Below are 142,353 nucleotides of genomic sequence, written 5' to 3' on the forward strand. Positions count from 1 at the left end.
CACCGGCCAGCATGGAGATGGCTGTGGCCACTGGTCCTGGGTGTTCATGGCTTCACAGAATCACAGAATGTCGGGGGTTGGAAGGGCCCTGGAAAGCTCATCCAGTGCAATCCCCCCATGGAGCAGGAACACCCAGATGAGGTTACACAGGAAGGTGTCCAGGCGGGTTGGAATGTCTGCACAGAAGGAGACTCCACAACCCCCCTGGGCAGCCTGGGCCAGGCTCTGCCACCCTCACCCCAACAAGTTTCTTCTCATATTTAGGTGGAACCTCCTGTGTTCCAGTTTGCACCCATTGCCCCTTGTCCTGTCACTGGTTGTCACCAGAAGAGCCTGGCTCCATCCTCCTGACACTGCCCCTTTCCATCTTGATCCCCAGGTATGAGTCCCCCTCAGTGTCCTCTTGTCCAGCTCCAGAGCCCCAGCTCCCTCAGCTCATCCCCTTCTGCCGGGAGACTTGACAGGTCTCTGGGATCTCCACCACCCATGAGGTGTCCTAAGGATGGCAACAAAACTGGAATCACGTCCTCTGAGGAGCAGCAGAGCTCTCTGGGTTTGTCTCATTTGGAGAAAAGGAGGTTGAGGGGCCAGCTCATGGCTCTGCAGCTTCCAAGGAGAGGACATGGTGAACTCATCTCCTTGGGATCTAGGGACAGGATGCCTGGGAATGGCTCAAAGCTGCATCAAGAAGGTTCAGACTTCAGTGTTTTTGTTGAGGCTGGGTGTCATGGACCATGGAGGGAAATATGTTGGGTATTTGGCTATTTTTAGTTGAAATTGTCAGTGCCATGGTTGTTATTTTTGTGTGGATGAACAGCCTGGGGAAGGACGGGGAAGTCGTCACACGTACAGGTGCGGTGACATTTGTGTGGTGATACAGCTTCACGGATCTGGAGGCCAGAAGGGATATTAGATCATCCGAAGTGACCTCATGCGCATCAGAGATGACTGAATTTCACCCATTTATCCTGGTACGGAGCCTAATCCCTCCGTTCGACTGGTGCATTTCTGCATTTCCCCCTGCGGGACACCCAGACCAGGGGATCTGCGGCCCCTTGGCAGCTTGTGACGGCAAATCACCCTCACTATTAAAAACGCTTCCCTTATTTCTATTTTGTAACCATGCAGCTGTTTATGTTTTTTTTCCCCAATGGTAAAGAATCTTTTCTATCCCGCGTTCTCCTCCTCCCCCAGGGATATTAATGCACGGCAACCAGTTTATCCCTCAAACTTCCCTTCGTTTTGATAAACCAGGTAGCTCAGCCTTCCCAGCCCTGTGACCAGGGACTTTCTTTAGGCCTTTGATCATTTTTGAGCTCAGCTTTACAGCCGCTGTGGCTCAAGCTCATTCCCTTTGATGCCCTGTCCTTATCCATACCGAGAATTTGTCCAATTCAGGGTCTGCAAATACTCCTACCAGTACTTTTACATTTATTTCTGTGCGTCTGATGAAAGCATGAAAGGTCAGAAAGCCGTAAATATTGTATGCTCATCATCCATACCAATAACTGTTTTTAATGACTCTTAACCTGTTGAGTACACATCTTATGGATGTAATTAATGTAGAATCTGCTCTGCCAGTGTTTTCTGTTACATCCACACTGTCCTTGAACCAAACTTATTTATGAAACATTACTGGTCCAGCAAGCTTCGCTGTATGGGCTGATATTAGCTGAACCATTAGCCTTTAACTTGTCATTAAATTACTCCCACAGATTTATATCATAAACAGTATAGAGAGCAACACAGGCCATATGTGTAAGCCTGTGTTATTCAGGAAGTCAAATTTGGTTGTCGTTTCGTTCCTTCAGGCTTTTAATTCCCTCTCTTGGTGAAAGTCTGGAAAACACACCCAAAAACAAGACCTATGGGAGCGGTGTCGGTGGAGTTGGGGAATGAGCTATTAGAGAGAAACACAGGGGAAAGGGACCTGGGGGTCCTGGGGACAGCAGGGTGACCATGAGCCAGCACTGGGCCCTTGTGGCCAGGAAGCCAATGGGACCTGGGGTGGGTCAGAAGGGGGTGGTCAGTAGGTCAGAGAGGTTCTCCTGCCCCTCTGCTCTGCCCTGGGGAGACCACACCTGGAATCTTGTGTCCAGTTGTGGCCCCTCAGTTCCAGCAGGACAGGGAACTGCTGCAGAGAGTCCAGCGCAGCCACCAAGATGCTGCAGGGAGTGGAGCATCTCCCGTGTGAGGAAAGGCTGAGGGAGCTGGGGCTCTGGAGCTGGACAAGAGGACACTGAGGGGGGACTCATTGCTGGGGATCAATATGGAAAGGGGCAGTGTCAGGAGGATGGAGCCAGGCTCTTCTGGTGACAACCAGTGACAGGACAAGGGGTAATGTGTATAAACTGGAACACAGGAGGTTCCACTTATATTTGAGAAGCAACTTGTTTGGGGTGAGGGTGGCAGAGCCTGGCCCAGGCTGCCCAGGGGGGTTGTGGAGTCTCCTTCTGTGCAGACATTCCAACCCGCCTGGACACCTTCCTGTGTAACCTCATCTGGGTGTTCCTGCTCCATGGGGGGATTGCACTGGATGAGCTTTCCAGGGCCCTTCAACCCCTGACATTCTGGGATTCTGTGAGACCAGCACCTTTGCTGGCAGCACCCCCGTCCCTCAGAGGCCACGTCCACCGCCTGCGCCGTGTCACACGTCAGCCAGAGCTGCCTTTTTCAAGGGAATAACTCACGGAGCTGTTGGCACCGGGGAAAATTTGCTTCTGCTGTTAGTTCACAGCTGGCACCAGGCAGGGAGAGCTGAGAAGAAAGAGGGTGTTTTGCATCTCCCAGGGAAGGCAGAGAAGTAAGAGCTGAACTATTAGCTCGAGTCTATATATGTTAAAAGGAAACAGATTTGCTGCTGGCTCTTGGTTTATTCTCTTTACACTGAACTGGAAAAGAGACCCTGCAGGCGACGGACTAAAGACATTCGGATTATTGTGGCCAAACAATGACATCAGCTGATAGACTAACTCATAACAGAGGGCGACGGTGACTCGCACACGACCCTGACAAGCACAGCCTGTTAATGAGCCAAAGGAATAAAAAGGAAAATCTATTTCCCCAGACCTTGAAATATTAATAATATTTGCAAGAGGACAAAATAATGATGCAACTCCCGAGAGGCGCAGAATGATCTTCTGCCAGACAGCCCAAGACACAGAGACGTCTGCTCTGTGTTTCTGCTGAGGATGCTGAAGGCTGTGCTGAACTCATGATTTAAGACAGGAATTCTGCATCCTCGCGCTCCAAGCCATTTGTAAATGTCCCTGGTAACTGAGCGATTGGTGGACACAGATTTCTTCTCATTTTTCTGTGGTTTTCAGTAATTCATTTCAAATGTATCCTGGATTATTCTTAGACAACAGGGTGAGACCAGTAGCCGAATAGACCCTTGCATGGGGTTGGCCCTTGGTTTGTGATAGTCCAGGTGGATAAACAACCCATACCCAGGTTTGGAGCAAATAAGTGAAAACTCTTGCAGCCAGTTACCACTTACTGTTCAGGGAATAAGTGGGGTCATGGTCCAGTTTAGATGTCACTGCCTGGTTTAAGCATCTGGACAGGATCCATGGCGTGATATTTGTTTTCAGGGCAGGAGAACATCCTTGTTACGCTAATATGAATGGAGCTACTGCCCTCATCTTTTGGTACAACATGACTTGTGGGTGGCAGAATGGGGCTTTGCTCCAGTGTCGCAGTTTCCTGCAGAGAGAATTCAGGGCTGAATCTGCTGCCGGGGATGGTTGTTGTCTGTGGCACCGGGCTGCAGTTACGCGATGGTAAGAGTGTTCCAGCACACGCTGTACTGTTCCAGCTCCCAGGTTGCCTGTGTGGTCTGGCAATGTTCGCAACGCAGATGCAGTTTTGTGCAGCACCTTCTGTGGAGGCAAATCTCAGGACAAGAAGTGAAGAGAATGTCCAGGCAGTATGAAACCTGAGAGAAGTTTGCGTTTACCAACCGATTCTGCACAGGCAAGCAAAGCAAAATCTGTGGAGCTCCTCTCCTTCAGTTCCAGCAGGACAGGGAACTGCTGGAGAGAGTCCAGCGCAGCCACCAAGATGCTGGAGGGAGTGGAGCATCTCCCATGTGAGGAAAGGCTGAGGGAGCTGGGGCTCTGGAGCTGGACAAGAGGACACTGAGGGGGGACTCATTGCTGGGGATCAATATGGAAAGGGGCAGTGTCAGGAGGATGGAGCCAGGCTCTGCTGGTGACAACCTGTGACAGGACAAGGGGCAGTGGGTTCAAACTGGAACACAGGAGGTTCCACTGAAATCTGAGAAGCAACTTGTTTGGGGTGAAGGTGGCAGAGCCTGGCCCAGGCTGCCCAGGGGGGTTGTGGAGTCTCCTTCTGTGCAGACATTCCAACCCGCCTGGACACCTTCCTGTGTAACCTCATCTGGGTGTTCCTGCTCCATGGGGGGATTGCACTGGATGAGCTTTCCAGGGCCCTTCAGCCCCTGACATGCTGGGATTCTTTGATTCAATGGGGCGAACCAACCATGTGATACAGATGATGTGTCGCTGGAGAAGAATTAGAGAGGATCCATCCAGGGCAATGCGGCTGCATGAAGAAATGCAGCAGTGATGAATGAGCTGGCTGGGATATCAGAATCACAGAAGGGTTTGGGTTGAAGGGACCTTCCCAGCCCCCCAGTGCTCCCCCTGCCATGACAAGGGCATCTTCACCAGCCCAGGTTGCTCAGAGCCCTGTCCAGCCTGGCCTGGGATGTCTCCAGGGATGGTTCATCCACCACCTCTCTGGCCAACCTGGGCCAGACAGAACATGGGCACACGGGGACTCCTCCACATGTGAACATGGAGGAAGTGCTGTGTAAATCCTTCATGGGACGTTGATGAGGTTCTTAGGAACATGGGCTAGTGCCCGAGTTGGGTTAAAGATTGGACTTGATGATCTTGAGGGTCTTTTCCAACCAAAATGATTTTATGATTCCATGACATCCACATCTCTGCCCATCTAATGTGCATCCCTGTGCACGCCTAGAGCTCCAAAAATGGTTTAGTTGAAACTCTCTACTTTCAGTAGAGCTTGTACAAGGGTTCGAGAAGGCATCATTTGAAAGAGAACTACTAAAAGGCATCCTGCCTTTGCTTGATAGGGAGTGGAGATCCCAAGAAAGAGTCATTGTTACAGGGTGAGGTCTATTCAAGGAAGAACAGTGCAGCTTTAACACAGTGTTCTGCATAACTGCAAAAATTAATAAACATATCATGCTTCGTATTTGCATTTAAAGCCCTTTACAGACCTTGGCTTGCATGCGGCTGAAAGCTGTACTGCCTGGTACATTCTTTTCAGTGACTCCTCTAGAATTTACTGGGTTGAGATGGGTTGAAAATGCCTGTGTTTGAAACACCAATTGTGCGTCCAAAGGGCGGTGGGAACATCCCTTGTCATTCCCATTGCACATTCACACTCTGCTCCTGCTTTTGGGAGTCCTGAGGAATCACTCGTTGGAAGTACCAAACAAAAATAGGTTTTGAAGGGCAAAGCTTCAGAGCTCAGTGGTCTCCACCAACCTGAATTGTTTTGTCTGCTGAGAAAGGAAAACAAAATATAATATAACATCATGCATTGGCAGAGAATACACCAGATGACCTCACAGGTCTTTTCCATCTGAAAAAAAAAGTCATACACAGGACAGCTTTTATTCTCCAAATAAATAGCTAATTAGTCCAGCTGCTTTCACCTTTACGTAATGGGATGGTTGTTATTTGCCTCTGTGCGATCTATGAAGAGGTGGGTTCGGTCGGGACTGGACAACGTGTGAGGAGGCACCTCGTTTGGAAAACACTCGTTAGGCACACAAAGTGATGGTGCCTTGGAAGCCAGCGGGGAGAGGAGCAGCTGGCTCAGGACACGCACGTTCAGGTCTTAAAACCATAGGTTGGAAGGGACCTCCAGAGATGTCAAGTCAACCACCTGCCCAAAGCAAGTCCAGTTTGAGCACATTGTCTGTGCGTGTTGAGTGGGAGTTATCTCCAAGAAAGAGACTCCATCGTCCCTCTGTGCCTCTTCAGAGCGTTGGACCCGTCCTTGTACAAAACACCAGGCTGGACGGGGCTCTGAGCAACCTGAGCTGGTGAAGATGTCCCTGCTCATGGCAGGGGTGGCACTGGGGAGCTGGGACGGTCCCTTCAACACAAACCATTCTATGATTCTAAGGTTTTATATCGAAGCGGAATTACCCTTGTTCTAACTTGCATCCATCACATTTTGGCCTTTCATTGCGCATCTCTGCGATAAAGCGTCTTTGTCTTCTCTGTCCCCTCCTGTGTGGTGGCCACAGATGGTAACAAGACCCTCCTCCCTTTGCCTTCTCGCTGAACAAACTCATTTTCCACAGGCTCATACATCATGTTCTCCAAGCCCCGACCATCTCAGTGGCCTCTGCTGGACATACTCCAGTACATCAGTGTCTTCCTCGTACTGGGGAGCCAGAAACTGGAGACAGTGTCCAGATGTGGTCTCCCCAGTGACGAATATTGGGGAATAATTGCTGCCCATGACCTGCTGGCCACACTCGTGCTGATACAGCCCAGGATGTGGTTGGTCTTTCAAAGATGATGGAGAGCAGCCTCGCAGTGACTCCGGCCAGCGCCATCAGCACCTTCAGATGTGTCCCAGCTGGTCCCCTGCGTATTTTTGGGTTTTGGGGAAATAACAAAACGTGAAGTTGCCGCTTTCCAAAAAGTTTACGTCCTTTGTTTTGACTGCGAGAATTTGCAGAACGTTCCAGAACTTCAAACGTTTTTTTTTCAGAAAATTTACTTTCCACAGGAAAACTCTGATCCGTCATCACTTCGGGTTTGTTTGTAAACTTCATGAAGTTGTGCTTATTGTAGTTTTAACTAATTGGTCATTTTTTTGCATGGTGTAAAAAGACCAGTAAGCAGCAACCTCTCCAGTCCCTGTGGGTTCATTCCTTTACTCCGTCTCCTTGCGCCAACTGACTGCTCTGGGCTTGGATTGTGCACAACGATCATGAGCATGAACGTGTATTTTAGTAATTTATTTGCACTGAAAGAAAAAAGCACATTTTTTTTCCTGAAGAATGACTCCAACCTGTGTTTTGCTCGCAGCCGGGCTCAGAAGTGTCTGGATGGGCTTGATCTTCATCTTCAAAATGAGCTAATTGTGGATTTCACCACACCTATGCTTCTACAGAGTGAGTTGTAGGGAGCGATACTACCACTTTCTCTGAAATTACCCTCTTATTTTCACTTGACATTAGTTCACATGGAATTTGTAGATTTTGGATTTTCTGCTGGGGAAGTTGCTTGTGTGTTGACTGTGGATTAGAGGGGAGAGGTTCTCCTGCCCCTCTGCTCTGCCCTGGGGAGACCACACCTGGAATCTTGTGTCCAGCTGTGGCCCCTCAGTTCCAGCAGGACAGGGAACTGCTGGAGAGAGTCCAGCGCAGCCACCAAGATGCTGAAGGGAGTGGAGCATCTCCCGTGTGAGGAAAGGCTGAGGGAGCTGGGGCTCTGGAGCTGGACAAGAGGAGACTGAGGGGGGACTCATTCCTGGGGATCAAGATGGAAAGGGGCAGTGTCAGGAGGATGGAGCCAGGCTCTTCTGGTGACAACCAGTGACAGGACAAGGGGCAATGGGTGCAAACTGGAACACAGGAGGTTCCACTTATATTTGAGAAGCAACTTGTTGGGGGTGAGGGTGTCAGAGCCTGGCCCAGGCTGCCCAGGGGGTTGTGGAGTCTCCTTCTGTGCAGACATTCCAACCCGCCTGGACACCTTCCTGTGTAACCTCATCTGGGTGTTCCTGCTCCATGGGGGGATTGCACTGGATGAGCTTTCCAGGGCCCTTCAACTCCCTGACATTCTGGGATTCTGTGATTACCGATGTCCTGAAGAAAATTCCGGCTTCTCTATCTGAAAATCGTTTTTAGGCTTGGCTTTGGCAGATCCGAGCAGTAAGCGGCTTGAAATCCTGCGCACGGCGTTGAGCAGAAGTTCCTGGGATCTGGGGAGCTGCTCCAGCGTTCTCCATCTGTTCCAGCGCCGTTGCCAAGTTAAACTTCTGTGCTGCAGATTGCACAGGGGGGAGAAAAAGAGCTACAAATGAAAAAAAAGTTTTAAAAGTTTGAAAAGGGGAGACTTTGAATTCAATCGAGGGAAAAGAGAATAGTGTGGGCCTCTCTGGGGCTGGAGCAGACAGCTGTGGTGGGGAGACTTCACATCTGGCTGGAGATGAGCACATCTGGGGGAGATGCCCACCCCACGGCCCCCTGGAGCCAGGGCTGGACGCACCCCCGGCCCACCGGAGGGCAACAAGAAAGGTGTTTGCAGCCCTGATTTGAATTGCACAGGAAACCAAGGGATCGCCTTACTGCTGGCAGGAGAAAGAGGCGATTTTTACATTCTAAACAGGGCAGCTCCCATGTCAGAAGTTCCACAGTGAAATCCCACTGCACTCACTGCATGGCTTTTTATGAATAAAATCTTAATAAATGTCCAGTGCTTGATTTTTCGCAGCAGACTCGCCTGGCTTTGATCTCCACTTGCCTGGGCTCGGCGCGGCTGCTGCTGCCTGCCAAGCTAAAGAGTGAAAAAAAGAAGTTACTTTCCTTAGGTTTAAATAAAAGTGTGGTTTTTTAAACGTCTTGGCTGTCGAGTTGTGTGTTATACATCATGCCTCGGCCCCAGCCCTTCTCTCCCAATCCAGAGCGCACACTGAAACAATTTCCCTGTGGTTTCCCTCCTTGGTGGAGCCGAATTCCTAGAAAACAAAAGGAATGTTGCAACTGTGGTCACAAGCTCTAAGGCTGGAAATCGTACACACGGACGGGAGCGCTGGCTGGAGCGGGACGCTGATAGCAGCTTATCACGAGCAGGGACCTCGGGGTCCATCAGTGCGAAGGAGATGGGTCTGTTTGGTTCGGTACGTGTCCCAGTTCCACAGGAACATAATGACATGTGTGCAAAATTAGGGAATATTTCTACAGCCCCGGGAAAGGCAGAAAGCAGCGAGGATCCAGTTGTCTCTGTTGGCCCTTTTCACCCATCCCTGAGGGCAGCTCAGATCTTCCCGTGGCTTCCAGAGGCAAATCCGTCAGGATCTGGATCCGACCTGGACCTGTCTAAATACCCCAGACTGGAACATAAGCCGCAGTGTGGACACAGACAATATGGTGTGTGGACAATATCCAAGTTCATCCACATTGAAGACTTTTGAGCACGGGCTGTTGTGACAGGACAAGGGGTGATGGTTTTAAACTAAAGGAGGGAGATTCAGGCTGGACATGAGGAAGGAATTGTTGGCCCTGAGGGTGGTGAGAGCCTGGCCCAGGTTGGCCAGAGAGGTGGTGGATGAACCATCCCTGGAGACATCCCAGGCCAGGCTGGACGGGGCTCTGAGCACCCTGAGCTGGTGAAGATGTCCCTGTCATGGCAGGGGGGGCACTGGGGAGCTGCGACGGTCCCTTCAACACAAACCATCCTGTGATTCTATGACTCTGTGAAGTCAAGCAAAGCTGATAGAGCCAGGAATTCATATCGCTGGTGCTCATAGTGGTGACCCAGTTTTCCTCCATGTGACCAGAAGGCTGATCCAGGGGTGCTGGTGGAGAGCTGGGCTGGTCATGGGAACCTCATCCCCCCACTGAAGAGGTTTTGCTGCTCTTGAGGCTTGTTCAAAGCCGTGTGCCAGCGTGGACACTGCCCTCTGGGTGTCATGGGGAAGCCCTGGGAAGGATTGGCCTCAAGTTGCACCAGAGGAGGTTTTGATTGGATATTAGGAAAAAATTCTTCCCAGAAAGGGCTGTGGGGCATTGGAACAGGCTGCCCAGGGCAGTGCTGGAGTCACCATCCCTGGAGGGGTTTGAAAGGCAAGGTTCTTAGAGACACGGTTTAGTGCTGGAGTTGGGTTATGGTTGGACTTGGTGATCCTGGAGGTCTCTTCCAACTGAAATTATTCTATAATTCTATGTGTTTGGAAAACATCATCATCCAGAGCACGGGGCTGTATCCTGCTCCACAGGTGGGATCCTGTCCTGGTGCAGGGGGAAACGTGGACTCATTGCTCTGAAATGACTTTGGTTATTGGTTGGACTCGGTGATCCTGAGGGTCCCTTCCAACTAAAATGGTTCGGTGATTCTATGACTCCAGCAGGACCTGAGTGATGCCAACCCCACTGCAAGGGCACCCAAAATCATGGTGGTTCCTCTGCCAGCTTGGAGCCGAACCCTGCCAGCCCGAGCAGAGCCCTTTGCTGCCCAACCTCCATCTCCTCCGTCCTTCACGAGTGAGCACAAAATCCAGGCAATGACACACAAAGGGCAAAACCAATGAGTAAGTGCCATCCGCCACTCTGTGTTTGGCATTTCAGCAACTTTATTTAAGCCATCCCACTGCTCCTCACACTTCTGAGCTTTTCCTTTGCAGAGCTTTCTGGGCCACGAAACAATCCAGCTGAGAAACATCAACTGTTCCACCACTTCTTGTTTCTCGGAGGGCTAATGTGCATCCCAGTGTCGCCTGAAAGAATGAAGATTTTAGCTCCAGCTCCCTCGCCCATTCCCAGCTTGAGCTCTGCCATGAAGGTGTGAACAGCAGAGGTAGGTTACACACTTTGGATATTCAATTTACTCCTCCAGTTTCCCTGGGACCCAGGTAGACCCAGGAATGATTTGGGTGATTACATTATTGTGGATAAAAGCAACGTCAAAACACGCAGCAACCCAGGGGGAAAACAGATGGGGAGCCAGACAAACAAACCACGAGTGTTTGTAGCTCCCTGTGGCCAGCAAGAAGGGCTTGATGGCAGGGAAATAAAGAACTGGTTGGAGGCTTGAATGAGACTTTGAAGGAGATCTTGCTGGGATGCCTGGATCCTGGGGCTTGCTGTGCCCTAATCGCATGCAGCTGTGCAGAAAAGCCCTGCTCTAGAAAACCAGGGAGCTAAAAGCATTGTGTTTGTAGAGGTTTGCTTATATTGAGGGGATTAAAACACTTCTTAGCCACCCAAACTGGAATGCAGGGGGAAAAAGTGAGTATTTCCCTCTTGTGCCCGTTATTTGTAGGGCTGTATCCCACTGCAGCCCTCAGGAAATGTTAATTAAATGTCTTCTCTGGGATCAGATACGTGTGAATTAAGAGAAGGAGCGGATTGAGCAGGATTGTACCTGGAGTATTGTGTTCAGTTCTGGGCCCCTCAGCTCAGGAAAGAGATTGAAGTGCTGGAGGGTCCAGAGAAGAGCAACAAGACTGGGGAAGGGACTTGAACACAAGCCCTATGGGGAGAGGCTGAGGGAGCTGGGCTTGTTTAGTCTGGAGAAGAGGAGGCTCAGAGCTGAGCTCAGCACTCTCCAGAACTACCTGAAGGGCAGTTGTAGCCAGGTGGGGATTGGGCTCTTCTCCCAGGCATCAGCAATAGGACAAGGGGCCATGGGCTTCAACTCTGCCAGGGGAAATTGAGGCTGGAGATGAGAAAGCAATTCTGTGCAGAGAGAGTGGTCAGGCATTGGAATGGCTGCCCAGGGAGGTGCTGGACTCAGCGGCCCTGGAGGTTTTGAAACTGAGATTGGCCATGGCACTTAGTGCCATGATCTAGTCAATGGGCTGGAGTTGGACCAAGGCTTGGACTGGATGAGCTCTGAGGGCTTTTCCAACCCAGTCATTCTGGGATTCTGTGTGATTCTGTGTGATTCTGTGATTGTGCCAGAGGTGAGACACGGGACAGCATCTGTTCTAAGCACAAAGAACAGTCTTCACTACCCAGATACCCTAGACCCAAATAGAATCTAACTGGCATTACAAATGCTTTCCAGAATTAAAGATCTGTGGTTGATGGAGCACCTGGAAAAGAAACAAGAAAGCTCCTCTATTTGTGTAATATCACCTGTTTTGGACACTGGAAAGTCTTTCTTTTTAGATAAGTGGTGTTGCAGTTAAATTTCTGGGAGCTTCTGCAAATACAGCAAAGCCTCTGTGTGCATTTCTAGGTGCCTGAATACCTTTAACTATTCAGTGCTCACATAAACAATGTGGTGATCACAATATAGGAATTAGCAAGGATTAAACTAGACTCAAAAGGGAATCTTTTGCCTTGACCTGCTTTCTGTGCCCTCGAGAGGGAGGAGAATGCAGTTTCTTGCGCTTTCATTGCTATTCTGCTCTATACAATGTCCTGGTTCTGCCATTCGCAAGCAGGTAAAGTCCAGGTTTATTTTAAACTGAAATAGGTGTTGCAGGATCAGGCCCGGGAAATAGTTTTTGTATCTCGTGGGGCTCTGCGGACGTGTTGACAGAGCCGCATTCCTTGCGATGCTCCATTATTGGCTGCCTGGGCAAACCAGCTCTGCCTTTTCCCTGTTAGTCCCCACAAGTTTGCTGTTAATTAGGCTGAGCATCATCCTGACTTCTATAAAGCTGGCGGGGGGTTGATTAGGAAGAGCAAAAAGAACAAAGGAGGCAGCGAGGCCATTTCAAAGGGAGGCAGGAGGAGAAGGGGCGATGGTCTCCCCGTCAGCGTGGGGCTCACCCTGGAATTTCGGCACCTCCAGGAGCTGCTTTTGAGCCTCCTCGGCTGGGTGGAAGGAGGTAACGGAGCCCCGAGCCAGATGGTGGGATCACAAGGGGGGATTCGCCAAACGTGCGCAGCCGTTTGGTGCAAGAAGCTTCTCTGGAGCTCTTTGAGCTGAAAAGCGGCTGGATTGGGGCTTTTTGGGGAGGCTTCTGGCACCCATCTGTCCACACTGGGGAACTCCAGCCCCGGAAAAGCTGCGGGTGTGCGGTGGCAGAGGGAGCTCAGATTGGGGGGCATGTGCATTTTATTATATATTATTCAAAGAAAAGCCATCAGTAATGATTCCTAAAGCAAAGAGGCAGAGGAAAGATTTTTTTGCATTAGGCTCAGAGCTGACATTCAAAGTTCTTCCTTAGAAGAAAGACTCAATACTTCCTTTTAAGTATTTAAGTAAGTAAGCTTACTTTTTAAAAAATATATATATTTCTTTGGAGAAAATGCTTCTAACTTCAAAGATCTACTGTGGAGCCGAGGTGACTTCTGAGCGTGAAGGTCCTGGGCTGGGTCACCTATGCTTCAAGCCATCTGTCTCTCCTTAATTGTTTCACATTAGTTGCACTAAGTATAGGAAAATGATCAGCGAGAAAAGTGCATTTACTTGAAATATTTTGTTGTTGTTGTTTTTAACGCAATATCACAAAGAAAACAAAACACACCAACAAAACAACTGAGGAATGAATCCCAAATTGCAAACTAATTCTCCCCAACTCTTTTGATGTGAAGTCGCCGTCACTAATGCCCTCCTGCCTCCTGCAGCTCCGACCCTAAATGTGGGACGAGCGCCCACCGCATCCAGCCGAAACGAAAAGCATTCCCTAATTAACCGCACCAAACGAGCCCTGGGCCGGGAAGGTGATAATCATGTCTGCGTTCGGGAGGCTCTTGCTAAATAAACCCAACCTCTCCCCCAGCCCCTCCTTGAAGTTAAGAACTTTTGGCTGAAGAATGCGGTTGGGTTGTCCTCTCGCTACTCCCACTCCTCCTGCACCCCTTGGCCCTCCCCCTGGCCAATTTGGATCAGGCTGTACCTTTTCTTCTCTCCTTCAAGAGTGAGGGTTTTATTCCCTTCTTTTCTGCCCACATCTCCACTAAACAAAGGAGCTCTGGGCACATCACCAGTTCCAGGACGTAAAGGTATTTAAACAGTTTCAGACTAAATCCAGAGCGGCGTAGCTAAGAGCTGATTTATTTCTCTTTATCTGCCTAGTTATTTGTCTGCCTAATTGTATTTTATTGTGTTCTGCACATTTTTTTGGTAATTGATTTAATTTGCACCCTCGCAGGCATGGGTTTGAAATGTCTTTCCTGACTCGTCCAAACTTGAAAAATCAGTTTAAAAATCAGATGTAGCGATTGATTCTCTCTTTGCTTTCTCAGCGCGTTTCTTACAAGTGCTGTTCGATGCGATTCGTCGGGACTGAAAGTCACTTTTAAGCCTCTTTTGATTTTTTTGCTTTTTAAACTGTCTTTTGATGGCGCGAATGACTTTTCCATCCCCTCAGTAAGACTTGTGTGAGCGCTCCCCGAGTACGTGCCCGCTGATCGATCATTTGTCACGCTCCTCATTCCTCCGCGAGGAAACGGACGCATCTGGACTTTCTTCGCTTTAAACCTCTGCACCGAACCCTGGACATTTCTTGAAGGGCAAATGTTATTTTGAGTTCTTTTCAGGGCTTCGTTTTCCATCCGGGCGCCACCTCGGGAGCTCGGGGGGCAGAGGAAGCTGCTCCTTTTGTCTTGCTGGAGAGAACAGGGTCCCAGGCTCGCCCGGCCGGGGTGCGGAGCCGAGCGCGGAGCTGGGGGCTCAGGAAGGGCCGTTTCTTTGTCTCTGCTCCCAGCCCTTCCCACTCGTCTTACTCATTCACTTACATTTGAAATATTAGCCTGAAAAACGCGTGCCCTCCGGAGCTCGGTTTCCCAGCTGGGAGCAGGGGGGTTTTGAGCTTTTTTTTGGGTGTTTTTGTGTTTTGTTGGTTCAGACACATTTTGTGCCTTGTCTGGGCTGATTTTTTCTTTCTTTTTTTGTGGTTTTTTTTGCCTGCTTTGGGGCTGGGCTGGAACGGGAAAAAGTGCTGCTGTGGGAAAGCAAGGGGGACAGTCAGGGGAGGCTCGGGGGCCCTGTCCCTCCCCACAGCAGCCGGTGCCTCTCGCCAAGTATTTCCAGCTCTGGGAGACCCGTGAGGATTCATTCCTTCCCTGAAGGAAACAAACTTTTTGGGGCTCGAGGTGAGAGATGCTTTCCGACCCTCCTGGCAGGAGGGGGAAGGAAGGGGCTCGCCGGCCCCGTTCGCACAGGCAGGGCTGGGAGATTTGGGCAATGGCGGAATGGGGGGGACGCGGGGCCTGCGGGGAGCGGGAGGAGGGGGTGCAGGCTGTGGAGCGTGTTCCTCTCGCCGTGTTTTACAGAGAGTTTTCCGTGGGATTTTTGGAGTCTCCCACCCTCGGCCTGGCCTCCCGGCCCTGCCCGCCCTCAGCCCGGGGCCATTTGTCTCCTCACAGGCGGCACCGCGACTCCCGGGGGGTTTTGCTGGGATCTGAACCCCCCACCCAGGGCTGTTTCCCTTTGCCACTCAGTGCCTGGAGATTCTCAGACACAGGATGGCTGTAAGGACTAAAATAAAGCTGCTTCAGGCAGGGACCTCAGGACCCCTCTGCCATGTCACCTCCCCCCGGGGGACACAGGGATTGTGCCTTTTTTCCCCGTGGAAGGGACGTTGTTCATCAGGATGGGCTTGCTCAGGGCAGAAGGTCGCCGGGGGGGTGAGGACATGCCCTGGAGTGATCGGGGGCCAAAGCCTGGATCTGTCCCAGCCCAGGGGACATCTCCCAGGCTCAGTTACTGGCAGAACTGGTCATGCTGGGCTCGCCCCCAAAGGGCGTCCCCAATCTGAGGTGTGCAGGGTCTCCTTGCCGCCTCCATTGACCCGCTCCCTGCCCTGCGCAGAAGCTTTGGACCCCATGTCATCCCCCTCCCCATGGCCTCATGCTCAGCAGCCTGTCCCAGCTTAAGGGCTCTTCTTCTGCCTCCCTCCACCTTCTCTGTCCCTTCACCCCCCATGGAAACCAGGCTTAGCTTAATGTAGTGTGTCTTCACACTGAAGCCCCACCTCATGGTCTTCCATCTCACTCCAAACCGCTCCCCTCGGCCAGCTAGAATTACCAGGTGTCTGGGAGGCCGTTTTCCAACGACTGATTGACCTCCATGCCATGGCCCATCTGGACTATAATGTAGTAAAACGGAGCTGTGGGACCTGGGAAAGTGGTTCATAAATAGGATCCACTCATTCTTGAAGACACGGTCTCTTCTTGCTTTGTAGCCCTGCATCTCCTGTTGCGTCAGTGTCATAACCCACCGCCGTGGGCAGGCCCAGGACAGATGTGCTTTTGTCCCTCTTCATTTATCCCTCAGGAGGGCAGGGAAACAGACGCAAGGGTAGAACTGTGACTCTTGGCGACCTTCTCTTGGTTTCCAGCTCTTGGGAAGGCTTGTCGACGCTGTGGTGGAGAATGACAGCATGAGCATGTTGGCTGCAAGTACGAGGAGCCAAACTCAGTGTGTCTGTAGGACCCCATTGTATTAACTCCAGGGAGGCGCTGTCTGGGGTGATTTTAAAACAGCAAAAACCCTTCAGAACACTTAAATCTCTCTCTTTCTCTTTTCTCTGTTTACTTCTAGGAAGGGAACGGCAGGACGGCACCTCGGCACTTAGAGGCTGCTGCCAAAAACCATCCTCCACCAAGGTAGCGGGGACCCTCCAGCTGGAAGAAGCTTTCGGGGCAGCCAGGGCAATCGAGGACTCCGCGCCATCATGGGGGTGTTGTGGCTGGCCAGGTTCATGCTGGGATGTACAGCGGTTATGTATGTGGAACGAGCCCAGGGTCAATATGAAGGGGACTTGCATACCGACAGATTTGCAGGCTACGAGGAAAGACCGCCAGCAAACAGAGTGAGAAGAAGAGGCCAAGACAGTTTACGAGGGTGAGTTTAATGTTCTTTTCTACGTTACAAAGCAGAACTCGGTTTATTATCATAGCACAGAGTCATGCTTGCAGAAATGTGTTTTCTATCCTTTCCTCGAGCTCAGGAAGGAGTCTGCTTTGCAGTAGGAGGAAAGCTCATGCCACAGGGGGACAAGCAAGCAGAGTGGGAGCTGTGTGTTGAGCTCTGCTGCTTTGTACAGGGGATCGCAGCACCTTAGAGCTCACCCACCGGGACTGGGAAGAGCCATCCCTGCTCTGCCTGTTTGTGGGGGGGATGCTGTGCATTTCCCTGCAGTGCTGGCTGCGGATGGGCTTTCCACTGTTGCGAGCAGGGATGCTGTCAACTCAGGTTTTGACCATGGGGTCACCTTTGTCTCTCTGCTGCCAGTCAGTGCTCTGGGCTCTATTGAGAGGTTATTGCCTCTGGTGGCTGCTTTTACGTGATGATTGTTGCTAAAGGAAAGGTGTCACACTAAAGCCTTTGTTGTGAAGCATGGTTGTGGCCTCCTCTATAGACAAATGAGCGCGAGAGCTGGACCCGTGAGCGTTTTCCACCTGAGGAGGGAGACAGGGCTCAGCTAGAAAACCCCGCAGCTCGTGCTGGAGCTCGGCTCTATTTGCATGCTTTCAAGATGGTTCCTGGCCGCGGCGTTGATCCTGGGTTATTTTAAGTCTGCCTGGCTGTAGTTCTTGGAAAGTGTTCCTGTGTTCAGTGGGCAGAATCGGAGCAGAACGTGATACACGCGCGAAGCCTGGGCCGTGCCAGAGCGCTCCGGCGCTTGCTGGGGAACGCGTCGTGAATGGGCTGGAGCGCCGCGCAGGCCGCCCAGACGGGCCGATGCGTTTGGGCTGGAGCCGGAGCGCAGAGCTGGGCCGAGGAGCTGCCAGGGCCGGGCCCCGGGGCTGGCGGCGCCCGCGCTTGGGATTCCAACCTGCACCGCCGCTCCCTCCCGCCGCGGCGGGTTTGGAAAAGACGGACAGCGAGTGTCCCACGGGTTTGCTCTTCTCAAAATGACCTTCCGAAAGCAGCCATTAGCTCACTCGCAAGGTGGGGACACCCTGTGTCACCCCCAACATGACCCATAAATGCTTTTGCTATGTTCCTCTCTTTGAGTCCATCATCCCTCAGATAAAACATCCCAATTCTGTATGACTAACGGAGATAAAGGCCATTCCTTGGAAAGGATAGGGTGTCAGCCTACCAGATCTTGTTCATCCTGGCTGCCCAGGGGTGCATGTGTTTGATCACTGTGCTCGTAATGGGGATAGAAAAGATTGGAAGGAGTTGACGTGTGCACCTATAATCACAGAATATTGGGGATTGGAAGGGGCCTCGAAAGGTCATCTAGTCCAGTGCTGTCTCATGCGGCCCTGTGAAGAGAAAGGATGGGTAGAGCAAGGAAACGATGCGTGTTTCCATTCCCCACAGGACCTGAGAGAAGGTCACTGGTGTCCAGTGGTCTTATGGCACTCAGTGACTTAAGTGACCGGATCCTGTTTTCAAAAATTATTTATGGCTTAAATCCTTTTGACTCTTGGTTTGTCTGAAGGATCCAAATCCCAAGTGCAATCCCAGATTCCCAAGTTAGAAATCACTTCTGAAAACCGTTCTCCACTTTAAAGCCTCAGTTCAAGAAGGACAAGGAACTGCTGGAGAGGGTCCCGCGTGGGGCAACCAAGATGATTAAGGGAGTGGAGCACCTCCCTTATGAGGAAAGGCTGAGGGAGCTGGGTCTCTTTAGTTTGGAGAAGAGGAGACTGAGGGGTGACCTTATTAATGTTTATAAATATATAAAAGGTGAGTGCCATGAGGATGGAGCCAGGCTCTTCTCGTTGGCAAACAATGATAGGACAAGGGGCAATGGGATCAAGCTGGAACACAAGAGGTTCCACTTAAATTTGAGAAAAAACTTCTTCTCAGTAAGGGTGACAGAGCCTGGAACAGGCTGCCCAGGGGGTTGTGGAGTCTCCTTCTCTGGAGACATTCAAGACCCACCTGGACATGTTCCTGTGCAACCTCACTTAGGTGTTCCTGCTCCAGCAGGGGGATTGGACTAGATGATCTTTTGAGGTCCCTTCCAATCCAGAACATACTGTGATACGTGGCCCAACATGTAAGCAAAGCAATGCCAAATTATCGGTTGTGTAAGTTCTCAGCGGCCACACAGTAAGTTTGGGGCAGGATCAGGATCAGACCTGAAGTGTCTGGCTCCCAGTCCCCTGCAGAGCTGAGGACCACACTGCTCCCTCCCTTTTCTCTTCTGCAGCAATTGCTGTAGGAAAAGAGAAAGAAATCCCCACTGGGCTACGTGCAAGGTCTGTTTAAGGAAGTCTGTGCGACTGTAATTTAAGTCGACTGAAGAATCATTGTTCCTTGGCCCTTGGGAGTCTTGTTTCAAGGGTGGGGATCGTGTTGGGCAGCAAAGTGATGGCAAAACTCAGCGTGGCTGGAGCTCCTGCCCCCGGCGCTTCCCATGCTCTGCGGCAAGTGACCCTCACGGTCCCCAAGGTTTTGTGTCCAAACCTCTCCTTCAGGATTCCCAGCCCTTCAGCAGTCTCTCTCTCTTTTAAAATGTCTATTTTACAAGCAGAGAAAACCACTTGAGATGAGGAGCCTACTGAAGAGTGACATTTTAAGTAATGTTCTACTGGGCTTAGAAAGCAGCTACAGATGTCAGCAGCTGGAGATGGGTCTGGCAGCCGGTGAAATCCATCTCCTGCACAGCCACAGACCCAGGAATTTTTGCTGTAGATCCCCCCAAACAGTCCTAGTCCCTCATCCTCATGCTCTGGCTTTAAACCGTTCTGTCGAGTTGCAGCTGTGGATCAACATCTTCCCTGACCCGAGTTTTGCTGCCTTAAGGTATTGGGATTCTTTGCTGCTGTGAATTTTAACCGAGTTGCGTACGTTTGTTTGGGAAAATCAGATAAGTCCTAATTTAAGGTTTGGTTTACTCACAGACCAAAGAAATGAATGAACAGTGAGTTTTCTTGGTGGAACTTTGAGTGTAAAGGAAGGTTGTATTTTTCAATTGGGTGTTATTTTACAATGTAGGCATGCAGGTGGCTTATCTTGACTACTGCAATTTGTGGAATCATGTATTGTGTAATGCCGCACCTCTAAACACACATCTAAATCTCCAAACATGTTTACTGTGGTGTATATTTTAATAGCTCGTGGCACCATTTCAAATATTTGCTTTGGCACTTGCTTTCAAAGACCCACAACTTTCTTTTTTCAGAGAGATACACTGATTTCAGTTCAGCTTTTGTCTGGAATAGCTTTGGTTCTGAAGCTTTCTTTGGTTCTGAGGCTTTCTTTGGTTCTAAGAATTTCTTTGGTTCTGAGACTGCCTTTGGTTCTTAGTCTTGCCTGGAAGCAATTTAAATAGAACTGGAATTAAAATAGAACAAAGCTTATCTGCATCACACGGGCCTGAACTGGCAGGTTCCTTGGTGCCACCACCCCAACCGCTGCCCTCAACACTCTGGATTCTTTGAGAATGTCCAAAAGTTTCTATATTGTTCCGAAAGGAAGGAAACAGCAAAGAGACTTGGAGGATTTGCTGGGTAGATCTAAGGGTGGTGCAGAGTCCTCTTCTTTGTGGAAACCTTCTGCTCGGGGCTTCTGGATTCTCCATGGCTCTGTCTTATTCATTCCTTGAAATCATTTGTTTTCCAAACACAAGTTTTGAAGAGTTTTCCTTTCATACATGATGCTGGTACCTCCTATCCCGCCATTTGCAGATCGTTCTGCCCATTGTAGAACTACTTTTCCTCCCAGGTAGATTAGAGGACTCCAAGGACGACCATCTATCTCAATAATCTAGATCTGGCTTTTGCTCTACCTTGTCTTCTTAAATGTGCCTCCTTCTCTCTTGGGTGGATGCAACCATAGATTCCCATCGTCTCTAAATTGTGTTATATCATAATTTGGACAAGAAATTAGCATCACACCAGAAATGCACAAGGAGGTGCGACCCAGATGTCTTTATAGGGAAATTTCTCCCAACTCTGGAAGAATCGAACACCCAAATATACTTGGTGCTCCTTCCTTCCTTTTCTCTTGAGTATCTCCTACTCCTAGTACTAGGAACTTCTGTGGGTTTCTCAGGAAAGTCTTGAGTAAGCCCAAACGCACAGAATATCTGCTCTCTTTTGGTGGCAAGTTATTTGCTGTCAAGTCGTAGTCAATTAGTACTAATAGAAATGCGCTCAATAACTTAATATCATAGAGACTGTAGTGAGAAACCACTCTCTGGTAACTCCAACGTGACCAACACGAGCTCTTCTTGCTGGTGCCTGGAGCAAATGGGCTGAGCGTGAGGGCAGTTTTAGGTGTTTTCTTGATAATGCAGGAGGAAAGGTTGGATATTTTTGTGCTGGAAACATATTTATTTGGAGCTCTGTTCCCACCCCAGGCTCCGTTAATGAAGGGAAAAGTATGAAGTAAATGCGAAGCATGAAATAAATGCAAAATAAACAAGCCCGTTATTCACCAGTGCTTTTACAAATAACAATAAAGTAATGTGGAGTGATAAATCACAGCCAAAGCCAAGATTTAATCTGTCCTTAAACTCATTAAAGTAGAGACAATTTAAAATGACCGTCTCCTGAAAGGAACAGCACTGACAAATCCATTTATGAGGCAGGATTTGAATGGGATTATTAGTTTAATGAACTACTAAACAGTTTCCAAGAGCAAGAATGTGTTTAACAAAGGGGAAAGAAAAGATGATTAGTGTGCAGCCAGCTGAGCTCTGTGCTGGCACGAAGATTTCCTGTAAGTTCATGGCTGCCTGTTTTTTCAACTAAGAATAAAGGCTCAGCTATAGCCTGACTTTAAACACAACTAATTATGTCAAGCCCATTAATTATGAAATGGCCACTGCAATTGAGAAGATGGATGAAGAGAGGAGGTTTGGGAAGGCGTTTGCCGTACCTCTTCCATCGCTCTGACTTAGGCAAAAAGACAGAGGTGTCTAAATTAATTGTGGGGAATACAAGGAGTTTCCAAGTTGCTCTCCTGTAGATTTTTGACACCTTATTAGTTTCCAACTTGACGCTGGGGAATGGAGAGGAAAGGCACATTGTGACTGCAAAAAACCAGCACAGGAGGGGCTACTGGGATGTGGATGAACTCTCCATCCACCACCTTAAGCTTTGGAACTGATTCTGCACCACACGGCACCAGTTTAAACTGGAGCTGATGCTGGGGTGATGGTTAATGTCATGGGGAGATTGGACATAGCAGAGACGAGCTTCACCACTTGTGCGGTTTGCTTTGAGACGTGCACCAAGAGCGCATGAGCGTTGTGATCTGACTCCATCCCTGACATTGCAGTCCCACAAACGTCTTAGTACAGGAATTACTAAAGGTTTTTTTTGATCAATTGTAATTTCCTTCCCTCTCACTTTACATTTATCAGAAGCACGTGCTTTTGAAAACAGCAGGTGCCCAAAACACAAGCAGCACTGTCTGTTGCTTCGTGGTTCAAGCCCTGATTCTGCACCTGCCAAGTTCAAGCGTAACATTTGAGTTGACTTCGTTGGAAGGAATTAGCCCTACATGGGGATCAGCAAATCTTTTCTGCAGTGTTTCCATCCCTGCTACTCCTGTAAATTTAGCGAGAGATATTGATTTCCTCCAAATCTCAGAAAGAAGTCCTTTAAATGCCAAAGCTCAGTTTTAATTCCTTAGAGAAAATTGTTTTCTTGACCTCAAAGTTGTAGGAAACTTCCTCGAAAATTAAATCCTCATTAGACTAAGAACCAAGGTGCTACTCAGAGGCAGCGAGAGTGAAAAATCACAGAATGGACTGGGTTGGAAAAGGCCTCAGAGCTCATCCAGTCCAACCCCTGGTCCAACTCCAGCCCATTGACTAGATCATGGCACTAAGTGCCATGGCCAATCTCAGTTTCAAAACCTCCAGGGCCGGTGAGTCCAGCACCTCCCTGGGCAGCCATTCCAATGCCTGACCACTCTCTCTGCACAGAATTGCTTTCTCATCTCCAGCCTCAGTTTCCCCTGGCAGAGTTGAAGCCCATGGCCCCTTGTCCTATTGCTGATGCCTGGGAGAAGAGCCCAATCCCCACCTGGCCAGAACTGCCCTTCAGGTAGTTCTAGAGAGTGCTGAGCTCAGCTTTGAGCCTCCTCTTCTTCTTCCACGGTTCAGCCGACGCAAAAACAGACCTGCCAGGATGAGGCGGATCTTCTCCCATCACCTTCTGTGCAGTGTAGGAAAAGAGCTCGACAGCTAAAGAGAATTACTTTAAATGAAAGTAAACACAGCCAAAAGAGTGACACTAAAGTAGGGCAGATGGAAAAGCAATGCTGGCCACAGCATCTTCTTTGTCCACTTTAAATAAACAACAGGATTATAGAGATAAACAGGGACAAAGTAAGGCTGAATTTCAATTGATGGCACCAAACGCTGCCTGCTGGCGGTGGCTCCATCAGAGGATGGGGAGATGCCAAGAAACCAAACCCCACTGGAGCAGAGCAGAGCCACGGCTGCGCAATGTGAAAACACACGAATGGCCTTGCTCCCACATCCACAACAGAGCCAGAGGAACCAGCAAGGACTGGAACACAGTCCATTCCCCCCCCCCCCCCCCCCCCAAACCATGGGGACATAACACAAGCAGCACCTGGCTGAGGCTACAGCAGCCTGGGAAACCAGGCTTATAAGCTGAGGCAGTGGCCAAAAAGGACTCAGTCCTGCTAATTAACGTCAGATGCCTAATGTGACCCCAGCAAAATCACATTAGTCGTTAAAGGTAGGAGAGGGCAGAGTGTGAAGTCCCAGCTGAGGATGCTTTGTGGACTCAGACGTCAGCCAAAAACTACAAGTCAAGTTGCCCTGAGCTTCCTGCTCGCCCACAGCAACACCCTCAATACACATGCACACATGCAGGTCTTTGTCCGCTCCTCTGGCCATGGAGAAAGAATCTCTAGCTAGAATGAACCCTTCAAACCTCCTTCACAAAGCCCTGCACTGTCACTAAGGGCTGATTTTAGCACTGGGGAGGCCACATCTCAAAAGCCTGTGTTCAGTTTCGGGCCCCTCGTCATATGAAGGACATTGAGGGACTAGAGAGGGTGAAGAGGAGGGAACGGAGCTGGTGAGGGGCTGGAGCACAAGTGTGATGGGAGCCAGGAAATCATCTCAAGTTGCGCCATGGGAGGTATAGATTGGATATTGGGAAAGGGCTGTGGGGCATTGGAACAGGCTGCCCACGGCAGTGCTGGAGTCACCATCCCTGGAGGGGTTTAAGAGGCATCTAGATGAGGTTCTCAGGGACATGGTTTAGCGTCAGAGTTGGGTTATGGTTGGACTCAATGATCCTGAGGGTCTGTTCCAACTGAAATGATTCTATGATCAGTGTGACAACCGCAGCGTCCTGTAAGCAGAACTTGTGCCATGCAGCAAAGCCCGCACCTAACGAACCCTTGGCTACACGTAGCGTGTGCTTTCCAGACAGCAGGAGAGGGATTTGTCTCCCCTGTCATGAGCAATCAGTGACCCTCGGTTCCCACTGGCCTGCAGAAGTGGTAATTCCATTCCTTAAATTAAAGGAAGACAGAAGTGAATGAAAACTGGTGGCTCGCCGGGGGAGATCTCCGAGATGCTCTGCACAGAGATCGCTCCCTCACTCCCCGTGTTCTCCTTCTCGCTGGCCTCATCCAAGGGGATTCAATGTAATTCAGCAAGAATTCATTATAGTACATTACTTTGGGCCAATTTCCTGCTCTTCTCACCAAGTAGAGCCCTTTGCCCAGTGACTGAGATGCCCTGAGCGTGTAACGCTGTAATTAGCTCATTTGGGTGCATGTTCCGCGGCACATATGCTTCTCCCAGCTCATCCTTTTCTTTGTGTCTGCCTGGAAGTGTCTGGGCTGGGCACGGGGGTCCTTTTCCTTCTTTATCACAGTCGTTCTTTATTTCCCTCCTTGATACAAGCTGAAACTCCTTCCTCGGTGCTGTGACTGTCTGCTGAGCTCGACCTTCCAAGATGTTCCCTGTTCAACGGGAAAAGGAATCCAAGCTAAGAGGCTCCGGCTGCACTGAGCAATGATCTTCTGGACCAGCTTGAGTCTTTCAGGAAGGGCAGAGATGCCAGCACTTTACATCTCTTGCAGGTCTTCTCTGTGCTCTTTAGGATGATGAGAACAAGTCATGGTTACAGAGTAGGCGCGCTCAGAAATTCATCCCACTTCACCCTGTAAACTAAGACTTTGTTAATAGAAGCACGGCGTGCACTCTTACCAGGCCCCAGATGTAAGTCGGGCAAGTGACCAAGCACAAATTCCTTTTTCTCCAAGTGTTTCAAACAAAACACTCAGTAAAAACCACCCTCCTGCCCTGCCAAAGTACAACCGTGCAGGCTCGTAGTAGGGCTGGAGCCCAGTGCTTTATAATAAAAGACTGAGAAGCAACTTTCCCACCAGCACATGGGATCAACATCCAGTGGTTTAAGGATGAGAAGCACCACAGCTTCACTATACCCAGTGACAAACCTAATGAGCAAGAGGTAAGAGACTTCATCCATGATACCGGTCCTCAAAATAGGTGGGACGGATTCATCAGAGAAGGAGAAATCCACAACAGAAGGAAACCACATCCTAGGACAGATGAGGAGAAGCACGGCCAGCAGCTCACCCGCTTCTGCTTGAGCATCATCTCCTAATTTTCAGATTCTCTTAAGCCTGACCAGTCTCAGTTCTCTCTTTCTGTCCTCTGGGTACCTTCAGCGACGTGAAAATCTCTCTTCTGCTCTACAAACACATCCAGGTTGGGGCGCAGCAATTCCAACAATTTACATGGGATGAATGGAAACTTACAGTCACTACCCTCCCCGGCCCTTATTTTCAGGTTCTTCCTGCCTTCAAGTTTCAGCTTAGAAATATTTATGAGGAAATCAAACCATCCAGCAGCAGATCTGGCCAATTCTCAAAGCACTTCTGCTAGTCCAGCTTTAGGAATGGCCATTGTCCCAAATCCTGCTCTAGATTTCCCCAGACCATTCACAGTTACCTTTTGCTGTAATTTCATCAACTCAATGGCAATTTAGCTAACAGCAGGCTAATGAAGATTCCTGATTTATACTGCAAGAAGGAGGGCTGCCTGCTATCCACAGAAGAGATGTTTTAGTGAAAGACAGAGGTTTCTTTATAGATTATTTGCTCCCCCTGCAGCCCTCCCCTTATCATGAAATTCAGGCCTGTGCAAAGCGTCAAATCAAAAGAATGTACATGAATATCATCACTACATTCTCTGGTCTTGTATGACTTAAGCACATGGCTTTTCCAGGAATGATGATCCTACCTCTCCATCCAAGCTGGAAATTTTTCCTATGGCTCACGATTAGTTTTGGTTTTGATCTCAGCCCCATTCTGTGCTGGGATCATCTCTCGCAATAACCGGGGAACACGACCACAGCAATCGCCCGTCCTTGGCCTCGGTGGAGATCACCAGGGGACAATAATCATTGCCAAATGCGATAGTGGTTTTCGTAACGCACCTCCAGAGGGATTCGGGATTGTGTCATGGCGTGAGAACAGATTGGAAACAATGCTGACTTCTGGATCCCTGGCCTAAAGGGGAGCATATCTGTGCCCTCCTCGTTCTTGATTTCAAAGATCCCTCAGAAGTACTGCAAGTATTTATTTTGGTGATTTATCAGTTTTATGAGTCCAGGGCTACGCTATCTGTACATTCACTGCTTACGTCCCCAGGACTATATATGTTCATGCGATGCGTAGTTTGATAAGTAATTTGCAAATGAGAAAGCAGAGAAACCAGCTGTTCCTATCCAGGCAAACCCAGCAAGGAAACATAGAGAAGACTTTCATTTGAAAAAAGACTAAAAATGCAACTGATTTCCAAGAACTGCTTCACACTTCCATTTGGAAAGCAGCATTAGCAACTCTTCCATCCTTTCTTTTTTATCCCCCTAAATTCTGTAATAAAACAACACTTCAAATCCAGTTCTTAAAACTTCCAAACAAAACCCCTATAACCTATTAACTTCTATGCCAGATAATCTTTTGCCATGCCAATATTTGCCTTCATTCTTTTTCTGCCAATAACAAGAGAAACCAGTCTAGGCCAGAAGTCCAAGATCAACCATTTCACGATATAAATCAAGACACAAGGAAAATTTAGGAACGGGAGTCTTAAGTCAGAAGTTTCCAACTACTGCCTTCACTTTGGTCCTTCTGTTCTTTGTAATATCTTATCTCTGGCTCTGTGAATAAATATCAAGGTTCTCATGTGTGGACCTGGAAGTAGCCAAGATATGAAGTGACTGGGTCACGGTGACAGCGGCTCCAGTTGTACCTTTACTGAGGTGATAGATGCTGACTCTAAGCCCGGCTTTAGTAAACCCAGGGCAGGAATGTGGAGGGAAAAGGCAAGAAAGCTTTGCTAGAGTTTGACCATGCTCTTCCTTGCCGTGTTCTTACTCATCATTTCTAAGAGGAGACGCCACCTCCTTGAAGGTGGAGAGCTCTACGCACCCACGAACACGCATTTCACCGCCTTGTAAAAGCAAAAAAGAAGGCTATTTAGAATAAAATAGAATATTTCTGCTGGAAGGAACCTACAATGATCATCTAAGTCTAACATGTGGGCAGCACAGTCCATTTCAGACAGCAGTTTCCAGTAAGTACTGGAGTCCTGTTGTTACTCTTTGGCTACACGTGTGTGTAGTTTCAGTTGGTGTAGATAGTGACACACCCCACAAATCTGCTTTTTTAAAGTATTCAAATCACCACAGTTACAGGGTCTTTTTCTCAAACACCCACACAATGAGCAGGACAAGGTCTGGCTACCTCAGCTACAGGATTAAGTTAAGAGATGAGACATATCCTGTTCTGTATCCGAAAGAGCGTGGTCAGCAGGACAAGGGCAGTGATCCTTCCCCTGTGCTCTGCACTGGGGAGGCCACACCTGGAGTATTGTGGTCAGTTCTGGGCCCCTCAGGTCAGGAAAGAGATTGAAGTGCTGGAGCGGGTCCAGAGAAGAGCAACAAGACTGGGGAAGGGACTTGAACACAAGCCCTATGGGGAGAGGCTGAGGGAGCTGGGCTTGTTTAGTCTGGAGAAGAGGAGGCTCAGAGGTGAGCTCAGCACTCTCTAGAACTACCTGAAGGGCAGTTGTAGCCAGGGGGGGATTGGGCTCTTCTCCCAGGCATCAGCAATAGGACAAGGGGCCATGGGCTTCAACTGTGCCAGGGGAAATTGAGGCTGGAGATGAGAAAGCAATTCTGTGCAGAGAGAGTGGTCAGGCATTGGAATGGCTGCCCAGGGAGGTGCTGGACTCACCGGCCCTGGAGGTTTTGAAACTGAGATTGGCCATGGCACTTAGTGCCATGATCTAGTCAATGGGCTGGAGTTGGACCAAGGCTTGGACTGGATGAGCTCTGAGGGCTTTTCCAACCCGGTCCATTCTGTGGTTCTGTGGAGGTGGATCAGCAGCACAGTCCCTTGCCAGAAAACATCGCTAGGAAGGACTGGCATAAATATGTCAGATTACCTCTGTGCCTCTGACACCCCAAGGAAGAGTCGTGAGGACGTTGGCACCATCTCAGCAGCACAACTGTGTCTCTCCAGGACTATAAACAAACCAACACCTATTGATTTTTAATTTAGGACTGATTGTTCTCAAGTTTCTCGATAGTTCTGAAATATCTGTGGATTTTGATAATCAGAATGTTGTGGGCAAGTTTACTGAATATAAATGATTTTTCGTCTAACCTTGACTTTCACATTTCCCTTCATCACAAGCTGTGATTGCTATTTTCTCTTCAACAACTAGATGACGTGTCTCTTATCTCCACCTTCTCGCTGATGAGAACAGTTTCCAGCTTGTATTTCCCAGCATCAACATAACTGCTATTGATTTAAAAAGCCATTTTGTCACAACTTTGCTAAGGATGTTATTTTTTCCTTACAAACCAGCATTGTCCCCGTTGAGCTCTTGCTTTGGAATCTAATTTCATTCTCCCTCTAGGTCAATTCTGTGACACCATTAATTTCAACCCATTCAAAATAGATTCTCCCCCATGTTTTGTTTTGCAACTCTGCTAATTTTTAGCATATGTTTTTGAAGGTTTGGTTTGGGAGGAACAATTATGATCTTGCAGTTTATCCTCCTGTGGAACAGGGTGCCCAGGACCTCTCCCAGGATCCCTGATCAATCCAGAACTTGATTAAATCCTTGTCTGTCTTTTAGAAAGAGGTGGTACCATAGTTTAAAATACCCACTTCATTATCAGTTTAATTCAAGCTCCACTTGCGTTCTAGTCTATGGGACTAATGCCAGTTGCCTCTTCTTCCACTGATTTTTGACAAAGAAAAACCCTCTTAGTCTTTTGTCTGATAAAATGTCTCTATAATATCCTTTAATCTTCAACAAGGCCTGAAGCAGCCTGAGGCCAGGTGTGAAGATCATTAGTGCACTGAAGTTAATGACTTCTTGCCCTGCACTGCTGTTCACATCCAGGTGTTGAGAAGGGGTTCAGGTGGAAGCCAAACTGCAATATTTGGTACCTGGTTGTGAGTTCTCTGGGTGCCGTGTGCATTGTATGGAGAGTCCTGTATCAACAAAAGGTCACCCACCCATGGTGCTGGGAAGCCTGGCTGAAACTAAGCTTTACAGGTCCCCCATCTGCTCAGGCTGAACTTATCTTCCAAATTAATGCCAAGCACAGGCATGTGTTTGCTTCTCCCTGGAGACTTACACTTGAATTTCGGTGGCAGTACTAGATAGCTCTGTATCTTATCCAGCCTAACGCAGCCAGGAGCTGCAACCCCAGATGTTCCCCCATCTGCAGGGAACCTTAAACCATCCCAGCAGAAACAGTTCAGCATTCAAGGTCTCATTTAACTTCTAAGCACAGAAGAAGCAACAGCCGCCCAGACTTTTGGGAAATCAAAATAGAGATTTACTCTCCGCCTCCAGCCATAGAACCAAATGATTTTAGCAGAATGCCTGATTTCGTGTTCGCAGGGCTGGTGAAGGACTTTCCGCTTAGCACTGGGCAAAAGCAGGTCGGACGGAAAGACGAATGCCACAGTTTTACATGGGTCTTCGTGCGCTTGGGGAAAATGAGGGAAAACCTGGTGGTTAAAGCAGTTTCTGCAGCGCCACGGGCAATGGTTGGGGTGTTGTTGTGAAGGAACGGAGGGAAGCTGAGACAGTACCCGTGTTATGCACGTTCCTTTCTGGCAGCAGAATAACAGGGAAATAAAGAGAGTGCTCCTTGGAAAATTAACTTAATTTGCTGGCCAGGGCCCAGGCGGGGTCTAAACTGTCTGCACTTCACCTCTCTGCCGCCTTCCCCCATCTGTCTGATCCCGCCTTAGAGCCCCAGCATCTCTGCAAGGGGCTGCGTTCTCATGGCTCCATGCTTGACAGCATCACAAGAGTATGAACATTACAAAGGTTTGTGGTTTTCATGTTTTCTGTTGGGAATTTCTCTCGGGAAGTCTGTTAGTTCGGGTATGGATGCATAGCATGGCACGACGTGGTGTAAGTGCCCTGCTGAGGGTTTTGCTCGGGTTGGGTTTCCTGTTGTATTTGCTACGTGATGTTAGTTAAACCATCCAACAAATGTCAGGGTGGACCTGGCTGTGCCGCCGTTCCTCACCCCTCCGTATGGTCCTCAGAAAGTCACCGTAAGATGCACGGGGAGCTCAGAAGTCGGTTATTAAAATACTTTATGGTGGCTCCTTTTGGTGGGAATGAAACCTGTCTTGTTCAAATGGAAAGGAGTTTGGCAGAGAAACGTCCCACGAGAGGCCGTTCAGCTGCTCTCCTAGCGCGGTGATACATGCTGAATTTATCCAATGGCGCTGCACGGAGACATAAGGAAAAACTCTTTTTGGTTTTCAGCCCCAATGTCTGTGGTTCGAGGTTCCACTCCTACTGCTGCCCCGGCTGGAAAACGCTGCCCGGAGGGAACCAGTGCATCGTCCGTGAGTATCTGCGGGACCTGGACAGGCTGGAGAGTTGGGCGGGGAATAACCTGATGAAATTGAGCAAGGGCAAGTGTAGAGTCCTGCATCTGGGCAGGAACAACCCCAGGTTCCAGTATAGGTTGGGAAATTACATATTAGAGAGCAGTGTAGGGGAAAGGGACCTGGGGGTCCTGGTGGACAGCAGGGTGAACATGAGCCAGCACTGGGCCCTAATGGCATCCTGGGGTGTATTACAAGGGGGGTGGTTAGTAGATCGAGAGAGGTTCTCCTTCCCCTCTACTCCACCCTGGTGAGACCACACCTGGAATCTTGTGTCCAGCTGTGGCCCCTCAGTTCCAGCAGGACAGGGAACTGCTGGAGAGGGTTCAGCGCAGGGCAACAAAGATGATTAAGGGAGTTGAGCATCTCCCTTATGGGGAAAGGCTGAAGGAGCTGCGGCTCTTTAGTTTGGAGAAGAGGAGACTGAGGGGTGACCTTATTAATTAATGTTTATAAATATCTAAAGGGTGAGTGCCATGAGGATGGAGCCAGGCTCTTCTCGGTGGCAAACAATGATAGGACAAGGGGTAATGGGATCAAGCTGGAACACAAGAGGTTCCACTTAAATTTGAGAAGAAACTTCTTCTCAGTAAGGGTGACAGAGCCTGGCCCAGGCTGCCCAGGGGGGTTGTGGAGTCTCCTTCTCTGCAGACATTCCAACCCGCCTGGACATGTTCCTGTGCGACCTCACCTGGGCGTTCCTGCTCCATGGGGGGATTGGACTGGATGAGCTTTTGAGGTCCCTTCCAATCCCAAACATACTGTGATACTGTGATACTGTGAAACTGTGAAGTAATTGAGTTGCTAGAACAGCAGCTGGATGCTGACATGGCAAACATCACATCATGAGACAGTGCCCACAAGCAGCAATTTGCATTCTTCTTCGTGTGTCCGTCCAGAGCAGGACGCTGATTTAGGTAAATCACAGCTCTGTTTTGGCAGGTAGCTTTCCTGGTTGGCGGAGAGCATTACTGGACTCTCAAGTGCTGATATACACCTATAAAATCCATCAAGGGGGCGATATGTTGTATTTCTGTAGGTTATAAGCAAAAGCTATAGGGTGATGGAGGAGTCTGCCCTTTGGTGGATGCTCCCAGGGGAAGTGAAAGTCAGCGCTGGCTTAGATAAATGAGATTCTAATTAGAGATAATAGGGATAGTTGTACCTGCATTGGTCACACTTTGTTCTGAAACACAGTAAATACACAGTGTTCTGGGGATATTAAGCATAATCTGGACATACAGAATAGCAGACAGTACTATGGGATGTTTGTATCTCCCAGTGTTTTAGCTTTCTGAATAAATTTTCTGCATTAAAACACACTTGGAATTGTATGTGAATGCACTTTTCTAAATCTTCCTAAAAATAACTGACAAATTGAGGAAAACAATAGGCTCCTCTAGCAGGATCTCCCCCACCATACAGATCACATATTCCAGAACTTATTCCATGTTCAGAGTCTAAAACTCAGCCATCTTAGAGAGAAATGCCTCATGTTTCCTAATATAGAGCTGTCTAGGACCTCAAATACACCAAACCACGCCCAGAGCTGCAAATATTCTCCTCTCAAAGGAAATGGTGTCTATTGTGTTCTGAGTGATGGGGCCAGTTGATGCATCCTTACACACAATGAGTAACCGGCGCCAGAATATGCCGTTCTACTTGTTAAAAGGCAACAAAGAGGTGCGATAACTCAAATTTAAATGCATCTGACTTCAGGCGGGGTGATGGGAAGACAGGGAGTTCTGTGCCCTTCTGTATTTCCCCATGAGAACAAGCAAACTCACCAAGTCCTTCTCGCCATCCCATAAAGAGCAGATGCTCCACTGAGGCCTGAGCTCAACACAACTGCAGCGAAGGGTTAAGGGAATCGCAGCCAAATCGCCGCTCCGTGGCATGCGGGGTTAGCGACATTTCGGGGTTGTCTGCTGACTTTTCTCATAACTGTAAAACATGCCATCTGGGCTGGAGGTCCTCGGGGGACCGCGGGTTGTAATTGTATTTATAAAACACACAGAGACGAGATATTTGTGTGGGGCTCTAATAAAATCTGTGCTTACACAGGTGGGACAGGACTGCCAGCTATGCTCTTGGCTCCCATGGCACAGGAAGGGGAAGAGATTAGCAGGGGTTCCAAGCAAGAAAGGATGGGGAGGGATGTGAAGGCATCCTGCTGGTGCATCTCTGGCTCAACCCTCATTCAACAGTAACAGCCGGTTTCCTCCATGCCAGAGCATGGACTGCAAAATGCTTTGTGAAAGCACCAAGATTTGAAGGAAAAGAACAACCTGGCTCAGTGTCGATGTCACTTGTCTCTGTTGAGAAGCTTTTCTAGCAGGCAAAAGTAGGGAAATGTGACTCCCCCACCCTCTGCTGCTGAAAAGCAAAGTGGTTGCAGGACCAGACACAGTCTGTGATAAAAGGAGTGTGTGTCTAGGAATTCTCTGTGAACCATGGAATCACAGGATGGTTTGAGTTGAAGGGACCTTAAAGCTCCCCCAGTTCCCCTCCTGCCATGACAGGGACATCTTCACCAGTTCAGGTTGCTCAGAGCCCCGTCCAGCCTGGCCTGAGATGTCTCCAGGGATGGTTCATCCACCACCTCTCTGGCCAACCTGGGCCAGGCTCTCACCACCCTCAGGGCAACAATTCCTTCCTCATGTCCAGCCCGAATCTCCCTCCTTTAGTTTAAAACCATCACCCCTTGTCCTATCGCCACAGGCCCTGCTTAAAAATCTCTCCCCAGTCTGTCCTCCCCGTTGTGGTGCTGCCCACACCAGTGTCCTCAATAAGCGTCCCAGCTTCCTTCCCAGGTTATTTTTCTTAAAAGAGACAAATTCACACCCTTTCGGCAGCCAAAACCACATCTGTGAGCAAATTCACAGCACGTTGTGCTAATCACTGTGTCCTTTTCCTCCTCCAGCAATTTGCAGGAATTCTTGTGGCGATGGGTTTTGTTCACGGCCGAACATGTGTACGTGCTCCAATGGACAACTGTCTCCCAACTGTGGCTCAGCTGGAGGTAAGAGGACGTTGCTGGTGATTCTCCTCTCTCTGGAGTGGTTACGTACTCACTTAAAAAATGCCCAGTCGCAACAAAAGGAAACGTCTCTCTTTGCATCTCTGAAATACTTTGTGTTTTGCCAGCCAGGTTCTCATCTGAATTGGGCAGTAGTCATAAAATCTTGCATTTCTTGGGATGCTTTTACTAAGGGTCTTCACTGCTCCTGATACCTGGAGAAAACTGACAACCTCCTTGCAATTTCTGCTACTTTGGTGTGAGAAATCTTTCAAAAAGCACATCTCACAGCAGCAAATGGCGAAACTGCTGCCAGAGAGTCCATACAACCCTGGGTGTTCTTTGAAGCAGAATTAAATCTGTCACTGCTTTTGTTAACCAAATAAGTACTTTTTCCAATGGAAATAAAAAATATGACATTGTTCTTAGGCTGTGATTCGGATGCCAGGGAGAATTTCCCAGCGTTTTTAGCAAACTGCAGTGACATGATGAATCACAGAATGGACCGGGTTGGGAAAGACCTCAGAGCTCATCCAGTCCAAGCCTTGGTCCAACTCCAGCCCATTGACTAGATCATGGCACTAAGTGCCATGGCCAATCTCAGTTTCAAAACCTCCAGGGCTGGTGAGTCCAGCACCTCCCTGGGCAGCCATTCCAATGCCTGACCACTCTCTCTGCACAGAATTGCTTTCTCATCTCCAGCCTCAATTTCCCCTGGCAGAGTTGAAGCCCATGGCCCCTTGTCCTATTGCTGATGCCTGGGAGAAGAGCCCAATCCCCACCTGGCTACAACTGCCCTTCAGGTAGTTCTGGAGAGTGCTGAGCTCAGCTCTGAGCCTCCTCTTCTTGATGGAATTCTGTGGAACCTTTCAAGGTCTCCAATGGCCATTGCTAGAGACAACCCACAAATTTTCCATTGTTGCCCATCTGTAGGCAAGCTATTGTTAATAAAGTGACTTGCAGGCATCTGATTGAAAGCCAGAGAATCAGCACAGCCCCCCCCCTACCAAACCTCAAAACCACATTCGGGGTGTGACTCCGAGAAGGAAATTCCCAGAATCTGTTTCCAAAGTGCCACGTCGTGCTCCGGCCCCGCCGATGTCCCCAGCGAGCGCTGCTCCGCAAACCTTCCCCGCGCTTCGCTTTGCTGGGAGGAAGGTGCTGGAGACACAAAGGTTTCTGGAGCGAGGGTCCATATGTTTGCAATCACGGAGGAATGTAAGGAATGCTGTAAGCTGTATATACATTTGGGCGCAGACCTGGCGTTCCCCTGAGCCTGGAGTGGATTTCAGCGTGTGTTCGAGGAGGGGGGGGGTCCGTTCCTCTGCAGGGGCTTCCTCAAATCTGGCATTCATTGTGGGGATGTTTGGATCTGCATTTATCATGAACGCTTCAGGGGAGGTAAAGCAGACAAATTGTGCATTCCACAGGCAATAAAAGCCACTCTGCCTCTCTCTGTCATAACAAAAAGCTTGGTTTCCTACTTTGGGGAGTAAAGATATTTTAGGAGTAATTTGCAAGTGACTGTTTAGATAGTAGCAGGCAGTAAGCAGACAGAAAACCTGCCTGCGAACACCACGACTGATGGCAGAACAGCTGCAGCCACTGATCCTTTAAAACAAATTGTAGAACTAATCCAATCCAGCCCAATCACGGGAAAAGTGAACTAGGGCGAGCTGTCGTTCTCTTCTTCCTGGAACTTTGGTCTCTGCTACCCTGCAAAAACCCAACAAAGTGTAACAGGCCTTTAAATTCTTGGTTGAAAGATGTTCTCCTGCGCTCCAAATCTGCAGGGGGTTCTGACAGTGGGAGACTCGGAGATAAGTCAGACAGTGATGGGACCTCAGGGCTTTTGGGACTGTAACAGAAGAGGTGGGACTTACTCTCTGTAGGTCTAGGGATACTCTTTGCTAATTAGTTGGAAAGTTTCTGGATGAGCATCAGGGCTCTTCTTGTGTCCAGACCCTGAAAACTCCCCAATTTTCTCAGCTTTGCTAAACATTACCCCTCGGTGAATGCTTCGCACGCGAGGCTCGGGATGCTGCGGCGGGAAGAGCTCCGACAGACGGACAGCTCCGACAGACAGACGCTTCCTCGCTACCTCTGGGCAGCCCTCCCGGCTTTGCTGTGTGTAATTGCTTTCCCAGGGCTGATTAATTGTAGTGAGGGGTGAGCGTGTGCTGGAAACGGCGCCTTTTCCCAGAGAGGCCGCTCTCCCGTCTGACAATCCGGGCAATGCTTTGAAGCCTCAAGCTTAGTTTCCTTAATGATTAAGCTTTCATCTAAATTTGGCCTGATCTCTGGCCGTAGAGCCGTAGGAAGGATAGTAGACATCACGACTAATTCAAACCACACCATGGATTAAATGTACAGCACATGTGCCGAGCGTTCTGAACACAGCGACTTCCCGCTTCCTTTCGGGCTTCCTATGAACAAGGCGTCAACCAATTAATTGTCCCTATCGGACACTTGTGAGTCCTGCTGCCTTTTGGACAGACACCTCGCTCTTCCCTGCTTGGAACTTTGCGGAGGAGACATGAGGCACAGCTGAGCATCCACTCCCATCCAGCCCCATCTTCTTCCAGCCGCCAAGTCACGCTCCTCCTACCCCTGGCAGACACGAACCATGGTGTACATGCTGAAGGAAACAGCTTTCACAGAACCCGCTACAACCTCAGGCACTTGCAGTTGGAATCGTCACCTCTTACAAAGGAAAACCGCATCATTCCAGGCCCTTTGGTCAAGAATTCAAGCTGTTTGACCTGTGTTTGTAACCCAGTGTTTAGTAGATGTCGCATTCTGGGCTCTTCTGCTTTAATACCACGTTCCTTAAACACTAAGTAGTGATGCAACAGTTAAAGCAAACACTGGCTTTGTGTCTACATCAGTATAAAATGTCCCTGCTCTTATTTATTGCTATTGTTTTCCTACAGTGCGTTAGTGACATTCAGTGTGTCGTAATCTAGTGTGATAAGCTGAACTCTAATGGAGTGAGAATAGATGATGCGTGCTTTTCTGTTCAGATTTCTTAAAGAAGCTCTCTTGTATTAAATCTCGCAAATAAGGCCACATAATAGTTGTAAAAGGAAAAGAAGTGTCTTAAAAGTTGATGATTTTCCTCCACCAAAGAAACTGTATCCTCTAAAAACTTTTTGCCACAAGAGAACCATGGTAATTCGAACACGTGTTACACGGGAGGTGTTCGTCTCCTCTCGCAGCCAACTCGTTGCATCCTCATGTAATATTTCCCTGCTCTTCTTAAAAAGAGAAGAATTCTTCTTTCCAGCAAGTTTGCTGGTGAGACCGAGCTGGGAGCAGTGGTGACACTGGAAGCTGTGCTGCCATCAGAGACCTGGACAGGCTGGAGAGCTGGGCAGGGAAAATGTAATGAAATAGAACAAGGGCAAGTGTAGAGTCTTGAATGTGGGCAGGAACAACCCCAGGTTCAGTGTAAGTTGGGGAATGACCTATTAGAGAGCAGCGTAGGAGAAAGGGAGCTGGGGGTCCTGGGGACAGCAGGGTGACCATGAGCCAGCACTGGGCCCTTGTGGCCAGGAAGCCAATGGGACCTGGGGTGGGTTAGAAGGGGGTGGTCAGTAGGTCAGAGAGGTTCTCCTGCCCCTCTGCTCTGCCCTGGGGAGACCACACCTGGAATCTTGTGTCCAGTTGTGGCCCCTCAGTTCCAGCAGGACAGGGAACTGCTGCAGAGAGTCCAGCGCAGCCACCAAGATGCTGCAGGGAGTGGAGCATCTCCCGTGTGAGGAAAGGCTGAGGGAGCTGGGGCTCTGGAGCTGGACAAGAGGACACTGAGGGGGGACTCTTTCCTGGGGATCAATATGGAAAGGGGCAGTGTCAGGAGGATGGAGCCAGGCTCTGCTGGTGACAGCCAGGGACAGGACAAGGGGCAATGGGTGCAAACTGGAACACAGGAGGTTCCACTTAAACATGAGAAGCAACTTGTTGGGGGTGAGGGTGGCAGAGCCTGGCCCAGGCTGCCCAGGGGGGTTGTGGAGTCTCCTTCTGTGCAGACATTCCAACCCGCCTGGACACCTTCCTGTGTAACCTCATCTGGGTGTTCCTGCTCCATGGGGGGATTGCACTGGATGGGCTTTCCAGGGCCCTTCAACCCCTGACATTATGGGATTCTGTGATTCTCCACAGTTCAAACCTGCAACGTGAGGTGCATGAACGGCGGAAGCTGCAACGAGGAGTCGTGTCTCTGCCAGAAGGGCTACACTGGAACGTACTGTGGGCAGCGTAAGTACCTACAAAAACTGCTCTGGTTAAGGCTGGGTTCAGGTTCTCGGGACTAGAGAGGTTATTTTGGGGAGGGGGGTGTCATTTTTTAGATGTTTATTTGACGATGCTGACTTTCTATAGGGAAACCTCAGTATAGTTGTCAAAAGTAATTTTACAATGTTTTATGACTTGGTTTTCTGTTTTGTCAAAGCATTTCATAGAGAGAAATTGAATTTCTCTCTCCTAGTTTCCCATGAAAGGTATTTGGCAATTTAAAATCTTTGCTTATGCACATTGCAGAATTAACCAGACAGTTTAGGCATCATCGTTAATAAGTGTCTAATTAGCAATGGTTTTGAAAAAATCTCGGATCAAACAGAACTTTCCAGGCAAATCCCTGTATCAGAGTCAGAATCACTGAACTTCTCCATGAAGTCTATGAGAATTTATTTAAAGATGGGCGAAACACCATATTTCCCCTAAACTTATCCTCAGCTCTGACAGATTCATTTTTGCTGAAACTTTCCAAAACGTTCAACTAAAGGCAGACGCACCATATGGAAAATTTCATTCTGAACAGCTAAAGCTTGGGAAAATTATAAGTAAAAGTAAACCAGGGCTTATAGTGGAATGCGCTAGGCAACCTTAATTATGTGCTGCTACCAGCTCCACCTATTAATATCCTCAGTAGAGTTTTTGGAATGGTTCAGACATTGGCAGGACAGCGCTGAGAGGGTGGGGAACAATAGAGAGTCGGGTGTAGCCTTTGAAGGCTGAGAAATGCAGCAGCACCTGCCTGGTTGAGGGCTGAGGTGTCAGATAAGATTGCTGTAGACATTTAATGAGATTATATTCTTCTTATCTTTATTATGTCATTATTAAGTCTGATGGAAGCAGCTGAGGGACCTGGGGGTTCAGCTGGAGAACAGGGGCTGAGGGGAGACCTTCTGATCTCTGAACTGCCTGAAAGGAGCTTGGAGCCAGGGGGGTCGGGCTCTGCTCCCCAGGAACAAGCGCCAGGAGCAGAGGAAACGACCTCAAGTTGCACCAGGGGAGGTTGAGGTTGGATGTGGGAACAATTTCTTCCCCAAAGGGCTGTGGGGCATTGGAACAGGCTGCCCAGGGCAGTGCTGGAGTCACCATCCTGGAGGGCTGGACAGACGGACATGAGGTTCTCAGGACATGGGGTAATGCCAGGGGTGGGATAATGGTTGGACTCCATGGTCTTGAGGAGCTTTTCCAACCAAAATGATTCTATGATGCTCCTCTGAAGGACATGCCAGTCCCATGCATGTGTTCTTGGCCTCTTGTCAAGCCTGGGGACTCTGACCTGGCTGTGCTGTGATTATGGGATACCTGTATATTTGGAACAATCCCCAGGGATTGTGGGGTGCTGAGGGATGAGAAAAAGGTCACTGTGAAGCGCAGCTTTAGTCTGGCATCTCAGGCCATTTTCTCTAATGAGATGAGACGAGGTTCTCAGGGACATGAGGCAGTGCCAGGTTTGGGGTAATGATTGGACTCGATGATCTTGAGGTTCTTTTCCAACCCAAATGGTTCTGTTATTCAGTGCATCAGTGTTGGCAACTGAGGAGCTCAGAGAGTGAAGCTCTGCATAGGAACTTCAGTAATGTCGTAACAGGACTCCTCTCATTAGTCATTACAGCTGCTGAGATTTACAGAATCACAGAGTGTCAGGGATTGGAATTGACCTCGAAAGATCATCCAGTCCAATCCCCACTTTAGTAGGTCAGTGGCACCTGTGACAACCAGCAACCGCTCACGTCCCATGCAGAAGTGTTGCTGCATCCCGTTCAATTAGCTCAGCCTCAGCACAGAACCTAATTAGCAACCTACTCCTTTGACTTCAGTCCTAGACTGTTGACTGCAGGTTTTCAACTAAGTCTCCAGCGGGTCTAATTTTAAGTCAATGAATACTTGTGTGTTGATCAAACTGTTCTTCTTTGCTTTGGGTATGTGGGATTAAATGGCTGAGTAGTCTCCTCTCCTCACGTTTCACTGTTGTCATTCGTTAAGCATTTGCCTTTATGCAGTTTCTCATTTGTATTAGTTCATCTTGACCTTGACATTTAAATCCCAAAGCTGACCCGAATGAACTGAGATTCCAGAGCGCAGGAAATCCTCTCAAGTGAAATAAGAGTTTATGGCCTTTTTATAAATGGCTTCATTCATAAACAGGAAGTAATTTTCCAGGAACAAAAATATCAGCCTTTTCTCTGTATGTTCGCTGTGTGGAGGAGCCTCCTGATGGGTGAGCAACACGAAGTAGATGACGTTCCAAGTCCCGCCAGCACCGCACGTCTCACCTTGTGGTTTCACTCCCAGCAGAAGTCACTGATTCCTCTTTCTGTTCCAACGCAGCTGTGTGTGAGAACGGCTGTCAGAACGGGGGGCGATGCATTGGGCCCAACCGCTGTGCTTGCGTCTATGGGTTCACCGGTCCGCAGTGCGAGCGAGGTAAGGAACACGTTCTCATGATGTTATCACCGGCAGGACTTGTGTATTTAAGGATGTGTATTAAAAGTCAAATTCCTGCAGCAACTCAGTATATTGCCTGAATTTGACCTGTCCTGTGTGCTTCAGGAGTCAGTTACATTTGGGCGAAGGAGGTCAATACCATGTTCCATCAAAAATTGAAACTAATGATGTCACCAATGCTAACAGCCAATAATTTGAAAATGAATGTGGACCTGAAACCCCAAAAGTCAATATTCTGACCTTTGCAAAATGATTTGTATGGTTTAGTACTATATTTACTCAAAAATTATGACCAGAACGTAAGGTTTTCCATGAAAGAACCTTATTTTAGTAGAAGTGTTTTGAAGGGAAACATAAGCCAGCTCTGGTTGATTGAAAACCTCACGCGGTTCAATGCCAGCTGCGCATCCAGTTTGAATCAGAACAGCTCCAGTAAGAACCACAGCTTTCACCAGCTCAGCGTACGGCTCTTCGGGACATGTGGCTTTGCTGTATTTCGTCCAGCCAGTGTGTGCCGGGTGGGTAGATCAGGTTTACATTTGGGCACTGAGGTTTTGGCTGAGACACGACATTTCTCCCTTTCCTGTTGGCTTCAATAGACATCTCACAGCACTGCTCCGATATGAGTTTTGGCAAGAGTCAGAGTGGCACCGAGCAGAAATGAAACCGAAACGCGAAGCCAACATGCAAACTCCCAGGATTAAGATCAAAGCACCCTGGACATATCCTGCTTTTCTAGCCTCTTGCTTTCCTGAGATCGGACTAATTCTTTTTAACTCCATATCCAAGAATTGGACAGTTCTTGCCTTTACTTTTTTTTCCTTTCCTTGGGATTCTTGGCAACGTGGTTTAGAGGGTAAGATAGAAACACCAGTTGGTTTCCGGTACCCAGGCATCAGTCAGCCCTGTTGAACAGCGGCCAGCAGAAATACTACAACCCCACAGACTTGTGCAACGTTCCCCGGGTTGCAAAACTATCTACTTGAACCTAATGGTGCAGGTGCCCCATAAAAGGCCTCTGCTGTGGTTTGAGCTTCGCATTTATTGGACGCAGAGAAGGGAAAGCTCTTTAAAAGCCTCCACATGCATTTACTGAAATAACCTTTTGTTGTTGCAGTCTCCTTCTTTGTGCTCTCCTGCAAACACAGATATCAGTGGAGCATTGCGGTTATATATATTCTTTAATCCTTTTCTCTGTCTTCTAACACATGAACCTATGTGGGCACACACACATGCACACGCAGATATTAATTGCTGTAGTTTTGGAAAGGTGTGATGATAACAGCCTTTCTCTTTCGAAAACTCTATGAGATTCCTTCTCCTAAACCCAAACTCCAGAACTGTGTCTGTAGAGCTGCTTTGGGGTTTTTTTTCTCGCTCACGGGTATCTGAAGGATTGAGGTTCATGAATCGATACAGGCATTGGCTGTGGTTGGAAAGAAAGCTGGAAGGTTCTTAAAGAAACTTCTGGATGCAGAAGGGACTGAAAAATCCAAGTGTCCTCTGTAGAGGAGGGGGTGGGAGAGCCAGGGGTCTGAGCAGGGGCAGACTTTGGAGACATCTTGTAATGTATAAAATTCTTTAAATAAAGAGAGCATTTTTACAAAGCCTTTAGAGATTTGGTTCAGTCCAGACTTGTACTAAGAGACAAAACAAGCTCTCCAGCTGTGTATACACAGGTCTTCCCTGCCAAGACAAACAGAGCGCTTTGCTTTGCTGAGAGATGTTAAAAGTTACACTTTTCAAAGAGGCTCCTGGCTGGGCAGGCTGCGAGTTTGCAGCCAGGTGAGGGGCTTGTGACTGACCTACCGAGAATAATTAGCGTGACAGCAAAGAACTTAACCTTTCCAAGGAGAAAATGCACTCCTGCTCCATCACAAGGCCTGTTAAGATGAAGTCTCCAGGCACCAGACGTACTGGAGACGTGAGTGCTGCTGAATTTCTGTTCCATTTCTCCATTTAAAGCAGGCATAGTATTTGACATGTTTACAAGCATCCTTGGAAGTCTCTAGTAATAGGAGACTCAAGTAGCAGCCTTGGAAGCAACATGGATCATCTGTGGCTCTTGGTGTAGTTCTGAGTCTCATTCCTGAAGATATATATATATATATATATGTATATATTTAAGAATGATTCATTCAAAGCAGAGCCTGAAAAACCCACTGGCTTCATCTGTAGGTTTCAGCCCAAGGCTCCATGGTGATGCTCGCAGCACGGCTGGGTACCAGTTGAGCAAAAGCACCATGCAAAGGTACTGACTTGTTTCCAAGAACCGATTTATTTAGGGTTTTAATTCTGCTACAACCAGAAAAACAGATAATTTCACTTTTAATCTATAATAAACTAAATTCCTGAAGGCTAAAGCAACAGCTTGTGCTGCCGTAGCCTCAAGAAGCTGCGTGTTCGGCAGCGCGGGGCTGCAGTAAGAGGCTGCTTTGTGATGGAGCAATCTAACCGCCTTCACACTTCATTCAGGAAATACGCCACTTCAGAGGTAAATACCTTAATAGCTCAGTACTCAGTGAATCTTAGCATCATTTCCTCCTCCTACTTGACATCTTCAGGGATGAAGAACTAGTGAATGTATTGTATAACCCCAGCAGCCTTTGGTAACATGAACTTGCATTACATCAGTGTTGGAGGAAAAGCCGCAGTACAGAAAAAATGAATCTGTGGGGAGAGAGGCCAATTTTGTTTTAATAGTTTTGCAGCAAAATGAAACATTTTGATGTCATGTCTCTCAGTTCGCCCTCCTTCGAGTAGGAAAAAATTTGTTGTAAAAAGTTACAACATTTGAGTGAGGTGAAGGTGTGGAAGCTCCTCCTGTGTTCTGAGGATGAGGTTTAAACGGCTTATTTTCCATCCAAAATGTCAAAGTCTTCATGGATGCCAGTTGCTGTCTCTCATGAAAGAAACATGGAGTAACGTGCTTGTAGAGTAACGTGCTTGTAGAGTAACATGCTTGGTCTCTGTGCACATTTTCTCTGGTTCCCATGGCGTGGCTGGGTCCGGAGGCCTTTGCTCTGTCTGCTTGGCCTCTCCTCTTGATGGTGCCAGGTTTCCAAAAGTTTAACCGACAAACCTGCTGGGACAGGAATTAGCAGGGCTCGTTTGGAGAGCTTTAAACTGGACTCGAAGGGGGATGGGGTTGTAGCTGGGCTTGTATCAGTAGGGCATCACTCTAGAGCTGATGAAGGCTGGGAGGCCTCCCATACCCCTGGGTGAAATGGGTGTGCTCAGCTCGCTCTCTGAAACGCCTGCACACCAATGCGTGCAGCACGGGGAATAAGCAGGAGGAGTTAGAAACCTCTGTTAGGGCAGGAGATGATGAGCTGGTGGCAATGACGGAGACACGGTGGGACAGCACACATGGCTGGAATGTGGTCATGGGTGGCTGTGTCCTTTTCAGGAAGGACAGGCCAGCCAGGCGTGCTGGTGGAGTTGCTCTTTACGTGAGAGAGCAACTACAATGCATTGAGTATTGTCCAGGCACGGATGAGGAGCGAGTTGAGAGTCTGTGGGTGAAAGTGAAGGGGCAGCTGGCAAGGGTGATACTATTGTGGGCACCTATTATAGGCCACCACATCAGGATGAGCGTGAGCCAGCACTGAGCCCTTGTGGCCAGGAAGCCAATGGGACCTGGGGTGGGTTAGAAGGGGGTGGTCAGTAGGTCAGAGAGGTTCTCCTGCCCCTCTGCTCTGCCCTGGGGAGACCACACCTGGAATCTTGTGTCCAGCTGTGGCCCCTCAGTTCCAGCAGGACAGGGAACTGCTGCAGAGAGTCCAGCGCAGCCACCAAGATGCTGCAGGGAGTGGAGCATCTCCCGTGTGAGGAAAGGCTGAGGGAGCTGGGGCTCTGGAGCTGGACAAGAGGACACTGAGGGGGGACTCATTCCTGGGGATCAAGATGGAAAGGGGCAGTGTCAGGAGGATGGAGCCAGGCTCTGCTGGTGACAACCAGGGACAGGACAAGGGGCAATGGGTTCAAACTGGAACACAGGAGGTTCCACTTATATTTGAGGAGAAACTTGTTGATGGTGAGGGTGGCAGAGCCTGGCCCAGGCTGCCCAGGGGGGTTGTGGAGTCTCCTTCTGTGCAGACATTCCAACCCGCCTGGACACCTTCCTGTGTAACCTCATCTGGGTGTTCCTGCTCCATGGGGGGATTGCACTGGATGAGCTTTGAGGTCCCTTCAACCCCTGACATCCTGGGATTCTGTGGTTCTGTGAAACCAGAGTGGGCAAGAGCAGGTGCCATGTGTGAACAAGACATAGTACATGGGAAAAAGGACAGATAGCATCGTAATCACTGTTCAGTACCTTTTACTTTAAAGCTGTTGCTAATCTACATCTGTTTTCTTCTTGTATCTCCATTATTCTGCTTGTACTAAGGTCCAGCTTTTTATATTTTAGCATATACATAACGTGGGGATCTCCTCTGATGTGCGTTCAGGAGGATTTATGAGTCTCCACAATGTGTCTGTGCCAATGTTTCCAAAGGTTTTTGGTATCATTTGAATCCAGGGGTCCTTATAACACGTACAGTTCCAGTCCTGGAAGAAATCTCTGTTAACAGTGAGTCAGACTAATACAAGTCCCCAGATTGGCATATTTTTATAGGCTATATCGATTTCCCAAAGATCCTTATTGTATAGGACAACAGTTCTTCTCATCCTCCTCATTTCATTGACTTTCTATCAATCTAACTGTCACTCAGCCATTGTCCTGATGTATTTAAGCACTAGAAGAATTGTGTAAGGAGGATGTGGATTTTCATATCTGTAGGTGTTTAGGAGCAAATTATACAAACATTGGTTCAGTCTAACTCTGGTTCTCAGTCTTGCCAAAGGGAAAGAGGAATCCAAAATGCTCTCTGGCATTCCCTCCAGCCGTAGCTTTTCTCGTGACAGACACCCCAGCCATATATAAACACAATACATGATCAAAACCACCATCTCGTACCATACAGATGGATGCTAGCGCATGTCTCACCATGAACTGCGCTTTAATCCGCTCTGATTCCCAGATGGTGGGAATATTACTCTTACTTTTAAGGGCCCTCCACCCCCAGTCCTGAGAAGGGTTATTATGAGTGGCTTTTCTGTTTCCTCTTCATAATGATTTTCATTTTTTCCCAAATTTTCAGTCTTATTTGGAGGCTTAGGAGAAACGAAGCAGCCGCATGGGATGTGTCTGATCCCTGTGCGTGCGTGAAAAGGACGTAGTAGGACGGAGCCAACGGCAACGTGGTCTCTTTGTTCACTCCTGTCCACCCCAGGTCACAGCCCTGAACCTTCAACATGCTGCTCCTAGTCCAGTCATCAGTGGAGATATATGTATTTGATTCCATAACTAATGATTTCATACCTACAGCTGGAAACCCCTCCAGAGCCAAGGCACGCAAGAACATACATCATGCCAGTGAGAAAGGGGCCGCAAATAGTTAATGGAAATTCAATGATATCTGAGATAACTCAGGTTTTCAATCTGAGCTTTTGCATTTTGGAGAAAGAGACATCAAATTCATTAATTTGAGCTGCCCAGTAGGATTTTTGTTCAGGTTGGCAGAAATATCTCCTCCGTATAACCTCTGGCTGTGCCTGAGGTCCGTGCACGCTGTGGGACTGAGGAATGCTATTGGCAGGGTTAAGATTCTTCCCCCCAGATGAGATTTTTTAACAAAAGACTGTGTTTACAAAGAGATTTCTCATCCTCGTTAGAAAGCAGCCGTTCAGCTGATTTTTCCTAGTGCTCTGCTGATCCAGATGTTAAGACATAAAGCAGAGCTCATAGCTGAGGTACGTGATGGAGTTCCTTCTCCTCGACCCACCGCTGAATCACAGCACGGACTGGGTTGGAAAAGACCTCAGAGCTCATCCAGTCCAAGCCTTGGTCCAACTCCAGCCCATTGACTAGATCATGGCACTAAGTGCCATGGCCAATCTCAGTTTCAAAACCTCCAGGGCCGGCGAGTCCAGCACCTCCCTGGGCAGCCATTCCAATGCCTGACCACTCTCTCTGCACAGAATTGCTTTCTCATCTCCAGCCTCAATTTCCCCTGGCAGAGTTGAAGCCCATGGCCCCTTGTCCTATTGCTGATACCTGGGAGAAGAGCCCAGTCCCTGAAGGTGAGGCGTAAGCTCCCATTTCTCTACGTTTGTTAGGAAAAGCATTTTGATAATGAACTGTAGTCCGAAGAGCTCCGACATCTACTGCTACAACTTGTCTATGTTTATGCAGAAAGGCCTGGCATAAACGTCACAGTGAGCGGAGTTCAACTCCATACTCAGCTGTAGGTTGCCATTTTCCTCCTGCAGACAGGCTTCCTTGATAAAGTAATTATAGTTCTGCGAAACCACATTTCCCTCTGCAGAAAGCCAGTCACAGTCTGCTGGGAGCGCCGATGGGATGTAGATGCATCCTGCATGTATAATTTTCCTGCATGCCCGTGGGCTTTATGGTACAATCTGTAATGAGATAATCACAGGCTACTTCTCCCCCTGCCAGCGGGTGGTCAGGACTCCCAAAACACAGCTACCTAATATGTTTGTTTTCTGCTTGGCATTCAGCGTGTGGCTCAGAGGTTCCCTGTGCACAACGGGAACCAGCCTCTGGAATTGGAATTAACTTCCCCCAGAAACCTTCAGGGAAGTAGCATTCCCAAGATTTATCTTAACCTGACAGGAGCTGTTTTGACTGAAATTGTCCAAAACTGCTTAGCCTGGGTAGGTAGAATTTGGCAAAGTCATTGCAAAGTGGGTCTTTGCAGAGAGATGCACCAGTTGACCTTGGCCATAGACAAACCGTATGTGTTGTGTTGCCACCAAGAAAGACAGGAGGATTTGAGTCAGCTGTAGCCGAGCGAGCTGAGGAGGCCAGACCATCACAGGTTGGGACCTTCTTGTCACTGCAGCTGTCACCTCATTGCCTGCCCTGCGCTGGGCAGGAGGTGACCGTCTTATCTTCTGACCTTCATCTCTCTTGGATGCAGTGACATGTGGCTCATCCTGTGGAGAGGGGTGTCCGTGAGCAAAGAGATCCTGATGTTGTCGATCCTGCTGATCCTTGCGGGAGAAAAGTGGCATGAAGATAAATGCACGGCCTCACATTTCACCCAAATCTGGAGATTCTCTCTGCGAGGGCTGTGAGCAGCGTGGCCGAATGTCACATCGCAGTCACAGGCTCGGTGCTGCACATTCGGGGGTCAATGCATGAATGTCGGCCGTGTGTGCGCTTTGTGCTTCAGGTGCTGCTGGAGCAGAGAGCCCTTGGAGGAGAAACGTGCATGGACCTCTATCTCAGGTTTCATCAGGCTAAGACTTTGACAGGAAACTGTAAAAATAGGGCAGGAAAACTTAAAAAAGTTCTCCCTTTACTGTTTCCTTTGAATATGTTTTTTCAGCACTTGGAATGTCTGGCCTTATAAACTGCTCCAGCCAGCTTTTTCTTTTCTGCAAAAGTCCAAACAGTTAAACATCAGGAATGTGGCTGTGTTTGTATGAGGTAAGGAAATGACTAGGTGGAGAAAGTATTCCATGAGAAAGGAGCCCTTGATGGAGACCCTCGCGCTGTTCTCCCCGCGTCCACCGTCCCCCCTCCCACCAAAGCTGTCACGTACCGACACACCGAGCGGCTGCGCCGAGCCCGAGCGTCGCCGTGTGCCGGACCCGCTGTGTGCCGGGGCTGGGAAACCTCCGCGCTCAGAAATAATCGTGGTTGCATCGTCTCCGTTGGTTGTTGGGCCGGTGGCTTTTGGGTGCTGCTCCTGGGCTGTTTCAAAAAGACGGTCCCTGTTTGAAATCATCTCTGAAATTTGGCCCATCTCTTTGAAACACCCTCTACTTTCCCTTATGTTCGTGGCCTTTGAGCAGGGTGTGAATTTCTCTATTAAGTGTTTAATTTGCTCTCCCGGCAGGTCCTAGAGGGCACAACCAGCCGTGGGCTCTCTAGGGAACACTCCCATCGCAGGCAGACAGAATTTGGGAACATTTTTGGGTAAATGTTTAGTGCCAGCTTAGTGCCTTGCCCTGTTGCATCGGCTCTCATTGCCTGTTCCCCTCCAAAAACCCCAGAAGGTCCCAGATAGACAGAATCGCAAGGCCTGGGCAGGGGGCAGACCTCCTGCTGATGGAAATCGTTCATTGGAGTGAGAAGAAGAGATATCAGGCTTGATATCCACTCTCCTTGCTTTCCTAGACGGGCTCGCTGGAGCTTTGGAAGGCGACGTGGAAGGAGGCCAAGGCCTGGGGCCTGTGTCATGGCGACCTCATCCCAGCGAGGTCCCCCCGGGGGGAACACACAAGCAACGTTTGTCCTCACTGTTTGAAGAAAAGGCTTCAGTGAAAGCATTGTTTATTATGAGAAGGAATTCTGATTTTTAGCAAAGCAAAAGAAATCTCTTCTTCATCGCCGCTCTTATTTATTTGATAAAGAAGGAATTCACCCAGCCCATGGCTTGGCTCGCGAGGGGATTCCAGCCAAACGGTACCAGAGGAGGGACGGACTGAAAGGCGTATTCGTGTTTCTAGGATTGTGGTTTTAAATAGCAAGGAAAGTAGTGGAATTGTTCCTGCTTTTTTGCATCTTTACCCAAGGATCTGAATTCCCAATGCAAGCGGTAATTGACTTGGTGACACTCCACCATGTAGATGGGTGTTAGACAAGAGGGGAAGGCTACCCTTTTTCTTGTGAAAACTTCCAAACAAAGTGCTTCTTTGCCAAAAACTAGTGGTTTTCCCAAAGGAACAGTGAGAACCAGTTAAAAGGGAGGAAAAATCTTAGATGTTTGGGTTTTTTTCCTGCAGCAAAGCAGTAATTTAAATTGGAAATGAAGCTGTGAATATCTCAGGTTCAGATGCTGTTGCAATTCAGGTGGTACACGACATTTGAAAAACGTCCTTGCTTGTGGAATGGTTGGTTGGAGATCTGTTGCGAAGAAATCAGTCTGAGTTGCTGAAATTGCCATTTCCAGGCAAAATAATAGCATTGAGTGATGCTGTATGTCCCAGGGACGCTTTCCCTACTAAAGATTTCTGCTGTTTTCATTTAGCATTGCAGAAACTGAGCAGCAGAGCCGGTGCCTTCCAACTGCTGTGCATAAATGTTTGATAGCCTCAGAGTGGTAATTTTCAATAGTCTGCAACTGATTATTCTTTTTAACAAGACCAAGCTGCATTTCTGGCATAAATTAGAGCCATGGTTGGCAAAGAGTCATGCATCATTCTTTATTACCTCTTGTAGGAGCTGAGACAGGTTCTGGCAAGGCGAGCTTGGGTTAAGTAGGGTAGGTGAAGCATCCCTGGTCAGCTCAGCACCCCAAGTGCTGGAATTGGGGAAAAACACACACAAAAATATGGGGTTTGTGCTGGCTCGGCTGAACCAGAAGTACTTGAACCCACTTTATTGTCCCTCCCCTTCAAGCAGGACGCCACGCAGCCCGTTGGTGAAGGCAGATGTCCACAGCAACCGTGAATCGTACCCCAATTTCCATCCCAGACACACTAATTAGGAGAGTTAAAAATGCCTACAGGGGTGTTTTCAGGAAGCCGTTTGCAAGTGCAACAGCGCGGCTCAGCGTGAGAGCATGTGCAATGGCAGAGATCCCACACACTAACTCCCCAAGGCTTTGCGGCTTGGAAGTGTCAGGAATGACCGCTCGTTAGCCATGGGGATTCCTGACGATCCCTGTGACAACCGGCCAAACATGGAAACCGGGATTGGGGTCTATTCCTGTGACGCTTCCTCTTCTGAGCACACCTGGGGCCTGTGTTGGGTCGATAAGACTCACTGGAGCCCCAGCCTAGTCCCTAGTCCAGGGTGGTGCTCCAAAGCCTCGGTGGGGTGGGGGAAAACAAAGAACACGGCAAGGAGTTGGATTTCTGGTGATGAATGCGAACACCTCGACGCCTCCGGGCTGGTTCCTCAGTGCCTTTTGCAGTTGGAGCGCTCGCCCTCCACGCTGGCTGCTCCGGGCAAGCGGGCACGGGTGGTAACCGAATCTAACCCTGCGGAGATAAGAAATCTGCAGGTTGAGTGTGCCAGGCACGGTCTGCCTGCAAATTAATAGGGAGAGAAAGGGAAAGGGAAAGGGAAAGGGAAAGGGAAAGGGAAAGGGAAAGGGAAAGGGAAAGGGAAAGGGAAAGGGAAAGGGAAAGGAAGGAAGAAGAGAAAGACAAGAAAGAAGGATGGGAAGGAAGGGAGGGGGAAGGAAAGTAAAGGGGAAAGGAAAAGGAAGGGCAGAAGGGCAGGGGAAAAGAAAGGGGAGGACAGGGGAAAGGGGAAGGAAAGGGGAAGGGAAGGGAAGGGAAGGGAAGGGAAGGGAAGGGAAGGGAAGGGAAGGGAAGGAAAGGAAAGGAAAGGAAAGGAAAGGAAAGGAAAGGAAAGGAAAGGAAAGGAAAGGAAAGGAAAGGAAAGGAAAGGAAAGGAAAGGAAAGGGAAAGGGAAAGGAAGGAAGAAGAGAAAGACAAGAAAGAAGGAGGGGAAGGAAGGGAAGGAAGGAAGGGAGGGGGAAGCAAAGTAAAGGGGAAAGGAAAAGGAAGGGCAGGGGAAAGGAAAGGGAAGGACAGGGGAAAGGGGAAGGAAAGGGAAGGCAAAGGGGCAAGGGAAGGGAAGGCAAGGGGAAGGCAAGGGGAAGGGAAGGGAAGGCAAGGGGAAGGGAAGGGAAGGGAAGGGAAGGGAAGGGAAGGGAAGGGAAGGGAAGGGAAGGGAAGGGAAGGAAAGGAAAGGAAAGGAAAGGAAAGGAAAGGAAAGGAAAGGAAAGGAAAGGAAAGGAAAGGAGGAGGAAGATCAGTGCATGGATGAGGCTGATGACAGATGCTGTGAGAGCAGCTCATGTCTGTGCTATGCTGAGTATTTTCTGTTTGCAAAACTGTTTTTGGAGAGGTTAAGTCAGGCACTGAGCTGCCGTTTTTTGCAGCTCCAAGTGATTGGTACAGTACCAGATACGTGTGGCCCTGCTGTGTTAAAAAATCTCTTCTGTAGAGGTGGAAAGATTCTGATGGATTCCCAAAATAAAGCCTGATCCCGTATTTCTTGCAGTCTCTTTAATGAGAACTTTACCTGCAGATGGAAAGGTGGAACCGATCCAGATCCTACCACCGGACACTGTTATTGTAGGGCTGAGTAAGCTCAACAGAGGGAACAGGATAAAATCTCAGCTTTTGGTGAGGAAGACACTTTCTCTCTGTTTTTCCAAGAAAAGTACCAGCAAAGACCAAATTTCTGAAGGACAACTACCTGTGACAGGGTTCCTGGAAGATGGGATCCCATACATAGGCTGTGAAAGGGCTTTAGACATCTCCTAAGTGTGCATATTTCCTTAATAAATTTTGCTTGGTGCCTCATTAAAAATTTAATAATTTGACCATTAAAATTAGCAACAGATGGGAGCTGGAGCGCAGCCAGGCTTTCTGGCCTCCAGACTGCAATTTCCTTGGCTTCATTCCCTCCAGAGAAGTAATCTACATATGAAAATCTATTTTTGACAATTATTTGTTTTAAAGGGGGTGTTCTCCTTACAATCGCGCTTTCATTATCAATCTCAAGGAATTGTTGCTGTGGAGACGCGATCATGTGGGAGGTACAAATGTACCCCTTTTCTATCTGTCTAGCGCTGCCATGCCTCAATTTTGGGTTATATATTTGTATTATATTTATGACCTTCTAAGTCAACCAGAGCCCTTCATACCTACACCCCGCAGTGACATCAGACACACGTTACCCTCCACGCTCCTTTTGACTAAGAAAGGGGGGACCAAACCCTCTTTATTAAGTGTTTCTGCATTGTCCTGGAGGTAACAACGCTTCAGAACAGCTCATAAAATGGATGATATTTCGCTGTCCTGACCAACCCACAGGCCACCAAACTGCAGGTATGGAACGCAGAGGCTCCAGCTGAAATGGTGCTGCAGCACAATCCTGAACCAAAACCAACGCGGACATTTAGAGTAATTGTCCGATTGGCTTGCAAAGTGGTAAGAGTGGATTGACAGCTCTTGCCCAGGGTGACTTTGTGCCCCAAAGCTTTGGCAGCGTCCGTAAGTGTCTATGGAACAGTATAAGAATAGGGCAATCCTATATGATCCTCCTTTATCCTGGGCTCCAAGAAACTATACCTTGATTTTTGACAATTCGCAACATTCTCTGTTAGAATTCCCCTTTAATTGCCTGAAAAAAACCCCAAACCAAACCACTTTCCTCCATTTATCTTAAGCCAGCATCACTTCTTATTGGCCTGTGACACCTCCTGGTCCTGGCTCTGCAAGTCTGTTCCTCCTTAAGCCACTCTGAATTTTGCACCCTGCTATCAGGTTTCCCTCCAGCTGTTTTCCCACACCTTTTATTATCACTTTTCATTAACATCACCCTTTTCTGCTCCTTTCCCAATTCTTTTGGAGTTTTGGAAGGTGGGAGCAAACCGTGAGTTTAGTGGTGATGCTCTCGTTTGCTCTTTATTCCTCTCCTAAGGCTCTAGTACAGTCCGTTAGTCTTTTTGTCGTTGTGGAGTTGATTTCTCCACTGACATATGATCATAAAGCAATTTATTTCGTAGCTCTTTGGGCTTGATTCTTGAGAAGATTTGAATCGTTTGTGTGGTGATGAAGAGCTCTGCTCAGCTGCTTCCTCAACGTGGAAAATTTGAGCAAGAACCCAAAAGAACCCAAAACCCAAAAAACAAGTGAGCAAACGACTCCAATTTTGTTGGTTTCTTTTCTAGACGTGAACTAGAACAAACTAAAGCTTTGCACTTGGCGTGGCAGGAGACATTAATGAGGACCATGTGCTTTGGTATCTTGTTAAAATTTGGGTCAAAACCCAAAAGGTGATTATTTGGTAACTCACCATTGCAAACATAGCACATATTTCTGTCCTGCTTTCCAAACAAAGGCATTTTTATGAGATCGTGTCACCTTTACAGCAATGTAAATTCAATATAATTGCCCTTTTACATTTTTTTCTCCCCAATCCCTCTTGCTCTTTGCCTCTCGTTGACATCCACAGACCAAACTTCTTCTGACACTTTTATCGGCATTAATTTATAATATGACTGGGCTCCCAACTGCTCAAGAAATATAAATCAGAAGGAGCATTAAGCTGGAAATAAACAATTATTGTACTAATTGATTCTTTCCCAGACATAGAGGAGGATTTCTTGTGTGGTTTCCATGTAGCTTATGCTCACCCTGCTGCCAGGTGGGACGATTACCTTACCTGCTGCCAGGTGGGACAATTACCTTACCTGCTGCCAGGTGGGACTGGGATTGAGACCATCATCAGCAAATTTGCTGATGACACCAAGTTGGGAGGGAGTGTGGAGCTGCTGGAAGGCAGGAGGCTCTGCAGAGGGATCTGGATAGACTGGGAAAATGGGCCGATTCCAATGGGCTGAAGTTCAACAAGGCCAAGTGCCGGGTCCTGCACTTTGGCCACAACAACCCCCTGCAGCGCTCCAGGCTGGGCACAGAGTGGCTGCAGAGCAGCCAGGCAGAAAGGGACCTGGGGGAGTAATGGACAGGAAGCTCAACATGAGCCAACAGTGTGCCCAGGTGGCCAAGAAGGCCAATGGTGTCCTGTCCTGTATCCAAGAGAGCGTGGTCAGCAGGACAAGGGCAGTGACCCTTCCCCTGTGCTCTGCATTGGGGAGGCCACACCTGGAGTATTGTGGTCAGTTCTGGGTCCCTCAGGTCAGGAAAGAGATTGAAGTGCTGGAGGGTCCAGAGAAGAGCAACAAGACTGGGGAAGGGACTTGAGCACAAGCCCTATGGGGAGAGGCTGAGGGAGCTGGGCTTGTTTAGTCTGGAGAAGAGGAGGCTCAGAGCTGAGCTCAGCACTCTCCAGAACTACCTGAAGGGCAGTTCTAGCCAGGTGGGGATTGGGCTCTTCTCCCAGGCATCAGCAATAGGACAAGGGGCCATGGGCTTCAACTCTGCCAGGGGAAACTGAGGCTGGAGATGAGAAAGCAATTCTGTGCAGAGAGTGGTCAGGCATTGGAATGGCTGCCCAGGGAGGTGCTGGACTCACCGGCCCTGGAGGTTTTGAAACTGAGATTGGCCATGGCACTTAGTGCCATGATCTAGTCAATGGGCTGGAGTTGGATCAAGGGTTGGACTGGATGAGCTCTGAGGGCTTTTCCAACCCGGTCCATTCTGGGATTCTGTGATTATAACATAGATGAACCTCACACAGCTTTTATTCAGCACTCGGTGAGGAAAGTTTTCTGTCTCCATCTACTTATTTTATTGTTTTCTTTGCTTTTTATTCTTCGCACTTGTGTGTTGGGGTTTAAATAGATGGGAGCTGATTGCAAAGATCATGAGTGGGAAGATTTGTATCTGAGAACTTGCAGGCCAAGAAGTGGAGCTTTTCTTTGTTGAGCGTCTATATATCAGTAATAACAATAATAATATAAAATGATATTATTATGTTATTATTATCAATACCATTGATAATATTAATATTATTAATAATATTAAGACATTTCTGGAAACAGAGCTATGATTAGATGTGGGTGCCGGTGCTGCCCGTGGCTCATGTTTTAGGTATAAGCACCCTCCACACAAGATTTTTGTTGCTTTGCATGTCAAATTCAAACGTTTCACTGCAGAGACAGCTGGGGGCTAATGTAGGTATTTGGGTTCACAGGCAGTTACTAATTACTGGGCGCTCCAACATCAAAATTCTCTAAGCAATTTCACAAATCTCAGCCAGACTATTTGAAATAACAGCTATTTGACCAACACCTAACTGCCTTAGACAGTTAACGTGGAATTTTCTGGTCTGACAATAACATGGTTAAAGGTCCTTTTTCCAGCCACAGATCAAACACTCGTACGCACTCATCTATTCCCAGGAGAAGGAAAAAACCTCTTGTTCAAGAATTTTGTTTCCTGATGGATGCCTGCTGTGCTAATATCCCAAATCAAGGGTCACAAGAGCCCAGACAGTGGCAAAGCCACATTCCTTTGTGCAAACAAGCCCTTCAAAATCTCTTTGCTTTTAAGGGGTAGGAGGATCCTGTTGGGAATGTGAAACAGGCTGGCTGTTTCTGCCATATCTGGGTTTTAAAGATCCAGGAATAATTGCCAGGAGACCCTTAGGAGTTAAACCAAAGTCATTAATCCCAATGAGGGGTATTTCTGCAGGAAATCCCGTTGCGGGATTTACAGTAGACATCATGGAGGAAGGTTTGGAATTTCTCTCCCAGAATGTTTTGTGGGCAAGATCTATGGCTCTTCCTCTGCCAGCCAAGCAGAAGCGATGGGCAAGAAGGTATGTCCATCATCATATACGTATACATGCCATGGACTCTTAGGCCCTAAGGCTGTCCGTGAGATGCGTGTATCACGTCAGCTCCATATGTACCTTTGCCCCGAACTAAAATGAAGTTTGAAGGCTTTGCTGACCCCAGCGCTCCCACAGAACAGGTGAACTTGCAGCCTTGCCATTGCCCCTTGCCTTGATGTTTCGTATTTTGAGTTTGTTGTAGGGCCGGTCTTTAAAGGGAGCGACTCAAGGCATATTACTACAATAGGTATAGTTCATGGGATGAGCCTGAGGGACACCATGAAGAGCTGGCTTGGAGAACCTCTAGATGAGCACATGAAGCACACAGCAGAAAGGAGGTCACCACCTCCACCTTGATGTTTTTCCTTCTTTTCATGATTTTTTTCCCAGAATTTGTTGACTTTGAAGGAAGGAAATAGACACTCTGTGTGTCAGATGGAAAACCTCGTGTTCGTGTCTTGATCTAACCGGTGGATGTTCTTGTTCTCCCTCAGACTACCGTACCGGTCCCTGCTTTAGCCAAGTCAATAACCAGATGTGCCAGGGCCAACTCAGCGGGATCGTCTGCACCAAGACCATGTGTTGTGCCACCATCGGACGGGCCTGGGGTCACCCGTGCGAGATGTGCCCTGCCCAGCCTCACCCCTGCCGCCGAGGTTTCATCCCCAACATCCGTACTGGAGCCTGCCAAGGTAAATGCTGTGAGCATCGCGAGGGTGTCCCCTTGTCCATCCTGAAGGGTGGGCGATGAATGACTGCCAGGAGCCCCAGTACAGACATCAGTTCTCTGTTCACTGAATCCATCATTATATGTTCCAGAGCATCACCATGGGTCTCTTACGGGATCACCTATGATCTCTTAAAGATTCTGGCCATGCTGTGGTTCTCAGGTGACATTCCTCCATCCCACAAGATGTAGCGAATCAGGCTGGTGTTTCTCCAGGTTTAAAACTAAGCTACAGCCTTCCATATACCCTCATTCTGCGCCGCTGTTGTTGGAGCTTCCGTCCCAGCACTGGAACATGATCACTTGTAGCAGTGCTCCGTAATTGCTATTGTTAGTTCAAAACAGAAGTTGTAGCTCCATTGATACCACACAAGCAATTAAAATGTGTGTCGTTCATTCTGTTCTCAGCCTTTCTGGAGTCGCTGTTGCTTCTCCCCACTGATGGGTTTCAGGGGTCTCCATGTAGAGTTGCCTGAATTCCTTTCTGCGTCTAATTTCAGCTTTTAAATGCCACAATCAAAAGCCAAAATTGCAGCCCAGATCCCACATTGGCCAGTGTCTATAGGGTAAAACTGGGAAGGCTGAAGAGGAGAACTCTCTTGTTGTTTATTGTAACCTGCATTTTATGGTCTTGTCGCAGTGCTTGCACTTTCTAACATCTTTGTTCTTCTTCCTATAGATGTGGATGAATGTCAAGCCATTCCTGGCCTCTGCCAAGGTGGCAACTGCATCAACACGGTGGGTTCTTACGAGTGCAAATGCCCCGCGGGACACAAGCAGAGCGAGACCAGCCACAGATGTGAAGGTAAGAGCGCAGACTTGTGCGCGGCTTCGGCAGACTGCTCAGCACCGCGTGCCCAGATACGCTCCGAGAGCATGACGGCGTCTTAAAACTGGAGAATCTCCCGTTCCCAGATATACTCTGAGAGTATTTAAAAACTTGAGAATTATTCTGCTCACAGGGCATTTCAAGGCTGGCAAAGTTGAGGTGGGAAGTTGCGCCTATGCCAGCCTTGATCCCAGCTTCCAGGTAGAAGGGAGTACTGCAAGCATCGAGGCATGTTGGAAAATGGACTCGGGATAAGTTGATCTGCTGTTTTCCTTAAATTCAGGACTCACCTAGACAGCGAGAAGCAATGTCTGTTCTGTGCTGTAGGGCACACATTTCTGTAGCACAGGCAGGATGAGGTGCATTCTGTTAAAGCTTCCCAGTGCCACCAGTCTGAGCCCTCTTCATGAGTCTGCCTCCAGTTCCTTAATATCCAATCTCAGCATCTCCTTTATCACTGCTCAGCGTGTCTCCAAGGGGTGTGCAGAGCTCTCTAGGGACGACACGCTCTCCCCAAGCGTTTTGTAGTGGTTCTCATGGGCCAGACACACACCTTGCCAGGCAGGCTGCACCTCTCAGGAGCAGGGGAATAAACATTTGCTGTATATTCCAAACATCTGGCAAATGAAAAGGAAAACAGCATTAAACTTTTCCTGCCTTGGTTGTTAAAGCTCTTTCCCACATACCCTAATGAAACCCAGCTGGCATGTGTTTGCCATTTTAGGGATAAAATGTGTTTGTTGCGCTGGTGTGGCTGCATCCCACCTTACTGAGCTTCAGAAACTCCACTCCCCTTTCATTCCGCTCCAAGGCTCTGTTGTAACCGAGACAAGAGACGATGAATGCGCTAGATTCCAGACGTTTAACCTGGAATTTGTTTCCAGGTGGCAAAGTTACACAGATAAAGCTCCTAAAGGAGTCAGCATCACAGCAACCCACCCCATGGCACCGGGGTTTTGACAGCACATGTTGTCCCATGGGGTTTCTCCCAACAGTTCTTGGAGAAAGTAGCATCACTGCTCCTCCACCCCCTGCAATCTGGACTTATCCCTTGCTGGGATAATTGCAGTAGTCTCTGTGTCAGTGTGTGACCTGCATTCAGCCCACTTTTCCAAAGTGAGACACCAACTATAGAGGTTAATCCTTCTAGTGGCGGATGTACATTATGTTGAGAAGATCTCTGTGCCTGTGGATCTTCCTCGGCGAGATGCCAGGACGCTTTCTAATATGTTAACAGAAGGGTTTCTTGCAGTGCTCTGCCATCCAAGGACTTGGAACCAGTAGAATCCAAACCAGCCTTTTTATGTGCATTTTGGGCGAAGAACCGGTTCTCCGTACCCAGGGGTGCCCCGTGCAATTTGGCCGGCCAGCGGGCCAAGGCTGGACTGCACTAAAGCCGTGGGCCTAAGCTCAGGACACAAAAAATGACTCTCGCCTTGCTCTGCCTCACCCGTGCTGGCTGGGGACCAGGCAAAGCACATATGAAATCAGTTTAGCTGGAATCTCCTATATACCAAGATTAAAAACAATCCATTGTCTGAATCTGTCATCCAGATGCGAGGGGCCTCTGTGTGGGTCCCCGCTTCCCAGAACGCCTGCAAACGCAGCGTGATGTGGCCATAAACAGTTTCCTTTCACTCTCCTTCCTGGATGGCCATAAAAAGAGACATCTCCAGCATCCTCAGTGTCTGTTCCATCACTTATCTTGCCTCTAGTTGCTAAGGAGACCACCAAAAGAGGATGCTTTCCTTTGCTGTGATTTACTGACCTATGGGTCCTTCTGTGGGAATGACGTATACACGAGGGTCGCTCTAAACTGGTTGTTTTCGACGTCTTGTTTCCCAGACGTGAATCACCAGCGTGTCCCCACCAGGCAGTCGGGAGGTGAAGGGGACACCTGATGCTGATACAACACCAAATTCCTGATCTGCTGAAATTATCTGTACTGCCAAAGTTGCTGTAATCAGTCCACGTAACCTCCTCACTCAGCCAAGGGTTTTAATCAAAATAATGACCACAAGCAGAAGACGATATTTTCTTTACGCAGGTGTGCTCCAAGCCTAAAATCTCAGAGCTGCAGGAGTTCTCTTGTTGAGTGTGTTTGCACTAACTTTATAGCTGGTGAAAGGAGGGATTTCTCAGCTTGCACTGAGACCATCTTACTGTAGGAAAAGGAGATGGTTTCCTCTTGTTTTCAGATCCCTTATCCAAGCCTAGCATCCAGGAAATATTAAAACTAGATTAGATGTGGACGTTAAATTCTTCCCTAATTCCCAGGAGCTTGTATTTTTTGCTCGGAAGAGGGAGTGAAGTCAGCAGATGGGATTGCGTTTGAGCCAAAGGTCAGAGCTCGTGTCACTGTGTCTGCTGATTAATGACGTCTCCCTCATTAACACAGCAGCATGTACCACTAATCTTCTCTGGGCTGTTTATTGGTGGGAATAGGCAGGAGTAGAGATAATGTTGTTTGTTTCCCATAGTGACAGTTATCTCTTAACACAAATGGCACCTGGTATTAAGGCTCCGTTTTCAGTCCCTGAATCCCTGAAGAATGAAGATGCTTTTCTTATGCGAGATCTTCTGTGCTGATAATGGAGGGGGCTGCAGCTGGATACACTGGATGAATTTTGGTCAACGCCAGGAGGGAAACGACGTCCTTTTTCCATCCGCAAAACACAAAAACGTGCGCACGACATCGCGTTTGGATTTGAACCTAAATATCCTCCAAGTTCAGGGTTGCTGCGTTCCCGAGTTATTTCTGCAGCTCATCTCTGATGAATGTGACACTTTCAAATAGCGGCTTATTTTATGCCCTTGTTCATTGTAATCTGAGGGGAGCTTGAGGGATGAAGAGTTCCTGAGCTTGGAGCTGCGCAACATATAATGAGAAACTCCTGGCACAAAGAGCTGCCTGCTCGCTGTCTGAAAGATCCACGAGACGCAGCGGTGGGGAGGGATGGATCGAGGGTAGCGAAGGGGAAGGCTGCAAACATAACCAGCTTTGCAAATGCCAAAGGATTTTTGCGTTTATATCGTGTTTGCATGAAAAGATGAGCAAGGAGGGCAGATGTTGCCGGCTTAGGGCTAAATTGACAGATAATACGTTTGTTTTACGGGGGGGCTGGAAAACCGCAGGATCCACTGGGGTTTGCAGGGGGATGAGAAGTGTGTGAGCAGCAAGGAGGGCGGTTTTATACCCAGCTGACTTCTTGGCACTGCTGGAAGGCACAAATTGTTGAGGAGGACACAAGAAAGCACTCCCAGCCATCATAGTGCGAAATGAAGAGAGGAGACATCAAAGCTGAAATCAGACGCATTTTCCAGCTACAAAGACGTTTATCAATAAACGGCGGTTGTTACACAGAGCGGCATTATCCAAGAAGCAACCATAAGAATTACGCTTAAGGGGACAATTCCACAGGGTGGGATCACCGGCTGGATAAAGCTTTTCTTTCCATAATTTTAGTGGTTCTCTGCCAATAGTTTAACTTATTTTTCTTAATAGCCCTTCCTCTACTGCATAACAAAGCGCTAAGCCGGCTCAGTTATCAGTGAAGTACGTAATGCGAGTATCTCACCCAGGATGCTTTCCAGTGCCCCGAAAGGAATAAGTGTCTCACATCCAAAATTGTTTCAGGATGATAACATACAAAATACACAATAAAAAGGACATGGAAAACACCAGGCGAGGGAGTGAAAGGCAGCGCAGGCTTTGTGCAACAAGCTCCGCTCAAATCTGTCTGGGGTAGATCCTTGTTGAGTCTTTGGCATCTCCAGGAGATTCTGCCAAGAGAGAAAATATCCTTTAATTATGAATCTCGATTCTTTTTTTCCATCTCTTTCTATTTAGCATTTACAGGGTGACATATTAGATAGTACTTATGTCCCTACAGGCTGGTCTTTTGTCACCACCGCACAAAACGCTGAATTTTCTATGGAAGACAAGGTTCTTTTTTGACTCAGTCGAATCTCCTTGATGTTCCTGAATTGGGAGGAGCTTTCCTGCATTTTCCATGAGCGAAGCGGGTAGTCTCGCCCACTTTCCTCACAAATGGAACACGATAGCCGTTTTATTAGCGTGTTTTCAGCTTGCTTACAAAACGGCCCATTGTTTGCCTCCATTAAAAGCTCATTTCCATGGATTTGGTGTGGTTTGGAGGGTTCCGTTCCCCTCCTCTGTGGTTTCTTTGTGCTCACTGGAAGGCCAGGCCCGGGCGGCCGATGAGGCCTGACCCCTGCTATGTGACACACGGAGATTTTCTCCCTCAATCCCTATGTTTTCTTTAATAGATGGAAAGGTTGGGGTTTCAACATGTCTGTGGGCACCGTGTGGGATGGGCTTTGCAGGCAACTCTCTTTTCCCGAAGCTCTTGTAGCCTTTGGCTTCCAGCGTTTTCAGCCTTAACCATCAGGCCAACTCCAAGCCAGCGAGCTGGAGGCCAGATCCAAAATCAACGTTTGCGTTGAATTCTGCCATTGTCTGAAGAGCAGAGCGCACAGAATGTCGCTTTAATTCTTAACAGAGAGTTGGAAAAGTTGTGAAGGAGCCAGGTTGGAGTTGGAAGCGTTCCCTGCGCGGGGCTGGTGTTAATGAGAGGTGCACAAACCCGTCCCGCTGCGTCCCGCTCTCCGTGGGCTTCAGCGCTGGATGAATCAAGACTACGAGACGCTTTACAAAGAGAAAATAAAGGCGGCAAATGCGGCGGGGAGGAACTGAAACAACAAAGCGCAGAGCTCGGTTTCTCAAAGTACAGGATGTGCGAGGAGTCTTGAGAAATTCTGGCTTGATTCGCCCCGTTTCTCGGGTTGCGGACGCTGCTCTTGTCTGAGCTGCGATTTTCAAGGGGAAAAAAGAAAAGCTGAAGTTTGATTTAACCTTTTGAATTAACTCTGTTTTTCCTTAGGAATGGAATGCGATTGCTGCCCCCACAAATTGTCTGCTTTTTCTTGGATGACTCAGGCTATGTCCTGAGTCTCGGCGATGCCTGCCCGTCAGCTGGCCTCCAGATCTCCGCTACAACAAACCAGGAGAGCTGTGCACAAGTTTTAAGCTCTTATATCTAATAGCACAACCAGCTTTCGCTTCATAAAGCTCTTTCCCTTCCAGTGCTCTGCAAATTGTAACCAAACACAGGCCTGTAATTAAAGGACAGGGCAGGCTGTAGTGATAAAATCTCTTTTGGCTGCAGGGGCCCAGGTGGGGGAAGTGTTTGCTGGAGATTTGCATTGCTGCCTGTGGAGGTTTCCAGTCCTGTCTGTCTGCTGTGGGGGCTCTGAGCATCAAAGGAGCTTTGCAAGGACAGAGGTGACAGCTCTGCTGCTTGCTAAAGGTGGCTGAAATCTTTGGCTAGCGAAAAGCTGGATTTCAGAGTTCCTAAGAATCCAGACAGGAACGCGTCTCCCCAGCTTGATAGATGAGCGTCTAACCTGCCCTGTGCACTTGGGCTTAATTTTGTGCACGTTGAAATTGCGATTTCACTTGGTTCTTCAGGAATTGTTCGTAACAGGTTGTGTGAGCGAGGAGGAGAGACTGAAGATTATTTCGGTCTCGGTCGGTACCATAAGCCTCACTTAAAAATGCAGCTCAGCTCAGCTCATTTCAACATGTACATTGTCAGGGTCTGTCGCTGAGCTTTCTGGCCACCCTGGGCCAGGGTCTCACCATCTTCAGTGTCAAAAATGCCTTCTTTATGTCTAGTTTGAGTCTGTCCATCCCAGGCCTTGGAGAAGTAGCCATATCTCTGAGTAGGTAGGCCAAAGAGTATTTACGATCAGTGTAAGTCTATCCGCTTCATTCCATTCTGCATTTATAACGTCTCAGCTTCGGTTTTCACCTTCTCTTTTGGGGACTGCAGAGCGCTGCGCTCTCAACACCATCCTGTGTGTTTCTCCCTTCCATCTGCAGGGCTGCACTAGCATCGCCAGCCACTGCATGGCACTGTGCGATTGCACTCACGCATCTCCTTCTTAACTCCAGTTTTTCTCAGTTTCACACTGGGCACACACAGCCCACACCCGTTTGTTACAGAAATGCCTCCGACCTGCCCTTGCAGCTCATTTCCATCATCACATCCAGGTCTGCGGGTCCCAGCACAGATCTCTCCTGGTCCTGATGGGTGGGTTCAGGTGCATCTTTCCCATGGCTGTGTGCTGCCTTCATCGCTGCATTCTCATCAATGTTTACAGATATATAAAGGGGGAGTGTCAGGAGGATGGAGCCAGGCTCTTCTGGTGACAACCAGTGACAGGACAAGGGGCAATGGGTGCAAACTGGAACACAGGAGATTCCACTTAAATTTGAGAAGCAACTTGTTGGGGTGAGGGTGGCAGAGCCTGGCCCAGGCTGCCCAGGGGGTTGTGGAGTCTCCTTCTGTGCAGACATTCCAACCCGCCTGGACACCTTCCTGTGTAACCTCATCTGGGTGTTCCTGCTCCATGGGAGGATTGCACTGGATGAGCTTTGAGGTCCCTTCAACCCCTGACACTCTGGGATTCTGTTGGATGAGCTCTCCCCAGGTCGTCCTCCATCCCTGCTCCCGGATGAGAGGCCTGTGCTGTTCTGCCTTTTTTTGTTGTTTTTCAGATTAGTTTTTGCCCTGCAGCAGCTCCAACCCCCACACATGCTAATGCCATCAGACCGTGCTGTTCACATCGGAAAAATCCCCTCAGAGGAGCAGAGTTTGACCAGTTCCTTTTCATTACTTTCCTGCCAGCCCCAGGCAATTGCAATGTAAAAATCTCCTTATCCATTCACAACAGCACGATAGATTTAAAACACAATAAATAAAGGTATAAAGAAATAATTTATTTTACCAATTGCCAAGACTTTTTTTTGCCATTGTAAAAACTATCTGGCAAATATTCCTTCTGCCTTTTACCAGCACCTGGACCATGACCACCAAGCAACTGCTTTGGGTGGATTAACTAGAGGTTGGATTTTAATTCTGTCTCAGCTTCTGAAACAGATTTCAGTTGGCAGTAGAAAAATATCTACAACCCTGCACCCAGACAAGTCCTGAGAGTCAAGTGCCCACACACAGGTCACTTGATTCATAGCTTGGAGCTGACTTATGGTCTCAAGTGTCCCATGACAACCTGTAACACCATCTGCTGTCCCCTGAGATCCCAAATCTGGTCCTAGACCCACACTGCAGGTAGGAGAGGAGATGCTTTGCATGGAGACAAAACCACTGTTGTGCTTTTATTTCCTAGATGTGGATGAGTGTGGCGCGATCTCCGGTGTGTGTGACGGCGGCGAATGCACCAACACCGCGGGCAGCTACGTGTGCACCTGTCCACGCGGCTTCATGACCAGCCCCGATGGATCGCGCTGCATTGGTAAGACACTAAATAGATCTCAGGACCACAACAACAAAGATGCTGAAGGGAGTGGAGCATCTCCCGTGTGAGGAAAGGCTGAGGGAGCTGGGGCTCTGGAGCTGGACAAGAGGACGCTGAGGGGGGACTCATTCCTGGGGATCAATATGGAAAGGGGCAGTGTCAGGAGGATGGAGCCAGGCTCTTCTGGTGACAACCAGTGACAGGACAAGGGGCAATGGGTGCAAACTGGAACACAGGAGGTTCCACTTAAATATGAGAAGCAACTTGTTGGGGTGAGGGTGTCAGAGCCTGGCCCAGGCTGCCCAGGGGGTTGTGGAGTCTCCTTCTGTGCAGACATTCCAACCCGCCTGGACACCTTCCTGTGTAACCTCATCTGGGTGTTCCTGCTCCATGGGGGGATTGCACTGAATGAGCTTTCCAGGGCCCTTCAACCCCTGACATTCTGGGATTCTGTGATTGTTCCTGCCATAGCTGGAAAATGCTTTTTTGTGGCTGCTGCCGTCTGTCCCAGTCACAGGTTTTGATGCTGTTGCAGTTCAGAGCTTCCTCCATCTCTGTAACTTGGACTGCAGGTGCCTCAGTGCTTGAAATGTTTGACAAGGGACACGAGGAGGAGGACTGGGCTGGAAGGTGTCTGGCTGGGGTAGCGGTGTGTTTGAGGAAGGATCAGAGAATCACAGATGGTTTGTGTTGAAGGGACCATCCCAGCTCCCCCAGTGCCCCCCTTGCCATGACAGGGACATCTTCACCAGCTCAGGTTGCTCAGAGCCCCGTCCAGCCTGGCCTGGGATGTCTCAGGGATGGTTCATCCACCACCTCTCTGGCCAGTGTTTCAGTGTAAATTCCCCATCCCGCAGACTGTAAAAGACTCGATGGGGCTGTTGTGTGCTGCTCCACTGGCTCCGTCCCTGTTCACCCCGCGCTCAGGGTGTCTGTATTTCCAAAACTTCCCCAAACTGGCGTCACTCCAGACAAGCTTCCCCCAGGCTGCCGAGCTCTCCTGTTCCAGACTACAGAGCCTGGAGTGAATCTTGCATGTTTAACACATCAAAATTCCTTTTCAAGCCTTGTAAATATTTGATGGTCCGTTTCTCTTTGTTACAGACAACAGTTTCTGTGATAAATAGATCAGCTTTCTGTTTACTTGCTCTCAGTGGGGTCACTTCACTTTTGTCAGAATGAATCCCAGGGTTTGTCTGCTTGTTTGGAAAGTTCATTCACTTTTAGAAAGGCAAATATGCAAGGATTTGTAAAGAGAAACTACAAAAGAAAAGGCAAAGATCATTGTTAGTGCAACGGGAAATGTCAGGTACAGCTTTTCGTTGGGAGTCCTGGAAATTAAGACAAATAAAAACCCCCAAACATTTCCAAATTCTTTTATATCCGTAGAACCTGGACTGAAAATTAATCATGTTCTAGTTCCAGAAAGAAAAATGTTGTAAAGTAGAACGTACGAGTCACCGTGTTTGGGAATCTGATAGAGTTTAATGAGAATGAAATTCTTTTCCTCCCTGTTTCCCAGCCCCAGAGGGTGTGACGGCCGTCGGATGAGTCATATGGACATTTCCCCACTTCCCTTGAAACCAAGTGCTTCGAGAAACGAGCACCAAATAAAATTAGAAAGCCTACATTTAAAAATAGTCCAAAGCTTAGTTAGCTGCAGTGGGCTATGACTGCATCTGAACTCAATACATCATGCTCCAGCCATTTCCCTGAGCTCATATATTCTGCTCGTGTGCTGTCACATTTTGGGACAGACAATATTTTCTCTGGCAAAACGCACCGTTACCATCGGGGTGTTGCTGCCCCGGGATCCGTATTTTGCAACCTCCGCTTCTATCGTTTGCGGGGGTCTTAGCGCATCTTTTGAGAGCGCGGGGTAGTTTATGCCCGCAATTTACATCCTATGGCATAAATCAAATAAATAGTTCAGAAAATTGAGAATTAATAAATAATGCGGCCACCCTTAAAGCACAAACAGCATCAGGAGAGAGCAGAAGAGATTGTCACTGCCACCTCTCAGATGTTTAGACTGGAAATGACCACAGTGTCTCATATATCACGGGGCACCAGCACTGCGTATGTGGTGACTTTATGGTGGCAGCCGTGATATATTCCCATCCCTTTTCCCTCCCTTTTTACTAAAGTAAACACCTTTTTATTGCATTTGAATAATCTCCTGTAGTTTTTGCAGCTGAAACAGCAAGACACTGAGCTTGAGCTGATCCCAAATCTCATTAGCTGCTTGCAAACAGCAGCGTAGCTGGAGAAAGTCCGTCATAGCTTGAAACGAACATTTATTCAGTTATTAAATGATTCAACCACCTGTGCTTGACACAAAGAATCCAGTTCCACACATTTTCATATAACAGTTCCATTCATTTTCGCTTGTAAAAGGCAGGCTCGGGGTTTTGCGGGCAGCACAAGGATCTGCTCCAGCAGCCTGCAAGCTTTTTGGAAGTTTTGTTTCCATTATGATGGGTTGGTTTTCAAGAACAGCTTAGAAGAATAACTTTCAAATGAGAAAAATGGCCTTTTAGATGCATTTCCAGACATGCACGTGGTGTTCCCGTGTTCATTGCAAGTCAACGCTCCTGCGCTTCGCTTTCTTTGCTCTTTTTCCTGATAGTGCAGCAAAGCTCTGAGAGATTTGGGGTTTATCTCTTCTTGGGCAAAATCAACAGATTTACTGCCCGAAGATCCAGGTTGGGCCTGATCTTGCTTATCATTGCAAATCCTGGGCTCAGAGAAGGTTGTGAGGGTGTTAGTGAGGACATCACCTGCTTGGAGAAACCTTTTGTCCAGGAAGGGAAAGAGCAAGGGGAAAAAGGAAATATGAGGAGACAACATTTCCGAGGGCAAGAAATGACAGAAGGGATGTGGTGTGAGGGTCAGAGGCTCAAAAGAGATGGATAAGGAGCTGGGGAGGGATGTTGAGCTCTGCCTGGACATCTCCAGGAGCCAGACGGTGTAGAAGGGCTCCGTAGTGTGAACCTGTATAGGAACGTAGACTGCGAACTGGCTCATTCAGTCCAGATTTGTAAAGCATTTCCTGCTGGAGACAACCAGATTTTATCAGATCATTTCAGGGATGCATCTATACCCTGACCTTACAACAGTTGAACTGGGAGGTGGATTTGGGGAAGAATGAACAGCCAAGGGGCTGAATTTATTTAGACCACTTGCGAGCAATGAAACTGTCCTGCAAGAACACCCAGAGCTGCCCTGTTTTCACCACGGTGGGTCAGCAGGAGCGTTGGTGGCCAAGGTGTGCGGTGGGCATCACACTTTGGTGGGACCTGTGCCTAGAGGGATGCTTTGTGCCTTTGGCCTGGCGTGGCTCTTCACCAAGACAGATGCCGCCATCTAATCTTACCCGGGCAAGACTGAAATAGGCCAGTTTTCCAGAACCAGAGAACACATGATGGCATCGCTGATCCAGACTAAGTGTCCCCACCGCAGTATGAGGTTCCTTTTGCACCCTTTTTCCAAGCACCATTGGGTATCTTGGGTGGGAGAAAGACCTTTGGCTCCATGCTGCTGTGTTGCAGATCCATTCTGAGCTGTTAATAATAGCCCTCAGGTCCTTTGTAGTCAGAGCCTTTTGCAAACAGTAATTTATTTGGGTTTGGTCACTCGAGTTTCTCAGGGACAAGACACAGAGTGAGAGGAATCCTCACCCTTCAAAGTTCTCCCCTGGGAAGCGGTACCAGCACTTCCTATCCCTCCATCTCTCCCTGCCCCGCCACCAAATAAACAAACCAGGTTTTCATCAGGGTGAAAACTGCAAAATCACTCCCAGGTGCACTTCAGGTCTTGGACACCTTGCACACATCCCAGAGAGGAAGTCGTAGAATCATTTTGGTTAGAAAAGACCCTCAAGATCATCAAGTACAACCGTTAACCTGGTGCAGAGATGAGCCGTGCTGGATTGTCACTCTGGGGGTGCGGGTCCTGCTGTGGGACTGATCCTGCCATCGGGACACACACCCCAGGACATCCCGGCCCAGCCAGGTGGGTGCAGATCCTGCCCGAGCCCAGCAGGAGGGTCCAGCTTGGAGTCGCTCCTGTCTCGCTACCACAAGCAGACCAAACTCCATCTCTTGCTGTCCTGCTCCTGGCTGGACCTCATCAAGCATCTACAGCCTCTCTGAATCAGAGATTCCGACAGACCTGTGCCTCTATCCCCCGCCTCTGCGCGCTGTCTAATCTCACGGGGAATTTTACCTCCTTCCTCGCCTGCAGCGTTATCTGATTTACTGAGGTTATTGTGCAAACCTATTCCCTTAACAGCTGCAGAGGAAGGCGGAACAAAACCACGGCGGCTTTGTGCTCGCACCTCCAGCGTGTGGGTGGTCGTGCAGGAGGTCACAGAGGGTCCGCAGGGACCCGCCGTTCTTTCCATCCACCCCTCTCTCTGCCCAAGGCAGCTCCAGATGAGTTTTCAATTAGTTGTGACCTTCATTTCTGAGCGAGATTATTACAAACTGCAGCAAAGACAGCTGAATTTAATAAACATTTGTCCAGATGAATACGGGCTGGACCATTCCCTCCCTTACACAAACTGCTGTGACCTCCCTGCCTTGTCAAACTTGTCAGCACTTGTCTGCAGGGAGGGAGGTTGGGTGCTCCAAATCGCTCTTTGTCCCTGTATCACAGCTTTTGGGACAGCGAGCATCCCACAGGAGAAGAGAAGGAGCTGGGTGGGATCCGTCCTCTCTAATGGCCGAAGGGTTTATTCCGAACTACCACCCTCAGATCTAGAAGTTGACTTAGGCTCGGCCCTAAGCCCTCACTTAGCTAAACACCCATCAAGGGTTTGAGGTGCAGCTTTTCCAAATAGCCCCCGCTCTCGTGCCCTGGCTTGTTCAGAGAGCAGGGCTTGGGGTGACCTGAACACCCATGTGGCTTGGACTTCATTAGGATTAGGAGCTAATCCAGTGTTGCATTCAATCCTCTCATTCAGGTTTCCCTTCTCCTGGTCTGTCTGTCTTTCTGCAAGTCCCTTGGTGGAGAAAGTTTCCTAAAAGGGACTAATCCTGCCGAACTCGGTGCTGTGGAATGGGGGAAAGGGCGGATCTGGGAAAAGACCTGCTGGTTTAGTCGCCCCGGCTTTAAACGGGGTCACTGTCCTCTGCAGGTCGCTGAGCTGTGATTAGAGAAGAAATGTAACCACAGCCCACAGATCAAACAGCTCCATGCAATTAATTTCAATTATATTTCAGGAAAGTGTCAGCCTGCTGGCTAATGTCGGTCTAGAGGCACAGATGACAAATCAGACTAGACTTTCCCCCTCATTAATTTACTTGAGAAACGAGGACGGGAGATGAATGAGTGGAAGATTCCAGGTTTTCCTAGAGGACTTGGTGCCAGGTGGAACTTGCTAGACATGAGAAAGACCCTCAGTCTCCTGGGCCTTGTCCAGAAGCCACACACACCAAACGCCGGTGCCAGGCTTGGTGTCTGTGGCTTTGGCCAGGCTCATAGGCTTTGACCACCATCCAGGGCTCGTTCTCCAGTCCAGGGTGTGGGAACTAACTCAGGACCTGAAACAGCATCCACGGGGAATGGGAGCGATCCGGCTGGGGATGCGGAATTGCGAACAGCTCCGTTTGTTTGGTGGGAGGTGCTGGGACCACTGGGACCTGGTGGGGAACGCTGGGACATGGGACATTTGACATTAAATCAATTCTGGGAAGGAGAGTCTTGACAGGCTTGAGATGTGCAGGACTGCGCTGGGCAGTGGTGGCTGTGGAAAGGTCATAGAATCATAGATTAGTTTGGGTTGAAGGGACCTTCCCAGCTCCCCCAGTGCCCCCCTGCCATGACAGGGACATCTTCAGCAGCTCAGGGTGCTCAGAGCCCCGTCCAGCCTGGCCTGGGATGTCTCCAGGGATGGTTCATCCACCACCTCTCTGGCCAACCTGGGCCAATATTTTACCCTGAACCTCCCCTCCTTTAATTCTATGATTGATTCTATGATCTGGGAAGATGAGGCAGAACAGGAGGTCAGACTGAGACACTGGAAGGTCAAACCATTGGGAACAGCCAGTGAGGCCCTGAGCAAGATTACGGCGATAAGACATTATGGATGCATCTCCTTCTCTCCCTCTCCACAGACCAGCGGATCGGGACGTGTTTCTCCGCTCTGATCGGCGGGCGCTGCGCCGGGGACCTCCCCGGCCAGTACACCAAGATGCAGTGCTGCTGCGACTCCGGGCGCTGCTGGGCCATCGCCCAGACCCCAGAGATGTGTCCTGTCCGCGGCTCTGGTAAGTGCGACACAAAGGACCTCTCCTCTACACGCTGCTTGGTGGCTCCATGGCCCCGGGGGTGCCCCAGGCTTGCGCAGACGTGGAAAATCATCAACATTAACACCCAGAGAAAGGTCACACGGGGATGCTGGCTCTTCTACGTGGGTCTCAGCTGAAGTTGAGCCAGATGAGTTCAGCCAAGGCAAGAATTCATCCCTTTCCTCCTACCTCTTCAGCTCGCTTTGGCTCGTGCTGTCGCTGAAACTCGGGGCCAAACGAGGGTGAGCCCGGGAGGCCTTGAGGAGGCCCAGCACTGTGGATCGATCTCTCTGCCTGTCTTCTTCCATCGCCAGCTCTGAGCAGGGCAGAGCTTTAGTGTCTGGCACCCTCCTGTGTCCTGTCCTTCCCTGCATGAAGGGAGCCCACAGTGCCAGCTGACCCACGCACACCGGGAAGCTGTTGCCAAACCCCCTGGCAAGCTCTATCTCATCATCTGCTCCAGCTCAGAGGGTGTTAAAACCCTCCTTGCCCATCTGTCCTGTTCCCATCAGCACCCACCCTCTTTTCTCCCCATCAATCCGTCTCCATCCCTCTGTTCTCTGCATTCTGGCAGAAGCAGGAGAGGGATCCAGGCGCTCTTGGAAAAAGCGCTAAGGCAGCTGTTTTGTTTCAGATGAGTACCGCAGGCTTTGCATCGAAGGACTCCCAGTCGTGCCAGGGTTCCCTGGGAGCTTTCCAGGAATTCCTGGATTCGGGCCCAATGGTGTTGGACCGGGACTCAACGGGCCTGGAGGCATCGGACCAAATGGGGCAAATGGACAAGGCGGGATCCCAGGTCTCCCTGGAATGGGCCCAGGAAGTTCAAGCATTGGTAATTAAAATGACTTTCTTACTGTGCTGACCCGATTTGGCTGCCTGTCTCAGAACACAGGCAGCGCGTCTGCCTGCGTGCTGGCCCGCTCCCCCAAGCCCTGCGCACACGAGCGGAGCGCCTGTGCTCCACGCCAGCTACGAGGTTTATTTTGACACGGGGGGAGCGGTGGGATGTGACACTAACGCTGTGCAGGATGCTGAGCCCAGAAGCAGATCAAACAGCGTCTGCTGGCAGAGCAGGGGAGCCGAGGCTGGCTCCGGTGCAGAATATCTGTCTAATTACCAAATAGGAACGAAGCTTTCATGTCACCACCTTGCTCTCTGCCTCCCCTAGACAAAACTGTTTCTCCCACCACCTTACACACCCCTCTCATGTGCATCCCCGGGTAGCCCTGCTAAGGGCTGAAGCCTGTGATCATGCATTGAGTGTCAATAAATATTGATTTCACCTTGTTTCTGAGAGGCTGTACCATCGTGTGCATGTCAGTGGGGTAGGGCCAGGTACCACAGCAACTTCAGAGGCAGCTGAGTCTGCAGCCCCATGTGTGCAGGGCACAGGAACATCACTGGTCTGTCACCAGCTCCCTGGGGACAATTGGGGGAGCTGCAGTCCGGTCCCTGACGTTGTCTCCATGCTTTCCAGGAACCGCCACTTTGAATCAGACCATCGACATCTGCAAGCACTTCACTAACCTCTGCTTGAACGGCCGCTGCATCCCCACCCCGTCCAGCTACCGCTGCGAGTGCAACATGGGCTACAAGCAGGATGTGCGCGGAGAGTGTATCGGTGAGTAAAGTATTAGTAACTGGAGTAATTAGTAATTGGAGATTCCTTACTGAGAGGTACTGCAGCGCCCAATTGCCATCCAGAGAGTTTCTCCAGACAAGTTTGCTGCCTACAAGGAGCTCACATTTGCAACATCACTAAGAAACTGGTGAACCCTCCAGATTATCCTCCACTCCTACTATTCCCTGTAGGGTGTAATGATACTGCAACAACACAACTCAGAAACACCAAAAGAGACTGTATGTCACTGAGAGCAATGCTAAAAAGAACCTAGAGCACAGGTGGTGATCTCCTCTGCCCTCCCAATTGCGGTTCCAATTTAACATGTGAATGGCTGGCTGCACACCTGGTGTCTCACCACCTTCAGCATCAACAATTTCTTCCTCACGTCCAGCCTGAATCTCCCTCCTTTAGTTTAAAACCATCACCCCTTGTGCTGTGTACAACAGGCCCTGTTCAAAAGTCTGTCCCCATCTTTCTTATCGGCCCATTTTAAGTACAGAAAGGCCGCAATAAGGTCTCCCCAGAACCTTCTCTTCTTCTTCTCTTCTTCTTTTCTCTTCTCTTCTCTTCTCTTCTCTTCTCTTCTCTTCTCTTCTCTTCTCTTCTCTTCTCTTCTCTTCTCTTCTCTTCTCTCCTCTCCTCTCCTCTCCTCTCCTCTCCTCTCCTCTCCTCTCCTCTCCTCTCCTCTCTTTCCCTTCCCCTTCCCCTTCCCCTTCCCCTTCCCCTTCCCCTTCCCCTTCCCCTTCCCCTTCCCCTTCCCCTTCCCCTTCCCTCTCCCCTTCCTCTCCCCTTCCTCTCCTCTCCTCTCCTCCAGCCCTCGTTGCCTATCCTGGCAGTTTACTGTGTGTAACAGTGACTCACATGTTGGGTTTTCCTCCCTGCAGATGTGGATGAGTGCTCCAGCAGCCCCTGCGTGCACGGCGACTGCGTGAACACCCCCGGCTCCTACCACTGCAAGTGCCACGAAGGCTTCCAGAGCACCCCCACGAAGCAGGCGTGCATCGGTGAGTGTTCTCCGCATCCTTTCGGGGTGCTGCGAGATGGTCAACAGGTTTATCAAAGACTCGGGTACCAAAGGAAGATGGTTGTAAAGGGAAAACAGAGTGAGGAGTCCCCAGAACAACTTAGTTCAATTGCCAAGTGTCCTGAAATCTGTCTAGAAGAAGAGGTTTTCTTTACCTTTATCTACCATAAAATTGGTTAGCAGCAATGAAAGGACTTACAGAGTCCTTTTCAAGAGCAGAGTGCTATTTAAAGATAACAACACTTTGTTTTGAAAAAATATAGGATTTTGAGGCATTTTTGTATCAACATAAGGATTGTGGTTTCTAGCAACGTTGTTCTGTCACTGTCTTGCAGCAAGATGGTGCTGTAGGTGAGGGACTGCTACAACAGAGTGAAGGTGACGTCCCATGTGAACAAGAAACAAAGGCAAATTTCCCTCTCAGTGCCTGATCTTTGTTTTTTAAAAATTTACTTATTTATTTTGCTGTCCAGTGGCTTCTGCTGAAGGGGTTTCCAAAGCCCACCCCCACTTGCCTGACAATGGGAAAGGCTTTTCCTGATTTCCAAACTAAATCTTTTAAGCTGAATTATTTCTGGCCATGAAAAATTGCTTCGTCACTATCTCATTTACAACATTGTTTTACATCTTGGGAAACTGCAACTTGTAACCCCCCCTGTCACATCTCCCTTCTAGACTAAACAAATGCCATTCTCTCAATCTCTCATTGATAAGGTTTCCAAGCTTCTCATTCTCCTTGTTTTTATCTTCTCAGCTTCCTTCATTTTCTCTTTATCTTTTCTTGCCAAAATTGGATGTGGTTCTTCGGCTGTGACCTCTGTAGCTGTCAGGACAAGAAACTGGCCCACGTGGGTCACATAGCACTTCTGTTGAGGTTTCCTTCTGTGAAGGGACACCTTGTTGCATCTGTGATTCAGATCCTTTTCTGGCTGCCCTCAAGCTGATTTTTCCATGTTAGGAGAAGTCTCCAGGGACTTGAACAGCCCTGGGATGGTTTGAACTGCAAAGGTGGCCCTGGGGCAGGAGGTTCGCAAAGATGTCATGGAGAAGCTGAGATCCCAGAGCTCTAACCTCACAAATGTCATTCGTGCTGCCTCCAGAGTGGACAGAAAGCTTTCCCCACATCTTTTCCATCTCCTGAAGTTTGCACAGAGTGTGATCCTGGAGCAGGGCACGCTCTGAGTGTCTCAGAGCACTTGCTTGGTGTTCTCATGCACCAGATTAAGCTGAAACCACTTCTCACTCCACCTGCCACTACTTTCTTCCATTTCTTTCCCCGCCAGATATCGATGAGTGCATCATGAACGGAGTGATGTGCAGGAATGGCCGCTGTGTTAACACTGACGGCAGCTTCCAGTGTATCTGCAACGCTGGCTTTGAAATCACCCCCGATGGCAAGAACTGCGTTGGTAAGCTGTTTCCTTATCTGCCATCATCTGTGGCCTCGGAGAGGTTGGGACTGAGCTGCAACTATGTCCTCCTGGGTGATTAATCTGTGCTGTACTCCCTTTGTCTCAGGTAGACACTGCTAAGGCAGAGTACATCTTAAAATGAGAGGAAAGGATACAGTCACACTGAAATAGGAAGGCATTTTTGTAAGGGTGTTTGTGCTCCTGGAGTTTTTGGGGTCCAGGAGCATGGGCAGGACATTCTCCATCACTGTGAGAGTTGTTGCCTCCAGCAGCAAGTGTCTAAGTCCTGTTACGAGCTGCACCAACCGACCAGGGTACCGAGAGCAGCAGGGATGAAGCAGGACAGCTGAGGATTAGCACCCGCTGCCATTAGGAACAATATGACCATGAAATGGGGGACAGGGAGTTTTTGAGCACAGAAGAGTCTTGCTGCAGCTCTCAGGCTCAGCTCATGTTCTCTATTCATCCTCCCTAGATCATGACGAATGTGCCACCACCAACATGTGCCTCAACGGGATGTGCATCAATGAGGACGGCAGCTTCAAGTGTATCTGCAAGCCTGGCTTTGTGCTGGCTCCCAACGGGCGGTACTGTGTCGGTGCGTAGCTCCCCAAGCCTGGGCTCTGTCCTCTTCCCAGCCTGCTGTCCGTGTTCCTGGAGACTTGAGATGTGTCTGAGGCCAAGGAGAGCTCAGAAAAACCAAAGCTGTTGCCAGACATCTGCTCTGCCACCAGAAATCAGCCCCTCTCAGCAGAATGGCCACAAAGGAAAATGTTCTTGCACCTCCACTGCTTTGGAGCAAATTAGAGCTTAAATCCTCTTCCTGAAGGAGGTTAAGTGGGGTTTTTAAGCTCTGTACGGCCAAAGTGAGTTGGCAGCGGTCATCTCCATGGCTTTCCCAGCCTCTACAGCATGTTCCACTACAGTCTGTGTGCCACCTCCCAAAGCCAGGGAGGTCAGGGTGGGAAGGCAGAGTGAAGAAAGGAGGAGAACACAGCATTTTTTTGCTATGCCGCTGTGACACAGAGTGAATTCTCTGGACGCTCCCCAATTAACAGAGCAGAGACAAAGCTGCTCTGGGAAGGGGCTGGGTCTCAGGAGACTGAAGAAGTCCAGATCCCCCTTCCTTCCCTTGAACCACAAGGGACAGCAGAGCACACAGGAGATGTGATGCTCTGAACTGCTCCTCTAGCTCCCTCTTGGTCTCCAGGTCTCCCTGAAAAATAGCCCAAAGCCCCTGTCTGTGTGTCCTGCTGCCCATGGGTAGATAACACCCGGTTTGTGCTTCTTCTTTCAGACATCGACGAGTGCGAGACGCCGGGAATCTGCATGAACGGCTGGTGCATTAACACCGAGGGCTCCTTCCGCTGCGAGTGCCTGGGGGGCCTGGCGATCGGGGTGGACGGACGGGTCTGCGTGGACACCCACATGCGCAGCACCTGTTACGGAGGCATTAAAAAGGGCACGTGCGCTCGTCCCTTCCCAGGAGCCGTCACCAAGTCGGAGTGCTGCTGTGCTAACCCAGACCATGGCTTCGGAGAGCCCTGCCAGCCCTGTCCGGCCAAAAACTCTGGTGAGCTTCTCTTCTATCCAAGCTTGCAAAAGGCCAAGGAAGTGTTCAGAGACATCCCGGGGCCCTGGCACATTCTTCTGAGCTGGCCCAGGCAGCTTGGCAGTGACACGATGAGCTTCTCAGGGACATGGTTTTGTGTCCCTGTTGGGTTAATGGTTGGGCTTGGTGATCTTGAGGGTCTCTTCCAATCAAAGTGATTCTATAGGAAAGCCATAGGTGGGGGAGAGGGATGCCATACATCAACAAATTTAGGTTAGATCCATGAATCTGATGCTGATCTCACTGCAGGGATTCTCACAGTGCTAGGCTATTCACTGCCAGTATCAGCTCTAAAACAGACGCTGCATAAGTATAAACAGACACTGCTTGGAAGCTCAGAGCTGACATTTTAACAAACAATAATCCAACACTCCCCAGAATTCATGTTCCTGTGCATGAACTGTCTAGAAAACCTAATGTTGTGCTTTCTCCACAGCTGAATTCCAGGCTCTCTGCAGCAGCGGCATTGGAATAACAGCTGATGGCAGAGGTATGTGCATCCCGTGTCCTATATCCCAGACAGGCACATCTGATGTCGGTCTCAGCTCTATAACTGAGTGTGCGTGCGTCCGTGTGACTGTGGGAGCGTGTGCTGTGAGAGACTTGGCACTGCGGAGGCTGTGCGAGAAAATCAGCACGTTACACCCATGTACGTGAGAGCTGGTTGTGAGTAAGCGCAGGGCAGCTCGCACAGCCTGGGTGGGTGGGAGTGCGTGCAAGCACCTCTCTCTGTGCTCACGGGTGTCTGTGGGTGGGATGTGAGCTCTGGCACAGGGGGAGAGGGGATGTGCGTTTCTTTTCTCCTCCCTAAAACAAGTTAACGTTGAGCAACCATCCCCAAGGGCTGTGCTTTGAATCAAGCAGTTGATTCCTGGCACCCTGCAGGAACTACATTTCTGGGGATGCACATGAGGGGTTTGGCTTCCCTCCCTGCTTTGATGGGAATGAAGAGCGTGACCAATTGCATCCTCTTGCTTGTTTGCCCTCCAGCTCCTTTGGTTTCGGGAGAAGAGGGTTTGCGGTCTCCCAGGGAGGTGATAAGCGCGTGTTGGGATGTGTTGCCAAGGGGCTGCTTTGAATTCAACAGCCGCACGAGAGGTCAGGCCGGTGGCTGCGCTGCCAGCCCTGGGCAGTGCTTGGATCAGCAGGGAGAGCACAAAGCAGCCAGACAGCTCCGGCCTCGCAAAGCTTTCTAAATGGGAACGAGCCAGAAGCAAAAACCCTGGTGACTTCTTGGGCTTCATTCCAGGGCACCGTGTCTTGGCCGAAGTCAGTCTCAGGCTAACGATAAGATGCTTTCTAGCAAGAAGCAAATGTCAGACGTGCTCTGGTCGGCCCATCGCTGCCCACAACCCAGGCTGTGTGCTCTCAGCGCTCTCCAGGGCTGCGTTTCCCTGGGGGTGTAACTGAACTCCAGCTACATGGAGACAAAGGCCAGCAGTGTCTGGGAAGCCCTGGCCTGGGCAGGAGGTTTAGATTGCATATATTAGGAACAATTTCTTCCTGGAAAGGGCCGTCGGGCTTTGGAACAGGCTGCCCAGGGCAGTGCTGGAGTCACCATCCCTGGAGGGTTGAACAGACAGACATGAGGTTCTCAGGACATGGGGCAGTGCCAGGGCTGGGTTATGGTCGGACTTGATGATCTTGAGGGGCTTTTCCAACCAAAACCATTCTATGATTTCAGCTGAGGGGTGCCCCAGCTGGCTCTTGACACCAAGGAGCAATGAAGAATTAGGAGGTCAAAGTTTTCTGTGTTTGTGTTTGCTGTGGCCCATCTCATTTGACTTCTTTCTCTGTGCAGACATCAACGAATGTGCCCTCAACCCAGACATCTGCCCCAATGGCATGTGCGAGAACCTACGTGGGAGCTACCGCTGTATCTGCAACCTGGGCTACGAGTCAGATCCCACGGGCAAGAACTGCGTGGGTGAGTTCAGGGGAGAGGGTGGCACACACAGCATGAAGCGTGAACACAGCGTATGAGGCTGGCAGCCAGATGCAGACCTGGAAAGGGCTGTGGGGCATTGGAACAGGCTGTCCAGGGCAGTGCTGGAGTCACCATCCCTGGAGGGTTGGACAGACGGACATGAGGTTCTCAGGACATGGGGCAGTGCCAGGGGTGGGGGAACGATTGGACTCGATGATCTTGAGGGTCTTTTCCAACCAAAATGATTCTATGATTCTATGAAGAGCACAAGGTGCTATCCAAGGAACTACTCATATGAATTAACATCCATGCCAGAGCTCGGTAGGGCTGGCAGAGTAGAAGGGTGGACACCGGTGGTGTAGCTCAAACCCCCTGTCTCTGCTCGCAGACGTTGATGAATGCACCGTCAACCGCTTGCTGTGTGACAACGGACTGTGCCGCAACACCCCTGGCAGCTACACCTGCACCTGCCCCAAGGGCTTTGTCTTCAGGACGGAGACAGATACCTGTGAAGGTAACGTGACTCTGAAGGCAAAGGAGAACATCTTCACAAGATGTTAAGCATGAGATATTGCTCAAGGTCCTGCCTGAAAGGCAGCTCAAGGTCTAATGTGTCTTTTGTTCCCTTTTGACCGCAGTGGTTTAAACTGGAGCAGGTCCAGGCTTTGGGTTTGTGGGTTTGGGATTTTTCTTTTTCCTAGGCAGAAATTTCACAGTTCATTCAAAATGGTGGCCGTCCTAACCCAGAACATCTGGGCTTTTCAGTGCCTGAAAACCAGGACAATTTCCTCTAGGCCCCCAGAATTTTAGCTAAAACCTGACCAAAATTGCACGTTTTGGGGATTTGATTGCAAGCTTTGAGTTTGGAGTGGGGGAAATTGTTTCCTGACCACAAAATCCTCAAACATTTGAGAACTGGTACTTTGCACATAAATGTCTGTTTGGAGAAAAAAAGGGATTTTCTGTTAAGAAGGTGAAAAACAGCACACATCTGGTTCAGACAGGTACATGAAGGCCAAATCCAACGCGGTGGCTGCTCCTGTCTTAGCCAGGAGCAACCCTGAGTGAGTCAATGATTCCCCAGTAGTCCCACCAACCACTCTCAATCCCTCCGTTCCCTCAATCCTGAAGAAGGTCGGTGATTTCGTGGTCTCTGCTGTCAGTGCCCACCCCGTTCAGACGGTGCACGCTTGAGCTGTACATGCAGAACACTTATGGCCTGGCCTGTTGATCCTCCGAACAGCTGAAAAACTCTTTTCTTCATGTTCTTTGCTTCTCATCTCCCCAAGAAAACTGGGTCCTCTGACACTCAGGACACTGACGTTCCCTTTCTTCCTGCAGATATCAATGAGTGCACCTCAAACCCTTGTGTGAATGGCGTCTGCAGGAACAACGCCGGCTCCTTTGCTTGCGAGTGCTCCCCGGGCAGCAAGCTGGACCCTAGTGGCACCATCTGCGTGGGTGAGAATGTGACCTTCTGATACCAGCCGTTCTGATACCAGCTTATCATCACCCCTTGTTGGTCATCTGAAGCGTGTCCTGTGCTCCTGGTTTGGGGATGGTGATCCTTTGTGGCCTCTGTTTCTCACCGAGTGTTTCTGTAACAATTAACACCTCTCGTAATGATCTAGGAAGCCCAAAAGCTACGTACTCAGGCAGTGCTCTGAGCAGCGTGTGTCAGACACAGAAATCCCCAACTGTGCTGCAGGAAGACAAAGCAAAGACATGGGCTCCTAGGGGATGCTGATGGGTTCTCATCCACCAGATGGGTTTGTGGTGTGCTGACATTAAGGCACGTCAGTATGAAGTAGAACCCTCTCAACAAGATGACAAGTCCCTGCTTCCCACTCCTAGATGATCAGGACCTTGCAAAGCATCACAGTTGATAGCTGGAGAGAAAGGAGGTTGTAGCGTGGAGAGTGTTGGTCTCTTCTCACAAATAACAAGGGACAGGATGAGAGGAAATGGCCTCAGGTTGCACCAGGGGAGGTTGAGGTTGGATCTGGGGAACAATTTCTTCCCCAAAGGGCTGTGGGGCATTGGAACAGGCTGCCCAGGGCAGTGCTGGAGTCACCATCCCTGGAGGGCTGGACAGACGGACATGAGGTTCTCAAGACATGGAGCAGTGCCAGGGGTGGGTTAACAGTTGGACTTCATGATCTCGAGGGTCTTTTCCAACCAAAATAATTCTGTGATTCAGTTGTATCACAGAAATACTGCTGCACAGCTCAGCAGTGGGACAGGGCTGTGGGGAGCAGCACGGTTGTGTCCGCGTTGCAAAGCACTTGGCCCCACAGCCTCAAAGACAATTGACACCAGAGAGCAACAGTCACATCGCAGCTCAGGGACAGTTTCTCCAAGCTGCTTGTCATAGCAACCTGGCTCCCAAATTGCTGGGGACCTCCATCAAGGATCAGCTCTTCACTCACACCTTGACTTTGCCCCTACAGACAGCATGAAAGGGACGTGCTGGCTGAACATCCAGGATGGACGTTGCGAGGTGAACATCAACGGGGCCACACTGAAATCGGAGTGCTGCGCCACACTGGGGGCCGCGTGGGGCAGCCCCTGCGAGCGCTGCGAGATCGGTGAGGCTCTGCTCGGCACGGCCGTCGGGAAGGCAGGAGGCAGCCCATTTATTTGCTGACATTCTTCTGTTTTGTCTTCCAGATACAGCCTGTCCCCGGGGATATGCTAGGATGAAGGGGGTGACATGTGAAGGTAAAGTGCTGCGGGACACAGAAGGCTTTGTTTTTTTGAATTGGGAACATGGTCATTGTTTATTTGTTGCCATCCTGCATCTTTGAGTCTGGGGGGATCTACATATCCTGGCACTTTGTTGGACTCTCTCCAGTATGTCCATCTCTCTCTCATACTGGGGAGCCCAGAATTGGACACAGCACTCCAGGTATGGCCCCACCAGCACAGAGCAGAGGAGAAGGATCCCATCCCTTGGCTTACTGGCCGCACTGACCGCAGCCCAGGATCCCATCAGCCTTTTTTGCAGCACGTTGCTGACTCACATTCAACTTGATGTCTACCAGGACCCTCAAGTCCTTTTTCTGCCAAGCTGCTGGGTGACCCCCAGCATCTCTTGGTGTGTGGGGTTGATCGTCCCCAGGGGCAGCCAGTTTTCAGTCCGTCTCACTCTTTGCTCATCCAGTTTGTACATCAGCAGCTTGTCTATGAAGATCTTACGGGACATAGTGTCCAAGACCTTACTGGAGGCTTGGTAGACAATATCCACCGCTCTTCCATCGCCTACCAGGCCAGTCATTTAATCACAGAGTTTTATCAAGCTCATCAGTCATGACTTCTCCTTGGTCAATTCATGCTGATGATTTTCTTGCCATTCATGTGCCTGGCAATGGGTTTCCAGGTTTAGCTGCTCCATCAGCAGCACTCAGGTTTGTGAGTCCTGCTGCTGCTCTGCCAACACTGTGCCAACTATGGATGTGGCAACAGGACCACCCTGTCTGTCTGTCTCTGATGAGGCTTTGTAACGCAACCTCCTTGCAAAAGCATCTGGGCATGGCTCTGTGCATGGAGCATGTGTTTTTCATTGTGACAAGTTGCCAGTTTTAGGCTGGTGGGCAGCTCTGGGCTCCTTCTGTCTCCAGGAGCCCCTCAAGGCCCCACTGGGTTGGCAATATTCCACTCCCATGTCTGTATCTCTTGCTTTTGTGCCGGCAGATGTGAACGAGTGCGAGGTCTTCCCTGGCGTCTGCCCGAACGGACGCTGTGTGAACACGGCCGGCTCTTTCCGCTGCGAGTGTCCACAAGGACTGACCCTTGATGGCACTGCCAGGACGTGTGTGGGTAAGGATACATCTCACCCAGCCCCTGGCCCCTGCTCAGCCCCCTCCAGAGATCCAACCACCCCCTACCCAATTTGAAATTGCTATATCTCTGCAACTGCCCGTGAATGAAACTCTTACAGTCCGTACAGCAGGTGGAGGGAACATAGAGCATTTATAAAAAGCTCACTGAAACTTGTTAACTCATTAAACCGTTTGTAAATTTTTGTGTAATTGTAACACGTTGGGTCTGTCTTTCTGAAGCACCCTGTATTATGTCTCACATAGCATCCCAAACAAGGTGGCCTCATCCAACCTGGCCATTGTTTGGAGGATGCCCCAGCCAAAGATCTTGCGGGAACTTTGCTGACCGTGTCATAGAAAAGGATATCTCTGGTTTTACCAGAGGCTGAGTGCTGCAGGCGAGGGCTGAACTCTGCTCTCTCCGCAGACGTGCGTGTGGAGCAGTGCTACATGAAGTGGGACGAAGACGAGTGCACGGAGCCTCTGCCGGGCAAGTACCGGATCGACATGTGCTGCTGCTCCGTGGGCTCCGCCTGGGGCATCGATTGTGAAGAGTGCCCCAAGGTCGGCTCCAGTGAGTACAAAGCCATCTGCCCGAGGGGCCCCGGCTTTGCCAACCGAGGAGACGTGCTGTCAGGAAGACCCTTCTACAAAGGTGAGAAGAAAGAGGGGAGCTACAGCCCAAAGAACCTGCTGCCTGCCCTGGGAGCCCAGGTTCATTGCAGACATCCCCTCCCTGAAACGCTGCTGTTGTGCCTTCACCCACAGATGTGAATGAATGTAAAGTCTTCCCTGGCCTGTGCACTCATGGGACGTGTCGAAACACCATTGGCAGCTTCAGGTGTCTCTGTGGCAATGGCTTTGCTTTGGATGCTGAGGAAAGGAACTGCACAGGTAAGGGAAGAGTAACCCCCCTCCAGACCACTCTTGCTGCCTTGCCTGCCTTGTGGGACGTTTAGCATGATGGTGAAATCTGGAAGAGTCGTGGCAGTTATCTCGGGGACATGCTGAGAAGCCAAAGGCAGGACCATGGGCTCCTCCTTCCCTTGGCATGAAGGATCAGTCCTGCACCACTGCAAAAGCTGAACTGCTGTCGCTCCCTTCAGGACAAAAAGTTCCCTGGTGTGCTGGGTCAGACTTGCCAGTCCTTGTAATTGAGTTTGATGTGCAGAACAGGCAGCCCCGTGCCAGCTGTGATGGTGCTTGTAGCCTGCGCTGCCTCCTCCAGCTGGTTTTGTCCCCACAGACATCGACGAATGCCGCATCTCACCGGACCTCTGTGGCCACGGCACCTGTGTCAACACCCCGGGCAGCTTCGAGTGCGAGTGCTTCGAAGGCTACGAGAGCGGCTTCATGATGATGAAGAACTGCATGGGTAAGGACTTGTCCCCGGGCAGGGCAGCACCCTCACTCTTCTACAACAGGGGAGAAAGTACCTGGTGCCAGATCTGTCAAAGGGGCCAAAACTGGGAACCGTCCCTCGGAGATCTCTGCTGTGAGGTCCTCCTGGGACAGAGGCTGGACCCCATGCTGGCGGTGCCCCATGGGCTGGGGAAGGAGACCAGCAGCCCGGGCCAGCTTTCTGAGGACTCTGGGTGTAGCGCCAGGCCCAGGGGGGCATTCTGGGCTCTTCTTGACATGAGACTCATGGGACATCGTTGGTCCTGCCCTGCCACCTCCTGGCCACCGTTCCTTCAGCTGTGAGAGCCCACGAGGCCACCGACCAGCTTTTCTCAAGTTCTTTCCTATCCCTTTCCTGCTTGCTTTACCCAAGGGGTATAGCAAGATTTATCCCTGCTATGTTGCCTTCCTTTTTTTTCATGTAAATCTAAGGCCTTATATCTCTCTTTCCATCTCATACAATGTTCATTCTTCATTTTGTGCTCTTTCTTCACTTGAATCCTTGGATCCTTCCCTCTTGTTTCAGCCACCAGCAGCTGGAGCTTGAGCCTGGCATTGCCACACAGGATCCCTGCCTGGTATTTTCATTGCTGCTCCGCAGGGAGATGGCAATCTTTATTCTGGGGATTGGCGAGTCCACAGTGGAGCTCTGCCAGCCCAGCAGCTTGAACTCGGTGACTCTGAGCTCCAGTTCTCCTCCACACTTGGCTGTTTCCCTTGTGTGACGTCTCATCTCCCTCTGCTTCCCATCTATTATTTATTCTGCCACTGATTATTTACATATCCACACTCTAAACCTACACCCGTTTCCAGACATTATTAATATCATATGTTCAACCCTTGCGTGAAACCATTTATTTTAAAACACCACTGCAGAATGTTTCTCAACTTGTAGATGTTTTTCTCTGGAACACCATCCATGCCACCATAATTGTCTTCTTAACTTGGCTCATCTACGTGCCCTAAATGATGTCCCACATACCACACTGGTCATCTTAATCCAGTTACATGTAGCTTGGTACTGTTTCTAGATAATTTATGTTCCTTGCAAGCAGCTTTCAGTTATATCATCAGATCACTGCTGAGATTAGTAGACCTACTATTTCCATTCCTTTACTAGGATGGAGATATAAATATATTAAGCTTTTGTCTGTATAGCACTGTGTGACTTCCCATTGTCATTGCCCATCCTACAGCCACGTGCCATTAAATCACATACCTCCACTGGCGTGAGAACATGGAGATAAACCTCGCTCAGCAAGAGCTTCACTATTTGATAGCTTGTGTCTCTTCCGACTCTGAATCTTGCTGATTTATCCAATTTTTCTTGGGTTGCTTTCCACTGAGTCTTTTCCAAAATGACTTGCAACCTGGTATCATATATGATATGTAATCAACTGCTGCTATTTCCACACCTTTCTTTAGGATCTGCAGCTTCAACCATTAATCAGGCCCATGTCCACTTCCTCAAACATTCAGACAGGTCAAGTCCTTCATGAGAAGTTCTAATAGACCATCTGCATTCCTCTCCATTTCCACTTAGATTTGTAAGGACTTCCTTTCTCCTGCCCATTTAATCATCCTTTATCCTCAGCTAATTCTTTACAGCTCCTCCCATCTGGCCAATGCTTGTTTTTGTTCTGTCAGATCCTCATCTGTTTTCAATTTAATCATTTTTCTTTGGAGCTTAAAAAACTGAAATCCCATCCATGACCTCAGTGCCTCAGTTTGTCTCCAACAAGTCAGCCAGACTCTTGCTGTCCTCTCATTCCTGGCATTCCGTGTTCCTCTTCCCTGTCTAGCCAGACTCACTTGTCTGACTGACCTAGGCTTAATGTTCTGCTCTTTCTACTTTGGCTTGGACTTTCAAACCACATCAATCTGTGGCGCGATTCTATACCATTTATTTATTTTTCATATTTGATTCTCTGGGTTCTTTAAACGATATCACCACTCTGCCACTGGCGTGGGTTTCTGTCTTCTCTGTAGAGTGTGTATGAGGGTTATCACTGATCATCTTCCTCCTTCTCCTCCTCCATTTCTGAGAGATGGAGAAAGTCACGGTCCCCACTGATGGCCTGCTGTTTTGTTGTTTTGTTTTGTGTTAATTCTTGCATTTGTTAACTTTTCTATCACTTCTTAAAGATGATTTTTAATGCCAGCAGCCTGGTTTCATCTTTGCTTGGCTGGATCACATCTCTCTCACAGCAGCTGCATTTACTTCAGGAATTTCTCCAGTTCCTAGTCAATTCAATCGCTTTGTCCATATGTGATTTTCTTCAGACTATTTCCTAGCCCTGTGTGTGTGATATGGAACTACTCTGAAGGCTGTTACCAAGACAGCCTGTCTGTTAGTCTTCTGTCAAAGAAACTTAACGTTTTCCAAGGAACAATCCCTCTGCTGATGGGACTTGTGAAAATGTACTAAGATGGGTGGGATGTGAGCTGGGAACTGTCCTTCTAGTCCTTGCTGGCTTATCTGCACAAAGCCGATAACTTCTTTCCTCCTGACGTTCCACTTCATGTCCTACTGAGCTCAAGGCGAGAATTGCCACTTCCCAAAATGCAGAGTTCAACCATAAGTCCACGGGACTCCCCCAAGCCCTGCATTCACTGTTCCATTAATATTGTGATGTCCCTCTGTTTTGGGATATATAGAATCATTTTGGTTGGGAAAGATCTCTAAGATCATTGAGTCCAACCATCTGGTGATGGGACTGTGGTATGTGGCACCAGCACCATCCCATTAGCTGGAAAACCCAGCTGAAGGGGACAATCCGCCACATTTCGTGTTGTTCTCTGCAGACATCAACGAGTGCGAGCGGGACCCGCTGCTGTGCCGAGGTGGGATCTGCATGAACACAGATGGCAGCTTTGAATGCATCTGCCCTCCGGGCCATGAGCTGACATCTGAAGGGAACACTTGCGTAGGTGAGATGGTGGAAAGTGCGATTGTGACCAGAGCCTGTGCAAGGAGAATGGTCCAGGGAGACTTGGATCTCATGGGGGACACATGAAGTGGGTAGAACACACTCATGCAGGGAGAACTGAGGTCACTCCTAGAGTTCTGTTGATTTGTGATGTCTATTTTATCTGCTCTTCACTGAAGACCGACACATGGGGCAATGCCAGATTGGGTGTGGTACCAAGGATGGGTACCAAACGATGCTCAATGTGGCCTTGCCAAGGCCAGCTGCTCAAACTGCTTTTCCCACCACAGATATCAACGAGTGCTCCCTCAGTGACAACCTGTGTCGCAATGGCCGCTGCGTCAACGTCATCGGTACCTACCAGTGCGCCTGTGATTCGGGCTTCCAGGCCACGCTGGACCGGCAAGGCTGTGTCGGTGAGTGCTGCCCTTTGGCAAACAGCTATGCCAAGACCCTGGTACAGATCCAGCAACCCCCCTGGCCTCACACTTCTTGTAATGCTTGGTGGGTGTCTGAAGGTAGGACACGGGGGGAACCTCCTGGCTGAGCTACAGCCGGTTGGTGCTACTGTTGAGAGGCTGTTGTCAGCTGTGACACTTCTGTGAACTGCAAAGGGTTGGCAGAGAAGGCAAGAGGTGCTTTGTTCTGGCTGGAGGAGCTTTGTTTCCTCTTCAGCACCTCTCCCACCCTGTCTCTGTGTACCACACCATGTCTGAGCAACCGCCTGACCTCTCCCTTCTCCCCAGACATCGACGAGTGCACCATAACCAACGGCGGCTGTGACACGCACTGCTCCAACTCGGAGGGCAGCTACGAGTGCAGCTGCAGCGAAGGTTACGCATTGATGCCGGACAAGAGATCGTGTGCAGGTGAGCGGCCAGCTTGGCTCTCATAGGTGCTGCCCAGGGACCTCTGGTCAGCCACAGTGTTGGCTTCCGAGTGAGATGGTCTGTGGTTTAAGTCACTTCCAGAGAGGTGATTTCCCTTCACAGATGTTTTTGCTTTGCGCTGCAATGTCCAACTCTTCATCACAGGCTCCAGAGTTCTGTAATTACATAGAATCATCCTTCTAGCAGCTGTACATGAAGATTGTTAACAGCTGGACACAATCTTAAAGGTCTTTTTCAACCAAAATGATTCTATGATCATCAAAGGATGATGCCTGATCTCAGCAGAAAATAGTGGCTTTTGTCTGGAAAACTTTTAATAACGTTCCACACAAATTTAAGTCCAATGCTAGCATGTCCATTAATATGACATTTTAGAGCCACTATATGCACAATATTTAAAATGCATTTATCTTCATGATGTTGAGAACATTTAGAAGCAAGTATATTGATTAATATGAGCTTCAGCATAGGTGAAACTACTACATTTGCCTGCATTCAAGTTGGAATTAAAGAAATCAGTAAAAGAAAGGAGACAAATAGGGATGTGATTTGGAGCAAAGCCCCTCCTGTGACTCCCTCCTGCTCCCACAAAACCCTTTCACTGCCTCTAATGTCTTTACTCCGGCAACAATCTCCTCTCTCTCTAGATATTGATGAATGTGAGGATAATCCAGACATCTGTGATGGTGGGCAGTGCACCAACATCCCTGGGGAGTACCGCTGCCTCTGCTTCGATGGCTTCATGGCATCCCTGGACATGAAGACCTGTATCGGTGAGGACAAGGGGGGACGTGCCAGCACCGTGTCACGAGGCCCCTTGGAAGGAGGAAGGGATGCATCAAGTTGCCCCAGAGTCATGCCATGGTTCTTGTGGTGTCCCAAGCAAGTGCTCTTTCTCTTCCAGATGTGAATGAATGTGATCTCAACCCGAACATCTGCCTGCACGGCGAGTGTGAAAACACGAAGGGCTCCTTCATCTGTCACTGCCAGCTGGGCTACTTTGTCAAGAAGGGAACCACGGGCTGCACAGGTGGGGACGGGCCAGACCTGCACCTCGGGGTGCTGGTGGGAGCCCTCACAAACACCTCCTGCCCTGGAGAGCTGTGTCCGTTCTGATGTCCTCCTTCCTTCCTGCAGACATCGATGAATGTGAGATCGGGGCTCACAACTGCGACATGCACGCCTCCTGCATCAACGTGCCCGGGAGCTTCAAATGCAAGTGTCGGACAGGCTGGCTTGGGGACGGGCTGAAGTGCAACGGTGAGTTCTCATCCCAGGAGAGGATGTTTGTGTGTCTAGCTGCTCTGTGGGCACCTCTGATGTCTGTCTGGGCTGAGTTGACACCTGCACTTCCAATGCGCATGAGCCCCAGAAACCCTGCAGGAGGATTTATAGAAGCGTGGAGAGATATGGATATGACAGAGGGGGACTGAAGATGTGGACGTGTGGGTGTTTTGCTGTCAGGCTGTACAACTGTGTCTGTGAAGCCATGAAAGAGGCTGATAAGAAAGATGGGGATAGACTTTTTAGCAGGAGATGTGTAGGGATATGACTGCAATCTCCTGGGCCATTTATGTCCCCTCCTGGGCCCTACGTGAGCTGCCCAGGCTTAGAGGGAACGCCAGAGGCGAAACCCTGATGAGGGTGTTCTTCTCCCTGCCCAGATCTGGACGAGTGTGCAACCGAAGAGCATAAGTGCAACCTCAATGCCAACTGCGTCAACACACCAGGCTCCTACCGCTGTGCCTGCCGAGAAGGCTTCAACGGGGACGGCTTCTCCTGCTCAGGTGAGGCCCATAGACTCCATTGGCAGCAGGAATTTGGCCTGGGTGTCCTGCTGGGACATGGAGTCACCCCCTCTTAGCCAGCAGCCTGGCTCAGCACCTGGCTGCCTGTGTCTGGGGTTCCCTAAAGTAGATGTCCCCCAAAGGCCACTGCAGCCTGTCCTGCACCACAGCCTGCTCAGATACCTTCAACTGAGATCCACCTTCTTCTCAGTGGGTGTTTGGGGAGTATCAAGGCAATGAGAAGTATTGTAACCTCCTCTTCAGAGCCTCCCATAGGGGTGGGAAAAAGCTTGTGCGAATTTTCTGGGCAAGCTGAGGAACGCTCTTCATGTGGACACCATGTCAATCTCATGCTTGTCTCTCTCTAGATGTGGATGAGTGTGCAGACAACGTCAACCTGTGTGAGAATGGACAATGTCTCAATGCGCCTGGAGGTTACCGCTGTGAGTGCGAGATGGGCTTCAACCCCACAGAGGACAGCAAGGCCTGCCAGGGTAAGTGCCCAGAGTTCCAACCGCTGCTCCAGGAGATCCAGTGTCCACCTCCTTTCTGGCCTCGGTCTCTCCATGGCACTGTCACCACCTGATCCATTACTAAGGAAGACCCACCATCACCTGGTGGTATAAAACTCCTGAGGTGTCAGCTCCTCCACCTACAGGAGTTGGTCCCCAGCCTGCAGAGAGGTTGGGCTAAGCCAACAATCCATTTGAGATGTGGACAGTGAGCAAAACCGGAGTGAGGGGAGAGGACATACACACAGGAGATGGTATCCCATGGCACCAGAACCATCCTGAGATGGGTTACCCTGGGCTGTGGCTCTGCTTTGAGGTGGGAGCAGGAGAGGCCTGTCCTCGTACTTGGCCAGATCCTGAGTCCCCAGCTCTCCTTGTTTTGCAGACATTGATGAATGCACCTTCCAGAACATCTGTGTCTTTGGGACCTGCCAGAACCTGCCCGGGATGTTCCGCTGTGCCTGCGATGATGGTTATGAACTGGACAGGAGCGGAGGCAACTGCACAGGTACAGGACGTTGACGGGGCTGTTGGATGAGGATCAGTGCTCTGTGACCTGCTGGTGTGAGCTTGTCCCAACCATGACACGGAGTGGCACTAGCAGCCTAAAGCCAACTAAGTGTCCCTGGGTGATGTGGTGATGTCTTTGCTCTTGGCAAGGCCTTGATGCTGCTCTGGGTAGGGTTGGGGCTGTAGTTTCTGTGGCAGTCTTCATCTGGTTTTTTTTCAGTCTTCCTCTTTCTGTCCTTTCAGACATCAACGAATGTGCAGACCCCGTGAACTGTATCAATGGCCTGTGTGTCAACACCCCAGGCAGCTACCTGTGCAACTGTCCGCAGGACTTTGAGCTGAACCCCACCGGTGTGGGCTGTGTGGGTGAGTGGGGACCTGTGTGGAGACCACACCTTCCATCCAAGACCTTGGTTGTTCTTCTTGTTGATCCCACGTAGCTGGAACTGGTCACTACCAGGGATTGGGGGGACTGACCGCTGTCTGCCCTGCCAAATCCCTGGGTGTCCATGATGAGTATCCGCCTGTTAAACCTGGCCCACCTTCTGTCACTAGTGTGGGTGCTCTCCTGGTTGAAGCAAGTTTATTCCTGGGCAGCTCTGGAGCTGTTCTTTAGTCTTTTATTCTCAAAAGGCCCTGGGTTACTGGCAGCATTATTTGGTTTGTGTTCCTTGGCCACACTGAAGACGCCACCACACTCTGTATGACATAGTGTGGCTTTTACCAAGTGAGCTGGGCAAGTGTTATTCTTGAAGGGTTCCCAAAGTTGCAGGGACAGTCTGGATGCGGTTTATTACAACACAGGTACCTGATAGTGTGGACATGTGGTTTAGGGCCATGGCCTTATTCCTCTCCCTGCTTCTGGAGGCAACAGAGCCATTCATTCCTCCTGTGCACACAAGTCTTTACAGGAGAGACTTTGCTGATCCACCGCTGTCTTTGTGCAGATACACGTGTTGGGAACTGCTTCTTGGACACCCAGGATCGAGGAGACGGAGGGATCTCCTGCAGCGCAGAAATTGGAGTTGGGGTCACTCGGGCATCCTGCTGCTGCTCACTGGGTCGTGCGTGGGGCAACCCTTGCGAGCTTTGTCCTCCTGCCAACACGAGTGAGTTGGGAAAATGTCTGGGACGAACTTGGGCATGGGCCGGATGGGCCGCGCAGAGCAGAGGAGAGATGCATCCGCTTCCCTATGAGTTCTAAACTCGGGCTGGGGGTCAGGGTGTCATCACGATGGAGCAAGGGAAGCTGAAGGGAGAGGTGAAGTGGGACGGGAAGACCAGGCTGGTTGTGCCTGGGGGATTCAGGTTGGGATCCTTTGTTCCTCGTCCAGTGGGCTGCGGGAGGGCAGTGGATGTGGAATAACCCCAGTTGAGGGTGGGCAGGCAGAGACAGGGCAGCCAAGTTGACTCGGCATGTGCTGGGAGTCAGGCTGCTCCTTGCGGGCCACTAACCCCATCCTCATGGCCCATTTCTCCTGGGTGTCTCCTGGTTCTTCCTTACCCCTCCTGCTTCATGGGAGCCTGCTCACCTAAGGATTCCCCTGACTGACTTTTTCCGCAGCCGAGTACAAGACCTTGTGCCCTGGAGGAGAAGGTTTCCGGCCCAACCCCATCACCGTCATCCTGGAAGGTAAGATGACCCTGGGTACTGGTAGAGCCCAGCCCCATATGGACACTGTCTGCCATGGCACTGGTCTGGCTGGGTGCCTGCTGAGCCCCCTGACCACAGAATGATAAACAGCAAGTGTGTGCTCTCCTCAGACGTGCTCCGGGTTCCAGCGAGGGCTGGAAGTGGTGGGATGAACCCAACACAGATCCTGGGGTGAACATACTGCCTGGGCTGGGCTGACAGGCGGTCACACCTCCCGAATTCTCTCCCTCTTCAGATATCGACGAGTGCCAGGAGCTGCCGGGTCTCTGCCAGGGTGGCAACTGCGTCAACACTTTTGGCAGTTTCCAGTGCGAGTGTCCCCTTGGCTACTACCTCAACGAGGACACGCGCATCTGTGAAGGTACCTGTGCTCGGCTGTGTGCCTGGCGCACATGGCAGCCCTGTGCGTGGGTGCAACAGAGCTGTACGTGTATCTAGGCTGCCCTAGGAGCAGTTGGCAGAATTCCTCCCCACTTCTCTTCCAGATTTCCCACCCCCATCACACACTCCGTCCCCTTTTCCCAGTGCCAGGCCAGCCTGGTCCCCATGCCAGCCCTGTCCATGCTTTGTGCAACCCCATGTCCAGCCGTTCTCTACCTGTGCCCAGTGTTTTGACCTCCCATCTCCTTTATTTGGCAGATATCGATGAGTGCTCTGCTCACATTGGGATCTGCGGCCCTGGGACCTGCTACAACACCCTCGGCAACTACACCTGCGTGTGCCCCCCTGAGTACATGCAAGTCAATGGAGGAAACAACTGCATGGGTACGGCATGGTCCAAATCTGTGGGCAACTAGACTCAAGGAAGAATTCTTTTCATGGTGAGGGTGGTGAGAGCCTGGCCCAGGTTGTCCAGAGAGGTGGTGGATGAACCATCCCTGGAGACATCCCAGGCCAGGCTGGACGGGGCTCTGAGCACCCTGAGCTGATGAAGATGTCCCTGTCATGGCAGGGGGGGCACTGGGGGAGCTGGGAACGTCCCTTCAACACAAACTATTTTATACTTCTCTCAGGGGGTCAGGCAGTGCTGTGCCTGGGCTGTGCAGCGGGCAGCACGGTGTGGGCAGCTTCAGCCCAGCACTGCAGCCACTTTGCTGGGCTCCCCTTGAAGGGCCTGTGTGTCACCTGCGGTCCCTGAGCGCCAGGACAGGACAGGGTGGCATAATGAGCACCCTGGGGCTGGCAGAGACAATGTCTGGGCTGCTTTTGCAGACATGAGGAAGAGTGTGTGCTATCGCAACTACAACGACACATGTGAGAACGAGCTGTCCTTCAACATGACCAAGAAGATGTGCTGCTGCTCCTACAACATTGGCAAGGCCTGGAACAAGCCTTGTGAGCCCTGTCCCACGCCAGCCAGCCGTAAGTATGGAAAACCATCTTGATATGGTGGCTGCCCGCTTGCTTTTCCAGCAATCCCATGCACTTCAAGTCACAGGCACTAACCAAATAGAGGGGGAGAAGGTCTGAGAGGCAGCACTTGTGATGCCCAGAGAGGTGGTGGATGCCCCAACCCTGGAGACACCCCAGGCCAGGCTGGACGGGGCTCTGAGCAACCTGAGCTGGTGAAGATGTCCCTGCTCATGGCAGGGGTGGGACTAGATGAGCTTTGAAGGTCCCTTTGCCTGGTGCCGTATGTGTCTTTGGGGTTCCCCATGTGCTGATCCCCTCCTGCTGTCACACCCCCTCCCCGCTCACTCTAACCACAGCTGCCCTTGTCCCTCTCATCCTTCCCTGCACCCGCTCTGGCCATGACCTTGGTGTTCCCCTTCCAGCTGAGTACCAGATCCTGTGCGGGAACCAGGCCCCTGGCTTCATCATCGACATCCACACAGGGAAGCCCATTGGTGAGTAGAGACCCTGCGCCCTGCGGAGCCTGGGCTGCTCTCTGCCCCTCTGCTCTCCTCCTGCACTGCCCGTGAGCTCCTTCCTTTCCCCTCCTCTAGAAAATTAAGCCCTGAGCAGAGGAGAGGCAAGGAGAAGAGGTGGCAAGCATGGCTGCAAGCAGCTGGCCAAGCCTTCAAGCTGATGCCTGAGTGGCTGCTCTGTTCAGACCTCCCCACATTTGCAATTGTCCCATTGTTTCTGTCCTATCTGGAGAGATAGGTGGCCAGTGACCACAGATGGTGGCCAGGTAGATCCAGACCTGTGGTAGCTCTGGTGCTCACTGCCAGGGCACTGCTGAGAGCCAAGGGGTCCGGTGGTGTGTTGCTAGATGGGAAGCCAGAGTAGCTGTTGAAAGTCCTGGGTTTTGTGGGCTATCTACAAATATTTTGCAAATATTTTCAAAGACAGACTTGCTGGTAGTTTGTGAGACAAATGGACCAGTTAATCCTTGCTTCACCTGGTGTTGGCAGTGCCAGCTGGGGACAGAAGAGGAGATGAGTTCATCTCCTGCCCCCAGGAAGAAAGCACGGCAGAGGGTGTTTCTGCCGAGCAGCCCCAACCTGGCATGATCTGCAGAATTCAGTATCAGTCCTCCAAAAGCTGCTCCACTCTTTGTCTGGTGGCCCTTTTCCTGCTAGTCTTCTTTCTAGAAGGGACAAGGGCAGCCATCTCCCAACTCTGGGGGATGTTCTCCTCCCTGCCGCCTTCCCGGGATGCTGAGAGATGTTTGTCTGTGCGCAGATATCGATGAGTGCAGCGAGATCCCCGCCATCTGCACCAACGGTGTCTGCATCAACCAAATTGGCAGCTTCAGGTGCGAGTGTCCCATTGGATTCAGCTACAACAACATCCTGCTCATCTGCGAAGGTAACGGGGCAGCTGAGCAGCAGCCAGGAGGGTGCTGGGGGCTCCTAGTGTGGCATTGGCACCTCCCCAGCTCATGGGGCATCACGGGCAGGGCTGTCAGCAGACATGGATGGAGTCTACATATTCACAGCCTTCTTGAAATCTTCTACATTTTCCACATCAACAGCTGGACAAAAATTGCTGGTTTTCATTCATATTCTTGTCTGGTTTTCCTTTCCTCTGTTTGTGTGGTTTTTTTGGTTAGAAAAAGGTTGCAAATGTGAGTGCTTCAAAGTTTTTTAGTTGTAACTAAAATTCCCATTATATTATAGCAAAGCCATAGAAAAAGGTTGAAAATTGACCCTGATCAGAGCAAACCAAGTTCTAAAATTGAGTTGACTCCACGGAGCCACTCCAGCCCTACCAGGATGTCAGTGCCCGGTGAGCACTTGGCACACTCAAGGTTTGCATTTGCTCTCGTCCTGCAGACATCGACGAGTGCAGCAACGGGGAGAACCTGTGCCAGCGCAACGCTGACTGCATCAACATCCCGGGCAGTTACAGGTGCGAATGCTCCACTGGATACAAGCTGTCGCCCAGCGGAGCCTGCGTGGGTAAGATGGGAGCTCTTTGCTACCTATTCCAGAGACACGTGTGCGAGGCGCTGACACCCCTGCCTAGGTGCTCCAGATGGTTTTGGAGGCCACCCTGGGTGGACCCAAGGAAGGACAGCATGCAGGATATGAAGGGTTGTAGCATGGAGGGAGTTGGTCTCTTCTCCCAAAGAACAAGCGACAGGATGAGCTGAAACAGCCTCAAGTTGCGCCAGGGAAGGTTGAGGTTGGATCTGGGGAACAGTTTCTTCCCCAAAGGGCTGTGGGGCATTGGAACAGGCTGCTCAGGGCAGTGCTGGAGTCACCATCCTGGAGGGCTGGACAGACGGACATGAGGTTCTCAGGGCATGGGATAATGCCAGGGGTGGGGTAATGGTTGGACTCCATGGTCTTGAGGAGCTTTTCCAACCAAAATGATTCTATGATGCTCCTCTGAAGGACATGCCAGTCCCATGCATGTGTTCTTGGTCTCTTGTCAAGCCTGGGGACTCTGACCTGGCTGTGCTGTGATTATGGGATACCTGTATATTTGGAACAATCTCCAGGGACTGTGGGGTGCTGAGGGATGGAAAAAAGGTCACTGTGAAGCGCAGCTTTAGTCTGGCATCTCAGACCATTTTCTCCGATTAAACTGCCTTTTTTTAGAGATGACAGCGCATCAGTCTTGTTCTCAGTGAAGCCAACCCTCAGAAAACAGAAACCCTATTCCGCTGTGCTGCTACTCACAGACACAGCATCCCAGCAGCAGGCAGGGCTCTGCAGGAGGCCAGTGCCTCGGTTCTTCCCATTTGTTCCATCCCTTCTGCTCGCTAATGCTCATTTTTGCTTTGTTTTAGGTCGCAATGAATGCCAGGAGATCCCCAACGTCTGCAGCCACGGCGACTGCGTCGACACCGAGGGCAGCTACGTCTGCATCTGCCACAATGGCTTCAAGGCCACGGGGGAGCAGACCATGTGCATGGGTCAGTGTGGCTGTACAGCCCTGCCGGGAACCAGATATTGTTGTCCCAAAACCAGGGTCCACCCCCTGCGCAATAGGCTGCACTTGCACACAGAAACATGATATTGTTTATTACAGAGCCGCACAAGTCTGGACGCTGGAATAAAGCCAGCACACCAGAAAGAAAAGTGACAGGTGTTATATACAAAACCTTATCAATACATTTGCACCTTCAGGGCGGTCCTGAAGAGCCAATTGATTACACATTTGCGTATTGGTTACACAATAATTTTAGCATATAATGAGCAACATTCAGCTAAAGGACACTGGATCCAACAGTCTCGAGTTATGTGTTAAAACAAATTGTGCAGGGTCCACAATGTCTAAAGTGGCAAGGTCGGTAATCTCTAGTTTCTGATTTGGTATTTTGTGAGTCCCTCTTTGTTGGAGAAGCAGACTGACCTAAAAGAGAGAGGATTTACGTATCTTAATGTTAGGAGTTGCCAACAGGATTCATTCTTTTAAGTGGCAGTGGCTACAATATCAGGATGGACAGGAGCTCTCTCTAGCACCCACTGGGTAGTGCCAAGGGCCACTGTGTCCCCTCCATCTCAGGCTGTCCCTGCAAGCACAGGGTGTTGTGCAGCTGCCTGGGCCCTGTCTACACAGCCAGGACGGTGACTCTCAGCTCCCTCAGCCCCTGGATCAGCTGTGGCCTTCTCTCTGCAGATATCGATGAGTGTGACCGACAGCCCTGTGGGAATGGGACCTGCAAGAACACGGTCGGCTCCTACAACTGCCTCTGCTTCCCGGGCTTTGAGCTCACACACAACAATGACTGCATGGGTGAGTTGAACAAAATCCTGACTGTACAGATTGCTGCCTGCGGTCAACGTGACAATGGCTGTGGGGCACAGGGTGTCACCCAGTGGCATACCAGGGGTCAGCTCTGGGTGTCACCTGGCAGTGGCTGTAGGGGTGGCTGTATGTGTCAGGCAAGGTGGCACACTGACACATTCTGTCCATATTATTGCTCCCTACAACTGCCTGAAAGGAGCTTGGAGCCAGGGGGGTCGGGCTCTGCTCCCCAGGAACAAGCGCCAGGAGCAGAGGAAACAGCCTCAAGTTGCGCCAGGGGAGGTTGAGGTTGGATGTGGGAACAATTTCTTCCCCAAGGGGCTGTGGGGCATTGGAACAGGCTGCCCAGGGCAGTGCTGGAATCACCATCCCTGGAGGGTTGGACAGACGGACATGAGGTTCTCGGGGGACATGGGTCAATGCCAGGGCTGGCTTATGGTTGGACTCAATGATCTCGAGGGTCTCTTTCAACCAAAATCGTTCTGTAATTCTATGATTATCTCTTCCTGCTGTGCTTATCATTTCCCTCCCACAGACATTGATGAATGTTCATCCCTGGTGGGGCAGGTGTGTCGGAACGGCCAGTGCATCAACAGCATCGGCTCCTTCCAGTGCCTGTGCCAAGAGGGGTATGACCGGACCCCTGATGGGAAGAACTGTGTAGGTGAGTGTCTGGACTGGCCCTGTGAGCTGAGCTGGAGGCTGGTGTGGCTGGCACTGGGCAGTGCTGTGACACCTGGTCCCCAAGCTGGTCCCATCACAGGCAACTGAGCAATGGACTCTCCAGAACCATTCACTACTTAAAAGGGGACGATAAGAAAGATGGGGACAGACTTTTGAGGGGGGCCTGTTGTGATAGGACAAGGGGTGATGGTTTTAAACTAAAGGAGAGAGATTCAGGATGGATATAATGAAATTGTTGGCCCTGAGGGTGGTGAGAGCCTGGCCCAGGCTGACCAGAGAGGTGGTGGATGAACCATCCCTGGAGACATCCCAGGCCAGGCTGGACGGGACTCTGAGCACAGACACTATCACTGGTTATTTCTTCTCCTCTGCAGACATCAACGAGTGTGTGAGCCTGCCTGGCACCTGCTCCCCGGGCACCTGCCAAAACCTGGAGGGTTCCTTCCGCTGTATCTGCCCCCCTGGGTACGAGGTGCAGAATGACAACTGCATCGGTAATGTTGGCTCTTGGCCTCCTCCATTGCCAGCACAGCATGTGGGCACCTCAGACTATTCCCTGAACAACCTGTTCCTCCTCCATGGGCTGGGGCATGAATCACCACCCCCAAATACCTTCTTGAAAGCAGTGGGACACTGAGCATGGCAGGGGAGGATGGGTGGGTTTGCTGTGCCTTGGCCTCTTCATTGTCCTGTTCCCCCTGAGGGTGGGTTAAGGGTGAGGACCAGAGCGAGGTCCTGCAGGCATCAGAGTTCCCCAAACATCGCAACTTCAGCTGATTTTGATGCAACGAGGAAATAAGTGACCTTTAGCTACTCTGTAAGTAAAATATCCCTGGTGCTCCCAGATATCAACGAGTGTGAAGAGGAACCCAACATCTGCCTCTTCGGGACATGCACCAATACCCCTGGCAGCTTCCAGTGTGTCTGCCCTCCAGGCTTTGTGCTGTCTGATAACGGCCGACGGTGCTTCGGTGAGTGCAGCTCGTCACAGTGGGGAGAGGAAGGGTGCACAGCCACCCCGGGTGTCTGCAATGTCCCCGTCCTCCTACAGATACTCGCCAGAGCTTCTGCTTCACTCGCTTCGACAACGGGAAGTGCTCTGTCCCTAAGGCCTTCAACACCACCAAGGCTCGGTGTTGCTGCAGCAAGATGCCAGGAGAAGGCTGGGGAGATCCCTGTGAGCTGTGCCCACAGGAGGGGAATGGTAAGTGTGCTGGGACCTGGATCCATGGGAGAGGTGCTGCATGTGTCCCCGACAAGTGCAGACTGTGGGGAAGGTGTGCAGGTCAGGTGAGACAACCAGCAGTGCAAGTGTCCGGCTGCATCCAGCTCTGGGTCCTCAGCACGGGACACACATGCTGGGGAGGGGCCAGAGGAGCCACAGGAATGACCTGAGGCTGGAACAGCTCTGCTGGGGGACAGGGGAGAGAGCTGGGGTGTTCAGCTGAGAAGAGAAGCTCCAGGGAGACTTTAGTGTGGACTTTCCAGACTTAAAAGGGGGCCACAAGAAAGATGGGGACAGACTTTTGAGCAGGACCTGTTGCGATAGGACAGGGGGTGATGGTTCTGAACTAAAGGAGGGAGATTCAGGCTGGACATGAGGAAGGAATTGTTGCCCTGAGGGTGGTGAGAGCCTGGCCCAGGTTGGCCAGAGAGGTGGTGGATGAACCGTCCCTGGAGACATCCCAGGCCAGGCTGGACGGGGCTCTGAGCACCCTGAGCTGGTGAAGATGTCCCTGTCATGGCAGGGGGGGCACTTGGGGAGCTGGGAAGGTCCCTTCAACCCAAACCATCCTGTGATTCTATGAAAGTGGGCTCCTCCCTCTGGAGAGTGCTGCCTTGAAACCCAGTAGCCCTTACGTGTCTGCAGAATCCCTTGTATCTCCAGCAACCATAGTCAGACTCTTGAGAAATGGATTGCTTTTTCTGCATCAGATCTGCTCACAGTTCTCTGTGGGGCTTTAGATAATGCAGAAGCACCTCAGTGCATCCAGATCCATGGCAAGCACAGGTGTTTCCCAGCCAGCCGGGGTTTTGTGGCTTCCCACGGACAGCAAGCTCTCAAGCTCTCAGTCATGCGCTAGAAGCCTCCAAAGCACGTTTCTGCTTCTGGGAGTGGAAACACTTGTAATCACATCTCATTTTTCTGCTTTCTTCTAGTTGCTTTCCAGGAGCTGTGTCCATATGGCCACGGAGCCATCCCAGGCCCAGGTGACACCCGAGAAGGTACGGTCTGATCTAAGGAGGAGAATAAATTTGGGGTTTTTTGGGGGGGTTGCATAGAAGCAACCAAACTTAGGCTATTTGGAGAGTAGAGTTGAATCCCAGTGGTGGGAGGGGAGGAACGTAGGGCTGGGTACCCTCCCAAGGTCAAGGTTGCTGACTGCTCACCAGCGGTTCAGCACCCAGTTCTGGAGAGGGAGTATCTGGGATTGGCGGGCCAGCCCTGCGAGGACAGGAATGATTGTGGCTTCATGCCCACATGAGGTTTCATTGCCTTGTTTTCCTTTTCCAGATGTTAATGAATGCTCAGAGAACCTGGGTGTCTGCATAAACGGAGCCTGCATTAACACCGATGGGTCCTTCCGCTGCGAGTGCCCCTTCGGCTACAACCTGGACTACACCGGCGTCAACTGCGTGGGTGAGGGTCTGCGTGGGGAGGATCTGCTCCCTCCTGCTTTTATCCTCCTCGTGCCAGAGGCCGTGAGCGTGTTTGTGCCTCTGTGTGTGTGGAGAGAAGGAACATGCTTCTCCCCTGCCCCTTTGTGTTTTACTCCTGGCTTTGCTGGTCTCTGGCTGCAAGAAATGCCCAGCCTGCACATTTCGGGTCTAACTCATTCACCTAACATAGTCCTGGCTTCCTCCAGATACCGACGAGTGCTCCATCGGCAACCCGTGTGGGAATGGCACCTGCACCAACGTGGTGGGAGGCTTCGAGTGCGCCTGCGACGAGGGCTTTGAGCCAGGGCCCATGATGACATGTGAAGGTAATGCTGCTGTGGGGCAACTCATTTCATACTAGGCTGTGTATGTGACCCCACTGGATCACCACCTCCGATGGACAGTGCAGAAAAGCTGGCTGGGGCTCATCTCCACATGAGTGTGCACATCAGCGCTGGTCCTCTTTGGCCTCCAGTGAGGCCTGAGCCCAGGACTGGAGTCCTGCCTAAAAGCAGGAGCTGCCTCCCCAAGGAGCCAAGACCCTGTTCCTGTCAAAGCTGCTGAGACACCAGGTGTCTGTCTGTCCCTCTGCAACCGAAAACCATTACAGGAAGCCTTGGGGGAACAAAGTTCTCATGAGATGAATGCTTGGGGTGGGGGGAGTCTGTCCTGGGAAGATCCCCCTGCTATTATTACCCAGCTGACTCTGAGCACACAGGGTCGAGCTCTCCCCTCTCTCCTGCCCCCAGATATCAACGAGTGTGCGCTGAATCCCCTGCTCTGCGCCTTCCGCTGCATCAACACCTTCGGCTCCTACGAGTGCACCTGCCCCTCTGGATACGCCCTCCGAGAAGACAGAAGAATGTGCAGAGGTAAAATCCCCTTCTGAGCTCCCACACCCTCCCTGAGCCCCCACACTTGGCCAGTCTCTGGTGCTGTTTGGAGAGGAGGCAGGAGCTGATCTGGTGAGACCCCCTGCAGTGCTGGTCCAGCTCTGGGTCCTCAGCACAGACACTCATGGACCTGCTGGAGAGGGGCCAGAGGAGCCACAGGAATGACCCGAGGCTGGAACAGCTCTGCTGGGGACAGGGGAGAGAGCTGGGGTGTTCAACTGGAGAAGACAAGGCTCTGCAGAGACCTTATTGTGACCTTTCTGGACTTAAAAAGATGGGGACAGACTTTCGAGCAGGGCCTGTTGCGATAGGACAGGGGCTGATGGTTCTGAACCAAAGGAGGGAGATTCATGCTGGACATGAGGAAGGAATTGTTGCCCTGAGGGTGGTGAGAGCCTGGCCCAGGTTGGCCAGAGAGGTGGTGGATGAACCATCCCTGAGACATCCCAGGCCAGGCTGGACGGGGCTCTGAGCACCCTGAGCTGGTGAAGATGTCCCTGTCATGGCAGGGGGGGCACTGGGGGATCTTTAAGGTCCCTTCAACACAAACCATTCTGTGATTGACCTGGTGTCTCTGGGCTTGTGCTAACTCTCACCTACCTCACTGTCTGGGCTGTGTGCCACCAGCCAGCACAGACCAGGGCAGCGGGGACTGGCAGAGCGGTGAAGATGTGTCCACTCAGTTGTCCCCACAGTGGTGCAGAGCTGGCAGGTTGAACATGGTCCCATGAGGTTGTTTCTCGGTTGCAGATCTGGATGAGTGTGCAGAAGGACTGCACGACTGCGAGTCTCGAGGGATGCTGTGCAAGAACCTCATCGGCACCTTCATGTGCATCTGCCCCCCAGGAATGCAACGCAGGCCTGATGGAGAGGGCTGCACAGGTACCAAGGATGGGTTCCCTGTGGGGCCAGAGGCCGTCCTCTTCTAGACATTGTCTCTGTGGCTTTATTTTATGTCCCTCTATCCAACAGCTCCTCCTTGGGGCTTCCCATGTGTCAGAACGTCCTCTATGTCCTACCAGATGCCTGCACACACAGAACTTCTGTTCCTCTCTGGTCTGCACAGTTCCAGCACAGGATGACACAGCGTTGTGCCGTGTGCCCTTTCTCTTGAGTTTTCCCGTGTCTGTGTCAAGCTTCTTTGCACTGAGCTGCTTTTGGAAGGGTCAGTCTGCTCCTAGACCGGCAGCTTGGCCACTTGCAGATGGAGAATGTGCAAAGCAGAGAAGCCACCCTGCTCTGGGGGAGGTCCGGGGCAAGTGGACGTGGTTCTGAGCTGGCTGAGGATGTGGAAATGATCCTCAAGGACGGTGTGAGGGCATTACAAACAGTGCTAGCGTGAGGACTCATGGAAAGCTGGAATTTGTCCTATGCCTCACCATAGCTCTTTGGTGGCTCCTTCTCTTCTAGATGAGAACGAGTGTCGCACCAAGCCTGGAATCTGCCCCAACGGCCGCTGCATCAACACGATGGGAAGTTACCGCTGTGACTGCAACGAAGGTTTTGAAGTCAGTCCCTCTGGCACAGAGTGTATTGGTAATTACCACGTCCTGGTGGGTCTTGAGTAGCCTCTTTTTAGTAGCACATGATGCTTTTCAAGTGTTTCAGGTTTCTGTGGAGAGAGTTGTTGGGGCATCACCTTTACCTTTGGCGTTATTATGTCCAGATCATGCTACCATGTGCTGGACAGGCTGCTGGGTTATCCGTGGTGCTGACACTCAGATCCTGACCTTGTTTCCTACTGTCTCCATCCAGACACCCGCCAGGGATTCTGCTTCACCGAAGTGCTGCAAACCATGTGCCAGATGTCCTCCACCAACCGCAACCTGGTCACCAAATCCGAGTGCTGCTGCAACAGCGGGCGCAGCTGGGGCCCCCAGTGTGAGCTGTGTCCCCTCCCTGGAACTGCCCAGTACAAGAAGATGTGTCCTCATGGGCCAGGTTACTCCACCGATGGCAGAGGTGAGCTGGGAGGCAGCAGAGATGTGGGTACAGGCACAATTCCCCTGGGAACTGTTCCCCACTGGTTCTTCCTCCCGCAGACATCGACGAGTGCAAGGTGCTGCCCAACCTCTGCAAGAACGGCCAGTGCATCAACAGCATCGGCTCCTTCCGCTGCCACTGCCGCCTGGGCTACACCGCGGACATCACAGGCACGGCCTGCGTGGGTGAGTCGGGACAGGGAAACCCTCGGCATGTTCCACCCCTTCTTTTCAGGAGCCCCATCCAACAGCACAACCTGTGAATGCTGATGTATCCTGTCTCCTGAGTCTAGATTTGGATGAGTGTAACCAGTCCCCTAAGCCCTGTAACTTCATCTGCAAGAACACAGAAGGCAGCTACCAATGCTCCTGCCCCCGAGGGTACATTCTGCAAGAAGATGGGAAGATCTGCAAAGGTATTCACCGAGCAGAGAGCTCTGGCAGCACAGGGGGGATGGCAAGAGCTGATTAACCTGGTCCAGAATAGTCCAGTCTGGGATTTGTGCATCGCAGGAGAGGCAGAGAAAAATCTCTGCGTCTTTTAAATGCATCTGTGTATGATCAGCAGCTGAGGTGGGGAGAGGACTTGTGATTCCCATGCGAGAGTTTCGTGTGTGTTGTTCCTGAGGCTGGTCCGTGTCAGGTCCTGCTCTGCCCAGGGTCAGTGTGTCACCACCTACATGCAGGTGTCGCAGACTCAAACTGCAAAGATATCTCAGTAAGATACATTCAGACACATGTTCTTGTGCTTGTTACTTTAGATTTGGATGAATGTTCCACCAAGCAGCACAACTGCCAGTTCCTCTGTGTGAACATTATCGGAGGATTCAACTGCAAATGCCCTCCAGGCTTCACTCAGCACCACTCATCCTGCATCGGTGAGTAGAGGCATTCACTACTCTGCTCTGCAGCATGAGCGAGGTCCCTGTGGGTCATTTTTAAGCCCAGGAGAGTCTTTGCAGCCTGCTAGCTCTAGATCTAGAGCTGTGCCCCTCTCCGGTTGGCCTGGGGTTGTGCATCTGGCTTGTGTATCTGCTGCTCAGACAGGACTGAACTCCATGATGCGATGTAGCTGTCTGCAAAGCTCACACGCAGCCACGTCCTTAGGGACGGACTTACACGCGGCCACCGGTGTTTTGCAGACAATAACGAGTGCACAGCTCAGCCCTCTCTGTGTGGAGCCAAAGGGCAGTGTCTGAACACGCCGGGCAGCTACAACTGCGAGTGTCAGAAAGGATTCTCCCTGGACAGCTCTGGCGTCAACTGCGAAGGTGGGTCTGTGTCTCTGGGGCTTTGACAGAAACGCGGTCCACATGGAAGAGTTCCTGGTGCGCTCACAGTCTCTTAGGCAGCTCTGTCCAGCCGAGAACGGACTAATCCTTACAGCGGAGCACCAGAAACCCACACGGGAAGCCCTGGTGCCCGACCTGCCTGGAGAAACACTGGCTCTTGGACAAGGAGATGAAGGTCTTAGTGGAGCAACCAGAGCAGCCAAGGGTGGGAAGGGAAGGGTCCTGTGTCTCAGTAGAAGAGACCTCATGCTGGCCAAAACCCACCATGTGCTACGCTAAAGAAAAGACTGTGTTCAACACAGGCAGCCTGAAGCAGAACAGATCTGGTAACGGTCCAGGCCAGACTTTAAAGCAAAAATATCCAAGCAGGGGATGTGTGTGGTCCTTGGGGCTGAGGGTGTTGCTCAGGACCAAGCTGCAGAGACATAATTAGGCAGAAGAACCTCCCACCCACGTGAGCACCCTGAAGGATGCTGAGTGCTGGGCAGGTACCATGTGCACATGGTCCCTGGGCACCCAGCGCTGCCCGCAGCTCAGGGAGAAGTTTGTCTCACCACCACCTGTGTTATGTTGCTGCAGATGTGGACGAGTGCGATGGAAACCATCGGTGCCAGCACGGCTGCCAGAACGTGCTCGGGGGCTACCGCTGCGGCTGCCCACAGGGCTACGTGCAGCATTACCAGTGGAACCAGTGCGTGGGTGAGTGTGGGAGGGGGACTCTAGTGTCCTGTGGCTGTGGACTGGTGGATCACAGGATCACAGAACTGTTTGGGTTGGAAGGGACCTTCAAAGGCCATCTAGTCCAACCCCCTGCAATGAGCAGGAGTTTCCCTTGGCCATGCAGGGTGGGGAGCACCAGCAGCACCTTCCACCACAGTTCTGACTCGTTCTGTCTTTGGGTGCAGATGAAAATGAGTGCTCCAGCCCCACCGCCTGCGGCTCTGCCTCCTGCTACAACACTCTGGGGAGTTTCAAGTGTGTCTGTCCGTCTGGCTTCGATTTTGACCAAGCCTTTGGCGGGTGCCAGGATGTGGACGAATGCTCAGCCGGCGGCAGCCCCTGCAGTTACGGCTGCTCCAACACAGACGGCGGTTATCTCTGCGGCTGCCCTGGGGGCTACTTCCGAGCAGGACAAGGGTAAGTGCAGCCAGAAGGTTGTCCCCACAGGCACCTGGGCATTGCTGGGGCAGATTACAGGCTGCCAAGTGTGTGGTGCCCACAGACGTGCTCCATCATCACATTTCTGACACAATTTGAATGAGCCCCAGAAGCAAGTAAGTTCTCATTCCCACATGAGTCCTCAGCTTCTCCATGCCAGACTGTTCCTCACCCATCACAAGATCCTCATGCTGATGCTCATCTCCTCTTCCAGTTCACTAATCCCATGGTTAGTGCAGCTGCCAGCACTGTAGCAGATGCTCTGCAGGTCCATCTAGAGAGGTTAAACCTGATGGACACATCTAAACAAGAAGTGGCCTGATGTTCCTCAGACATGTCCTGTGTCCAAGCCATCCCTGTCTTGTATCCAGGCGTGTTTGTGTGTGCCACATAGAAAACCTCTGAGGGAAATGGTAAGATTCCCATCTTGAAGCGTGAATCTGAGATGGGTCTCTCTGCTTTTCTGCCACCAGACACTGTATTTCTGGCTTGGGTTTTGGGAAAGGCTCCTACCTTCCTGCCCCGCAAGAAGAGGATGAAGACAACCTGCTCTCCCCCGAAACCTGCTACGAGTGCAAGATAAATGGCTACCCCAAGAGGGGTCGGCAGCGACGCAGCGTCAACGGCACTGAGAAGCACCAGGTAAGAAGTCGGTGGCATCCTGGGTGGGGTGGAGCAGAAGGAGAGCTGGGGCACTCGGGGGATGTCTGTCTGGGGTGGATCCCACATGATATGTCTGTTCCCATGGGGCTGTTTTGGTCCAGAGACAGCAGCTCGCTGTGTACCTGCCCATGTCATTGAGTCCAGAAGTCCTGCAGAAATGGAGGGTCTTGCACAATACCTTAGAGAAGGTCAGGACAATCTTAAGTGACATACACTTGTGTGTTTTGACCACAAATGAGTGCAGATAGATGGAAACAAGAAATAAAGTACGCGTTTCCCTGCAAGGAGAGCTCATGGGGAAACAGCTCACGTGGGGCCATAAAGGATTGTCAGCCTTGCTGGCTGACTCCAGCCTGTCACCATAAATACAGGTTCTTCCTTGGAGGGAAGTTCTGGCTTCTGTCCAAGGCTCCCCCAAGAGGTTCAAAGGCCTGGGCAGGACAGATTGGACTGGGAGGAAAATGTCCCTGAATTTATTGGTTCCCCCCGTGAAGACAAGGGCTGTGTACTGGCTGGTTCAGTCTCAGAGACACAACCAAAGGGAAGCAAGGGCCTTCCCTGAGCTGCTTTGGGGTGACCCATGGGGCAGAACTCCTCTAAATCAAGTCCTCCTTCACCTGGCCATGTGCTTTTCCTGGTTTCTGTCAGTAACGTGCTTGGTTCCTTCCGAAGGATCACACCGTGAACTTGGCCAGCATGGATGTGGATGCTCCTCTGTCCATGACGCTGAACCTCTCTGACCTGGCTCACAAGGAGCACATCCTGGAGCTCCTGCCGGCTGTGGAGCCCCTGGAGAACCGCGTGCGGTACCTCATCTCCCAGGGGAACGACGATGGCTATTTCCGCATCCACCAAAAAGAGGGGCTCAGCTACCTGCACCTCGGCCGCAAGAAAATCCTGCCTGGCACCTACCTGCTGGAAATCGTCAGCGTGCCCCTGTACCGCAAGAGGGAACTGCAGAAACTCGAGGCCAAGAACCACCTCAACTACTTAGCAGGGGAGCTGGGCCAAGCACTGAGGATGAAGCTCCAGCTCCAGCTCTACTAACATCCCTGAGATCCACCCACCCAAGCGACAGTCCGCTCCTTCGCCTTGCCACCCCCACCTGGAAACAAGCGCCTCTTCTCTCGCTGCCCCCCCTGCCACCGCCTCCCCACCCTGCGCTGCACAACTGATGGGACGTGTCCCTCCGGGCTCAGCACCCACCTTGGCCACGCAGGGATCCTCTGCTTCTCGGGGTGCTGGAGTCCAAAACCCAGCCACACCACCAAAGAGCTGATGAAAGCTTGGCCAAAGGTCCCAACCCTGCTAGCAGGGACTCCCTCCCTCTGCTCAGCTCTTGCCGGGCTCCTTTAACCAAGATACTGTTAGTCCAAGCTGGTAAGGGCAGGACCACGGGGAAGCTGCGTGTCCTTCGCAGTCACAGGCCGTACATCACCTGTGAGGGGGGTTTGAAAGCAGCACAGTGTGGGTTCAGTGCATTTCCCAGCAGCTCGTGTTCCTCCTTTGCTTCTGCCTTGTGATGGTGCTGCAGAAACCATCCCGTCCCTATGCTGGCTGGGCTCTGTCTTTCTCTGTCCTCTCCATGTCCTCTGGTCCTTTTGGGCTCCTCTGTCAACCAGCACAGTCACCTCTGAGTGCCAGGACAGTTCAGGTTGCTGACCTTCCATCCTGAAGCAGCCAGACTGTGGGACCACAGGCTCTTGTAGGGAACTGTGGGTTTTCATAGAGCAATAGAACAGTTTGGGTGTGAAGGGACCTTCCAGCTCTCCAGTGCCCCCCATGCCGTGACAGGCACATCTTCACCAGCTCAGGGTGCTCAGAGCCCCGTCCAGCCTGGCCTGGGGTGTCTCCAGGGATGGTTCATCCACCACCTCTCTGGCCAACCTGGGCCAGTATTTTACCACCCCGAGTGGTAAAACTGTGCAATTTTCATCTGAAAGGGCTTTTCCAGAGCTCCAGCAAGTCCCGGGTTTAAGGTGTCCTGTAGTGGGGAGGAGCTCTGGGGAGAGGCAATTGCATTGTTGAGTGTGGCTGGACAAACTAAACTGCCAAGAAAAAGGTGTTATGAGTCTGGTTGAGAGCATGTGGATGCGTCCCGTGACAGGGGACCTGGTGGGACACGTGTGACGTGCTGCAGGGACACATTTCCTGGCCGCCACTCCCGTGAATGTTTGCAGATCCCATGCAGAATTTCCCCGCAGCAGGAGAAAGATGGGGACAGGGGGTGTCCCTGCAGCCCGAGGAGCCAGGCAGAGCTGCCTTTGCAAACAGCCCTGGGCTCCGAGCCGCCCAGCTGTGTGACCCCAGGCAGAGCGCCTCTGAAAACACAGGGCCTGCAAGTCCCTCCCCTCTGCTTGTCACATCTTGGTCAGTCCGAGGTGACAGCGGCGATGGACGGTCCCTGGTTAATGCGGACAAACGAAATGCACTAAAAAAAAAAGAGCCTGGAAACTATTAATTGAGTGAATTGAGGTCTCCCTACTGCCTCGCTCTGTCCGGGTGGGCTTTCCTCCCTCCCCACTGCTCCCCCAGCTGCTCTCTGCCATGCCACTTGTTATGTTTGCATGAATTCATTTTCAGCCCTGCGTCAACCCTCGTCAACAGGCGAGAACGGTGCTAATTCACTCCGGTGACACACCAAACTACCTTCTCCACACAGCCACGGTGCTTTCAGGAGCTGGTGCTGGGATGGACTCGTCAGCGTTAGTGCACTGCACCCATCCGCCCTCTCGTATTTATGTATGACCACCAAAGTTACGGTTGCTCGGTGTTGTGAGGAGTGCGTATTCCTGTAGCTTTTCTATTTCATTTTTGGTGCTCGGGGGGTTGTTTTGCTGTGTCCCAGCACCGCCCGGGGTGGGGGGTGTATGTATACTGTATTTGGGCTCATGTCAAACTTGAAAACTCTTTTACATGGTGCAGCTCCAGACTCTGGATTGTGCAAGAGTCCCAGAGCTTGTGACAGGATGGGTGGCCTGATGTTTGGGTTATTGGTTTTTTTTATTATTATTATTTTGGTTTGGTTTGGTTTTCCAACAGGTGCTTTTTTTTAAAAAAAAAACAAAGAAAAAAAACTATTAATAATAATAAATTAGCAGAGATGGGTTTGTGTGTGTGTGTTGAGCCAAAAGTCTCCAATGAAAACGCTCAAGGTTTCCTTCGTTCCTCTCTGGTGCGGTGTTTCTTTGGTTTATTGGTTTGTATTGACATTTCTTACTGCTTGGTTTGGTTTGGTTGGTTTATTTTTGGGGGGGAAGCCTTGAAACCCAAAACCTGTGCCCCTTGTCCCGCACAGAGAGGCGGCTCTTTGTGGAATTCCTTTTTTGTATCAGAAGCAACAGCAACAATAAAATTATTTTGGGTTAAGTGGTTGTCGTGTCTCCTCCTCGGTGCGGTGGCGGCTGCGTCCTGCCCGCTGGTGTCCCCTACGGGTCTCAGCACCCCTGGGGTTTTGGGGTCCTTTCCTGATCCTTTGCTGGTTCCCAGTGAGGGGTTTCTCTGGGCAGGGAGGTGCCTGGGGACACAGCACGGAAACAGGGACCACATGGAGTCACCTCACCCCTCCACCATATAGAACCATGAACTGGTTTGGATTGAAGGGAGCTTCCAGGCTCATCTGATACAACCACTGCCATGAATCACAGGATCCCAGAATGTCAGGGGTTGAAGGGCCCTGGAAAGCTCATCCAGTGCAATCCCCCCATGGAGCAGGAACACCCAGATGAGGTTACACAGGAAGGTGTCCAGGCGGGTTGGAATGTCTGCACAGAAGGAGACTCCACAACCCCCCTGGGCAGCCTGGGCCAGGCTCTGCCACCCTCACCCCCAACAAGTTGCTTCTCACATTTAAGTGGAACCTCCTGTGTTCCAGTTTGCACCCATTGCCCCTTGTCCTGTCCCTGGTTGTCACCAGCAGAGCCTGGCTCCATCCTCCTGACACTGCCCCTTTCCATCTTGATCCCCAGGAACGAGTCCCCCCTCAGTGTCCTCTTGTCCAGCTCCAGAGCCCCAGCTCCCTCAGCCTTTCCTCACACGGGAGATGCTCCACTCCCTTCAGCATCTTCGTTGCAGGGACATCTTGACCATGGGTTCATTCCACCCTTTAAATCCCTGTGGGTTTTTGGCCAAGGGTCAAGAGCTAGAGATGGGTGGTGGATGGGAAAGCACAAGGAGTGTCTGAAGCAGAATCAGAGTCTGATCAGAGAAAGCGGCTGGAAAAAGTCTTTGTGTCAGCTAGAAAGGAATTTCTGGATACTAACATTTCAGATATTAGAATCATAGAACGGTTTGTGTTGAAGGGACCTTAAAGCTCCCCAGTGCCCCCCCTGCCATGACAGGGACATCTTCACCAGCTCAGGGTGCTCAGAGCCCCGTCCAGCCTGGCCTGGGATGTCTCAGGGATGGTTCATCCACCACCTCTCTGGCCACCCTGTTCCATGGCACCATCGCCTGCAGAGCAGCTCCGGGGAGACGTGGGGTCTTGGGTCAGAGATGGGACATCCCACCACTGCCTGGGCACCTGCGGGGAGGCAGCAAAGAGCAGCAGGAGAGCAGTGTGGGGTTAGCACAGTGCAGCTTTATTTCCGTGGTGGGGAGGAGTTTCTCCTCCCTGGGCTCAAAGCCCTTGGTACAAAGCTCCTTAGTGACCACAGCCATAACCCACCATGGCCTTGGCTAGCCCTGTGGCTAGCTGCAGCACCCCTGCTCACCGGGCATGGTTCCCACAGAGGGGCAGGAAGAGAGCTTGGTTTTCCCCTCGAGAACGTCCACAGCCCTTTGGATGCCCAGATGCGGGATGGCCAGGAACGTGTCGGCCACCCCCAGCAGCCCAGGACTTGGGGACATAACCCCAATCCTGCTGGAGCAGGGCCTGGCCGTGGTGGGATGCTGGTGGGAGGCTGCCAGGCTTGGGCTGGCTGAGGAGCATCTCCCAAGCATCGTGTGGAGCTTGGAGCCCTCCTGGGGTCCCAGCAGGGCCACCCAGGCAGGTCTGTGTGATGGCACCACGTTCAGACCAGTTTCACCAGCTGGGCAGGGACAGGTCACTACGGTGTGAAGCAGAGAGCAGGCTGCAGGGCTAGATGCCAAAAGGGGGCTGCGCATGGAGGGGTCACCATCTCCCCCTCCCTTCTTGGAGGGGGCACTTGGGGCTGCCACACACTGAGGAACAAAGCCAGCACTTGGGTCTGGTGCCTACAAACCCCCCAACGGACACAGCTCAGCTACAGGGACACACACACGCGCACTGAACCACGGCAGCGCTCCCGGGGGACACAGACAGGGGGACACGGGGGACAGGAGGAGGTGGGGGTCAAAGCTCTGGTTGGGCAGCGGGCAGAGCCTCCCCGAGCAGGAGCCCCATGGGCCGTGGCCAAGGGCAGGTCCCGCCGTGCCCTGTCCCATCGCCTCCTGCCCCACGACACAACCGGGGGACACGGGGGACGGCAGGGACCACGAGTGACGTCACCCCTCCAACACATCTCTCCGAGAGTCCTGCGGGCTGCCAAGAGAACTGAAAAGTGCTTAGAAAAGAGAGAAACCCCTAGAAAACCCACGGTGGCCACAAGCCCGACCTCACCTCCCTGCCCGGAGCATCTCTGGCGGTCCGGGGTGACACCACCGAGGAAGGGGTGGCTGGGGCCAGCGGCGGGGGGAGGCGCAGAGAGCACCCGCGCTCGCCCCGTCCCTGCCCTCTACACCAAGGCGTAGTCGAACTGGCCCCTCTCCAAGCCCTCCTTGTGGTCGGTCCAGGAGGAGGCGGGCATGCGGCTGTAGGGGTCCAGCAGGATGCGGAAGCAGCGCACCATCAGCATCACCAAGAAGACCAGGAGGAAGATGACGAAGGCAAAGACGGTTTTCTGCTCGGCGTCCATCCCCGCGGCACCGGCTGGGTGCTCCACCAAGGAGGGGGAGAGCAGTTCATAATCCATCGTCGATGCATCATTCATGGCAGAGGCGAGGAGCGCGTGGGCTGGGGGCGTTCAGCCGCCCGGCGTCAGGCTACCGCTGCGCCCACGCACCGAGGGTGGTTACTCCATAGCTGCTACGCTGAGCTCGGGACTCGCTCCTGCCCAGGACAAGAGCTGCTGGAAGGGAAAGCAGAGAGGGTCAGGGAGGAGAAATTGGCCACAGGCTGCACCAGCTCTGCTAAATAACCAGGGGCAGGGAAGTTCACAGGTGGGTCCCTGGTTTTCCAGAAAGCTCAAGAAGCCACTCACGAGGGTGGCAGGAAACCATAGAATCAATCACAGAATCATTTTGGCTGGAAAGGACCCTCAAGATCATGGAGTCCACCCATAACCCACCCCGTCCCTGCCCCATGTCCTGAGAACCTCATGTCCGTCTGTCTAGCCCTCCAGGGATGGTGACTCCAGCACTGCCCTGGGCAGCCTGTTCCAATGCCCCACGGCCCTTTGGGGAAGAAATTGTTCCCAGATCCAACCTCAACCTCCCCTGGCGCAACTTGAGGCCGTTTCCTCTGCTCCTGGCGCTTGTTCCTGGGGAGCAGAGCCCGACCCCCCTGGCTCCAAGCTCCTTTCAGGCAGTTCAGAGATCAGAAGGTCTTCCCCTCAGCTCCTGTTCTCCAGCTGAACCCCCAGGTCCCTCAGCCGCTCCATCACACTTGTGCTCCAGCCCCTCACCAGCTCCGTTCCCTTCTCTCCACTCGCTCCAGCACCTTGGCACAATGAGGGCCTGTGTTTTGGTACCAGAGATAGAAGGACCCAAGTCCCGATGGAGAAGGACGGCACCTACCTCAGTGTGGCTGCATGGAGACACCAGCATTGCTACTGCAGCAGAAGGCTGAGTCCACACAGCCACGTCACTGAGGGAGGATCTCCAGGGTCCAGCTTTCTTGAGCTAAGGATGCAAAGCAGAAGGACAAAGACAACAAAAGGGGTTATAAGGACCACAGTCACTAGGAGTCACAGCAAAACACCACAAGGCACCTCTGAAGCTCACAGTGTCTCTTGTCAGACCAGCACTGGATGGAAAAGACCTTCAAGATCATTGAGTCCAACCATAATCTAACTCTAGTACTACCCCATGTCCTGAGAACCTCATGTCCGTCTGTCCAGCCCTCCAGGGATGGTGACTCCAGCACTGCCCTGGGCAGCCTGTTCAATGCCCCACAGCCCTTTGGGGAAGAAATTGTTCCCCAAATCCAACCTCAACCTCCCCTGATGCAACTTGAGGGAGGGCAGGAGGATGGGGGTGGGCGGACTGAGCTGAAGGAGCCTCCACCTGGGCAGGGAGCACTTGGGTCTCCCATCCCCAGTCGACAGACGGCGGGTCCGCCTGGTCCTGTCCAGGGGAGAAACGTCTACCCATGGAGGAGCAGGGAGGGGACACAGCATCCCGCTCCTCTCCATGGAAGCCATTGGGGACAGGGACTGTTCTCCAGAGCCTCCACCTCCTCACAGTGCGCTGGTGCCCTCAGGAACCCCCTTCCCACAGACACGTCCCCGTTAAGAACATTCCCCTTCACGGTTCTCAGAGATGCAGGACAAGCCCTGCTAAAATATAAGTGACCCAAGCACAAATCATGTACCTGGAGCTGCCCAACCAACTTACATCACAAGTGCAGCGAGGAGAAGGCACATTCAGGACAAAAATGCAAGATTTTCTGCTAAATAGTATCCCCAGTATTATATCCCATAGTATTCAGGATAAACAATTTCCCCCACATTTGGGATGTGTTGCTTTTTCATTACTGTGTGAAGAATCAGATCTTAATTTCCCAGGAATTTTGAGCAGAGCAAAAAAAAAAGGATAAGAGAGTTAAATGAAGGCAGCTGTTATTTAAGGAACATTTGATTGAGTTTTATTAAGATTCATGTTCCCTTAGTAACTAAAAAGGATCCACGAGCAAAGAAATTGCTTAAATAGGGACAGAACTCACACCAAAAGAGGATCACTGTCAACAATTCAGCGACGCCGCAGTGAGATTCTTCTGGGTATGAAACACGAATTAAATGTTAATTTGGGCAAGGCAAATACCTAATGAGATGTTTCTTTTGAACCCAAGGAGGGCGGTGCGGTGCTCGCCCATGCGGGATGCCGGCTCACCTTTCCCACTGCAGCGCCTCCGAAGTGGGGTGCGAGTGGGCAGCGAGGGAGGTGCTGGGCTCCCGGCGGGGACTGGGTGACTCAGCCCGTTCCTGGACCGCGGGCTCATTCCACCCTTTAAATCCCTGTAGGTTTTTGGCCAAGAGTCAAGACCTAGAGATGGGTGGTGGATGGGAAAGCACAAGGAGTGTCTGATGCAGAATCAGAGTCTGATCGGGGAAAGCGGCTGGAAAAAGTCTTTGTGTCAGCTAGAAAGGAATTTCTAGATACTTTTAGAATTATCTGCTATTAGAATCACAGATGGTTTGTGTTGAAGGGACCTTAAAGCTCCCCCAGTACCACCCCTGCCATGACAGGGACATCTTCACCAGCTCAGGGTGCTCAGAGCCCCGTCCAGCCTGGCCTGGGATGTCTCCAGGGATGGTTCATCCACCACCTCTCTGGCCAACCTGGGCCAGGCTCTCACCACCCTCAGGGACAACAATTCCTTCCTCATGTCCAGCCTGAATCTCCCTCCTTTAGTTTAAACCATCACCCCTTGTTCTATCACAACAGCCCCTGTTAAACATCTGTCCCCATCAGACACCCGCTGCTCCGTGGGGGTCGGGGCTCTCGCAGGACCCGGCTCCATTAGTATTCATTGCATCTCTGCACAACCGCCTGTTGCAACCAGCCAGCAAATGCGATCGCCAGGGAGATCCAAAAGCAAACGCCCTCGCAAGGATTGCAGGCAAACAAGCTTCTGCCTCAGCAGGAGGATTTCTAGGACCTAAGCTCCTTAGAGATGGGAAAAGGCTTTACTTGCAAGTGCGGCAGGGCTGTGGTTCTCCCTCTGTCCTTCCACTCCTGCGCTCCCAAAGCAAAGGGTCCGTCTGTCCGCAGCGCATCCGCTCGTCCCTGCCGGGACGGAGGCAGATAGACGCCTTTTTGGGAAGAGCGCCCTGTGCTTGGCACGGTTACACGGGGGTCATGAGGCAGCTGAATTCTTTGCAGGGTTTCCGTTGCCTTTTTCAGTAAACGCTGGTTCGGACGGACGACTCCCGCGGGGCTCCCAGCGCCGCCCGCGACTCCGCCAGGGATGCTCAACTCCCCGCGGGATGCGGAACCCCCAGCACAGCGCTGCACGGCGGCCTCGGGGGTGGTTTTGCCCCATGTTCAAGCACCTCGTGAACCTCATGGCCGGCCGAGGCTGTGAACACAGGGCTGTGCTCTCCAGCTGCCTTATGGCGTGCACTCTGGACTTGAGAGCAAACAGGGCCGGGACTGTCCAAATGGATTTCTGCCTCCCCGTGCATCCCAAAGCCAAATTGTGGACATCTGCTCCTGGCTTTGCCAGGGGGGATGCTGAGACCCCCTCCAGCCTTCAAACGGGCTGTGTCTGAACCACCTATGGGTGCATCTGGCCCTGTCCATATGGGCAAAGAGCTGCCGAGGGAGAGACAGTGCAAGGGACCACAGTCCACATCTGGGCTCCCTCTTACCTACAGCAGGATGCTGGGGGCTCCTTCATGAACCGCCCATCCCTCATCACCTTGGCCTTGTCAGGGCTCGATACGTGAAGGGACAAGGACGTCCAGGGCCCAGGAGACATCCTGCCATGGGTCTGGCCCAGCTGCCAGGACCCGCACCCAAGCGAGATCCCAAGTGTCAGCAGGATGTCCCAGGTGGTCTGGTATACCCAGAGGTCCCCTCACGCTGCTCTCAACATCTCCACCTTCCAGCACGAGGAATGGCAGGACAGGCTGGGACTCCAGCCCAGCACATCTGTACCCCAAAGCCTGACGTAAGAGCTTGGCCAGTCTTCTGCTAAACCAGCCCATGGCCAAGGGTAAAGCCACCATGTCCACCACTGCTTCTCCAGCCCCGTGCAGCCACTGTGGAGGGGCTGTCCCAGCAAAGCAGCTTTACTGGGCAGGAATGTGCACACACTGGGCTTGGAGGGGACAATCGAGCAGATCAGACAAGGGCAGGAGCCTGAAATACGGAGTGTCATGGATGTCCCATCCACTTTGGTGCAAGCAGAGGGGACAACCCTTCAGCCCAAGGGGAGGTTCAGCACAGCAGAGATGTTTGCCCCCAGATTCCAGGCTCTGTGGCCCCCTTGGTAGGGGGGGTCACAAGCCTGGCCAAGCTCTGCAGAACACCCTTCACGAGTCTCTGCTCCATGGTCATCCCAGAGCACATGGAAAACCCACCGCTGCCAACGCAAGTCACCCAGAAACAAGATAAACCCCCCGGAAAGGTTGTTCCCACCCCAAACACCAGCCTCCTGCTCTCTCCACCTAGACCTGACAACCACCACCAGAAGACCCACTGGTCTCCAGCATCACACAAACATCTGAGTCCATTCCCTGAACCCACCACTGCAAAGGGTGGGGGGCATCCCTGGCAACAAGGAACGACCCCCCCTTGTCCTCCCCAGCTCTGCAAGGCCACCTTGCTCCCCACACCGCGGGGACACGGACGGTACCTGGTTGGCGTGGGCTCCTGGCTCCATCACTTGCCATCTTGAGGGAAGGAGCAGCCGCCTCTCTCCTGGAGAGCACGCAGGGAAGGCAGCTGCTCCTCACTCGCGCTGGAGCGGGTTCCTATGGCGATGCAGAATCAATTATAATAAAAGGTGGAGCACAGCAATTGGAGACGGGAGAAGTTTCGTGAGCTGCCTGCCTGGGGAGGCCAGAGCAGGGAGAGCACAGGGCTGGGGCTGAGCCTGCCCGTGCGGGGACCACAGCGCCTGGATCCCTGTGTTCCCCCAAAAAGCTGCTCTAAACTCCCAGGCAACACGTCTGCATCGCTGCCCCTCCAAGATGCACAATCAGAGGGTCATTTTGGTTGGAAAAGACCCTCCAGATCATGGAGTCCAACCATAACCCACCCCTGGCACTGCCCCATGTCCTGAGAACCTCATGTCCGTCTGTCCAGCCCTCCAGGGATGGTGACTCCAGCACTTCCCAGCCCTGTACCTTGTTCCTCTGTCCCTGACTAAAGAGGAGCCATGTCTGTACTGGAAGCCAAACCCCAACTGCTCTAATATGTTTGCCTTGAAATTCTTCTCCCCCCCTTAAGTCTCAGTTAAAAGGTCCATGCCTGGGGGAGCGCCAATGTGGGGAGCTCCCCACCCTGCCCTCCTCCTTGGAAGCGTTTCAGAGCTGAAGGATATCCTTCTGCTGGAGATTTTGCCTCTGACGACAACAACATCAACAAAAAACCACTGGATGAGCCTCAGGGAAACTCAGGACACAAGTTCCCTGGGGCACACGGAGGCCTCTGGCATTCAGAAATATCGATCCCGATTGCACTTGAGAGCACAGATTTAATGCTGCACCACAGCCTGCACAGTCACTGCCCCAAAAAAGCACCGGGAAGGGTGGTCCAGGCTTTAGATTATGCTAAACTAATTGCACCGTGGAGACAGCAAGAGTTTGTTCTGCCTGGACTTAAAGGACTTGATAATTAAATGAGGTTCAGCCTTTGCATTATCTCACCACTCGGCCAAGCACTTTTGAAAGCAAAAAAAAAGCAGAGTGTTTCTCTAATCAGAAATCTATTCACCTATAAAATGCAATAAATCTCAGAAAGGGATCTAAGCACTTTTTTTTTTTAAGTGCTGACGAAGTGATATTGTAAAACACTGCAGTGGTTGCACAGGGTAAAACCCTGTGGCATGGAATGACGGCTTTTGTCTTTGAGGACAGTGGCTGTAAACGCACACTTGGATGCTTCGGTTCAAGGCAAAAATGGTTGCCCGTGGCTCAATGCAAACCGTTCGTTATTCACACGGCTTTCACAGATTGAAGATTTTAAATTTACCTGCCAATGGCAATTAACGAAGATTAACTTCTGATTTATGGCGGGGCTGGATTGCAGCAAGCGCTGCTGCTGCTGCTTCCCAAGGGCTGGACCGCTTGGGAAAGCTTCTGGGCTCTCCCTGGTCTGAAGGCAACGTGCCGAGGTGCTGCAGCCTGCCAAGGCGGTGCGGACCGAGCCAGGTCACATCCACCAGCCCCGTCTTAGTCCCCTGGGACTGGCAGGGCTGGTGGCACAATCCCATCCCCTTTCCTGGAAAGTACCGAGCGTCGAACTGAACCTTCCTTCCGAAGGCTGGGGACACGTTTCTCATCCTGCTTGGGTGACGAAGAGGGAAGAGATTGTCTTTTCCTGGGCTCGTCCGGAGCGCTCGGAGCAGCTGACTCCTCCGTGCGGCAGCTGATCAAGCAGAGAATTGCACTTCATTGCTCTTCCCTGTGAGCCAAGTTCAGCTTTGCAAAGCTATTATGGATAACATGAATGATGCTTCATAGCTGACCTGTTCTTTGTTATCTGCACTTCAAAGGGGCCCATAAGAATGATGGGGACAGACTTTTGAGCAGGGCCTGTTGCGATAGGACAAGGGGTGATGGTTTTAAACTAAAGGAGGGGGATTCAGGCTGGACATGAGGAAGGAATTGTTGGCCCTGAGGGTGGTGAGAGCCTGGCCCAGGTTGGCCAGAGAGGTGGTGGATGAACCATCCCTGGAGACATCCCAGGCCAGGCTGGACGGGGCTCTGAGCACCCTGAGCTGGTGAAGATGTCCCTGTCATGGCAGGGGGGGCACTGGGGGAGCTTTAAGGTCCTTTCAACACAAACCATCCTGTGATTCTATTCTATGACCAGTGGGGAGATCTCCAAAGCAGATCAGCCCACGCCTGGTGCCTGTTGCACCCTCCTGATGCTTCACCCCATCACAACTGCTGTGGTGGACAGGAGCGCTGAAGAATCACCCCCTAGCCCCAGACAAAGGGTGAGGACAGACAGGGAACACAGAACTCTGGAACCTTCTCATTTCCAGCTGCTTGGTCCCACCCAGTACATGCACAGATGCCCAGACCTTCTGGTCACCAGGGGCTGTGTGACACAGGCTGAGACTGGGCTGGTACCTCGGGGCTGGCACGAAACACCGGCTGCTGCTGTGGGGCAGAGAGGAAGCATGTCTGCTCCACTCTAATTAGCATGAATCATTAAATAAAATGTCCCCTTCCTGACTTCAGCATGTGTTAGCGAAATAGCTCTATCAAAGCCGCCTTGTCAGGGGACAAGAAGTATCCTTCTGCTGGGATTTTACAGTCGCGGAATTATCCCTTGCCATTGACAAGAGCAATTAATTACTTCAAAGTCATTTGCAGTAATAAATTAACTTCTCCTTTTTCCCTCCCCGTTAAGCTGGAGCGTAGCTGCTGAGTAAACAGACGGATCTGGGCAGGCACACGGTGTCAGCTTGAGACCCCTGTGGCCGGGCTCTGAAGCAGATAAAGGCTCAGTTTTGCTCCCTGGAGGTCTCTGCTGGGTTCCAGACATGCAGGAGGTTCTTGACAGAGCTCCAGGGTCTCCTTGTCTCACAATGTCACAGCCGTGGACACACACAAGCTTTCCACCACCGCCCTGAACAGGCACCTCCAAGCTGCAGAAGAGTTCGTGCCTTGCAGCCCAACTCATTCGTGCAGATGGGGTTTACCTGCCCATTTCTACCCAGACATCAGCTAGAACAGCATAGAGAGCTGCTCCAAATTGTCCTGACGTCTCCCTGAACTCCTCCCAAAGGTGACCACATGTGATGGGCCAGGGTCCCTGCTCGGGACGTCTGTCTTGGGCTGGGATGGGTGGAGGTTGAGGGGCTGGAAGGGGTACAGAGGAAGCCGAGGAGGAGAAGGAGGTCCTGGAGCAATAGTTTCCAGGCGCCAGGCAGGACAAACAAACATAAGGAAGAAATCCAGACCTCGAGTCCCAAGGAGAAGACTTGAAGTCTCTCCAGACACCCACTAACAGGGGAAAACTGAGACCCCAAGTGAGACGGACAGCGGTGAATGCACCCACGGCTGCGGACAACCGGCCTCCAAACCAAATTCCTGCAGCTTTCAGCCCAACCCAGCCGTTTTCTGGTTGTGCACGGGTGGTTTATCTGAGGGACCTGTGGGTAAATGGAAAAGAACAGGGCAGGGCAGGTCCCCAGGCAGACTCATGTCCGATGGAGTGTCTCATGGGTGTCTCCTGCCCCTCGGCTCTTCCTTGAGTCCTGGTGGTGCAGCAGGACAGAGAGCACAGGAGGACATGGGCACAGCAACGTCACCAAGCGCTCGGTCCCACCAGCCACGTGAGGACAGCCCTGGTGACGGGCTCTGTCAGACACTCATTGGCAGGAACTGAGCCATCAAACCTGCAGCTTTCTGGCTGCTCTTCTCTTGCCATGTGTCTGCACGGGTAGATTTCATGTCCAGTTTAAGCCCTTGGCCCATCTGCCTGGCTCTGGAGGTGGTTCTTTCAAAGCCAGGCCCACGCAACGGCAAAGGGAGACGCATCTGCAAAGCAACATGGTTTTCAACAGATATATTCAGATGATGCGTCAGCCCAGGTGACATGGAGGCTCCAGGACACAAATTGTGTTGACATGTTCTCTGGGAGACATTAATCTGGTCCTAGATAATTCACGCAGAGAGTCTAGTGATAAAGAGCAGCATTCCCTGAGCAGGCTCTTTCTGAAAGAATTTGTCACCATCAATAAATTGCTGGGAGATTTATTTCTGCCAGCCCTAAAACTGCACACAAAGTAATGCGATTTGTTCAAACTCTTTAACATGCTGTTCTCCTTGATTTAAAGTCTGTTGAACTATCTTTATTTTCTTAGCACATTATTAATTCAGATTCTGGCTCTGACGTGAAGGAACTGAGATGCCTCTAGAGTCTGTAATGTGGGAAAGAAAGGAGGAAAGGGCACATGGAAGGGCTTAGGCAGCAAAAAAAACAGCTCAGCCCAACTTCAAGCTGGGAATAAGCAAACTTAATCCACATCTTGCGCCTCACTTACATTCTTCTTCATGCCTACAGCTTTGACCACATCAAGACAACCCAACTTCAGAGCTCCCGAGGGGTCTTTTCATCCAAGACTATGTAAATGTACTTTAATCTCCTCAACTCCCCGACTTACAACCCCGGTTCCAAGGCCAGAACAACAGCTCTGAGACTTCACTGAACTGAGCTGCTGGCACACCGGACAACAGCCGTCTCCAACCCTTCGGGGTGGTTTGCCAGCTTTGCAAGACACCTGATCAGCCCACGCACAATTTAATCAATCTTTCCTTCATAGCAGCAGCTCTGAGGCCCATGGTGAGGAATTTTATGCTTTTAACTCGGCTTTGTGCCACAATCTATGGCAACATCTCACCAAAACTGGCAGCTCCAGAATCCGCTGAACCCAGAGGAGAAGGGGTGAGAAGCTGGGAAGTGTCCAACCCAGGATGGAGCTGGATCTCCAAAGATCCACAAATAAGCACGGAAACATCCCACAAATGGCAAGAAACAGGTCTTCCACTATTTTTGTACAGAACCAGCTGACTTCCACCCCTTTACAGTGGGTAAATTGCCTACAGGAACCTTCCTGCCTTTAACCTCCGTGTCCCTGAGCTGCGCAAAACAACTTCAGCAATTCCTTGGTTGAAAAAAAGCTCCTGGTGAACATCTGTTCTGAAAAGCAACAACCCTTCACCGTCTCATTAGCAAATTCCCCAGGCGAAGGAGCAACCTTTGCAGACGCTCAGCTTTTGTTGGCTGTGCCCTGGCCAGGAAGGATAATTCTCGGACTCTTGGGCCAACACGGAGCAGGGTGTCACCCAGCCCCAGAAAATGGAGCTGCAGCCCTGGATGGGTGCACTGAGCCTCGTTAGTCTCAGTGCTGAAACCAGGCTGCACAGTCACTGCTTCTGCAGATGGGGACTCTGCCTCATCCATCCCATCACCTTCTCTATCAGTTCAGGGCTTATCCCACACAGTGCTCCAAACTATTTATCCTCAAATACTAAACAATCACCCCAGGAAGAGAAGTGTGGCCACATCAGCCACTCTTTTGAGCAGGGGCTGTTACGATAGGACAAGGGGTGATGGTTTAAACTAAAGGAGGGATATTCCGGCTGGACATGGGGAAGAAATTGTTGGCCCTGAGGGTGGCGAGAGCCTGGCCCAGGTTGGCCAGAGAGGTGGTGGATGAACCATCCCTGAGACATCCCAGGCCAGGCTGGACGGGGCTCTGAGCACCCTGAGCTGGTGAAGACGTCTCTGCTCATGGCAGGGGGGCACTGGGGAGCTGGGAAGGTCCTTCAACCCAAACCATTCTGTCATTCTATTCTCTGATCAGTGGGGAGGTCTCCAGAGGAGATCTCCTGGTGCCTGTTGCACCCTCCTGACGCTCCCCGGTGCGCTTACACTCCCAGCTCATCCATCCATCCACCTCCCAGCCTGTCAGCTCCCGCAGCATCCCGGCAGCATCCCGACCAGCCGGTGGCCGACGCAGGTTGCCATGGTACCCACAAGGTACCTTAACTGCATTGACATTAACCGCAAGGTTACGACGCGGCTTTTCTAGTCGTGCTGCTCTAGCTTGGTGGTCTCCAGCGTGGCACAGCGCCCGGGCTGGGTTCAGGTGCTCAGACCCAACCGCTGGCTCTATAGAGCTTACTCTGCCTTGAAAGTGAGCCGAGCTCAGCGTGGGATCACTGCCACCTCCCTCACTAGATTTTTCTTCTTTTTTCCCCTTAAATCACTGATTCATATTCTCAGTTTTAATTGCATCATAACCCAGTTTTGCCTGGGAATCTATTCCAGGAGCAGAAGGGTGCCTAATATAAAATTACTGGAATAACTGCACCTGTCTGCATCTCCCGGGGGTTGTAGCATCATTACAGCAAGGGCTGGTCCCAGCAGAATGTGTCTATCAAAGGAACATTGTGCAAAAGGGCCTTGATCAACACGCTCGAGGAGCTTGGAAACAACCCCAGTATTTCCCAGTTCTCCCAACAGGGACGGTGCTGCTCCTGTTGGGTTCCTCTGGATCAACTATGGAAAACCTCAAGTTCCAAGACATCCACCCAACATCTGCTTACGGTGTCCCAGGGACTCGAGAAACTATGGGCTATGGCTGCTTTTCCCAGAAACTCAGCAATACCAACAAGAGAATCATGAAAATCACAGAATAGTTTTGGTTGGAAAAGACCTTTAAGATCCATAAGCCCAACCCTTAACCCAGCAGTGCCAAGTCCACGTCTAAACCACGGCCCCAAGGACCTCATCTGCAAAGAGCAAATTCGAACTGAACTTTGTTTATTCTCAACTTGATCTTCACAGTTTAACGTAAATTGTTAATTAACGGTGCTCCAGACTCAGAGTCTGAACAGTGAAAAGCTGCTCAAAGAGAAGGGAAGCTGATGCCTTGTTTTTCTTCAGATTACCTAGAAATCACAGGAGAGACAACCCTGGGTGGCAGGTGGACCCGCTGGGTCCCGGTGGGCACAGATGTCCTGGTTTTGCTGGGTTTCAGAGCAAAGGGCTCGTGCGTTCACCTGAACTGCCCCGGGAGCCTGAGCTGTAGCCAGGGGGATGGAAAAAGATGCCAGTTCAGAAAGAGAGACAGGCACTGGGCCAGTGGGAACAGCTTGGGCAAGCTGAGCACCGGTCCGAGACCCAACACGGTTTAATCAACAAGATCAGGTAATCTATCCTGTGTCTCCTTTGGAAAACTAGTACTTAAAGTCAGGAGTCTTTAGCTGGGATTGCTAATCACACAATCACTTTGGTTGGAAAAGACCCTCAAGATTGAGTCCAACCGTTAACCCAACCTTGGCACTAGCCCATGTCCCTAAGAACCTCATCTATACATCTAATAAGCGTGTTGAGCCAGGATATGTGATTACAGGCTATTGATTACTCTCCTTCTCTTTCTGGAGAACAGCAAATATAGTTCCTGGACTGAAGAAAGAACAGTAGAGACAGAAGCACCTACAGACTCCACGTAGACCAGCACTAAAGCTGGGAACAAAGCAAAGATGTATATGTGAAATAAGATAACACACTGCAGCACCAGCAGAGTGTGCCCATGCCAGGCAGGCTGACGGTTCTTTTCAATAACGTCATTGTTTACAGGAAGAAATTCCAATTAATGTCATCCACCAGGATCCCAGCAAAGCACGTGGCGTGGTGAGAAATCTGTAGTCGGGTTGGGGGTGATGGTGGACAAAATAGGATGAGCTGTCCTGAAGGAAGAAGATGGGGAATGAAGCTCGATATTCTCCACAGGCTGATTTTAAAGGTCTTTTCCAACCAAAACAGCCTGTGCTGCTCAATTATTTAATTTTAATTTGCATTTTTCCTCTTGTTTTTAATACCCACTAACAGAAGATGGGGCACATGCCTTCCATCAGCACAAATACAGGGAGAAGTTTACAAGATAACTGCCTAAAAGATATGAGTGTTAATGCTCTGTGCAAGAAACCCCACAGAAATGCTGACTAATTCTTATAAAATGGTAAGTAACTGTATTATTTTTAATTAGCAATTAAATTACTTAGTAATTTCTTGCATTTAAACAGTAATATAAGTACAAACAATGCTAAGCAAATCGGGTCTTTAGCATTTAATTACCAGGCTCTCCTATGAATTATTTAGCAAGTGGGCAAATACGCTACTCCAAAGAAACCCATTGCTGCAATTAAGTGATGTTTTAAATTGTTTCTTTGGGTTGCTGGCCTGCCTGGCACCATTCATGTGCAACAGTACCCATAGGAATGCTGGGGTATTTCTATGGAAAACAGAGCTGGATTCCCAGTAAAACCACCCAGGCTGTAAATGTGCAGGAGCTGGGTTGCCCACCCCATAGGTCTGCATGGTACCATTGGCATCGATAAATCACAACAAGCTACTCTAGAGCTATTCTCTACTTTCAGGAAGATTTTAAACGTGGAACATCCTGGGCTCATGGAAACATGAGGATCTCCAAACCCCACCTGCCACCAGCTCTGCAATAAGCCCAAGGATGCTCAGAACAGCCACTTGCTTCGTTAAAACGCAGCTGAAGGGGATTCTCCCAGAACCCATCGCCCATCTGCACCTCGCTCCTCTCTAACCTAAATCTCATTAGCTCCCAATTAAACTGATCACTTCTCATCTCGTCCCAGCAGATGCGAAAAGTATTTGATCCCTTTATAACAGCTTTATGTGTTGGGAAGAGCTTCCCTCCCTCTCCTTGCTGATCAAATTCAGCTTGTTCCATCAGCCTTCCTGGTCCTTCTTCACTTTGTCAAGTCCTGCTGCTTTCTCCAGCGGGTTCAGTTCCAGCAGGACAGGGAACTGCTGCAGAGAGTCCAGCGCAGCCACCAAGATGCTGCAGGGAGTGGAGCATCTCCCGTGTGAGGAAAGGCTGAGGGAGCTGGGGCTCTGGAGCTGGACAAGAGGACACTGAGGGGGGACTCATTCCTGGGGATCAATATGGAAAGGGGCAGTGTCAGGAGGATGGAGCCAGGCTCTGCTGGTGACAACCAGTGATAGAACAACGGGTAATGCGTTCAAACTGGAACACAGGAGGTTCCACTTAAATTTGAGAAGCAACTTGTTGGGGGTGAGGGTGGCAGAGCCTGGCCCAGGCTGCCCAGGGGGATTGTGGAGTCTCCTTCTGTGCAGACATTCCAACCCGCCTGGACACCTTCCTGTGTAACCTCATCTGGGTGTTCCTGCTCCATGGGGGGATTGCACTGGATGAGCTTTCCAGGGCCCTTCAACCCCTGACATTCTGGGATTCTGTGTGGGAGCAAAGTTGGGATCACACAGGGGTCTGCAGAAGGATGAACCCCCACTCAGGAACCAGGTCACCCAGGGAAAATTCCACCAAGGTTTCCTGCCCCCAGCCCTCTCCATGGCTTCCCAGCCCAGCTGCAGAGCACATTTCTCAGGTCTGGCAGAACGTGGGACACCCAAGAAGAAGATACCAACTGCAAGAGGACCATGCCCTCCCGTCGCATCCCTGCTCGCTGGAAGGACGGCCAACTCTCCTTTGCCTGGGATACAGCCAGAACCGGCTGGATCACACCACACTGTGCCAGAGAGATGATTCCTTCTGAGCTCTGTCAGAGGGGAGGAACTGGAGCCTGGCAGAGTCTGTTCCAGGGCTGAAATTGGATAATTTCTTATCAATTGTCCGTTTCGGCATCACCACTGAAGCCCAGCGCTTGCCAAGCCGTGTGTTCAACTGCAGCTCCAGTTTCAGAGAGAGGTAACATTAAGAGAGGCAGCCTTAAATTAACACATTGCCCCACACATTGCCCCCTCAGCTCTGTGCATCAGCACGTTTCCAAATGAGCAAACATCTCCTGGAGGACTCGAATCGTTCAAGCCATTCTGGCCAGGTAGCTCAAGCTTTGCCCAAAGAGCAAATATCCTGCATTGGGCGGCTGAGTGCTCTGGAATTTATCCCTTCCACCCATACCCTTCAGTGGCAAATGGGAGCAGGAGAAGGATGGAGAAAAGTGAAGGCAAAACCGCACTGGAACTGGTTGAATGGGGCCGCCCAGCCAAACTGCAGCCCCCTGGGAGGGTTTTAACCCAGAGAATGTCCCTCCAACACTTTTGTAGGCAGGTGTGTGACATTGCAGGGCCAAGCAGAAGACCCGAGGGGCTGAGGTGACCAACAGCAGCCATCCCCGGACCGAGCTGCTCCCTCCGCAGCGGTGTCAAAACATCTCCCGTCCGCTGCGATGAGCTGATAAAGATGCAGATCGATGCCAGGGCTCCAGCGCGTGTAAATCGATGCTGTTCCCGTGACTGGAGCAGATTGCTACTAACTCCAAGCAATGTTATCTGCCATCAGCAGGAAGAGCCACAGAGCTGCGGGAAACCGGGGGATCCCATTTCTGCCTCCCCTAGGGAAGGTGTGAATCGAATGTCACTTGTGTCACAGTTCCCGGCACCTGGAGCACTCTCCTGGCCCAACCAAGGCTTCGACAAGCCACAAACTGGCCATGCAAAGGAACTGGGAGCTACCATGTGGAAGGAGCATCCCCAGAGCTTGAGCCTCAGGCAACAAATAGATCCCCAAATCCTTTCAGCCCACCGCTGAGACACTTTTCCCTTCCTGCATCCACTGTGCTAGCCTTACTCTGCATGTGTGGACAAGCAACGATATCAGGGGCAAACAGGAGGGGACCTTCTAACCCTCAGTCCTGCTGTAAAAGCGCCATGGTCAGGGGAGACCTGTGTCCCATTCATGGCGATCTGTGTCCCCTCCATGGAGACCTGTGTCCCATCCGTGGGGACCTGTGTCCCCTCCACCCATCTGCTTCAGGCTGCGGCTTTTCGGTTGCACCGAGCACGGCTCCGGCGCAGCGCCAGGTCCCTCAGCCCCCGGCGCTGCTCCCGTCCGCGCTCGCCTTGCAGAGCGCCCCTTGTGCCAGGACACTTTGTGCCATCTCGATGCCAAGCGCTTGTCATCGCTTCTTGATTTGCTTCCCCGCCACGTAAAAAGCTGAGAAACGCATCCCCACACGCATTCCTGGAAGCAGGTCGGTGTTGCCACAGCAAAGTCCTTGCATCCGCATCATTGCGCCTTTGGTTGAAAAGCAAGGCTGGACAGACAGTGCCAGCACCCTGCCAGACAGACGGACAGCATCCCATGCCCAAAACACATATTTCCTCCCAGATATTGTGTGTGTGAGTTGCGATGCCCCTGGAATGTGCGGGGAGAACAGAGCTCGCTTTGCTCACCAGCCTGTGAACGCTGCTCAGAGATATTTAGTGCTACAGAGCCCAAACAAAGCTGGAAGAGAAGTTCAGTAATTCACATCCTGCCTGTTCTGGAGCTCCCAGGAGTTGTTTGTTCTTTTCCATGTGCTCAAGCAATCACTCTCTTGTGGGCGCAATGATCTCCGCTCTTTAACACTTACATTAACTGGGTAATTCAAGCAGCAAAGTGTGCTTCCAAATACAGCGTCTGAGTACAAAAACCTCCGCAAAGAAGGTTCTGCTTTGGTGTCTGGGATGTAAAGACCCAGTAGGCACTAAGCCCTGCCAGGATAGGAAGAGAAAGGCAAATAAGAGCTGAGAGGCCATAAATATCCATGGCTACATCTGTATTGCGGGATGCTGGCAGCTTCCCAGGCTCCAGGTCTACGCCTCAGTGATGTCTGAGCTTCACGGCCGCATCCCACCTCCCCACACACAGAAACCTTCAACCTGTGCTAGGGGGTGGGTGCAGAACGGTCTGAGCTCTCTGCTTCAAAGCCAGTTCAATGGTGTTTCAACACAATCAGGTAAAGAACCGTCCAGCAGCCCCAGCAGCCGCGGCACGGGCAGGAGCTGGATCCGGCCGCCCAGCCTGGGATGGGACGGGACAGAGTTAATGCTGGTTTTCCTGGCACATGCAGACCCCGAGTCCTGCCCGAGGAGCTGCTCTGCTTGCCTCAACAGTGCCATCGAAAAGAACCTCAGGACAAAGCTGGGCAGCAGGTCTGGGGCTGATTCCTGTCGCCAAAAGGGTCCACAAGCAGAACATACTGAGAGCAGAGCCAGGACTGGGGAAGCATTTTGGTTGGAAAAGCCCCTCAAGATCATGGAGTCCAACCATAACCCACCCCCGGCACTGCCCCATGTCCTGAGAACCTCATGTCCATCTGTCCAGCCCTCCAGGGATGGTGACTCCAGCACTGCCCTGGGCAGCCTGTCCCAGCACTGCCCCGCGGATGCTCGGCCATCTCAGACCCCCGTTGCACATCATTCCTCAGGTCACCACAGCTCTGCCCTGGCAGGTACCGGCTCCTCCTTCCACAGACCTCCAGCAGCTTCCCCAGCTCTGCTCTAGGTCCCCGCGCTCCCCGAGCAGCCAGCCCCCCACCACCCATCTGGCAGCCCTCTTCATTTATCTTTACGCCCTTAATTCTCCCGTTAAATGGCGCAGCTCTGCACTCAAAGCTGAAAAAAAACCCCAGCCTAATGGCCATTAAGTTCCCTTACAGAATATTAGATTCAGATCCATCAATTTTACTTTGTAGAGGATATTTGCAGTAAAAATCAGAGCAGCTCCCAGGCGCCTGACAGCCCAACAGTGTTTTCTTCCTAAGAGCAGCTGTTCAGAAAACACATCGGCTCAGATTTACTGGCAGTTGGCAATAGGAGATAGTTCAGAACTGCGAGCCAGAAGATGCCACCCGCTTCTGCCACTCATGTCAGCACCCGTGAAGAAACCACGGAGCCAATATAACACACCTGCTGCTCTAACCCTCCAGCTTTCCGGCATCCAGCCCTGGTCACTGGTGTGCAGCCCAGTTCATCCCCAGTGAGCACTGGGAAGGCTGCCCCAGCCGTGCTGCAGACAGTGCAGCAGAACCAGCCAACTGCTAGGGGGATAAAATAAGAAAGAGCAGATTTCTCTGGCAGAAACACGGCGAGGAAGGCAGCACATTGCCTACATTGCCCAGCCAGTGCCATCCGCAACAGGTTGATGGGAGCAGCCGCCCTCTGCCAGCCCGGGGAGCCGGTTTGCAGGCAGACAGCGTGGTTGTGCACCCCTGGAGATGGGCCAAATCCTCTCCAGGGGGACCTGCATTTCACCCGTGCGATGTGTTTGCAGCTTGCAGAGGCGATGCCGGGTCTGTCCCTTCCCCTCCCGGAGCAGCCCTGAGCACACACCCCACGGCAGCCCTGAGCACACACCCCACGGCAGCCCAGCAGTGGTCCCTGGAACTGGGGGAAGAGCGTGGCCTTACCCTGAGATTTGCACAATTCCTGCCCGCAAGCACCAAGCTGGGGCTGCGCTGCTAACGGCAAGAGCAGAGGTGGAACAAGATGGAACCTGCTTCACCCAGCCCACCTGCCAGGACAACCTTCCCCCGTTCCATCCCACGCACCAGCCCTACCAGAGCATCACCAGAACCTCTCACAGAGCAAAACCAGGGGATCATAGAGTCATTAAATTATTTTGGCTGGAAGAGACGCCCAAGATCATTGAGTCCAACCATAACCCAGCCCTGGCACTGCCCCATGTCCTGAGAACCTCATGTCCGTCTGTCCAGCCCTCCAGGGATGGTGACTCCAGCACTGCCCTGGGCAGCCTGTTCCAATGCCCCACAGCCCTTTGCAACCTCCCAGCTGCAAACGCAATGACCAGACATTCTTAATGATACTAACAGCAAAAAACACCACCAGATTCATTTTTTAATCTTGCAGAGCCTTACCCGCCTGGCCCCAAACTGGACATTAAAGGGACAACAAGCTCCCACTGGGTGCACCGATTCTGTTCAGCTTAACATCTGTGCCCCAAGCTGGCAGGTACTAAACTGGGCAAAGCAATAGGAGGCCTCGAGTCCCTCATTACAGCATCACAGCCTGAGCTTGGGATGGCTTGCAGCACATACAGAGGGACACTGGGCAAGTAGAAGTGGAGTCACACTTCCCCATGTACTGCAAACAGGTCTGCCCCGCCAGGCTCAGGATTTCACCTCCTCTGCTTTTGGGCAGATTTATGGCAGATAAATAATAGCTGGGAGAAAGCAGAGCATCTCTGGGAAGGGCAGGAAGGTAAGGATGGGAGTCAAGCGCTGGGGAGCCCCTAACCCTTGGCAAATCCACACCTGCCGCTGCCAACAGCTTTTATCCTCATGTTTAACATGAAGCTCTGCACCAAAAACTGTCCCTGGCAAGCCCAGTTTTCGCAGGGCTCGGGAGAGACGAATCCCCTCTGCCACGGGCAAGGCTCAGCGACACTCCCAGCACCGCATGGAGAGTTCCCGCAGCTCCAACTCTTCCCAAGAGGGCTGAAATTCAAATTAAACCAGCTCTTTTGTGAGGCCGTTTTGGCTCGTTCCTTTGTCCCAGGTCTCTGTGCAATCCTCCCCTGGTTCCGCACAGGCCCGCGGCTCCAGAAGGGAGAAATCAGCTCGATTCCATCCAAAAGTTTCACACCCCCCCACCCGCCCTCCAGCATCCTCCAAGGCCCCCCAGCACACGGGGGGTTTTGCAGTCACCTCATCCCTTCCAGCTACGAGAACTCTCAAATCAGCAGTTTTGCAGCAGCTGCAGAAATTCCCTGTTTTCGACTTCTTCTTCCCCACAACGCCCAACCCCATTTTCGCATCTAGTAGCGGTATTTCTTCCTAAATCCATATTATTTTTCACCCCCCTCCAGGCTGTCACAGACCCCCCGGCAGCGCATCCACCCCGGGGATACCTCAATTCTCCGGGACCCCCTTCTCCGCAGGGCACCCCGGAGCCTCCGGGAGCCCCACCGGGCGGTGGCTTTGACCTGGTGGGGGGAGCAGCCGGTACCGGGAGCGCTCCCCCCGGCCCATCCTCCCCCCGCCGCCCCTGCGGAGCCGCTACCGGGCGGTTCCCGGTGCAGCCCCGGGCTCGGCTCAGCCACCGCCCCGCTGATACCGCGATCAAACTTTGCCGGGAGCCCCCCCAGCCCCGGCTCTCACCTGCGCTCCGGGCGGCAGGCGGGGGCCGCGCCCGCCCCGCGGCTCCCCGAGCCCATCCGGACCGGCCCGGCCCCGTTCCCGGCCGGGGGAGCGGAGCGAAGCCGCCCGGTGGTTGCGGGGCCGGGGTTTGAATTCGTCCAACCCGCCCTGATTGGGCTGCGGAAGACGCGGGGGGGACACACACACACACGGGGTGGGGCCCGGGATTGTGGAGAGGGGGGCGGAGTGTGGATGCGGAGCGGGGGGGGGATGCAGCGGCTGCGAGGAGGCAGGAGGGTGTGGGGGGGATGCGGGGGAGGTGGCAGCGTGGGGAGGGGGGGGCGAGGAGTGGGATAACTCGGGGATGCGGGAAGGTGTGGAGGATGGAGTGCCGGGGGGTGCAGGGGGATGTGGTACCCTGGGGATGCAGGGGGATGCAGGGAGATGTGGTACCCTGGGGATGCAGGGGGTGTTGGGGTGCAGGGGGACGTGGTACCCTGGGGATGCAGGGGGATGCAGGGAGATGTGGTACCCTGCGGATGCAGAGGGTGTTGGGGTGCAGGGGGACGTGGTACCCTGGGGATGCAGGGGGATGCAGGGAGATGTGGTACCCTGCGGATGCAGAGGGTGTTGGGGTGCAGGGGGACGTGGTACCCTGGACATGCAGGGGGATGCAGGGGGATGTGGTACCCTGGGGATGCAGGGGGATGTGGTACCCTGGGGACGCAGGGGGTGTTGGGGTTCAGGGGGATGTGGCACCCTGGGGATGCAGGGGGTGGGGGGTTGTGGTGGATATGGTACTCTGGGGATGCAGGAGGTGCAGGGGGGTGTGGTACTCTGGGGATGCAGGAGGTGCAGGGGAGTGTGGTACTCTGGGGATGCAGGGGGTGCAGGGGGGTGTGGTTCTGTGGTGATGAAGGGGATGCTGGGGTGGAGGGAGATGTGAAACCCTGGGGATGCAGGGGGTGTTGGGGTTCAGGGGATGTGGTACCCTGGGGATGCGGGAGGTGTGGGGGGTGCTATCAGATGTCCCCACGGGGGTGACAGCATTGCTGCTGTTTGTGCTCAGCGCCAGCTCGCAGCTGGGAGCGTGATTTGCTGTCCAAGATCAGCAGAGATCCCCTGTCCTGCTGGGCCATCTCCAGGGGACTTGCAGGGCCAGCACTGGGTGACAGCAGGGACAGGAGAACAGTGATGGAGCTGCTGGTCCTCTCCAGCCAATTGCTACCAGCACACCCTCAGCCCATCCCTGCAGCCAAGCGCAGTTGGTGCTGCTGCACCATAGCCATCATAGGATAAAATCATAGAATGGTTTGGGTTGAATGGACCTTCCCAGCCCCCCAGTGCCCCCCCTGCCATGACAGGGACATCTTCACCAGCTCAGGGTGCTCAGAGCCCCGTCCAGCCTGGCCTGGGATGTCTCCAGGGATGGTTCATCCACCACCTCTCTGGCCAACCTGGGCCAGGCTCTCACCACCCTCAGGGCAACAATTCCTTCCTCATGTCCAGCCTGAATCTCCCTCCTTTAGTTTAAAACCATCACCCCTTGTCCTGTCACAACAGGCCCTGCTCAAAAGCCTGTCCCCATCTTTCTTATGGGCCCCTTTTAAGTATGAAAATGCCACAATAATGTCTCCCCAGAGCTTCTCTTCTCCAGCTGAACACCCCAGCTCTCAGCCTGTCCTCAGCATCTCCCCATTATCTCCTCCATCCTGCCCTGAGCCTGCCAGGACCAGGTAACCAGGAGAGCAGCTGCTGAGCTGCACGTGTGGGTGCAAAGCCTGGGTCAGAATTCGTTACGGGCTCCTCGTTAAATGGGAAGAGGTGCCCGTTGGTGAGACAGAGACCTTTGCTTCCCAGGCAATGGGATGCTCAGGGCGCAAAGAAGCTTTAATAGGGTGCTGCCTTGTATTGCATAGAAAAATTCACCATTTGTAGTTGCTTACAATTTGCAGCCCTTGCTCTGGAACAGCCCGAGTCATCGCTGACAACACCGAAGAGAGGGGGAAAAAAGAGTGGCAAAGTGTTGCTGCGCACCGCTTATGTGTATCTATGGTTACAGGAGATCGTGCCGGAGGATGTCAGACGTTACTGGGGAAATCAGACGTGCTGGTGTCGATGGGGACCGCGGGAGCTCATCCCCCGTCAGGGCAGGGTTGGGCTGCTCGGCGCAGACCCACACGGCAACCGGGGGGGCTAAAAATAAAACGCCAGCCGTTTGGAGAAGAAAACAGCCCCCGCAGCGCGGGCGAGGGAAACACGAGCATCGCCCGCTGCCGCAAGCGCCTGGAACGCGTTCCCGGCAGCGTTCGCCGTGTGCCGAGGAGCCGCTCCCGCCCGGGCGGTTCTCGCGTCCTCACAGACCTCGGTGCAATTAGAGCTCGTCGGGATGTCTGAACCCAGCATCGCGTCCTTTCCAAAAAGCAAACGCTTCTGGGAGAAAAGATTCCTGCAAAATCACGGGGTATTTTCAGTGTATTTTAAGAAAACGGTTTCTGTTGCATTTTCATTTTAAAAAAATAGTGATATTTTGGGATGTTATCCTTTTTCTCTTTCCAAATACATGTAAATCTTATCAAACCATTCCAGTTACCAATTAGTAGTACTGCAGCAACGGAGTGAAAACGAATGAAAGCCGTTTTACACAACACCTCCACTGAAAGCATACCAAGAAAATTTAGACCAAGGACAAAACAAACCTCATTTATTCACCTATTAATCTGTGGTCTTTTCTCTACCAAGAGCTGTTTTGAAAACCAGCAGTATGTGATAGTGTGTTGGTTTTCACGGGGTAGCACAGATGCGCCAGATCCCCGTGGGATTCCCAAATCAATTCCACTTCCCCTCTGCTCCCGGAGCATCCTCGGGAGTTTTCCCAAAGGTGCCCACAGGCTTTTTGTGTCTGTGTCTTTCTGTTTTGCTGACAGATACGGCTGCGATGTGTTCGGCCACATGCCCGAAACGGCTTCAGATGAGACGCGCTGTGTCTGATGCTTTGGGTTTTGGGCATGTGCCTCCAGACACTCTCACCGATGTTTGGAAGCGCTGAGAGCACTTTCCCTCTGGAAGGTAAATTGCTGATGGCATCTGCAGCTGCTGCCCAGCCCATAATTCAGAGCTGACAATTGGAGTGTGGCTGTTTTTTCTAATGATGTTCCGTGTCTCGGGTTGTGCCGCCCGGCTCGGTGCTGACACCGTGTTGGGGGTCACCACAGTGACATCACAGTTTAAGAGCCTGTGCGTTCAACACGTGCACCTTCAAAACCCCCTTGTGCACCTTCAAAACCCACTTTGTGCACCTTCAAAACCCATTTGTGCACCTTCAAGAACCTCTGTGCACTTTCAAAACCCCCTTGTGCACCTTGAAAACCCCCTGGTGTACCTTCAAAACCCTTTATGCACCTTCACAGCCCCCTTGTGTACCTTCAGTACCCTCTATGCACCTCCAAAATCCCTTTGCGCATCTACAAAACCCCATTGTGCACCTTCAAAACTCCTTTGTGCACCTTCAAAACCCTTTATGCACCTTCACAGCCCCCTTGTGTACCTTCAGTACCCTCTATGCACCTCCAAAATCCCTTTGTGCATCTACAAAACCCCCTTGTGCACCTTCAAAACCCCCCGGTGCACCTTCATAATCCTCTCTGCACCTTCAAAACTCCTTTATGCACCTTCAAAACCCTCTATGTACCTTCAAAACCCATTTGTGCACCTTCAAAACCCATTTGTGCACCTTCAAAACCCCCTTGTGCACCTTCACAGCCCCCTTGTGCACCTTCAAGACCCCTTTGTGCACATTCAAACCCCCTTGTGCACCTTCAAAACCCTCTTGTGCACCTTCAAAACCCTCTATGCACCTCCATAACCCCTTCGTGCACTTTCAGTACCCTACATGCACCTCCAAAATCCCTTTGTGCATCTACAAAACCCCCTTGTGCACCTTCAAGAACCTCTTTGTGCACCTTCAAAACCCCCCGGTGCACCTTCAAAACTCCCCGGTGCACCTTCATAATTCTCTGTGCACCTTCAAAACCCCCTTGTGCACCTTCACAGCCCCCTTGTGCACCTTCAAGACCCCTTCGTGCACATTCAAAACCCCCTTGTGCACCTTCAAAACCCTCTTGTGCACCTTCAAATCCCTCTATGCACCTCCATAACCCCTTCGTGCACCTTCAAGACCCCTTTGTGCACCTTCAGTACCCTCTATGCACCTCCAAAATCCCTTTGTGCATCTACAAAACCCCTTCGTGCACCTTCAAAACCCCCTGGTGCCCTGGGAACCATCTCCTTGTCACCGAGCCGCCGTCCCACCTCACCATGTTCCCCAAGGCTAACGCTTCAATTCAGAAAGAACTTTTCCAAGCGGTCTTTCCTCTCTGTGCTTTCTGACATTGGGAAAATGATTTTAAAGCATTTGCCTTAAAGAAGCTTCTTTCTTTTCTAAATGTGGGGGTATAGTCAAAGCCTGAAGAATTTCTCATTCCACAGTAACTCATCCCTCTGACGAGCTCGGGTGAACCTACCGCTCTTCTCTTCAGTAGCACCCAGGGACAACTCGCAGCACTTTGGGCTGATCTAATAAAGGAGAAGAATAATTCCAGAGTCATTCACCGCAAAAATGAGCCCATCTCGGAGGCTTTGGCAGATGAGATGAGCATCTTGAGAGACAGAACAGAACAATTCTGTTCTGGGGAGCTGCACCCGGGCCAGGCGGGTGCGTTGGGAGATGAAATACACCCCATTCAAAAAATAACTTCCACCACTAATGAACTGTTCTTAAACAAGGTTGATGCATAAGGCTTGGCACGGTGTTTTCCTTGGAGCTGCAATTTGGCAATGAAAACTTGGTATGCTGAAGTCTGGAAAGAAACAACCCAGTGCCAGGAAGCCCGGGAAGGACAATTTCACCTGGCAGCACAGGCTGCATCCCCAGCCTGTGCCATATAGTGGAGGAACAGGGGACCAAAGTGGGTGGGGGTCACTGGGGACGAGTTCAAGAACCATCCTGATCGTCACATTTCATCAAAATCAAGTATGAAACTTGGAAATGTCTGAATAAATTCTTCAGTGAGAAGTGTTGGTCTGCAAATACTAATTTCAAACACAGCAGGATCAACTGTCTCTGGATGGGCGGTGGATGGGGGTGACAGACACAGAACCATGGAATCATAGAATGGTTTGGGTTGAAGGGACCTTAAAGCTCCCCCAGTGCCCCCAATGCCATGACAGGGACATCTTCACCAGCTCAGGGTGCTCAGAGCCCCGTCCAGCCTGGCCTGGGGTGTCTCAGGGACGGTTCATCCACCACCTCTCTGGCCAACCTGGGCCAGGCTCTCACCACCCTCAGGGCAACAATTCCTTCCTCATGTCCAGCCTGAAGCTGGGTGGACAGTGCCCAACACCAGCTCCTCTGTCCTACAACAGCTCCTACAAAAAGAAGGTACGTGGGGAGCCCCCATTAAGCTCATGTCCTCCATGTCAGACCCACCTTGGGTCACACCAAGACCCAAACAGCAGGTGTGTTCCAGCATCACGGAGGGGACGGAAGGACCGTGTCCTTGTTCCTGCACCACCCACCGGTGTCCCAGACCAGATGGGACCCACACGAGACCCCAAAGTGGAGGCAGCCCCTACTCCGACCATGTTTGTGTGGGGTGGACCTGCCTCCTCCTGCGGTCCCCGGGGAGGGCTACAAATTGCTTTTCTCCAACCGAGAGTATTGATTGTGGTCAGGCCCGCGGCTCAGAGCTCGCTAATGAATTGTAATTGGAAAGAAGTTCCACTTTGACATGTTTTATTTTATTTATGTCGGGATTTGCCATGCATTAAGCCAGGGGCTCATTAAATTAGCGAGGCAGACAGTTCCCGTCAGGATGGCCTGAGCTGGGCAGACTTCAGCCGGGAACGGGCAGCAGCAGGTCGGGGAGAGACGTGACCTGCAGAGAGACCACAGGTCCTCCTGCTCCCCCAGAGCAGAAAGGGGCTCCAAGACCACCATGGCCAACATTGCTCAGCCTTGAGTTACCCCATCTATTCCTTGCTCCAAACCCCTTTTTCCAGGGATTTTGCCCTCCCCAAAACAGCCCTTTGTGCATTAAGGGTGAGCACGTCGTAGGGCAGCAGGTTGGGTCCCATCTGCCCTGCCTGAGGCCTCTCCTGGCCTGACTCAATCTTGCAGTGTTCAATGGGTGGGACAGTGGCCACACTATGGAGTGCTTGTCCATCCCTGAGTCAAACTCCAGTCTTAGGAAAGCCTGAGAGTAAGAGAAAGAAGATGGACCAAGAGTAAACAGGCCAGGAGAACCTTCCAGTTGAGCAAAGGGGAACCTGACCCTGAAGACTAAAGCTGCACCACTAATCCCAGTACCACAAGTTGGGCTGTTGACAGAGATTTGCTGGTCTCTGAGAACCAGATGGAGAGATGCAGTTTTGTCCCCTCTCTCAAGACTTTACCCCAGTGTGGGTGCTTGCACCTTACATCTAAGCACCAGTATAGTCTTGAGATTAACCGCAGACCACCAGTGACCAGCAGCAACAAGCAGCATCGGAGACCAATACAAGTACCTGGAGATGCCACCTGAAACTTTGCTGCGAGTCAATGTGTCCAAGAACATGGTTGCTAAATAGGAAAGAGTCAAATGGGAGTTTTGTCTCCGGGTGAAAGCAAGTACAGTGAAATGGACAACACCAAGGGTCACAAAATAGATTTTCTATCAAGGTCTGCTAATTAATTAACATCAAAATTAATCAAATCCCTAAACTGGGACATGAAATGTGCTTAGTAGACTATTAGGTGATAAAGAACAAGGTGGTTATTACTCATATTTGCTATAGAAAGTAAGAACACCATGCTCCCAGAAAAAAATTACAGTGCTTATAATGGACATGAGATTTTAGTACAAGACTTGATTCCAGATGACTTGTAGAGTCCCACCCTCGAGGCAACGTTGTCATGCAGGTCAAGAGACCTCCAAACCGGGGAGGAAAAGTGAGGGGAATTAAGCAGAGAAAGAAGGATGATGACATGTAAAGATGGACCAGACAGATCTGGAGGGACAGGATAAGGGTCTGAGCCAGAATTACAAAAGCAGAGCTTGATGAAGAACTCAAAGCAAAACTCTGAAGGCAAACAGAATAACATTGCAGGAATTAAAGAGTGCATCGGGTGGGAAAGCAACTTGGATAGAAGCAGCGTCTTCTCTTTTTACCAGTCCAGATAAATTTCCAACAGCACATTTAGAGCATAAACTTCTGGCTGATATTGTGAACAGATGGTACATGTGAAGAAATAAATCAGAGGAGGGTGTAATGTACCTGTAAAATATGCAGAGAGGTGCGGCAGAAGCGGGACCTCACCAGATTTATTAGTTGGAATCAGTGGGGAGATGTCTTTGTTCAGGGACAATTATACTGAATAAAAACGGAATAATTCTTACAAAATTAGGCCAATTCTTCTCTTTAGATCTGGTGCTCAAGTTAATGGCCTGCCTGAAGTTAGCCTGCAAAAACTAGAGAGGAAATACAGCTGCACACAAATCTTCCAACTAAACCTCGACTAACACCGTAGGACGCCATGCAGCGGTAGTTTAACACTTGGACTGGATGATCTTAAAGGTCTTTTCCAACCAAAATGATTCTATGATTCGATGACATCTGGCCCCAGAGCCATGAACCACAGTGGGGCACCCCGCGGGGACGAGTGACAACCCAATGGGACACGCAATGTCTGCTACACCCAAGTGGGGACCACCTGTGAAGATCATTGCTCACAACCTCACAGCACCAAAGGTGGGTCCTTGCTGATCTTCTGAGACACCAGACCAAGGTGGGCGCAGCCTTCAGAGCCCCCCAGCCCTCCAGGTATGAGGGTCTCCCTGGGGACAGCACTGCTGGGGCTGGTTTGTGCACGTCTTGTGCAAGGAACGCGGCTCGTGGGTGGTGGGACAGGATCCCCCGTGGGCTGTGTCCCCTGAGGGTCCCTGGTCCAGCCTTCCCCTGCCAACAAGGGTGGCTGGGATGACCATCCTGCGCTCGTTGTGCGGTGAGCAGGCTCTGCAGCGGCTGGGGAGCATCATCCATCACTGACACGTCTTCCCGCAGCAGAGAAACACCCTGTCTGAAAGGCCTCATTAGCATGTAAACGAGCTGCTCCAAAGCACAGCTGGGGCTTCCCTGGCCAGCGGGTCACAACCGCTCGTTTACCGGTAACCGCCGCAGAAAGGAGAGATGCTCAACACTGGCCCAGGTTGGCCAGAGAGGTGGTGGATGAACCATCCCTGGAGACACCCCAGGCCAGGCTGGACAGGGCTCTGAGCACCCTGAGCTGGTGAAGATGTCCCTGTCATGGCAGGGGGGGCACTGGGGAAGCTTTAAGGTCCCTCCAACACAAACTATTCCATGATTCTATGATTTCCAGGCATCAGCCATGCTGGAGCGAACAGAAAGAAGCATCACTGAGGGGTGAGGAGGATGCAGCCCAAGGATGTGTTCAGATGAAGAGCTGGGAGGACAAGGGCTGGGAGGTTGGACACCTACACGACCAGCTCCATCCATCCCACATCAACACCTGGAGCCTCTGCCGCCCCTGCACATGGTACATGACTCTACACGTACCACAAAACTGAGGCTACACCCATAAAAGGGGCTGGGGGGGGACTAGGAAAACCCCCCCAGTCCAAATGTCAGCAGGACAAGAGCTCTGCACCTCAAGCTACACTGCTAACACAGAGAAAGTCACTTCCATTTATAAAATCAGGTCAGGTCATTAATAACACATAATGACTGTATTGCTGCGTGCAGCACGGTAAATATACACATCGCATTACCGAGCCCGGCAAATTCCCAGCTGCAAATTGCTCACAATTTGCCATCAACTGTGTCTATAATCACAGTGACTGTGTGTTTCTTGCTTTCAGCGCTGGGAATCTGGCAGGATAATGAGTGGATCTGCTAATTGGAGTTCCTTTAACTAGAGTTTCTTGCAGGGGAGCATTGCCCTCAAGGCCAAGCCATCCCCCTCGGTGACAGGAGACCTGATCTTTCACCAATTAGACCCATTCTGACCCCAAATGATTTTGCCTCAGACTTCTCTGTCCCTGGGGACACCCCAGGCCAGGCTGGACGGGGCTCTGAGCACCCTGAGCTGGTGAAGATGTCCCTGTCATGGCAGGGGGGCACTGGGGAGCTTTAAGGTCCCTCCAACCCAAACTATTCCATGATTCTATGGACAGTTGGGGTCCTGCTGGAGAAACCCCACAGCTTAAAGAGAACATGGAGCAACCAGGTGCCCAGGAGCCCGAAAAGAACCAACCAAGGCTCTGCAGCCAGGTGAACCCCGTGGCACTTGGTCCCAGTTCAGTACAAGGAACCGCCAAGGACTTTGCTTGGCTCCCGGAGCCTCACAAGCACTGTTCCTCATTTGTTGTTACTCCATGGAAGAAAATAAGCTCTTGAGCCGCGGACGGGCAGCCAATTGATTCATACATCACCGGGGAGAGGCTCAGACACTCCTGCACCACATTCTGTGCAGCAGCCCTGCGCTGCAATGCGGTGTCATCGGATAAATCTCCTACTCTGCGCTGGAAAACCATTTGGATTGCGCTCAAATTCTCAAACTTCCAACTAGGTTCCAGGCACTATTTTTGACTTACGACAACTGGGAGCTGCTTCATAAATTCCCACGGGAGAGAGGCCTCGATGGTTTCTGCTCACCAGCCAAACCTGAGTGCTGTGCTCTGCAGGAACCCCCTCTGCTCGGGTGACAACCAGGAACCCCTGCTCTCCAGGTCCTGCTGTTCAACCATAACCACATCTTTAAATCGTTGTCTTGGCTGACTCGGCCTCAATTTCCCCCAGGAGTCTGGATGTTCTTTGTGAGGTCCCTGAGAGCTCTGCCTGAGCACTCAGACATGTGCAGCATTGAACCATAGAATTAGAGAGCAGCGTAGGGGAAAGGGACGTGGGGGTCCTGGGGACAGCAGGGTGACCATGAGCCAGCACTGGGCCCTTGTGGCCAGGAAGCCAATGGGACCTGGGGTGGGTTAGAAGGGGGTGGTCAGTAGGTCAGAGAGGTTCTCCTGCCCCTCTGCTCTGCCCTGGGGAGACCACACCTGGAATCTTGTGTCCAGTTGTGGCCCCTCAGTTCCAGCAGGACAGGGAACTGCTGCAGAGAGTCCAGCGCAGCCACCAAGATGCTGCAGGGAGTGGAGCATCTCCCGTGTGAGGAAAGGCTGAGGGAGCTGGGGCTCTGGAGCTGGACAAGAGGACACTGAGGGGGGACTCATTCCTGGGGATCAAGATGGAAAGGGGCAGTGTCAGGAGGATGGAGCCAGGCTCTGCTGGTGACAACCAGGGACAGGACAAGGGGCAATGGCTGCAAACTGGAACACAGGAGGTTCCACTTAAATATGAGAAGAAACTTGTTTGGGGTGAGGGTGTCAGAGCCTGGCCCAGGCTGCCCAGGGGGGTTGTGGAGTCTCCTTCTGTGCAGACATTCCAACCCGCCTGGACACCTTCCTGTGTAACCTCATCTGGGTGTTCCTGCTCCATGGGGGGATTGCACTGGATGAGCTTTCCAGGGCCCTTCAACCCCTGACATTCTGGGATTCTCTGATTTGGGTTGGAAAAGTCCCTCAAGATCATCGTCCAACCATAACCCACCCCTGG

General features: G+C 51.2%; 2 protein-coding genes across 2 annotated transcripts; one reads left to right on the top strand and one right to left on the bottom strand.

The window, feature by feature from the left end:
• Positions 1 to 16,374: 16,374 nt before the first annotated feature.
• FBN3 (fibrillin 3) lies at positions 16,375 to 107,428 on the top strand (the record flags this gene model as incomplete). The annotated part of the gene is made up of 64 exons (XM_080359247.1): positions 16,375 to 16,544; positions 30,448 to 30,530; positions 33,496 to 33,594; positions 37,753 to 37,848; positions 40,213 to 40,308; positions 56,104 to 56,301; positions 57,016 to 57,141; positions 64,378 to 64,503; positions 70,626 to 70,778; positions 71,434 to 71,631; positions 72,277 to 72,420; positions 73,308 to 73,427; positions 74,731 to 74,856; positions 75,335 to 75,457; positions 76,157 to 76,432; positions 76,908 to 76,961; positions 78,273 to 78,398; positions 78,787 to 78,912; positions 79,740 to 79,859; positions 80,849 to 80,986; positions 81,069 to 81,119; positions 82,092 to 82,217; positions 82,647 to 82,874; positions 82,988 to 83,113; positions 83,466 to 83,594; positions 86,426 to 86,551; positions 86,841 to 86,966; positions 87,297 to 87,419; positions 88,088 to 88,213; positions 88,345 to 88,470; positions 88,578 to 88,700; positions 89,105 to 89,227; positions 89,596 to 89,721; positions 90,125 to 90,247; positions 90,493 to 90,615; positions 91,197 to 91,358; positions 91,814 to 91,882; positions 92,139 to 92,264; positions 92,543 to 92,668; positions 93,116 to 93,265; positions 93,679 to 93,750; positions 94,532 to 94,657; positions 95,125 to 95,250; positions 96,087 to 96,212; positions 96,920 to 97,036; positions 97,584 to 97,712; positions 98,107 to 98,226; positions 98,578 to 98,703; positions 98,784 to 98,936; positions 99,893 to 99,958; positions 100,248 to 100,373; positions 100,600 to 100,719; positions 101,143 to 101,265; positions 102,037 to 102,168; positions 102,697 to 102,822; positions 103,042 to 103,248; positions 103,329 to 103,454; positions 103,562 to 103,684; positions 104,030 to 104,146; positions 104,411 to 104,539; positions 105,140 to 105,259; positions 105,466 to 105,697; positions 106,192 to 106,360; positions 107,054 to 107,428. 64 exons carry the CDS (start codon positions 16,375 to 16,377, stop codon positions 107,426 to 107,428), a joined length of 8,622 nt encoding a protein of 2,873 aa, XP_080215373.1.
• A 4,649-nt stretch (positions 107,429 to 112,077) lies between these two features.
• Positions 112,078 to 112,353, bottom strand: CTXN1 (cortexin 1; the record flags this gene model as incomplete). The annotated part of the gene is made up of 1 exon (XM_080359299.1): positions 112,078 to 112,353. Exon 1 carries the CDS (start codon positions 112,330 to 112,332, stop codon positions 112,078 to 112,080), a length of 255 nt encoding a protein of 84 aa, XP_080215425.1. The 5' UTR covers positions 112,333 to 112,353.
• Positions 112,354 to 142,353: the final 30,000 nt, after the last annotated feature.

The sequence above is a fragment of the Nesoenas mayeri genome (assembly GCF_963082525.1).
Source record: "Nesoenas mayeri genome assembly, chromosome: 25".
In the NCBI taxonomy this organism is placed as follows: Eukaryota; Metazoa; Chordata; class Aves; order Columbiformes; family Columbidae; genus Nesoenas; species Nesoenas mayeri.